We start from the raw sequence: 117587 nt of genomic DNA, 5'->3' as shown, positions 1-117587 counted from the left end.
TTTACATACCAAAATTTTTGGAAGTGATTTACTAGTGAGAAATAATGTAGTTAACTCTATTGACACAACTGCAACCAGAGGATTAATTATACTATGTTGTTTTTTCAGTATTTTAGATATAGTATTTTTTTTGGGCGGTTTGGTTATTATCGTTTTGCCAATAAATATATTTAAAAATATGGAATAGATCTCGCCTAAAACCATGTTTAAGACTTCTGAAGCCTTTGTCTTGCGCTGTACCACTTATTTTTTTTAAAAAAAATTTATTATTTTGTTTAAATTTAACCATAATTAGATACGTTAAAGTAAAGTTTATGTCTACGTATTTTGTTTTTTATTGTGTCTTTATGATAGATAGCTTTTGTACTAAGTAACTTTTTTGACCTGTCAGTTACTTTTACTGTAACATAACTTATTATTAATTAGTTAGGATAATAAGCGCTTTACCGCAGTGTTGGTTATGTTTACTATGGAAGTGTTTGTGTACATTTTGTTTCTAGCTTAAAAGACATTCCTTCTTGAGATTGTGTCAGTTATTAAATTTTTAACTACCTTGTGCTCAATTTTATTAAATTGAGAAGTCATTTATTAAGATTTTATTGATTTATAAGGCATATTTATTTAGATATTTTAATGAATTATAAGCAGAAGGGTTCATACTTTTAGCCAGGTTCTATTCTAGGTAAAAAATATATACTTGGCAGTACACGCTCTTTTTTTTATTGCTTATTTGGTTGCTAGAAGCCTTTTGATAGCGTTGTTTGTTTTTCCTTTCCTCTTTGCCGTTATTATCTCCCTCACATCTAAAGCTTTTTATATCGATTAGTATTTTTTCTTTTCTTCCTGGATTTAAGCTTTGACTGTTTTTTACGGTTTACAGTTTATACTATCACTTGTACTTACCCTTCAGATTTTTTCTTTTTCGTCTTGAATTCTGTGATCTTAGTTGATATTCCCAGTGTTAAATATTTTAGTACTTTACTGAAGTTTCTCAAGACTTACAGCGTTTTTTATAGAGCCTTCGGTTTTGCATAATTTATTTGCTCTTTGAGCGTGACATCTTCAGGGTAAACTTCACATCCATCAAATTATTTATGTTAAAAGCCGTTTTAATATATCCTTTTGTATTAAGCCTCTTTTTGTATTTATAGTGGCGTTGAATTGCCTGTTTAATTTTTTTTAGCATTTTAATAATACCGTATTAATAAGACTAATAGAAAGCACCTTAGAATAAGCTTTATCTTAAATACTTGTTTACGTTTTGTTTGTTATGAGTTTCTTTAATCTTAGGATTTTCTTTACATCCATTTTATACCATGTCGCAATCTTTTCTTTAATCACTAGTTGTGTTCGGATTAGTTCTTTTCAAATTGTTATATAGCTCCTGTATATGTAACCATTTAAGGTTAATTAAATCTTTTTATTAACGATTACACACTTTTTTATGTAATCCACATTGATTATAATTGTTCCATTCTAGTCTTTCAAGGCAAGCTAATTACTAAGTACACTATTTTGTATATTAACGTAGTGATAACACTTCCATGGTTAGAATCCATAGGATAAATTACTATGAGTCAACAAGCCGTGTGTTAGCCTTCAAACATATTAGAAGCCAGTCCTTTTAGTTATAAAAACGTTTATATATTTGTTTTTGACTCAAATTTTAAGTTTATGGTAAATTTAAGGCAGGTTCATACTAGGAGAGCTTTCTTATTACTAAACAAAGCCTCTTTAAAAATAAAGGTTAAAAGGACGTAAAATTGAAGTAAACACCAGAAAATAGAGAAAGCCCAATTAATAGCAGCAGATAAACAATCTGAAAGAAAAAAAAAATTAGTCCGCACAATACTTTTAGGGTGGGTATAAAAGTACCCTCCATATATACTATAAATATGATTTTCATCGACCAATGATAATATTTCAATTTTTAAAGCTAAACACTCCCAGCCAACAATTTTGCCTGCAGCTATAACAGTAAAACAAAACAGGAAAAATAAAGTTTTTATAGTACATCAACACCTTTTTTTGCTCAGTTTTCTCACTGACTTTTATATCTTTACAAAAAATAGATTATAGGTTTTTTTCTCTGCTTAATATCTATTAAATTGATAAAAGGGGTTAAGTTATCATTTTTGTGTTTGAAAACAATTCCTGTTTTGTTTATTTAATAAGTAAATTTCTGGCTACTAATTGGTTTAATAACGGATCCTTTTTCTGTAAAAATTTTATTGAGTTTTTGTGTCTATTACATTTATTGATCTTTGCATAAAATTCTAGGGTAACTATGTTGTCTATTTTTTGGTGTAATTGTAATATTTAAGTAGTGTATTATGTTGAGTTGTAAATTGTTTCTAGTTGAGCTTTTTTGATTTTTAAAGCCATCGAGTATATGTTGAATTTGTTTGGGACAATTTTGGTCAAGGACGTAATGGCCCGGGTTTCTTCCTTTTTTTAACACGATGCCAAGCGATGCCCACATGTCTGACTTTTTTGCTTGATTGGTTTGCTAAAACGGCTCGTTGTTGGTTGTTTGTATATGTTTATATATACTCGTGGAAATAATTCGGTTGTAAAGTTTTCAAGTGCTTTTACTTCTTTGCTAGCTTAGAGCAATGTTAACTCAGATTATTATGTAGATTTATTATGAATTTCTGTTAACGTCTTTTAAATAAGTCTAGATTGCTGTTGATTGTAATAAAGGTGTCATATGGCGGATTTTTTGTTAAAGGTACCCGTCCAATGGGCATTTGAGTTGGGTTGTTTTTTTTATAGGCGCGTAATTGTTTCTTTTTTCATGCCGTATGGCACGTATCCCTCGGTATTGGAGAGATAAGCAAACCTCCCGGGCCTGCCATTTAAGTCTATTTTCATAGGCCTACTCTTGCAGATTGATCCTAGGCGACAATTGGTAAACATAGTAACCGGTAAACTATAAGGGGCTAAAAATATGTTAAGTCTATAGTTAGCTACGTATCTTATGTTTCTGACTCGGCTGGCTGACAAGTATAGAAAAAAATTGGTTTGTGGTGGTGCTTCCATCTTTGTTAAGTGTAATTTTATAGGTTTTATCGTAGTTTTGTTATTAATGTCTTCAGACCTCTTATTTCTTGGTTGGGTGTCGACTTCTGGTATTCTTATCTGTTTATCAAAAGCTATTCGGTAGTTTTTAATTAGTTTTCCATAATGTGCTCCATTAAATTCTTAAATATAAATATATCATTATGTGAACAATTAAGTAAAATAGTGGTGTACAAAATAAAAAATATATAATACTTAATATAATAAATATTAAAGCAAGGGATTCATTTATCACCGGTTTTCTTAGTCTGTTTCCAATTAATAGAGTAGGTCATATTATTCTGTAAGCGGTAAAAAATTCATTTTTCTTTTTCTGTATTTTTATTGGTTGACTCTCAGGTATTTGATTGGTTTACTCACCAATCATTTTTCCTGTGAAAATCTAGAGGGTTAGTACTTGTATTTTATGGTTAGCTTGTTTTAAATTTAATTATATTATTTATTTTAGTGTTCATGTTTTGTTCTTTCCATTTAGTGTTTTTGCATTTTGTGTTTATGAACTGTGTTTTATGTTTTCGAGCTAAGCTCCCAAATACAAAAACAGCGAATTCTCCACAGTTCGGACGATGGTATTTACGCTCTTCTAGGCTTACTATATTTAAATGGGATTTTAAGCACAAATAATCTGGATACAAATGAACTCTGGTCTAGGTAGTTCGGAATTTCTATATTTAGGGCAACTATGTCAGGAAAAACGAATCACTTTCCTAAAAAACTGCCTACGTTTTACAATGAAGATAAACGATCGAAAGGAAGCTTTCATATTTTCGAAATCTGTCGAAAGTTGTACTAACTTTTATACACTAAGTGATCACATTACCATAGAGAAACAATTGCTTAGATTAGAGAGGATCACCCTTTGAAAGTTTACGTTGCCAACAAGCCGGATAAATATGGCATTATCATAGTATTGTTGTGTGAAGTGCAAACATCGTATATTGACATTGGCAGTCCCATATTTAAGCATAGAAGAACGGTCCTCTACAAATTCATACCAACACACTGTGTTCCCAAATTGTGTGAATCGTTGTATGGTAAGTACAGGAATGTAACAATGGATAACTGGTTCTTCCCAGCTGGCAGATAATTTTCTTGAAAAGGGCATTTAGAAAAAATAAAACAGATGTACCTCCAAACTTTATGAAAAGCAAACCACTAGTACCAAGTTCAGAGTTTGCTGACCCATGGTTGTACGGAAGCCATAGATGTCTGCCATGGGTTATTTGTAAACCATTTATTTAAAATAAATTCGTCAGAGTTTTTGTTACGTTAAGGTTCAGGAATGCATTTCTTTTTTTTTTAAGTAATCAAGGACTTTTTTAGCCGTCATCAGGTATTCTTCGTTGTTGAAGTGCACAAAATCTTCCGAGTACAGTTGTGGCAAACGAGATATCCGGTCTTGTGCTGTCTGCTATATTTCTCAAAGACCCGAAGAGTTTGTAGTATTCCGGTGATGGTAGCCGTGATTAACACTAGTTGGTGTGGAATCTTGTTAGTGTCTATAAGTTTTATTCTGTGAAAGGTAAATTTTTATTTTGACTATACTTTCTGTGCCTGGAATGTTTTATTATTTTGTTATGTCGTTTAGAAATGATACATAATCAACAATTATGATGCAATAATCAACTTAGATACCCACAACGGTTTTTAGATTAATTGAGTAACTATACATTCGTCATTATTAACTTTGAATACATCCGTAATTTATTGGTTTTTATAAACTTTTTATGAAAAAACGAACCCAGTCTTTAGGGCCATGTCATGCCTCGTTAAGTTGTAAAACACATTTTGTATTCTTTCTATAATGTCCATTTAGTAGTTATTGCTGTTTATCGTCAAGTTAATTCTTGGTTAAGTCCTTGGGGTACAAGAACGAAAACAGACTTGGGAAGCTTTATGTGTAGAAAGGCTGTTGTTATATCAACAGTTCTGATTGGTAAGCCTTTAATCTATGCTAGTAGTAATTGTAAAGAGTTCTTGGATAGCATTGGTGAATACGTTGCGTAGTAGGCCTTGGGTTTTTTAATATTTTCTTACAATCAATCATGCTCTATATAATTTACCTCTTTGGATGTGTAGCCTTTAATTTGTGGTAATGATATTTATATGATTGGTATAACCTTAGTAAACCTTTGTGTTGAAGTATGGCGAATTTGTTGTATTCTATCTTGTTTGCGATTTTGGCTTCAATGAATTTAAATAAATAATGACGGGTTAATGTTTTTTTTACTATAAATTTTTTGTTTTTATTTCATAATCCGTTTTAATTGTGTATTTTTACATTTTTGCTTATGTTTTTGGTTTCAAATACATTTTCGTATAGTTGAAGGTCAGTGGATCCTTGGGTTGATTCTGTATAGGAGTTTATTACTCATTGTCGTTTTCTTTAAAGCATCCCATTAGTGCATATTGATTGTTATAATCTAATTGCTTATTTGTTTTTTAATATTCTCCAGTTGTGACGTTATAGTTGTAAATCCTTTGTTGTGTGAGAAGGTTTTAAGTAAGATGTAAATTGTTCTCTTCGACGTAAGTTGTAATGGTGCGATCTGTAATTTTTGTTGGTGTCCATATATATAGTGACTTCCGATAAAATACTATATCTAGGGGAATGCCTGTATTTAGGTTCTTCATTAGCTGAAATAACCTTTTTTCCGTGTTTATACTTGATAGTTTTTTTCGTTTAAAATTTTTTTCGTTCTTATGTTGAGGGAGTGTTGAAATTTTTGTTTAGGTTCCTTTGTATTTTTCTTTATAATAGTGTTCCTGTTTGACCACTCTCAATAATCTGGTCTGCTGTATTTTAGATCTTTTAATACGCTGCAACCTAAAGGTTTGCATGTTAGATTTGATCTTTTTGTGCCGTATATCTCGTTAGGCGTTTGAGTTTTATTACCTTTATAGAAGTTATTGGTAATAGATACTGCATCTCGAATAGCTTCATTCCAGTATTTTTCAGGAAATTTGAACTGTTCCAAATGCCTCGGGTTACGTTACGTAAAGTTTGTATGCTTCTTTCGCTTAGCGTGTATTGCGGTTTATTTCTTAGTACGGGGCTTAGAATGATTCCTTCCGGTTTAGTCCTACTTTAAGAGTTCAGTATATGTATTCGCTTCCCTTGTCTGTTTGTATCTCTTGTAAAAGGGCAGTTATTGTATTGTTGTGAAGTTTTTAGGTTTTTAATATGCTTGTGGTTTCTGGTCTCGTTCGATTAACTTCTTTTTTAGTTTCATCCTAGTCTTTGTGGATAAAATAGGTATGTGTTTCGATTTGCGTCTGTGCTCCCGATGATGTATTGTAACCCACGTTCCCTCGTAAGAGTAAACTTTTCAATCAGTGAGTCCAGCAAAGTACTTGCCCAGGTTTGTAACCTCCGTGAGCCTTACTAACACTGTTAGTGGGTTTTATGGATCTTACATTTCATGTATACTTCGCATTGTTTAATCGTGAAGAGTTGTATATAAGGAACATTCGTTTAAGTTCTTTATAATTACTATGCCCATATATGAAATATTCTATGGGTATGATTGGTTGGTTTTAGTTTTAAGTGTTTTATGAGTTAGTAGTATCTTGTATACTGTGGTGTATAAACCTTTCTTCTTCTTAGCTTTGCATATAAACCTGTTATTTTTTATTATAATAGCTTCCTCGTTACCAAAAATAACAGTATGTCACGCTCATCTTAGCTTAGCCACCTGATATTAGATAATGTCTAAATTGTGTGTTAAGTGTAGTTCTATCTTTGTCTAGTATAATTAGATTGCCAGAGTAATATGTCTCAAAGTTATCATTTATAGTATTATATTCGTTACTCTCTAATAATACGTTAACTAAGAGCCGTTTGTCGTTCACATAGTGAGGATACGCCGCGGTATCGAGGAGTAGTTCAATATTTTCGTTTCTAAATTTGTCCAGTTAAACCATAATATGTACATGATTTGTTTGAATTAGGGCTTAATGTGTAAGCTTGGCCTCAGTGCGTGCACGCATTGAATTTTTTTCTTTAGCAGAACATGAGTGCTGTTTATGTTAATTTATTTATTAATTTTTTGTGTTTCTGTTGTCGTAGTGTTTCTGTTTAAGAAATTTGTATTTGTATAATTCGTATAATATCATTTTGTTTGTCTCTGTTTAATCCATTTTCCGCTTTCGCAATTTAATTGTTTATTTGTAGAGATGAAGTGTTCTCTGTCATTGCGGTCTGTATGTTCTATAATTACCAGGTTCTAGTCGTTATACTTAAAGCTTTGAGTAGTGACTAATTTGGGAGTGCTTTTTTATGTCGTCATCATTACAGAGTTGTATGACTGTACTGCCAAGGTATTCAAGCTTGTTGAAATTGGTTCTGTTGTCCCAGGATTATATCTCTCTGAGCAATTCGACAGTTCTCGTAGCTCATTGTGCTTAAAACGTTTATAGAAACATTCAAAGCTTAAAGAAATAAAATTGGGTTTTTCCCCCCATACCTTATTCCAATTTCTGGTCACTTAGGTCATATATTTATATCTTTACGAAAGTTTAAAATGTTTCAAATATGTATAATTTAGATTAGGTTAAAGATTATTTGTGAAAACATGTTTAACCTGTTTCTGTTCAAAAGACCAATTAAACCAGAACTGCCATTTTTGTATAAATGATTTAGATTAAAATTGTCTCTGCCAAAAGACCAAGAGGGTGCATTCCTTCAAAGCTATTACTTTATAATGTTAGTGGCTGGTTTATCTTTGCACAATTAATTTTGTATGCTTAACTGTTCGTCCACACGTATGTGTATGTTTTTCTGTGTATATGTTAGTGCTTTATATATATTTCTTGATTATATGCGCTGAACGTCGTAGTGCTATTTGCCAGGATTGTACTAACGAATTTAATGAGCACTGTTAATTAAGTTTTCTTTTTTTTATCATGTTTTTTTATAAGAAAGCGATAGCAGTTTTAAAAAACCAAAAAGGCTTTAGTTATTATAAAAGAAAGATAAAGTTAAATGTTTTTTCCAATATTTTCGCTATTTTGTTCTAACCTATATATCTTTTTTATATGGTTTTAACAGGTTTGCTTGATCTTTCCTACCACTTAAAATATAGAAATAATATTCACCATAATTTTAATAGGTCCAGTTTGACCGGATGCTACCGTTCTGGTCCTGCATTCCCATCTTACCATTCTAGGGTTAAGCTGTGACGGTCAATAATAGAAAATCAAGCAGCAAAATAGTTGTATCACTTAATATGATAACTTTCACTTGAATTTATCGTTATATATATGTCAACTGTTGACGTAAGCCAACCTAGCTAATAATTTTACACCTTATCAAACAGATGAAACTCTAAGAATCAATTCAGTAGTGATTACGTTTTGTACGACTATTTCTTACATACACATCCAGTTTTCACCACTCTCGCTTTTTGCAACGGAAAGGTAATGCTCTTTTTGATTCTTTACATAATTTTCAAACTATGTGTATGGACATACGCGCTCATAGAATAGTAAATACTATAAAGTGATGGTTTCTTGAGCGTTTAATTTTTTACTAAGTAGGAATCAGCGTGTAGGGGTATTTAGAGTATCTCTCCGCAAAGTAGAATTAGCGAGAAACGCAATTAATAAGCTTGTTTTTTTTTTTTACGTCATACGATATTAATCATACGCGAGAAAATCGTTTATTAACAGTCGCTTAAAAAGGGCTAAACGACTACCTCACACGAATTCTAATTCCTCCCCCCCCCCTGCCTTTAATTTTTTGCAATATAGAGTTTTGTGTACTTTTGTTCCAGGGGTTCTCCGCCTAAATATAAATGATTTAAATTATTTAAGATTAGCGGACTGTCCAATTACCAACTAAATGTTTCAGCTCTCTCATATTACCGCAGTTGTACGTCCTTTTTTCTAATAAGCCCTTATATAAGTTTTTAATGCGAATTGTTAGCTTCTAGGCGTACCCTGTCCTATTTACAGCCAAAAAAAATTAAATAATTGTGCATAGTTGAATGATCTAGTTCGCGCTACCGATTATTAATTTCGGTACTGGAATATTTTTAGGGGACTTTCTAATACGTTGTGTGAAAGTGTATATTATATTATAAGTTTTAAAATTAAACACAGATGGTAAACTTAAGGCTGAATAGTAGGTAAACATAATTTGATTAGGATAACCCAGAGTATAACCGAACTATTAGATCATATAGAGAAAAGCTAATAGTTTATATAGAGCGGTAAGGAACAAAGATATAACGACGTTTTATTTAAAAAGATAAAACCTAATAACCCCATGGATACGTAAGTGAAAAAATAAAAGTATAGTTTCTAGGGCCTTAGAAATAAATTATGTAATTCATAGTTAGTTTTAACGTACTCATATTAGAACTAATAATAAATAAATTCAAAAATAACTTAATTACGCTACTTAAAGTTAACAAAATAATAATGCTAAATCTGATAAATTATAAAAAAAACACCTCTGTAAACTTATTAACGAATGAAAATACTCTTTTAAGCAGATTTTTTTAAATGAAGATATTAAACTTTTCGCCTCTAATTAAAACGTATTAATAAAATTTTACTAATAAATGATAGTCCGTAAAAAATTTAACTCTGCTTTTAACAACACCAATGAAAAACATAAATTCTTAATATTTAATTTTTTGTTGACCGAGCTCTATTAATAGGCTAAGGAACAAAACGTGTAGCCATTAAAACGTGAGAGAAAGAAGGAGCCTGGAAGACGTACACTGTTGTGGTGCTCCCGAAAACACCGAGCTCAGCGTTTTTGCCAAGCAAATGCAGGCCTATAAGCAGCCTTTGCAAGGTAGCTGAAGCAGCGATAGTGCACCGCTTGATAGCTTTTGTTAACTCAATCCTCGCCCTGCGGGAGTTCCAATGTGGATTGTGACAAGGACACTCCAAGAGCAGCAGCTCTCCTTCGCCACACAGCGTGGGCGACCCGTAACTTTAATTTAGAGAAGGCTACAGGCGCCGTCTTTCCTGATATCGCAAAAAGCTTTCGATCGAATGTGGGAGCTTGCTTTACATATTGTGCGCCACCGCCCTCCCTGCTGTTTTTCTTAACGTAAACAAAACTTAACTAAAAGATCGTGTCTTCAAAATTATGTGTGGGCGATTTGTGCTTATCCCGAGCACCACTAACGGCTGATACAGCACAAGGACCTCTTTTTATCACTATTACTCTTTGCACTTAATATGCCCGCCGTTCCCAATGACCCCCACACGCAGGTTGCCATATATGCGGTTGATACGGCGATTTACTCTTTGTTAAGGTCGCCTGTCTTATTGCGCCAGCATCTGTAGTGCTAACCAAATGACGATTTGTGAAGTGGTACCCTCGTTAAAAAAATTACTAATAATGCGGAAAAAAGCATAGTCCTCATATAACGAAGCGCACTATTACCGCCACTCACACTGGGAAATAAGATTATACTTTAGTGTCCCCAAGCGAAATATCTGGAGGTCACTACCAACAATAACTTTATACCTTTTTACTTTGTGCTTAAGTAAACTCACGTTGCACAACGAACGACGCTTGTATGTGTTGTGTATCTGGCCAACCACATACATACACGTCTATTGTCTGGGCCTACGACTCCTCGATAACAGTCTCTTTACTTTAAGTGAGACAAAACAAGCTCCTACGCCTTATGACGAACGCGCGACCACGTTACAAACCAATTAAGTAACCTTCCTTCAGCTTTGAAGACATAAAACCTAATTAATGAACGGTAACACGATAAGGTGCCATATATATATCTATAGAGAATAATTACTGTTGTTAACCATGTTTTTAAGGGAATAGAAAATATACCGATAAGCCTTCACCCTTAAAGGAAGATGAGTATTTATAAATGTCATTAATTAGAATACTTTTTCACAATGGCCCCATATCCCGTTTTTACTGTCAAGATTGATGAAACGGTTGAAGTCGGGGCCCCAGGGTCTTGTGCCTAAGGCAGGCTCTCCTAATGGTGGTTTTTAGCGGATTTTTACACCACACTAGACCAAATGGTGAGAATCCAAGCAGATATTTTCTGCTCTTCCAGTCCTTCGGGCTCAAATATAAAGGAGCCTACACTGGTGGACAATCGAGCCCAACCTCTACATAAGAGGGGGATTTAGATAAAGCGCCTTAAAGTCTCCTACGAAGTTCGGTCATAGTATGCCAGCGCCTAAAAAAGGAAACAAAGAAAAGAGATGGGCAAGTTATATTATGTTCATGCATCAAAAACGCTAATATAATGGCTGCATGAACTCACTTTTCTTTTTTAGAAAAGTTGAAGGATATTTAGACGCAAAAAAATTTCAAATAAGGGAAGCGCTCATATGCTTCGCGCAGCTGCTGCAGTTTTTTTTTCATTGTTAGTGTGGTTGGTGCCTCTGGGTTATAGCCAAATAAAATTAGTTCTTTCAAGTAATTCGACTTTCTTGTACTATATTACTTTACTGTCTATAATAAACTTCATAACTATGTCCTATTACTTTACTGTTTATAACAAGTTCGCGAGGGCTTATAGCCTGTGAAATCAACAAATATGTGTTTAAAAGTTTACACTGCTAAATAACTTTGGTTTTACCAATAAAAACACGCATATGCCTTTAAATGGCATCTAAAGGATACAAATTATTTTAACAAAAGAACTAATTTTTTTTAGGTTGACAGAAAAGATTGCTATCTATAATAAAAGGTAAAAATAAAAATACAGGTTTAGGATAAGTTAATGAAAATCTCGGAAATCCATTAACTTTATACTTTTTTTTATGTATATATTTATATTTATCATTAATATCTTTTGTTATATGTAAATACTTATAAAGTGTATTTCCTTCCGATTCAATTTTTTTTATAAACAGCACCAGCGTTAATTAGAGAATTGAGCTTATTTTAAATAGTGATGCGAGACCAGAGATTGTTTCTATTTGATATATATAGTGAGCAAAAAAGTATTATGTCCTCACTGTTATAACTTTCTATCCTTCTCTTCTCTCAAATATCCGATTTCCTTAAGTATACGCCAACTTATTGATTGAATCTCTTACAGCTATAAGGTATATATAAAAAGATAGCTTCAAATCTGCAAGCACAGATAACCTTGTGAACTGTTCTTATTATAAAGCTAAAACGTTTATACCTACCTAAAAGCGAATTAAAGAGACACCTTTATTATATTAATTTATATAAATGTGTGGCCTGCATTGCCATTTAACGCTGCTGACTTACGAAGAATGGGACGCACTGCTAGGCTCTAGATTTGCCTCTGGAGAGCCTTCTAAAAGACTATGAAGTTCCAAAGTAACTTTTTCGCTTAGCGAAGTGGAAGGACATCCGGCTTCATGCATCTTAACGAAGTAGTAAAGAGCTTCTTTCACTTTTCGGTGTTCGAGTAAAAGCAGGATGGCGGAGGAGTAGGCTCCGCTTAAATGCAGAAGGTCTGCTGTGCTTCTTGCTGTAAGCGACCGATCGGAAACTAATTTTTCTAGGTACTTCACTAACTTTATCCCTTTGGAAATTATTATATATTTTAAGTACAGCTGAAGTATATTACAACGTTCTAGCAACCTCTCTCAAGACTGTTACAGTGTAAAGCACAAGTAAACAAAATTTCAAGGATTTCAAAATTCACAGCCTCTTGGAAAGTTATGAGCCGAACTCCCAAATCCAATGCTGCAGAGGGCAGGGGTGACCCAAATTACTTTTAAGAAGTTGTAAAAATATATACTTGATTGAAACCGCTTTCATGAAGGTCACTTTGCATCAAAGATAGTAACAATTTTCGTATAAAACCATAACAAAGCGGGAAACCATTCGTTAAGATACTTTCAAAATAATCAAGAGCTGTCAAAAGATTTATAAATACAAAATTTGAGATAAATAGTGCAAAGTAAACCTCGTGACTGTTCCTTCTTTAAAAAGTAATTATATATAATTCGGTTATGCAGTAAAAAGTCGTTATAAGGTGGATTCAATTCCTTAATTTCTTGTGCGTATTTTTTAACTACAAGAAAAGTATTAAGCTAGTTATATAATATAGCGTCCTTAATGAAAAAAAAAGGGGAATGAATCTCATTTTTAAAGTATTTCTAAATAATAAAAAAGTTTATTCTATTTTGCAAGGCGCTCGTACTTTCTTATTTGCATGCAAACTATACAAGGATAAACCGGATTAAGCATTTAAATTAAAAAACAAAGCGAATAAATTAGCGGCTTAGTGAGAAAATTAGGAGCCCCAGTTCCGAGTGTGTACATACCGTTATCATAATCCTTATGTTTAAATAACATAGTAAATAACTTTTCATATATTCCGTTTGGCACGGGCTGTCCCAAAAGTTTATAAAAATCAAAAAAGAAGAGACCTGCGTGATATGTATAAGTTATAATAAAAAGTTTATAATTCTTCTAAGTTTTTTACATTCTTCCAAGCAATCTTCTTTATTATAAACCTCAAAGTTACTGAGGCAAAGTTGGCTAAGTGAATTTCTTATAGAACTTTGATTATCCTTAGTACTTTCACACCTAAGTTTATATAATATATATAAACGAAGTAATAAAGAATCTTTGTGAGCAAGTTTACTACAATAGCAAAAGGGAATAAGCCAATTGAGTATGAGAGTTTGAGATTAAAAAAATCAGATAATTTTCAATAGTGACATCTGAAGCAAAAGGATAGATTAAAAAAAATATCGTAACAATTTTTTAAATGACCAAAATTAGGGGCTGAACTAAAGTTTGATAATATAAGTTTAAAACTTTGAAGAGCTTTCGAGTGATTGTTGGAATTAACGTAAGCCTAAAAGTGTTTAAAGAAAAGTTGTTTTATATAAATTATTAGTAGACTTTATTCAAGCTAATGGCATCGTCAAAACTCAGAGTCTTCCCAATCTTTTGTAACTCTTCATAGACCTCTACGTCCCAAATTGCTAATTTACTTCTTAAAAATAGATGGGTTGGAGTATTACTCCGAGAGGATTTTTTATTAGGAGGAGGAGATTCCTGAAATTTAACCTTTGAACCTTTGTTTTCAGAAGTACCTTCTTTTATACTCTTATTAATATTATATTTACTGTCTTTCCATGTATTTCCATTATGGACGCAACTACAAAGATAGAGGGATAAGTGATTGTAACTTACTTTGTTATCTATTTTATATAAAGAATTTGTCCGTTTAATTATTAAACTTCTAAGAATGTTCATCTACTAAGTTAACTACGATTACTACTCACAGCGCGAATTGTTTATATTAGACTTCAACTACTATCCACGGGTTAGATTAACCAAAAGATAATCTAAAATATTAATACTGGGAAATGATAATGTAAAAATAGTGTTAATTAGTCGTAGCATAAAATATGTCCGTACTGTTTCTAATGGCCCCCATTACGTATTACTAGTTAAAAATTTTATTTATATATAGTTTTATTCAATAGTTGCAATATTTTAAATTCTCGTTTGGCTCGGTCTGACCCCTGGACAGTATATTAGGGTTAAAAAAAAAGCTTATCTAATTAATTTTTTTTGTAGGTGTGGGCATTGATAGTATTCTGTGTCTTGCTTATAGTAAAAGTATTAAATATCATACAAATTCTTTTATTCTTAACTCCTATTGAATTTTACTTGGTATCTGAAGGTAACGTCACCTTTATAAAGATGGCTGGGCGCTGTGTATAAGAATAAAATTCAATAGACATTAAAGTAAACGACATTATCAAATATGAGGCAATAAGAGAGCAACAAGTATATCAGAATAAAGACGGACAGACTAAAAAAAAACACAAAAAGAACAACAGATCACTGTAACACTAAACAGATCATACAAGAACAAGAGATTAGAACAGAACTCCGTAGCAAAAAAAGGGATCCCAGATCATGAGAAAATAAACACAACTTGGGTTTCTCCCTGTGCATGTAGGATGGTGTAAGTACTTGTGAAAAGACTGACAAAAATGGCTGGGAGCGGCGCGGTTTTATATATAGTACTAGTACTATAGTCTAACTATAGTACTAGTAGCAGACACTAGTCTGTACAGTGCAGCCAAGCCAGTCACGAAATGCGCCGTAACGAGCCTCGACAAAGTATAGGTAGAGTGTGCTACCAGCGCCATAGTACAGGTACAATCCAAAGCGTCCAAAAGACGCCGCGAAAGATCATACCTCCATCCTCCGGATCGAGGATCAGACTGTAGAACCATTACTCAATAGGTAACTCTTGCTATAGCGACGTTCGTCTTTGCTCCTAACCTTCAACTATAGTAGTGTGCTACATAACTTAGCAGCTTTCGTCAACCCTTTATAGTTAAGAGATTGATTACGACTGACTATTCATTGATTTTCACAAAGGAGCATCTCCGAAAGGCAATGTAGTACTCAAAGCGAAACTCCCAAGATAAGATGCTGAGGAGCTTTAAAGTCATTCGTTCGCTACAAACTTCTCGTATCTTTCGGCTAGCTAAAATTTGCTTCCACGAATACAGGTAAAGTAGAACCTGCTTAAAAACTCTATCTAAGTGACGTTTTTTGTCAGTTTTAAAGGAAGTTCTTTCGAACCGAGCGTCTCTAACTTGTCATAAGTTGGTTAGCTATTGCTACCTGAGCCTTTCCTAAGTAGCATCAAGCTAACGACTAAGAGCCCCAGTCAGGAAGGTACCATAATCACGATTCATTGGGGGGGGTGATTAATTCGCCATTAGCTTTGAGTTTAAAAGAGTAAGCTAGCCATGTGTAACCTGAGTTTAATATAGAACCCGAGTCAACAGAGGGCTTGGAGAAGTGTAAGGGACGAACGCCGCCGAATAGTAGAGAGTGACATGGCCCGACCGAAGATTAGTCTACATCTCAATGCTAGTCCGTCTTAGGATGACATTCTTCCGAGCGACGTAGATGGAAACCATTCGTAACCCTTGAGAACTAAACGTCACTTAGACGCAAATTTTATATATAGGACCTTCTGGGTCACTTGTACTCACAGGTGCCTGGGAACCGCAGTTGCCGGCAAGTTCTTACTAACCTGCAGCGCGTACAACCTAGCACGAATGCTCAAAAGATAAGAGCAAATAGCCCAAGGCAATGCGTTAAGTCTACCCAGTCGCCAATGTGTCTGACTATACAACGACAAAGGTCTTACCTTCTGTGATCAAACTACTAAAAAGGCTTCGACACAAGCTCGTGCACCGATAAGGTAGATAAGGGCACGAGCGAAAGTGCGAAGCGAGAGCAAGTTAATTAGCTTGCTCTCTTATTACGTGTTTTTAAGCACCTTAAGAGTGCCAAAAATTTTGTTCAAAAGAAAAAATAGTGCTTCTACCTAGTAAAATAATAAATAAAGAAGATAAAGAAGATAAAGTCAAAGTAAATTAAGTTAGACTAATATAGAGAGAAGCACTCTTTTAACAAACTCAATTTTTTTGCTAATTTATATTTTTATTTATTTGTATTTAATTAGATTTAATATTGTTAATAACTTAAGTTTTATACTCTATGCTACTGGTTAGTATATTTCATTATGCTAGTTATCTACATATATTTGTATAGTAGTATGGAGCAATAGCGTATTAATGGGTATTAGATAGTATTACTGCACTCTATTTTAAAATGTAAATTATACGATTTATTTTAATTTATTTATAATGTTTAAATTATTTTTAAATGTACAAGTTTTTACTTTATTAGATTTAACTTGATCTAATTTTACTTTATTGAATGATTTTATTAAATTTTATTAGCTTTTATAAGAAATATCAAAAATATATTAATTTTAATTGTATTTTTATTCTAATAGAGTTTATTTATTGTAAGTATCTGTATGATAATTAAAAATGGTATTTAAGTTTCTTAGATTTATTTTTTTCTTAATTTAATTGTTATTTTAAAACTTACACTAATTAATTTATTGTGTTAGTTAATTTAAGTTTGTTTCTTTGATGTTTTTTGATTATATGTAGTTTGCGATTAAGATTTTATTATTAAATTTGTTCAAAATTACTTGGTTATTTTAGTTTAATTAGTTACGTATCTACAGCGTATTTATACAATTAAATTTAAAGGACGTTAGCTCGACCGTGTTAAACAAAACGATTAAGTGAATTTATTAATTCTAAACTAACTACATATAGTAAGGTTATCACTGTAAGCTAGCCTTTACTATTCCTGCTTTGTTAAGGTAACTGTGTTTTCTTATGTAATTGTATAGATTTGTTTATGATCAAGTTAAGTTAAATTATGTGAAGTTATTAAATTGAGTTAAATCAAGGCAGGTCAGAGGATTGTAAAAATAGGTTTATTTGATAGTTAAATTACCCTTATATTTTATAAACTATAGTTCGTCAAAGTAAGCTAAACTAAGCTTAAACATTAGGATAACTTACTGTAGCACGCTATGAAATAAAATTTAATATAATCAAGCTAAATCACTTCGTAAAGCTCTATAAACGTGTTAAGACTTTTGTAAAAAGTTAGCTTTTATTTGTTACATTCTTGTGTTAGCTATTTATATGAGTAGAGGTTATACCCAAATTTTTTTTTTTTTTTTACTTTATAGGTTTAATGAAACCTTTAACCATTTATTTTTAGTGAAAGAATACATACGGAATATTTATTTATTTATTTGGTTAGTAGTCTTTTGAAGTATTCAACAATTAAAGTTTAATTCTTAGATAATTGTATGCTTCTAGTATTGTTTATCATTATGGCAGTTTTTAGCTTTCATATATTTAACCTATTAATAATAAAACATTATAATTGACTAAGTTTACCTAGAGTCTAACGGTTAGATTTCAATATAAGGTAAAGCACTATTGCTTCATAATGTTTTAAGATATTTATCAGGTTTTATACTTATTTGTTAAGGTGTTTTTATAGGAGCGCTAGTAGATCGCTGAATAAGTAATATAGAATCCTTAAAAAAGACCCTAAGGTTGAAGCGAACCCTTTATATTTATAGTCTTGACGTTCATGACGGTAGCCTGGATGTTTATGTAGAGGCTAATAATCTCTTTACACTATTTAACATTCTATCCACCTGTAAAAGGTACCTGTTCATAGTTCAGGAGAGTGGTTCACATAAAAATTTTAATCATTTAAGGTTAGTGAGCAAAGCAATTAGAATATGCATTTACATTAATATGCTATAAGGAATCGAACCTTAAACCTAGGAAGATTTTACCTAGATAAGTACCAGCCTTAGCCTGGTTATAGTTATCATTTCCAATTTAATTTATTACTCTATAAATAATAAGAAGATCTTGGCCCTAAAAGATAATAATACACGAAGTTTAGAAGTAAAAATACTACAATTGGGAATCGAACCCAAATAGGAGGCTCTTAAGATCTCTGCGTAAACCTCTTCGCCTTTGTAGTAAAAGTTATACTTTGGTATAACAAAACTAACTAACACTATAGAAATGAGAATTAAATCATTATACCAAACTATAAAAAGTAGAGATTTGGGAGCGGCGCGGTAGTATATATAGTACTAGTACTATTAAGGAAGCACCAGTGACTAGTATCGAAGCCAGTCACGAAATGAGCAGTAACGGACAGCGACACAGGCTAAAGGTACAAATAGTACTCGTACTATACAACATGTCAAACCTAAGGTCAAACATGCATCCTTCGGAACAAAGGAACAGACTACAGTAAACATCACTCATCACTAAGCTCTTGCTAAGGCGGCTTTCATCTTAGGTACCCCGTCAACCATAGTAGTGTGCTAAGTAATTTAGCTATTTTCAACTCAGCTTTGTGTATTGGTTAGTATGCATGAGTTTAAATAGATCTTCATTCACTACGTCTAAGGAGGAATAGCTGCAGAAGGCAATGCTAGGACTCAACGTAAACCTACGATTCAAGTTAATGAGCTCGAAGCGTAACACAATCCAAGTCATCCGCTCGCTATAAACTTCTCGTAGCCTTTCGGCTAGCTAAAGTTGCGTCCACGAATACAGGTAAGGTAAAACCTGCTTCAAGACTTAGACCTACAACTAAGTTTTTGTCAATTTTAAGAGCATGTCTTTCGACAAGTGCGTCTCTAACTTATCATAAGTTGGTTAGCTAAGGCAACCTGAGGCTCTCCTCGGTAACGTGTTGCTAATAACTCAGAGCTCCAGTCCGGAGGTACCATAATCACGATATCCTAGGTTGGTAAATAGTTATTTAAACGAGTCCAAGCTTCAAATCGGAAGCTAGTCATGTGTAACCTGAGTTTAATATAGAATCCGACTCAGCAGAGGGCTTCAAGGAGATTCGTTTGCTAACACCATCAGATAGTAGAGGGTGACATGACCCGACCGAAAATAAGTTTATATCTTCACGTCATTCCACCCAAGGATGACAATCTTCCAAGCTACTTAGATCGAAACCCACGGTAACCCTCGAGAACTAACATTCGAGTAGGGATGTATTTGAATATATAGGACCAATCTTTTTGGCCACTTGTACTAACATGTTCCTGGAGACGGCAGTTGTCGGCCAATCCTGACTCCCATGCAGAGTGTACATCAATGCCGGATAGCTCAGATAAAGTAACCACCAATCAAGCCAGCCGCTAAAGGCTCAATCACCACCGCTGAGGTATAACGATAATTACCTAGCTTTAAATCATGACCGCATAATAGCCTAGATGGCGATGGCCGCATGGGCAAGGAAGGAGGCTGGCGAGAGGCAAGCGCTCAAGATACAAATAGATACGAGCGTTAGCACAGAGGCGAAGGTGCCTCGAGAAGAGGTTTCTCTTCTCTTATATGCGATGTTTTGAGCACCTTAAGTGATGTAAAAAAGAAAGCTCATTTAAGTTAATATTAGTGTTAATAGCTAGTAAAATAATTAATAAAAGGTTTAATAACTTTAGTTAAATTTAAGGCTAAGATTTATATTTGTTTATGATATGATTAGAATGTTTAAGATAAAAGTTATAAGCATATATTGATTATGTTATTTTTAAGATAAAATTTTGTAGAATAAAGTCACATTTTTATTAGTGATATCTTGTTTATTAATCAGATCACTTTAATTAAAAGTGTTGTCAATAATGAGGTTACATTATTTTTAAGATAGCAAATAAATTTTAGGATTATATATCTTTAAGTTTATGGTTACTTATATAATTGCTAAAGGTTTAAGACCTGCTCCTCTCGTAGCGAGGTAATTTTCTATAATTTAGAAATAATCGTGTTATCTAAGGTATTTGCTTTTAGGTTTATTAGCTTGTTTAGGATAAGTTTTAAAATATTTTTATTGTCTATTTGTATTTTTAATTGTGTTAAATAACAGGGTTTAAGGCATTATTTTAGTTATAAAAGACATAAATTTAATATATTTTTGTACAGTTATTCGGATAAATATTGATTAGATTGTGTAAATAAGTTAATCAGTTTAAAATAAATCTTTATAGATAATTTAAGAGACAAGGTTTATAAAGCATTTTTATTAATCTAGGGTTAATATTATTGGGGATAATAATTAGGATAGATCCAGATGAAGTTAGTTTTGTTGGTTACATTGTAAATTAAAAGAGCGATAACAATTTTGATATCATGTTTTGTGTTAATTTTATTTTTTAAGCTTAGGTAAAGGCATGAAGGATTGACCTAAATTTATATAATTTTAGTTGTGTTTTAGGTTTTTATTAATGAAATAAAGGAGTTGTAAGGAACGTATGTGACTCAGGAGGTCATTTTATTAGATAATCTAGATATGCTTGTCCTTGTTTTATTCCTTTTACTGTATAACATCTAATGAAGCTAAAGTTTACTGAACTATTTAGTTGACTTAATGAGTAGTATATTCCTGACATAAATATATTAGTTCCAATTAATGAGATAAAAGAACACCGGCTGCTAAAATATTTAAATGCATCGAAAGCATCAGGGTAGGATCCTACTCTTCTTTGTAGACCGTTGTAACCTAAATGATGTTGTAATAAAAAAAGTGAAGTTTACTCCAACAAAAATCAAGATAAATACACAGATCACTATGCATTCGTTATAGTTTATTCCAAATACAATAGAGAAACGTGCGAAAAATGCTGCAAAAATAGCAAAGACTGCACCTAATGATAGAACATAATGAAAGTGAGCTACTACAAAATAGCTATCATGTAAAAGTACTGCTAAAGAACCGTTTGCTACTATAACTCCGGGTAAACCTCTTAACATGAATAAAAACACAAAAGCTAAAGCAAATAGCATGGAGGTAGTAAATTTAGTTTGACCTCCAAATAAAGTAGCTAATCAAGAAAAAATCTTAACACTAGTAGGTATAGCAATTACCAAGGTAACTGCTGTAAAATAAGCCCTGGAATCGGTTAACAGTCCAACTCTAAATAAATGATGACTCCAAACTATTCAACCTGTTACACCAATAGAGATCATAGCTAAAATCATACCAAAAGGCCCGAATACAGGTTTTAAGGTATAGTTAGTCATAATTAGAGATATCAAACCAAAAGCAGGTAGAGCAATAATATAAACCTCTGGATGACCAAAGATTTAAAATAATACTCATAAAAGAGGATCTCCTCCTGCTGCTGAGTCGAAAAAGTTAGTATTAAAGATTCTATTTAACAAAAGCATAGTTAAAGCAGAAGCTAATACATGTAAGGCAGTGATGAGCAAGAATGAAGTAATCAAAGTGACTCGTATAAATAGGGAAGTATTTAATAAAGGATATGAATTAGATCTCATTACTAAAGTAGTTACAATAAAGTTAATAGATGAAGCAAGTCTAGAAATGCCGCTAAATGTAAAGCTAAGATTCCTAGACCAACGGAAGGACCGCTGTGTGAATCTATCCCAGATAGAGGAAAGTAAAAAGTTCACCCAGTTCCAGCACCTTTTTCAATTAAAGTAGATAATAGTAAAAGAATCAAATTAGGAATTAACAGTCAAAATCCTAAGTTATTTAGCCTTGGGAGTAACAGGTCTGAGCATCCTAACTGTATAGGCACTAGTCAATTGCCAAAAAACCCATTCACTATGGGCGTTATAAAGTAAAAGATCATTAGCAACCCGTGGGAAGTTATGACAGTATTGTATGACTGACCGTCATCTAGTAAGTTACCTACAGACGACGATAATTCAACTCTCATTAAGACAGACGTTGTTGTACCTAGTAAGGCAGCAGTCAATCCAAAGAGGAGGTGTAAGATGTCGATGCTTTTATGATTAGTACTAAAAACTCAGAGATTTATACGATTTTTCATTAACGATTAAAAAGGGATCGAACTCTTATCGTTGATTAGACAAATCAAAGTTAAACCTTTTAACTACTTAATCTAAAGGATAAAGTTAAACTAACAGTCTATACATGTTAGCTAGTTAAATGTTCTACCAAAGTAAAACGAAAAAAAAAAGTAAGGTTTAAAAATTTTCTCTTAGTTCACTAGGGTAACCTGTCGTCCACGAAGTCGACAGGCGACTTGTATAAAGCAAATTGCCCCAGAAGCGATAGCTTCGACTGGGATTCCTAGGTAGACAAAAGAGGGAATCTTTACTTTTTACTTTCTTCTACTTCGGTAGAATGATCTAATTATCATTTCTAGAGTGGTAGTTAATTTTTTTCTACCAAAGTAGAACTTGGTTAAGTATTTAAGTGGTATAATCTTCTTTATCCTAAAGTCAATGGTTCGATTCCATTCTTACGCATAGCTGCCTAAAGGAAACTAACTTAACCTTTACTGATCCCTTTGGTGGCTAATTTACTTTGTAGCTAAGGTCTCTAAGTTAAGCTTTATATCTCATTCTAAGCTTATACACCGAACTCTAAGTTTTAAACAAGCCTTGGTAAGCAATATTTCGAACCTTATCTTGGCTCCCTTTGTTAGGGTTGAGACACCAAGGTGAAACAACCTGCTTCACAACTTTAACTGAAAGAGAAGAGGTATAAACTAGTTAGCATCTTTACCGCTAGGAAGTATTCTTGGTTTTAACATTTTAACCATAGTTTAACATCTAGACTATGCTACTGTGCGAAGCTAACGTGTAGTAATCTGGTGCTTATTTTTTAGCATTGACGATTGGTTGAGAGATCTGCTAGAGGTAATGAATTATCTTACTATTTATATTTTAACTTTCTATCTTACTATTTATAACTAATTATTTAACTTTATATCTAACTATAATTACCTCTAACAGATCTCTTTTAGTTTGCATCAAGGTTATCTTCCCGAGCCTTGTCATCAAGAAGGAAACTAACTGTAAACTGGTTATAAACTTTTACATGCCCTTCCCGATCTAAAAGTTATTCTACACACGTTGACTAGTTTTCTGATACAGTTAATTTAGCACCTGCTTCTAGATTTTGGGTTGTACTCTGTAGCTCAGGCTCTAATACAATGATTAGCTTCAATCAGGAAGGTACCATAATCGACTAAAGTTAATACCCTTCGCGCGCATTCGATCATGTCACCGAAGCTCAAAATAATAATTTACATCTTAAATTTTATATTTTATATATTTTTATATCTTAAATTTTATATATTTTATATTTTTTTATATCTTAATTTTATATAATTTTTTAATTTCAAATTATTTTTATTTTTATTGGTGCTTCTACCTAAATTAATCTAACTTACTTTGATTTTACTTTACTTCATCTTCTTTATCTCTTATTTTCATAGGTAGAAGCACTATTTTTTTATTTTTGACGTAAATTTTGGCACTCTTAAGGTGCTGAAAAATACGTAATAAGAGAGCGAGCTAATTAACTTGCTCTCGCTTCGCACTTTCTCTCGTGCACTTAGCTACTTTATCGGTGCACGAGCTTGTGTCGAAGCCTTAATTTGACTTTGACTGCAGAAAGTTAGACCTTTGTTGTTGTATAGTAAACACTTTGGCAACTGCATAGGTTTGTGCTATTGACGGTAGCATCGACTGTTTGCTCGAACCTTGTGAGCATTCGTTGAGTTATGTACATCCTTTATACCAGTAAGGACTTGCCGGAAACTGCTGTCCCCAGGTGTATAACAGTATAAGTGGCCCAAAAGATCCTATATATTCAAATACGTTTTTAACTTTAGGTTATTTCTTGCGGGTTCCCGATGGTTTCGATCTAAGGCGCTCAATAGGTTGTCATCCTCGAAAGGGATACCGTTCGGATGTAGATTTATCTTGGCTTTGGTCATGTCACCCTCCACTGTCCGATGGTATCACGACAACGATTATCCTTCAGGCCCTCTGCTTAGGCGGATTCTATATTAACCTAAGATCCGACATGGCTAGCTTACTCTTTTAAGCCTGGACTCGGTGTCTGATTACTTAACCAACCTAGGGTCGTGATTATGGTACCTTCCTTTGCTGAGCTCTGAATCGTGAGCTGAACGGTATCGAGGAGAGACTCAGGTTGCAATAGCTAACCAACTTATGGAAAGTTATAGACGCACGTGTTGAAAAACATGCTCTTGAAAATGACAAGAACCTAAAGTTAAATAAAGTCTTTAAGCAGGTGCTATCTTCCCTGTATTAGACTTGTGCTCAGTTTAGCTGACTTTGCTGTCAAGAGAATTACTCGCAAGTTTAATGACTTTATAAAGGTATCAATCAAGCAATACCACACAAATAGATAACTACTGTTTACTTGTCTGACCTTTTAACGTTGAGTACTAGCCTCGCCTTCCGGAGACGCTCCTCTGTCAAAATCAAGGGAAGATCTGTGGGATTCAATTCATTCACTATAAATGATTGATGAAAACAGCTAACTTGCGAGCACACTACTAAAGTTGAAGGTTAGTAGCCAAGACGAACGCCGCTTTAGCAAGAGCTTGCGTTCAGTGAGGTTGCTATAGTTTGTTCCTGTTTCCTCAGGATGCATGTTTAATCGTACCTTATTCGTTTAGACATGTAATATAGTACTAGTACCATATTAGTGCACTTGTGTCGCGGCTCTGGCATAGCTCATTCCTTGGGCTTTGACTGGGCTACGATGCCTGTGCAATGAGTACTCTTTACTCCTTGGTACTAGTTACTATATACAGACTATAGTACTAGTTCGACATATATAACCGCGCCGCCCACGTGCGCTAATTAGAGGTTGAAACGGGGCATTCACTCGGGAAAGGAAGGAGCGGGGTCATATACGGTCTCAGGGTAAAAAGCAGACGATAAATTAACCTTGCACCCTAGGAGTTTGAGAAAGTTGACCCCAAGCTTAGAAAGAAAGTAAGGGCCGCGATCAGAAATCATGTTTTTTAGGAAACCATGTTTATCATATTTTACACATTATATAATTTGATTAATGCTAGGAAGGGAACAGTTATGGACTTAAGTTTTGGATAGTCCACGCACAGCGGTATTTTATTATTATGTTTCTTAACAAAAAAGCAACTAGCTCCTATAGACTTGAAGAAAGTTTGATCTAACCTCTTTTAAGCGCTTTATCAATATAGTCTTTAAAACATTCAAGTTTCGGAACGGTATATTTTTCTTATTATTTGGTAATGAAAAACCTTCCATCAAAGATATTGCTAAGTCTTAAGGAGAAGGTGGTGGAAGTTAAGATGCAGTAAAAGTAATTTGCATTTTAAAACAACTTTTTGTTATACGAATGGATTATACGCTTTCAGAAAGTCTGCGCATCTACTGCATGAACCTATTCCTCAAGCAGGCAGATACAAATACTTTAAATACCACAAAATTACTACTTAAAAACGTAGGTGGATGTCCCTTTGTTTTTGCGGAACATTAACCACATAGAGTGTAATCTACAACTTATTCATAAATGTCATAAAAAACTTTTGAAACTGGCTTACTAGGGTCAGTAATTACCCTAGCAGTTTAATAAGATAGACTCAGCTTATGACGCTTGCTTCGCACCATGCATTAATCAATTTCTTAGATATGTTCAAAGGGAGATATGGTTAAGGTTATGGTTTATTTTATTAATCTATGTTTCTTAAATTCAAGTAAGCCAGTTATATATGCGTATTGCAGTTCTTATTACTTTACTGCTCCTTCTTTCTCCACTGTCTGTTATAGTTCTGGTTGTAAAGAGCATCAACCCGCGTCTATGGCGCAATGACTTGTTAAGGAAGTTCTAGCCGCACCCTCGCTTACTAGAGGAATTCTATTTCGGAGCACTGATCGTCACACCTGTAGCAGGTTGGTGCTCTAAATATATAAATAAAAAACTAAATAAACAAAAAAAGTTTATCCTACTCATGTGGACCCTTGTCTTTTCCCTTAACAATACTCGACATCGATTAAAACATTAAAAAGCATACTAAACAACCTAATTAACCAAAAAAAAGTAGTGTTTTAATGGTTAGTGGGAATACGTAAAGTTTATTATTAAAAGAAAACAATTATTATATCACTTAATAGACGTTTACTACATTTTAAAAGGCACAAGTATAGTTATCATACGTATTGTAAAATTTTTAATTGTAAAATTTTTAACGCTTAGCACAAGGAGCTAATTCAAAAATAATGTTAAAAATTATTGTTTTACCTAAACTATAAAAATACATGAACTTATAACCGATAATATCGCCCTACGCTTTCACGGTAGCTGATTTAAATGTCTCAGGGCAGCCTTTACTTACATCTTCGGGTTGACTCGCTGAATAGTAATATCATATTTCGGGATTTTAATTTGTAAAGTAATAAAAGAATGCGCTAAATTAAATACTAACTTTATTAGGTTATTATTTTCAAGCAAGTAAATATTTTACTCCTTTCAGTACAGATTTATAAGTCAAAGTTATTCCCCTAGGCTAAAACGGATTTTTCTATATTTTTATAATTAACGATTTCTTTATATACTTTAAGAGAATAGAAAAAGTAATAAAGACGGCGGTATAAGGAAGTTAAAAGTTAAAAAGTAATATTCTGTAGTTAGGTGTAAAAGTTGCTATAGCACAAACAAAAAAAGGACCATTCCAAGTATATTTCGCTATGTTAAATCGTCTTCTGTAAATCTGATATTTAGTTTTTTATTATTTGTAAGTAATGCCTCTTATATAAATTTTCTTATAAACTTTAATCTTTAAAATTATTCCATAACCCTATTAATTTTTTTTGGGTATTTTCGTTCTTTTTATTTGGCTTCACCACTCTTCCGGGATAATTACGGTGATACATATTTACTGTGCGTTTCGTAATATCTTTTTTTGTTTTTAAGTTACTATATGCTTCATGCTAGTAGAAATAAAAACTTAGTTAACAACTTCGACAACGTCATATTAAAATACTAACACAATTAAAAAAAAAAAGGGCTTAATAGCAACTCTTACGTTTAGAGAACTGCTACTGGGCTCTTTAGTTAACTGATATACTTTTATTATAACCCAGGCGTATACTATAATCGTTTCCTACATAGAATAAATAAGCGGTCTTTGACCTAGAAACTAGGATTTAACTTGATAAATGAGCTACTGCACATACCTATTAAACTTTATAACTCCCGTTAATTATTAACGATCTCGAAAATAGAGTAAAAAAACCTCTATAATTTTTTATAAAAAAGGGACTGAGATTATAGTTAAATTTTTATAAAATTATTTACAAACTAAATATCATATATTCCTATAAATACACAAAAAAATAGCTTATGTTATAGTTAATATTTAAAATCTTCTTAATCGTGTAAATATTATCTTAATGTAAAGTTAACAAAAAAAGCCAATAATAGGGTCTCCAGTTAACTTTAAACAGCCAACGTAAATATTGTAAAAATTTACACAGCCCCCAGCGGGGATTGAACCCGCGACACTTGGATTAAAAGTCCAATGCTCTACCAGCTGAGCTATAGGGGCACGGATATGAGTGGAGTCCATAAAATATTGGTAGATCTCTGATAATATTTACCAACGGTCACAAAACAGTTGCTTCAGTGAGTGTGCTCTAAGTCCACACATATAGTCAAAAAATTAATAACATTTATTTAACTAGGTGTTGAAATGTTCAAGAAATCTAAATAAATTATCTAGTTCGTTAAATTATTTAATAAGCATCTCTAAAGATGGAATGCAGTCAACTCATTAATTGTTAACATAAGAGCGTAACATAAAATGGCCATTGCTAAGGGGGGGAGTCTCCGGTTCGAAAAAGTTGTAAGAGTAATTATAAACCTTGAAATATAAATCTACCGAAATTGCTATAATCCAAACGGTGTTAAATAGCCGCCGTTTTATTAAGCAAAAGTTTTAAAAAAAAATTTACTTTTTTAATTTATAAAACGGAATTTAAAAATTTGTATTTATAACTTTTAGGAAAATATGGCTATTAACTGAAGAATTATAAAAGAATAATATTTTTTTTGGCCTCTAAAGTTAAGAATAAAGTTAAGAAGCATATAGTACCTTATTTAATATTTACATAGGCGCTAGAAAAACTCATAAAAAAGTTATTTGTTTTACTAAAACCTCCCTTCCCCGTCATATTAGTGCTTACTTGTCGCACTTAAGATTAGTGGATCAATAAAGGTTGTAGTTTGTACTAATAAAAATATTATCTGTAAATGTTCCATACTCTATAGTAAACAAAATTAATACTTATATGTTTCGAGATAGTGTAATTTTTAAACTATGATTTCTTATAAATTTCGGTATATTAAAAAAGAATGTAAATTTAAAAAAATTTAAACCTATTATTGCATAAAATAATATTAAAAAACATTAGAAAAATTAACATATTAAAATGAGCTCTCTAACAGTCTACTATATTAAAAACGCATGAAATCATGTCCGCTGCAATAATACTCTTTTAAGTCTTTAAATAAGGGTAACAAAACATTTAATCAAATATTTGATAACTTTTTTCCATATTGAAGCACAAGCATATAAAACACATCTTCTTGTGCTTTAACAAGAAAGGAAACCAAAAATTACTAAACTTTTTTGATTAAAATTCGGAAAACCCCAATAGCTGGAATTCAATATGTTTAGTTCACATTTATTGAAAATATCCGAAAAAAATTACTATATTTACAGAGCACGGAACCGCTGTATAGAACGCGCGTGGTTTAGTTTGCTTCAACTTGACAGGGTTTATCTCAGTTTCATGTACAGGTCGTCTTTTAATCGACGCCACTCGTCGTCTTGTTAATTGGTTCATAAAAATTGTTGCAAGGCTGATAGAAACTGTGAACGAATGCGCTAAACCAGTTCAAGCAAGGCTTAGAAAAGAACTCTCAAGCTCATTTTATGTTATTAAGTAATATTTCTCATCTAATGAGTAATTTCTCATGACTATAGTCTACTCCGTTGGACATCAAAAATGACGGATCAACTGGATGGATAAGGTAAGCCACATGGCACTTCCAATCAGTTCGGTAGAACCAAAAAAAACACTAAGGTAGTTCATTGCACCCTAATTAGTCGTCATTTGTGTTGACAGGTAATGTGGGTGGCATAGGACACGCACTGAGAAAAAAAAATTGTTGGGTATAACCTAACTACTTTTGTGTAGGTCAAGCTAATCCCAAGGGAGAAGATGGATACGGAATAGAACTTTGAATTACGTGTGAAATTGAACTGTAAGAGCGCATAGAGCATACTATTAGGTATATAATAGCACCAGGGTTTAATTAGTTTAAAACTAGCTTAATCCGAGTCAAAATACCATTTATCTGTCGCAAAAGCTAACATCGTTGTGATTGCAGCTCGAGCGAAAATAACATTAAAATTTATTAAAGGAAAAGTTAAAAATGAGGGTACAGACTCGAACGTCGAGACCCACGTTTAAGCGCGAGCTGAAAGTAGTTGCTCTAAAAAGGGAAAAACCTCAAGTAGACAATAGACTTTGGGCAAGTTCTAATCATATCTGTGCTCTTTACCCCGTGAAATCTGCCCGAAGATAATCATTTACCATGACAACTTGGAACTTAATTTTATTTAAGCCCTTAAAGGCTCTTTGTTAGTAGGTAAACTGGGATTGCCCAGTTTACTACATCCAGTGGGTTAGTTTAAACTCTAAACGGAGTGGTGTTACTAATTTGCTCACCCTTAATCCATCAAGGTTAGTCCGCACGATCACTCTTAAAAATGGGAAAAGATGAAGTTGGTTTTATATCTTAGAGAGATCCAGTCCTTTAGGTTCTAAAGAGTCATGGTAACCATGCTGATTTTCAGCATCATAACAATTGAAACCTAACCTTAATTCATGACCGGGCAAAGGCTCCGCACATTTCGCATCGAGATAAAAAAAAATAAAAAATTTGGATGCAAGTACTTTGCAAAACATCGAGAACTCTCGCTTCTTCTAGCCTTTCTTTCGTCAATTATTAAACCCATCTTATGATTTATTTCTATCTCTTTCTAGAAAAATTCGATTTAGAGACATGTAAGTAGAAATTACTTTCATACTTTAAAACTTACGTAATTGATTAGAATTGCTATGGGTTTGGTTCCGCTCCAATAGTTGATAAGGTTGAGTTTAAAAAAATATAATTTTTTTTAAAGATTTTTAATTTTCCAGGAGTTGCATCGATATACTAAAAACTGCGTAAAATCGCTAGTGAATTGGAATGATTTTATTCCGAGGTGGCTATTCTTTTGCGTATCCTTTTATGTGGACGCACTTTTACTTTGTTCTATATGCAGACTATCGTATAGGTCGATGCTCGCTTTACTCGAAGAATTAAGAGAGCACAAGATTCTTTTGTTCCTATATTAAAGGTTGCCGGTTATCTTTGTAGACTTTACTTCGCAACGCTATGTGGCGGTTAAATTTTAACTGTAAGTTTGATCTTTTTCAAGCACCAACGATGCCCTTAACATCCCTAAAAGGATGCTAAGAATAAATTTACAAAAAGTGTGCTCGCATGATTGTTACAACGAAGTCTCAGTAGCCAGGTTACTAGCCAAAGACAAAGCATGATTACCAACATGCACTTTCGTCCAATGACTATTCACTCTCCATATAAGTAAGAATTGCTTCTTGTTTCCTGTTTCATGTTGTACAAGTACTTGAACGAGACTCGGACTATAGTTTAGGGTGTCTTCAAAAAGGAAGCCCGCCAAAAAGACTTGTAAAGTCTAATCCTATTATAAGAAGTAAGCATTATTTCTTTTAGCCACTTTTTAGGGAACTAATTAGTACTGACGCATCCACTACTTAGCTTATCTGATTTGAGCACCAACTCTAAAAAGTCATTTAGTTAATGTGGGACTAGGATAGAATTCAGTCGCACACGTAAGATATAACAAGAATCTTTTGTGAGCCCCAAAGTGGATACAAGGCAAAAGTCAAATCGTTTTTTTAAACGAAGACAATTTATGCTTATCAGCAGATATATTTAAACAAAATTGGAATTGGTAACAATAATGGTTATTTCATGTGGTCTCCTGTGGCTGACGTCTTATTTAAAAGATGGACGTTTGTACGATCTAGATTGCTATCCTAGGGAATCTTCAACGTAGGGCAGGTTAACCGAATTCAAATCATATATGCGCTTTCTTCTCTAATCTGTCTACATTATTTCTGGAAACCCATAGCAACTTAGTTGCGAAAAAAAGCTTCTGGCGTACTCTTTGATCTTGCAGAACAATGAGGCTTGCATAATGAATTATACTTTAATTGTTCTGGTTAATAAGACTATCTTACTCCTTAGAAGGGGTATTTTCAATTGCAAAGGTCTAAAAAAACCATGTATAAAACTACGCTCGTCTAGCGTTTTATCGTCTCGCTTTGACCAACGAGATGTTGGCTTAAACGTCTTCATTTAAAGCCTCACTTGACGTTGTAGTGAACTTACTTATATGCGTTTTTTAATACGAGGTGAGTTTTTGCTATCCTTTGAAGGAGCACTTCAACTGTACAACTGTGTTGGTTCGATGTTAAACCAGCATTGAACTGAGGCCTAACAATTATACTAGCAGACTCTTTAATAGTTCAGTTGGAGCATGCATTTCCGAGTAATGACCTATCATACGGGCCCGAGTTGATATCTTCCGGTTTTCTAGTATTTTGAATGGCTGGCAATAGTGCTCATTATGTTAGCCTTTGAGCTATCTGATGGATTTTAAACGAAAAAATAGAATACTAACGTGAGGCATATTGTAATACTTCAGTCACGAGACTGCCCCGTAAAGGAGAGCACTGTCCAGTATCTAAAAATTCAGTTATCTTCCCGCGGAAACTAGAACAGTCCACATAAATTGAAGAAGTGTTGACCTATTTGAAAATATTAAGCTTAAAAAGAGTTGTTCTGAATACTCGGTCAAATATTTGCCTTACTCTACTATATTATAATGTTTATTATACAACTTTTGAACGTATAGCTTACATTATATGTTTTGCAAAAAGTTAAAACTCTATGTGGTGATGATTTAAACTATTAAGATAGTTTTTTTAATACAGTTAGGTAAGGCTATAAAAAATTGTTTTGGTCACAGTTTTTGAATAAGAAGATTGTTTACATCTCTTTCCACTACGGTAACACCCATTGCGAAGTGATGATTGAGGTGTACGTTCGCGATTTCTGACTCGCCTTAGAAAGTTCGGGGAGGAGGTGAGGCAGTTGTCACCAATCATTCGCACTCGTTCAGTTGGCCATATCATTGGCTGTTTAGATGCGCCATTAGCTTTTTCTTGCTCTTTCGGTGAAGGTGGTTTAACACCTGTTTTGTCCTCAACGCCTCAAAAGATCATTATAATTCAAATAATTCCCCGAAGTTCCACATATTAGCGCTTTTAGCTCCTCGTGAAGGCAGTTAAAGCGGTGCATAAACTCTAATGTCGTCGTTGCGTTGAAGTGAGCTTCGGACACCGCACACTCGAAGTCATATAGAGCACTGTTTAGTTAAAACTGTAATCAGTAGTACTGTAAACGACAAAAGTTTCTTTTGGAAAATTCAGTGCATTTTTATCAAAATTTATAAAAACGATGAGATATATAAAAATGAAATGAATATATAAAAAACAAAATTTAAATATGTATAACGTGTTGGCATATGTAATGTAAATGATATATGTATATAAAGTTTGTAAAAAATAAAATAAGAGTATAAGCACGTTAAAAGGAGACATTTTTATAGACCGATTTCCGCGCTGCATTATATCGATGGTCTATTCTTAGTCAAATAGTCGATTTTCAGACCAGCCAAGAATGTGCAGTAGTATATACATAACGCGGTAACAAGTGTATAAATTTATTCAAATTTAAAAATAACATTATCACTGTAGTTATAATTCCCTTTTCACTGCTACAAAGTTTACAATAAAGAGCAGAGCCCAAGAAAACTTTGCCGTGGGAAGCTCATCCTTGGATATTTGATAGTTTAAGGATCGCAGTAGAATCATGCTTAATTAATCAGTTCTCATTAGCCAGCGTTTTTGAAAATGATTGGGACGGAGGCCTCCCCGCTTAGGTCTGTTATATAGTTATTTCTGTATGAATTTAGTCTTGTAACGGTATATCAACAGGAAAGAAAAATTCAATTGTAATTATTTCATAAGAACACCCTTTATGGGGGAGGCTGCAAAAAAACTAACGTGAAAAAAGTAACTTTGGCTTGCTGGTTTATAATTCTAATTATGGTTGTCAGGATTTAATACCATAATTAATGACTTCTTGGCGTCCACTTTTTGGCGTGGTGAGGGGGGAGGGGGGGGTGGGCGTTTCCTCGTAATACCAGTAGTTGTAGGTACATAATAAGCAGGCTTACAGAAACACACGTGCTTATCACATGAACCTTATTAACTCTTGGGCTTTTGTTTTCTACTCAATACTTTCTTTTTTAGTATGAATGACTACTTCTGGCGATCTTCTCCGATTATAACTAAGATAGAGGCTGAAGGGATAGAAGGCTATAAAGAAGAAAGTAGTGAAGATGAATTGGAAATAGATAATGGTCATTTAGCGCCTGAAGCACTAACATTGCGTAGAAAAAAAGGTAATTATTATTATAAATTATTGCCTTAAATATTAATGTAATGACTTTATTTAGGATTCAACCAAGATTTTATTTTTCAGGATGATGAGTTTTTACCTAATGTTGAAGCCAAAAAGCTTGAAGCTATCCCTGTATCATTTTTTTTGTATAGTCACTTTTGTGTTTTTTTTTATTTTCTTGCAAATAGTTAACATCCACTTTAGACAAAATAATTGAAAGAAAACGAATTGCCAATAACTTGGAAACATCTTCTTCACTTGGTATTTTATTATTATTACTAACCTTTTCATAAGTATTCTGTTGCTTATTTTGTATAGATTATAAATTTTCGAAGAAGCCCTACTCCAATTACGAAGACACTGCAATAATTAATAAGGATGAAAATATTTCTGAAAAAGAAAAAGTTTTTTTTTTCTTTTTCTATAAGGTTAATTGATTTAATTACAATTTATATATAGTCTACTTTCTTTGGTCACTATGTCGAGGAAGAACTGGCTCCTGACATTTCTTTTACAGGTCACTTATAATATTTTTAATTTAGAGCTTTATTTTAATTTATTGATTTCCAGATTTAAACTTATCAAGGTCATTATTGCGCGCTGTTACATCTATGAAGTATCTGATTTTTTTCAGCTTATAAAATGTTTTCAATATTTTTTATCACTACTATAGTTTTTTGCAACCTACTTTGATCCAAGCTAGGACGATCCCTTTAGCTCTTTTAGGTTTTTGAATTAATTATTTTTTAATTAAATTTTCATCTTTTTTAATTATTATAAAAATTATGGGAATTTTAATAAAGTAGTCAATTAATAAGTTAACCTTAATGTGTATAATAGTATTATAAGTATATTAGTTAATATAAAGTTTAATTTTTAAACGCTTGCACAAGCACGTGATAGTCTACAATTTTTAAAAATTGATTATTCCTATTCACTGGAATTTTTTTTAGCTGCTTTAACAACCTTACTACTGGAAAAAATATTTTTAATTATAAAATTTTTTATGAAAGTAGTGAAGTTATAATAATAACTTTTTATTATGGTCTATAATTATTCTATTAATTTAGTAGAATAGTACTATAAAATAATTTTTTATAATGGTTTAATATAATTTTAATAATAAAATTTGTTAAACTTTTTATTATTTATAAGGAAAATTAATTTTTTTTAAAAAAATTAATAAAAAATTACATCAGATTATTTAATGGAAATCTTTAAGTATATTTATATTAATAATTTATTTTTAACTTACTGCTTTTTTACTTAAAATTTTTTTGCTTCTTAGTAATACTATAAAGTACTGTAAATTTTGATATTTAATTTTGTAAATTTATTTAAATTTATTATTAGAATTGTTTATAAATTTTCTTTTTGATGAATAATATTTTAAATTTTTTTTTATTTTATTAAAAGTATAATTGCTATATAATAGATATTACTTATTTTTGTAGCAAAATATTTATATTTTTTTAAAATTTTGTAAATCAATTTTTATATTATTACTATAGTAATTATATTATAAAAATATTTTATTTATAAAGAGTACAAATAAACATTAAAAAAATTCCTTTTTTTAATAAATATATAGTAAAACTTATTTTTATAAACTTCTATTCAAAAATTTCTTGTTATTATAAAAGCAAAAGATATTTGCGCGTGTGCAAAAACGGGATCTGGAAAGACCGCTGCATTTTTGTGAGTATTTACTATTTTTTTTAAATTTATTTATATAAAAAGTTATAATAACATTTGTGAAACTACGAAAGACTTCCCGTCCTCGAGCGTTTGTTGTATAGATCTAAAAGAGCGGCCGTCACACGTGTCTTAATATTGTCCCCCACGAGGTTTTTTTATATATATTATTACTATTGTTATGTTACTACAACCTTCATACTCTTATAATTCTACTTGTATATAATTTTTTATATATTTCATATATATAATAGTTTTATTCTCTTATGATAAAGTTTTCTACTATATATATATTTAAATTGTTATACTTTTTTTTCGGTTTATAAAGTTTTTCATTATAAATATATTTATATTTATTTATTGCTTCTTTAAAAGAAAATATTCGAGCTTATTAGCTTTGATGTAAAAATTATCATTCTTATCATTACTATTTTTGGTTTATATTATTATAGTTACAGAATTTTTATACCCGGAATTATATATATTTTATAGTGATTATAATGTTGAAATATTTACTGGTTTATACTTTGTTATTAAGAAGTTTATTTTAACTTTTTTGTTTATACTTGTAGAACTTTTATTTTTATGTTCATTTATTATTTTTATTGTTTTTTTATTATGATTGTAAACTATTTGAGTCATTATTATTCGCTTTAACTTTTATATAAATATTTTTTGAGTAGCGAAGTTTTTATATTAATGAATTCACGTCATATTATAATTAAAGTTAAATAAATAAAGCGCTTGTAAGATATATCCAACTTTTTTTAATTTTAATTATAATTATAAAAATATCATTTTATTTTTATTTTAATATAATAAAAGGGAGTTATCTTTGCAGTGTTACGATGTTGCTTTAAAACTTTCTCAATATACGGATATCACCATAGCAATGATTGTTGGTAAAAAAGTTTTTTTTATAAATTTTTTTATAACGTGAAAAAAAAAAACTGTTTATTTTGCACTTTTCTGATTTTTGTTTTTTATTAATATTTTTGTTATTGTTTACGGATATAAACTTTTTATTATTATTCTTTAATATTTTATATTATTGTGAACAAATTTTAAGTTATTTTCTTATTTTTTTTATAGATTAATATTACTTGCTATTTTTATAATTGCTATTCTTATTTTTCTTTGGTTGTCAATTATGGATTATTATAAATATAACTTTTATATATTAATTATATAATAATTTATGTTTGTTGAATTTTTTTATAACATTTAATTAATAATAAATATTTTATAAAAGAGTACATATTAATATGTTAGAAGTTTGATTGTTAGTAAAAAGTTTATTAATATTGTAGAAAACTCTTTTTATATTTAACTTTTAGCTATTTTTATAAATTAGTGCGTGAAAAGCTAATTATTTTTAATGTTATATTAAAGTTTATTATGTTAGGCGTTGTCGTATGAAATTTTATATATTAGTTTATTAAGAATATTTTATATTTATTATTAAAAAAATTATTTTTAATATTTATAAAAACATCTTTACTTTATCTATTTATCTATTGTGTAGTTTTCTGCTTGGAAAAGTTAATAAATTATTTGTTTTTATTTTTATTTTATAGAAGTTTTTTCCTAAGTATATTCTTATGTTTTTTATTATTATTAAGTTTTCATACATATTTCTCCATAACTTTATTTTTTATTTTATAACACTTTGACTCGTAATTTTTTTATAGTTTGTATTATTTATTATTTATATTCTTCGTTTTATTGCAAGCTTTCAATAAGTTTTTAAATTATTAATTTAAATAAAATTATATATCAAACTATAATAAGTTTTTAATAGTAAATATATACTTATTATTATATATTATAGCACAGTTTTTATTTTTATTATCGTTTCTAATCATTATAGATTTGTTAAAAAGCTATATAAAATAGTAAATGAACAAAACTGCTTTCATGTCTTTATAGGCGGCGTGAATCTAAAAAACCAAGAAGTAGAGCTCAGGAGAAACCCCGATATTATCATCGCTACTCCAGGTTATTTCGTTGATGCCTTTTTATATGTCTTATTGGCTTATTATATCTTATTCTATTTTTTAATGGCTTGTTTAATTAAATAAACTTTATATTAATATATATCACATCAATATTTTTTCTTTATGCAAAAGTATTTTTATTGCTTTTCTTATTATCTTATTGGCTTATTATATTTTAGTTTTTATTGGTTTATTTATAAAGTTTCTTATATTATCAGTATTCCTTTCTTTATTTTAAAATCATTTTGAAGTTATGAGTATATTATGCTTTTTTTTCTGTTTGACTTTTTATTTAACTATAATTAATGCTACTCCCGGTTATTTCTTTGTTGCTTTTTTTAAGATCTTAATGTCTTATTATGGTTTACTTTTTATTAGCTCATTTATGTATATAAAATTTAAAAATTTTTTTAACTACGGATTTCTTCCTTTAAGCAAAAACTTTTTTATGAGCATTTTTAATGCTTTTTTCTATTGGGTTATTTTTTATTAATGCATCATGATTAATAATTTTATTTATGCGCAACCTTAAAAGTTGGTCATTTTTTGCGCCATAAATTTTTATTTTATCTTATCTGCATATATCGTCACAATTTATTACGTTAAAGCGTATTTTACTGAAATGTTTCCGGTCTTTCCTTTGTGCCTTTACTTTTGTTTTATTGGTTTATTTATACTTTTATGTATTGGCGTATTTGTTACTATTTTCTACTAATCATTATGCATATTTTTCGTCTTTATTTACATTTGATTTAAACATTACTTGATACCTTCTTTAGATTATTATGAAAACCGGGTAAAATATATTCTACTATCTTTTAAAATTTTCTTCCTTATAAAAATAATGGCATAAAATTTAGTGATAACATACATTTGGTTTTTATTATAGCCCCAATAATTTAGTGAAATAATAATTATATATAATATCCTTCGAAATAACTTATTTATATAAAAAAAAGTTTTTATAATATTTTTATAATAATATATCGTAATAAATGTTAAGTTTATTCATAATGCTAAAATAGGCCGCCTTATTGACCACTTGCACAACACACTTTCCTTTTCTTTGGAGCACGTGGAAGGTTGAACTATTTATTATAATTATGTACAGAATACTTACAGAAAAATACTTTCAACTGATAAAATTTTGCAAAAGTTTAGTATCTATATGGACGTATTATACTTTTATAATAGTGAAAGTATACATATATAGAAATTAATAGAACAAGTAAAATTTTTTAAGGTACGCACCTCTGGATTAATAGTACATAATGACACAACTGAAAATTTCTATATTTGAATATTATTGAAAAATCATCTAAAGCTAATAAAGTTTAGAAAAGTTTACAATAATGAATGAATTTATAGTGAAAAGTTTATTAAGTTAATTATTATTTTTTTTTAATATTTATTTAGTGAAAATTGTGATTGCTATAAAAATAAATACTTAAAAGTGGGAATAAAAAATTGGTTTTTATTGTTTATTATTGGTTATATTATTAATAAAAAGAAAACGCATAATTTTAATATAAAAGCAATACAATGTTGTTACACTTAACGAAAGAAGTTCTTTTACCGGAACACAATAATAATAATGTTAATAAATAATATTAATAATGATAATAATATTAAGAATAACAAAAAGTGCCTACATCTATCGGCGGGTCACATGGCATGCTTACGGCTATCTCATTGGTTTAACTAGATATAACAGTAACCAATAAAGTTAAGGAGGGCGTAGCAATTATATACTATTATAGTAGAGTGCAGCCTAATTTGAATATTTTTGGCAGTTTTCTTATATTTTGGTAAGACTTGGCAATATGCGATTGCTTTTTTTTATTATTTTCCCAGCCACACTTGGAACTGCTTTATAAAAGTACTCATGATTTATTATTTTTAATACACCTAAAAACAATTAAATAAATGCGAAATATTAAAACTTTAAACTAAAAATACTTATGAAAATATTAAAAAAAAACTTTAGATTTCTTTTTTATAATGAAATATTTTTATAATATTATACTTTACTTTATGAAATTTTTATAGTTCTTATTATGGATGAAGCTGATCGACTTTTGGAATTGGGCTTTAAAGAACAGCTTTTTGAGATCGTAAAAGTAAAATTATAATAATATATATAATTATATTTTTTGATAATATTTTATAATTTATGAAGTAGTAAAAGTATTATAACGGTAATAATATTTTAATAATAATTTTTTTATTATAATATTTATTATAATATATTCGATATCGAAAAGTATTTTAATGACAATAATATTCATAATAATAATTTTTTTTTGATAATATTTAGTATAATATTCTAGAAATCGTCAAAGTATTATATTTTGAGTCGTAAAGATATTATACCAATAATAATAGTTACAATAATAATATTTTTTTAAGTTTGTAAAAGTGAGATAATAACAATATGTTATTATGTAAGTATAATATTTGTTGTACTGACATTTTTTGAAATTGTTTTAGTAAATAATAGTTATACCTATATTACTATTATGATAATCGTAAATGTAAAACAATTATGTTTATAAAACAATTTTTATGAGATAAAAAAAATAACTACAATATTAACAATATTAATAATAATATATATTTTTTAATATCGTAAAAGTATAATAATAATTATCGTATTTTTATTGAAGTTTTTTATTATTTTTTTTAATAAATATTGAAACTTATTTTTTTGGTTTCTTATAAAAACTTTAAAGAACGTCTTTATAAGATTAATATAATAATAATTATAATAATGATAATATTTTTTATGCAGGTTATTTTTATTTGTATTTCTATTAATAATTAATAAAACTTTATATCATAATAATTATTATAATAATATTTCTTTATCTTTATGTTTTCGATACTACTTGAAAATTATTTTTTTAATATTTTTTATTGTAAATTTTAAATTTGATTATTATACAACTATAAAGAACATCTTTTTAAGATGGTAAATTATAATTATTATTATAATATTTTATATGGAAGTTTTTTTTATTTTTTTATTTTTAATAATTTTAAAAATTTTATTATGTAAATTTTAAATTTTGTTTCTTATGAATTTTTTAAGATTTTTATTGAAGTTAATTTTATTATTCTTATTTTTTCTAATTTTTAATGGAACTTTATGAATAAATTTGTATTATATTCTTTAAATAATATTAAAGAACATCTTTTTTAGATCTTCAAAGTAAAATAATTTTCTCGTTATTATAATAATATTTTATATTAAAGTTATTTTTTTTTTATTTTTTTCAATATTCTTTTTGAAAACTTTTTTTTTTAATAATTATTATTGTAAATTTTAAAATTTTAGTTACTATTAAAATTTAAAGGACCATTTTTTTGAGATCCCAAAGATATAATAAAATAATTATTATTACAATATTTTATAGTAAAGTTAATTTTTTTATTTTTTTTTTTAATAATTTAATGGGACTTTACATAATAATGTTTTATATTTTGTTTATTATTATTTTAAAGAACAGCTTAAAAGTAAAAAAAAATAATATTTTAGTTATTTTTCTTTAATAAATGCTTAATAATTTATACAAAAAATTGTCAACTCTGTTATTAATATTAATGTATAAGTACTCAGAAGTTTTTTACAATTTTTAATATTTTAAAAAATAATAATAAATATTATTATATATATTTTACATATTAATAAATTTTTTTTTATATTTTGTTTTTAATAAATTTTTTTTTATAAGTATAAATTTTTTTATATAGCTTTTAGTAAATTTTACCCTTTTTTTGTACAAATAGATATAATCAATTTTTTTATTTTATAATAATAACAATTTTTATTTTCATTACAAAAAATATTATGATTATATTGGAACAAAAAGATTTTTTTATCACTTTTTATTTAATAAAAGACTTTTTTTTTTATAGAATTCTTTTTTTAAAAAATTTTTTCTTGTTGTCTTTTGAATGAGATAAAAGATTCACTTTTATCACTTTATTTATTATTTTATAATAATAAACTTTTCGCATAATTATTTCTTTAATTATTATTTATTATTTGAAATAAAGAAGAATTTTATTTATTACTTTTTTATATAAATAAATATTCCTTTTATTTAAAAATTAAAATGATTTATATCTATTAACTTTACATTATAATATTACTTTTTTTAAACAGAAGTGCCCGGTTGGCCGCCAGACGATGCTTTTTTCAGCGACAATGACTGACGAAGTTTACTTTTTATGAATTAAAAAAAACTTTAATAATTTATATTAGAAACATAAGTTCTTTATATTTATATTTTTATATTAATACTTTTTTATTATACTTTATTATGATTATGTACATATTAATATTTTTTCATGTTTATTTAGTTTTTTATATTATTATTTATATACAAATACTTTTTAAATAGTTTTACAATTTTTTTATATTATTATTTTTATTATAAAAGGTTTTACTTGGTTTTATAATTTTTTATGCCGTTATAAATAATAGCTCTATATTTATATTATTATTATTTAAATACTTTTTACTGGTTCTATAAATTTTATTATTATTATGTTTTATGTACATTTTTATTAGTTTATAAGGTTTTTCTTTTATTATTCATACTATAAAAAATTTTATTTTCATGTGTTTACCCTTTGTATTATTGTCTGTTTTACTTTCTGGAATAATATTTATTTATAAGTTTTTTATATATATATAATACAATAAATACTTTAAATATTATATACTTATTAACAAGTAAACATTATATTTATATTTAACACGTTTAAATAACAGTTTCCATATTATTTTGTTAAATTCATTTATTGTATAATCATTTTGTAAATTTTTTTATTATAAAAATTGCTATTATTAATAATTATTTTGATTTATATATTTATGGAAATATTTATTTAATAATAGTTTTGTATATTTTTTTATATTTTTATTATATAATTTATTTATTAATAAATTTTGCATTCTGTGTATAAAGTTTTTGTATTTTTCATTTTCCTAATTTTTTGTATTATAAATAAAAAGTTTTGTATATTATTTTTTTTAATAATTTTATTTTATAAATATTTGTAATTATTATTATAAAAAAGCAATTGATAATTATTTTTTTATTATTTTTTATTATTATAAAACATAGTTATGTAAGTTTGCATTATTAAATAAAATTTGACATTTTACTTTATAATATTTTCTTATTAAATAATTGTTCAGTAATAATAAAAATAAATTATTTTATATTTGTTATAATTTATTTGTTTATAAAAAATGAATTTTGATAGTTTTTCATTTTTTAAATAAAAGTTATTTATTTATATTTCATATTATTTCTATTATTTACTTAATATCCAGTAATTTATTACAATTAATAATTATAATTATTATATTAAAAAACATGTATAATAGTTTTCGCATTAAAAAGAAAAATTTTGTACTTATTATAATTGTATAATATTATATTAAATACTTTATTTATTATTATTAATTAATATTAGAATTTTTATATATAATATTTTCTTGCAGCATTTTATAAAATTCTAATAAATAATGTTAGTTCTGTATTTTATTATAGTTATTATTATTTACGTATTTTTTTTATTTCAAGTTATTATTGCTTATTATTGTTAGTATTATATATATTTTCTTTTATTTATTTTTATAAAGTTATTGGCATTTATTAGGTGGAAGTATTAATTGGTTTGTCCCTTCACGAGCCAATCCGGCTTTTTGTCGATAAAAATACTGAAACTGCTGATAATCTACAGCAAGAATTTGTACGCGTGAGGTTTTTATCATATGTATATTTACAAGTTTATCTACTATTTATAATAAATTATAAAATAATATATAATAGTTAATTTACTGCTGTTATATATGAAAATGTAGTTACTACATTTTTTTATTATTATTAAAAATAATACTTATAATAATAGTTTTATATAAAAATTTATAACTTTTTTATAGAAACAGTAATATTTTGTGATTGTTTTATAGAAATACTACAACTTTTATATTATTAATATTAAAATATACAAAATATATTTTTTTTAAAACACGGTTATTGATATTTTTTTAAAGTTATTAATTACTTTACCTTAATATTTTATAATAATAACAATAAAAACTATAGGAAATTGGCTTAGTATATTTTCTATACATTATTATATTTAATATAAAAATTATATTCGTTTATAATATTATGATAATAATAACTATAGTACTATTGTAATTATTATTTATTTTTCTCTCTATTTTTATTATTATATTAATAATATATATTTTATATTTTACTTCTTTATTATTTATAAACTTTAATTATGTTTATAAAATTTATATATTTTAAATAATTTTATGAACTAAAGTTGTTATATATTAAGAATACTGAATATTGTTATAAAGTATTTTAATATGAAGTACATATATTAAATATTATAGTTTTTTGTTGTTATTGTGATAAATAATAAGAATGAATATATAAATAATAAAAGAGTTGCGAAAGAGCCTCATCGCGATGCGATTCTTCTAGCGTTGTGCACGCGCTCTTTTAAAAGTAAATGTTTAATATTTTTTAAAACGAAGCAAATGGCGCACAAAATGAAGGTTTCATTGTTATTATAAACCATTTTTATTATTTATTAATTGTTATACTTTCTGATATTTTTTTATAATGAATTCAACTTTTTTTTTTATTTTTGTTTTTATATTTGATAATATCTATACAATGAATTTGTACTTTTCACTATCAATAAACTGTTGTTTTACTTTATATTATTATAACTTTTTTACTGAACCCAACTTTTAACATTTATAGTTTATGTAATGAATTTTTTATTTATACTTATTAATTGTTATTATACGTTACATTAAAATTTTTTTTATAATGAAAGCAGCCTTCATTATTGTTATACTTTGTATTAGTATTTTGTTATAAAATGAACGTAATCTATATTAACATGTTATCATTAAACTTATTAATAATATTTATTTTTAATGAATGGAACGTTTATTTATTAATGAATGGTTATTATATTATTTTAACATTTATAAAAAATAAAGAAAGAAATATAAATACTTTCTGGTTTTACCTTTTTTTTATTTTTAATTGTACTAAAGTAAATTGAATACTTATTATTATTATTATTAAATTTACTATTTTACTCTTAATATAATATTTTTAATTTTCGTATTTAGTTATACTTATAATATATTATTTACTTTTATGCCTTTATTTTCATTAAATAAAAGTACACCTTAAAACAATTTTTTATATTATTTTTTACTTTTAATTCGCTTTTATATATAATATTTGCTGAATGCTTTTTTCTATAAATAATTTTTTTTTAGATAATTTTTGGACTTTTTGGCTTAAAAGCAGCCGAACTTCATGGCGCCTTGAATCAAGTTTTACTTATAATTATATTATTATTTTTTATTTATATTTTGTTTTATTATGTTCTATTTTTTATTATTATTATACATATTAAGAAAAGTTTATTTTTTATTGTATTTAATATTGTTAAAGATGTTTTGACTTACCAATATTCGCATTGAAGAAATTTTTTATTTATTTATTCTAAACAAATTATTAAAGTTTATAGCTTATTAAATAATTTTTTGCAATTTTTTTAGTGTAGAGCAATTTTTCAATGTTATTTGCTTTTTACTTTTTTAGTGAATACCAATTTTTTTTTTATTTTTACATATTAGACGGAACGGAAAGAAAATTTACTGAAGTTCAAGCTTTCTCAAGCCGGTAACTTTTATTATTTCTTAATATTTTTAAAGTTTTCATAAATTTTTTTTGCTTTATTTTTCTAGATTTCTTATTTGTTTTTATACTTTAAAACCATTAAACTTTTATTACTGTGAATATATATTATAATATAAATATTATACCTTTTTAGTTAGAAAATTTTTTATGGCGTTTAACTTTTTTTATATTTTTAATTTTTTTTTATAAATTTTTAAATTTGCTACCATATCAAAATTTATTTATATCTTTTTTTTGTTACTTTTATTACATTTTCCCATTTTATAATTTTTTATTATGGTTAGAAGGCTTAATATATTTTTTACTGCATAGTTTTCCTATATTTAATATTTATATATTGTTTATATTACATTTTTTATTTATAGAAGTTATATAAAACTTTTTTGTTATAAGAAATAGAAAAGTTTTGAAAAGAAGATTTTTAATTAAAAAAATAATTAGTTTGAAGAAAAGTTTGGTGAATGTTAATATAAATATATTATAATAATAATAAACAAAAATGTTTCAGATAAGTATTAAAAAAGTTTATTTTAACTTTTTTTAACATATTCTACTTTTTCTATGAAGATTTTTATTTCATTATTCTAAATTTTATTTCAGATTATTTAATGTCTACCGATCTTGCAGCTCGTGGATTGGATATCGAAGGAATTGAGGTTTTATAATTATTACTTTATTTGTTATTTATTAATATTTAGTTATTGTTATTCCTTTTACTTTTTAATAATTTTATTATTACTAGTTACTTATTACTTTTACTTAAGATTTAATTTTCTTTTGAAGTTAGTATTTTTATATGTTACTAATTTTTTTTTTTTATTTTGTATTTTATTAGTTATTTTTTTTTATATTTCGTTATACTGTTACATATGAATTTTTTTTAGAATAATTATGTTTATTTTTTGCTACTAACCTAATTTATTATAAATTCTTTTTACTTATTATTACTATTGTTATTTTTAATTTTTATTTATTTATTTATTATTATCTTTAAATAATATTAATTAATTACAATTGTTAGTTATGCTCATAATAATAAATTTATTAATATTATTACGTATTAATTCTTTTAAATATTTTTCATTATTATATTATTGTTTGTAATACTTATTTTTATATTTTAAAATATTATTATTTTGTTAATTATTCATATTATTATTATTTTATTAATAATATTAGTTATTTTTATTTTTCTTTTTATAATTATTTTTTGTTATATTTACTTGTTACTATATTTTTCATGAAATGATTATTTTAAATTATTATTGCTACTTTATATTTTACTTAACTTATAATTTATTTTATGTATTATTTTGTTTATTTATATTCTTACTTCTAATTATTATATTATTATATTATCACTATAAGATTTTATTTTTTTAATTTATTCTTTTTTTATAACATTTTTATATTTTTTTAACTTTATTAATATTATTTCTTATTTTACTATTAATTAATTTTTTTAATATATTTTTATTATATATTTATTTATTATTTAAACTTGTTAAGTTTTTCTATTATATTTTCTATTTTTAACGTAATTTTTTATCTATTATTTTTTACTTGTTAATATTATTTTTAATTATGCTACTAATACTCTTTTTTTGTTTTTATTATTATTATATAATAGACAGTTATTAACTTCAATATGCCCTCCACGCTGACACAGTACATCCATCGAATTGGACGGACTGCAAGAGCTGGAAAGAAAGGTAGCAATTATTGGCTCGAAACTCGCGTTTTAATTTATGATTGGACGTTTAATTTATTTTTGTTATATAAAACCTGAACTATTTTGTTTGGGTGACATGTTTTGCTTTTTTCATTATTAATATTTTTAATATATTTTTTTACTTGTAATAATAATTATTATTAACTTTTTATAAGCAAATCCATTAATTATTTGAGTTTTTTTTTTTTTTTTGGGAGGGGGGGGGGGGTTATTATTTTCATTACGATTCAAACTAATTTTATTATTATTTATTATTTCATGATTGTGTATCTTTTTTTTATACATCCGTTAGCAAAGTAAATAATTTTATAAAGACTTTCTCCACGTGATCGCTGCTTAATTTTTTAAAAAATTTTTTTTAATAAACAGGATTGGCCGTTACTCTTGTGGGGGAGAACGAAAGGAAGTTATTGAAAGAAATTATAAAATATTCAAAAGTTTATAAGTTTTATAATATGCATTATTTTTTATATTATTTGTTTATATAAATGTTATTGTTATTATTATTATTATTATAGGAAAGGCCGCACCACCGTATTCTTCCCACAGAAGTTATACAAAGTTTCCAGTAAATATTACCTATTATTATCAATAATTATAGTATTATTATTTATTATTTATAAATAGAATCAAAATTTCTAACATGGTACAAACTATACAAGAAGTATTAAAGGAAGGTGTCAACTATATCATGAATCATAAACTTTTTTTATTAATTATTTATTTATTTACAGAAAAAGAAATGAAACTCATCGAAATTAGTGAAAGAGAAGCTATTAAAGCTCAAAATATGATTTTGCATGAAAAAGTACTATTATTATTATTATTATTACTATTATTATTATTATTATTATTATTACTATTATTACTATTATTATTATTATTATTATTATAAAAAGGAAATATTTAGTCGACCTGCACGGAGTTGGTTTCAAAGTAGTAAAGAAAAACGAGCCGAAAAATTATCACGTTGGGCTAAAAAAATTCTTTTCTATTTTTTTCTATTTTTTTTTTTAATGATTATATTATTTTTATTATTTTATAAATTTTTTGAACTTTTTATTGATTGTTTATAGAATTATTTATAAATTTGCAATTTTTTTATAATTTCTATAATTATTGCTTATGTAATCATATTAAAAGAACTTTTATATTTATTTTTTTATCAATTTTATATTTTTTATTATTATTTTATATACTAACTATCATTTTTTATATATATCCTTTATTACTAATCTTATATATTTTTTATAATATTAATTTTTTAATATATATCTTATTATTTTTAGATGAAGCTCAAAAGTTACCTGAAAAAAAGGTTTTTTTAAATTTTTTATGATAAATGTATATTTTTATTTTTTATTTATATTATTATATTTAATAAAAAATATTTTCTTTTATTAATTACATATTCTCATATAAAAAAAAGTAAAAATAGTATTAGTAAAGAAAAATATAATAATAATTTAATAGGGAAATAGTCCGAAGACCGTTCCTCCTCGAAAAGAAAAACGTCGCTTATTGGCTAAAAAAAATCGACCAGTCAATGTATAAATTTATAAGTATATTAGTTTTTTTATTGGAGATGATCAAATTTTTTTAGGGCTCGAATTATATAAACAGCGTAAAAAGAGTATTGAAAAGAACCAATAAGCCATCGAGAATTTATGCTTTTGACGAATCGAAAGGTTTTATTAAAAAAATTTATATCAATAAAAAGAATAAAACTTTTTTTTATAAGAAAACGGCTCTATTAAGTCTAACTCTAAAACTTCTCTAAATTCTGGTAGACTTTTATTATTATTTATTGTTATTGTTATTATTATAATTATTTTATCTATTTTAAAAAAAATTGTAGGTGTAAAAAAAACTTCTATAAAAACTTCAAAAGTCTCTCGACATGAAAAAAAGGTTTTGCTGATTTGTAATTTTTTTTATATTCTAGTAAATTATAAGTCATAATAATAATAGTAACACTAATAAAATTTGTTCTACTTATTAAAGTTTATTAGTCTTTTTTTTTTCGTAAAATTTATTTATTTTTCATGTTTATAGTAACTTTACTATTATTATTAATATTATTTTTTTATTATTATTTATATTACCTTATTTTCACTTATATTAAAAGATAATAAAAAGTTAAAATTATTATAATTTTTATTGTTCGCTCCATAAATATATAATTTTTATTATTAACTTAAATAGTTTTATAAACTATTTTATGATATTATTAGAAGATTTTATAGTGAAGTTTATGGTGGTTATAATTTATTTATAGATGATATTTAATAGTTATTCATTATTTTCAAAAAGTGTAGTACCTTTATTATCTGTTTATATAATAATCGTTCATAATAATAAATTATGTGAAGTTACTGATTGCTTTATAATATTTTTTTTACTTTTCTTTTTTATATTTTTATTATATATTTATTGAATAATCATTTTTATTTCTTATCTTTATTTAAATAATATTTAAGTGAATTTTTTTACCAACTTGTTTCTTTCATTTTATTCGTAAAAATAATGTCATTATTATTCGGGTTGACAGAAAACTTTTGACTTAGCAACGTTATTTATATTAAAAAAAATTTTATTGGGTGTTTGCTGTACTGCAACTCACTTTTTTTCTTTTTTTATTGGATAAATATAGACGTTATTATTCTTTTCAATAATCTTATTATAAACTAAATCTTATTAGGCCCCTGTTTTTCCATAAAATTTTTTATTTTATTTTTTACTTTATTTTATATATTTACTGTCATTATTTTTAATGTACGGCTTAAATGTCCGCCCAATATAATTAGATAATTTTATTGTCCTCATTTTTATTGGCAAAGTGTTATCGTTATAATTTATGTTGCATACCAATTATCTAATGAAATATATATTTTAATGTGTTCGCTTCTTTGCTATTGCCTTACTCATATTTAAAATGTTTATTATATGTAATATTATATTGGATAAACATGTTGGAGAGATTTTTTTTTAATGAATTTATATATTTAAAAAAAAACTTTTTTTAAATAAATTTATGAATGCGCTAATAAAAATATATATAAAATACTTTTACGAACGTTTTCTATTAATTATATGAAGCAAATTATTATAACACACTGAACATTTATATACAAGCTTTGAACTTATTTTTATTTTTTTTCTTCTAAATAATAATCCTTTTATGAGTTATTATTTTTATAAATAGTACTTACTATGCGCGTTTTTGCAGAGAAATTTAAAAGTTTCTTTTATATATAAAAAGGAAAAAACAAAACAACTTTTTGCTGATAAAGCGGCTAAGAAAAGGCGCCTAAAAGGTCTCATGTTTTTCATTGATAAATTTTTTTTTCTTTTTTTTTACTTCTTATTCTTTATATTTACTTTTTGCTATTTTTTACACGATTTAAATTTGTAAAATTAATTTAATATATATTTTTTTTCTTTCTTTTGATTATTTATTACTTAAATTTTTTTAAATATTTTTTTCTTATGATTTCTAAATTTTTAAAGTACTTAAAAATATATATTTTCAACTTCCTATTATTTATTAATTATTTTTTGTGTTTCCTTTTTTTTATGGATTTAATTATTTTTAGTTTTTATATTCACTTTTTATAAATTACTGTAGAATTTATTTTAATTTTTATAATCAATTTTTTTATATAATATTACTATCAATATAATATATAAAATTGTATTTTTTTAATGAATTTTAAATATACATATTTATTTTTCTATAGAGCTCCGAAAAGTTAAATCTTCTACGGCATTTAAGTCTAAAAAAAAGTATTTAAATTTATATTTATATTAGACGATTTTTTTATTAGAGAGTATATCTTATTGTGATTATCAGGTTTAAAAGGAGATGAAATTTTTTTGAAGTTTTTTTTGAGAATATTTTACGCTTGCTTGAATATATTTTTTGAATTTACAATTAAAGGAGTATTTTAATTAAGAAATGATTTGGTTGGTTAATAAATTTGGCTCAACGGAGACAAATATTTTTACATTAATGCTCACTGGGTAGAAAAAGGGATCTATTTTACTATATTAAAATAAAATTACCAAAAAATTATTTAATTGAGGCAGTCTGGCTCATATTATGTGTGTACTCATCATTATATCATTAATAAAAGATTCACTAATTATAAAAAGTACATAAATTTTATTTTATATACTTTCATTTTTCTTTTCAGTTTTAAAAAACTATTTGAAAATAACTACTGTAATAATATATTAAAGTAGATATATATAAAGATTATTATTATTATTGAAGTATGATAATAATGGATTTTAACAAATTAATTAACATAAAATTACAATTTTTATCATAAATTTAATAGAAAGAAATATTGGATAAAAAAATGAATATACAATTTTATAAGGAAAAAGTTATCAAATCAAAAATTAAAAACCTTAAAAATAACAAACTAAAAATTCTAGCTAAACCTAATAAAATAAAAATAAAAATTATAATAATTACTATAAAGTATTGTATTTAAAATATAAACAAAGTAATATATACTTAAAAACAAATTAAAATTTTTAGTAAATAGTATTTATAGAATATAGAAATATAATTATATAGTATTATGTAAAGCCGGTAATAGTTTTTTAATAACTTTATAGATATCTGGAAAGCCTTAAACACCAGGAAAACATAAATAATAATACTAAAAAAAATGAACTCCATGCTCACAAAACAACAGAAATAAAAAAATAAGAGTTGTATTTATTTATTTATTTTATAATTGATATGTGCCTGTACGCGGAAACTTTTTTTTCGCTGGAAACTGTAGTCCGGGTATTCAGAAAAGTATATATCCTGCTTTTCTTCTGCTGAGCGAGTAATAAGCCAAAGCCGTGGAAGTGAATTTAGTATAAAATTAGTTTATATATTATTTATTCATATTGTTCTAAAGGTATGTCCTGCAGGAAGGGACTATTAGTTTTGCTTAATACTTAGATTATTTTGCGTAATTCGTATCCATTTTCTGCAAGTCATTTCCTTATTTTATATATACATATACATGTACGTATATGTGTGCAGGTTTGCAAACATTGCGTGTGCTTAATGCGCATCGCTGCTGTACAGGCGCAATCGTGCGCCTATAGTGAGTTAATTATAAGTTCTTGATCCCCTGGTTTACTAAAACGTTCAAAAAATATATATTTGTACTTTTGAAAGACTTCAAGCCGTTCTAGTCCCAAGTCGACGCTAAGGGTCATTAATCACCCGGGACTGTTTTGTTGCGTAAGCAGGAGTGCAAAGTTTGATGACTTTTAGTACGCCCAAGCAAGAGATGCGTAGACCATTATAGGGCGCACGGACACTTTATAGCAATGCGGTTATTGCCCAGAGATGTTTTTGGCACACAGCAGCGGGTAGAGTGTGTGGGTTGCTGCCAAGTTAGTGTTTCTCGATGGTATTTTTCACCACGCCAAAAGTGGAAAAAATATCTTTTATAAAGGCGTCAAGTCTTAACTATGCTGAACCTAAGCATTTGGCCTGCGAGCCTCACGAAAGCTTAACACCTACGAGTGTTAAAAGCAAGGAATAGCGCGATGTAACTTCTTGGAATGAGCATTGCTTGGCTTCTCTCTGCATTAATGGTTATTCCCTTACACCCCACTGCCACCACCAGTTTGCGAGTGTTTCCATGTAGGGTTGGTGTTGCTGTAGTAATGAGGTGTTTTCTGGGGCTGCCCTTAACTAGCAGTGTCATTAGCAGAAAGTGCGGTGCGGGAATGAGGATTCGTGGGTAGCGGAATGACTCGCATGTACAACGCTCAAAGTAGGTGTTAGGGCAGAACCTTGCGGATCACCAGCTGCCAGTCGACGGTTGACGACAGCGTAGTGCCAATTTTCCTTGGAAGATGAGTGTCGTCCTCATAGCCTCGATGCAAGTATTTTATAATGGATTAAGGGAGCACGTGATGCCCGTAATTTGTGTAAGAGCACCTCGTGCCACACCCGGTCAAAGACCTTTTCAACGTCAGGAAAAACAACGTTCGTAAATTTTAAAAAATTTGAAGTTCCGAGCTGTTATTCAGCAAACCGGAAAAGTTGGTGTGTCGTCGAGTTATCTCTTCAAAACCAAACTTGAAATTCTGGGGGCGCTTTGTGTGTTTCTAAAAATTCTCGGTTTAATACTGCGACATTCCTTAATAAATCAACTTGGTTTTTATAACCTTTTTTTTCTTTTAGAATTGGCTTTTCCTTTATGTTTATGCACTTTTCATATCTAACTATTAAAATAAATGCACGGTTCTTCTTATCTGAAGTTAATAGAGTTAATATATAAAAAGATTCTAAGGACGCTTGATTTTAATGCACCAAATGTCGACTCATGGTTACATTTTATATTCGGGCGGTTTATATAAATATTTTTAGAGTTGCACCAACTGTTACCATTCAGGAAATCGTAAGGTTCTCTAACGATAATAAGTGCCCAAAGGTGAACTTACAAGAGTTAAAATATATAACAAGGAGAAAAAACATAAAGTAAACTAATTAACCTTAAACAATAACAGTTAACAAAGCTAAGATCTTAGAGCTAGAGTGGAGCTAATGCACAACTATATCAAAGCTGTGCTAACTCAAAGAGAAAATATGCGATAGGCACTTTATATTAAGAAAGTAACAGAATCGGCTCCCTCACCCCAAGGTTGGAAGCCTTAAATATCTGTTTAAACCCTAAAAACACAAATCATAAACTTATGCATTGGCGCATATAACAATGAAATGATATAGGAGCGCATGCTAGGTTCATAACACCAATTAGGTATTGATAAAAAAAAAATTCATGAAGTAACGATATGTGTATTTTTTAAAGCTTTATAGGAAAATAGAAGTAAAATTTAAAGTCTCTTCTAATAACGTGCCCAATAAATTTATACTTGAAAGGCGGATTTATATATAGTAAAAGCTTATTAACGCAACTGTTCTTTCGCCATATGACATCATACATAGTGATCATTGTCACCTTTTACGCTCTTCATGAGCTGGGAAACTTAGCCTACAAAAAAATTACGAAGTATAATTATTGAGATTGTAAACGAAGTCTCATTATTTTTTTTCCATTAACGTCTTGATTTAATAAACGTCCCAGAAGTAAGGCATAAAAAATTAATTATAACGCTGTTTTTGTTCAACGATTAGGCTTTAGCTTTATAAAGGTACTTATATTAGCTTACTGCTTATGTTTTTTATATTTATATATATACTTACTACAAACTCTTTTGCTTCGTGGTATAATCTTACCCATGAAGTATACCTTGTATTAACTGTGTTTAAGTTTTCAAGGTGGAACGTAAAATACAGAATGACTATAGTGCGGGCTATATGCTTTGACTTCATTGTTTAATTACTATCGCAGTTTTCTGAGTTGTATGTAGAAAGTATATGCACTTAGTAAGTTTTTTTAGTTACCATTTTTATTATAAAACGCCTGTAACTTAATCATTCTAATAATTTCTTTTTAGGTTCTATTGTCGTCATAGTCTAAGTGCTACTTCTACTCAAGAGTTACTTTCACTACAGTACTCCTGCCCTTTCATCCTATAGACGGAGGAGTTGTAATTATATAGTTATTATGTCTTATCATTTTTATGAGTAGTTATTAAAGACCAATATTTGTGTGGCTTATTACTTTTATAAAATATTACAAAATTAAGTCGTAACAGATTGCCCTCATTTTTTGACATTAACAGTTTAAAACCAATAGACCAAGAGTGAAATTTGTAATAAGATCTATGCTCTTATTAAAAACAGTATCAATTTATGTAAATATCGCAGATTTGTTTTGTTAAAAAATTCATAATGTTAAAAAAATGACAAAATTTTGCTTTAGATTCAACGTTTTCGCTCTTCAGAATAAGTTTAAGTCGTTTTATTCTCTATAATTGGGTGTGTTTCCTTAATGTTGAATTCTACATTAACCCAAATTATATATGGTTATAACCAACATTTCTTTATGTGAAATAACCCTAGCTATTTTTTTTGTAAAAGAGGAAGGAAAAATAATAAGACGAGAACATTAGGTTATGACAGTTATAATACACTTTCTCGTCTGTGTTACCGCATACGGGTTGGCTGACATCATTGTTTATGACGATCTAAATACTAATTTTTATTGATTATACTTAACTCAATAAATGCATAGAAGAACATAATAAAGTCAAAAGCAACAATAATTTAAATACATTTATAATCTTGAAAAGGGGATTAATAGTTAAAAATAGCCAAAAAACTTTCCAGAGTTTTTAACATTATTTTTAATTCCAAAAAAAACATAGTACTTACGGTTTAAGTAATGCTAGATTTTAAAAAGACCCTTATTACCCAAGCAACTTTCATTTTAGAACTAACTAATCTTACACTAAAAGTACTTGTGTTTTTCAATTATACAACCAATAGTTTTCACAAATAGTGATTGTATGTCATTGTAAACAGAGGGTGTTTAAGTAATTTTCATCCAATTCATGGGAAATTATGTAACCAAAAAAGGTAACCCCCAAAATACAGGTGGCCATGTCACGTGCTTTTTAGCTTAGCAATATTGAGAAGCTCATTCGTAAAACTGTATAACTTTTACGCTATCTTTACCAATAATTTTTGAAATTCACTGTCACTAGGCTTACACTACCGCTATGGAAGATATCGATCTTTTTTCTGCTTTTGAAGATAATAAGAGCAATGATTTAAAAAATAATGAAAGTAATCATTTTTTTACGGTCAAGAGAAGCATAATCTCAGAGTCAACTGGCGTGGATCTTAAAAAGACAAAAATTAACAAAGAGGAAGAAATTGAGAGAAATGGTATATTATTTACCCCTTAGTAGCTATTTTTTTAACTTTATTATAACCATTATATATTTTAACTTACTCTTATTGGGTGAAACACGTCAAGTTTATTTCTTTTTATTTTTATAATTCTTTGTTAAATTTGATTTAATATTCTTTAGTTATTTATATTTTATATATTCATCGCATTGTGTTATTATAAATTTTTTAATAATTTAGTTATTACATTTTTTACGTTTATCTTTATACAATTCATCTTATTCGTTTATTATTAAGAATGTTATAATTTTATATTACAAAGATTTACGTTCCTTATATATTTATATATGTGTTCCGCTCTCTTAAATGTATCAGCCTATAAAAAATTTTTATTTTAAATCTTCTAATAATAGAATTTAAAGCGTATTACTAATATTTATGTATAACTCAGCTTTAGTTTTTTAATAAATTATCTTTAGTCTAAATTTTTATTTTTTATTTATTAGCTCTACAATTTTTTAAATTTTTTTAACTTTTGGATTAAATTTAAATTCTTTGCGGCTTATTTTTTATTTATTACACGATTATTTATTTTGTTTGTACTTACTTAGATCTCCCGAAAGTTGACATAAGAAAAAGGCCAAGTTTATTATCAAAAACTAAAATGTTGCTTAACTCGCTTGTGTTGGATACTGAATCTTCTGAAACTTGTATAGTATTTTTATTACAGTATAGTTATATTTATATATAATGGCTATTACTTTAATTATTAGTCTCTTCTGTTTTTTATAGGATGTTTTTTTTATTAATTTATCATTTTTAATATTTTTTCACTTTCTACAAAAAGTACCTCACGAAATAATATTTTTATTTTATTTATATATTTTCATATTTATATTGAAAAATTATTTACAAAATTATTATATTTTTTATAATGAAGTATTTTATTTAACACTTATATCTATATATATCTATCTTTATTTCGCTATTGAATTTTTTATAGCTAAATTAAAAAAATAACTGATTTTTTTAATAATAAAGTTGGATTCCATTTTTTTGTAACAAAATTTTATAAAATTAGGTACTCACCAAGTTGCCGTTCCGGTGGATTATAACTATCGTCCGCTTTCTCAAGTTTTACTCAACTCCTCTTTTTTTTTTTACTTGATAAATTTTTACGATTTTCTTTACTTTATTTATTTTTACTTATAAACTTTATGATTTTTTATTATTTTTTTGCTTGTTAAAGTTTTTTAATTTTTTTTACTTGTTTAACTTTTCTGTTTTATTTTTCCTTAAATATTCTTTACTTATTTAACTTTTATGCATTTATTTTTTTTACTTGTCCATATTTATATATAAAAATTATATCTACAGGATCCTCCTCCTGCGCAGCCTGCAAAAGTCTATAAATTTACTCTTGATCCTTTCCAGGCTCAAGGCATAATCTATATATATTTTAGAATCAGTATAGTTTATATAAAATTTTTTTTTGAATAATAATATCTTAGCTATTAAATGTCTTGAGCGTGGTGAATCAGTTTTGGTTTCTGCTCACACTTCTGGTAAAGTTTTATTATTATTAGTATTATATTATTATTATTATTATTATTATTATTATTATTATTATTATTATTATTATTATTATTATTATTATTATTATTATTATTATTATTATTATTATTATTATTATATACATTATTGTTTTAATATATTATATTTATTTTGAATTACTATAACTCTAAACTAATATTATTATTATTCTTAAAAATTTTAATATATTATTAATATTGCATTGCTCTTTGATAATAATTTTTATGTTTTTTAATGTATAATTTGTATTGCTTTAACCCTAAACTTTTTATTAAATATTATTTTAGCGGGGAAAACTGTTGTTGCTGAATATGCCATAGCAAAGTCACTAAAAAATAAGCAGCGCGTTATATATACGACTCCAATAAAAGTATTTTCTCTTATTTTATTGCTTTTGTTGAAAAGCATATTTGTTATAATATTATATAAAAAGTTAATTTTTATTTTTATAATTTTTTTTCGCTTTTAATTTTTTATGAATACTATTTTTTTTGGAATTTATAAAAAAATTAATGTAGTAAGTTTTTACTTTTTTATTACTTTTTTTTGGATTTAAAATTTTTTTTTAACTATAAAATTTTTTATATATATTTATTTTTTTAATAAATTTATTAACACAATCTTTTTGTAAAACTTTTGTAAGTTACAGGAAAATAAAATTATGCTTTATTATTTTTATTTTATTTATTAATAATATAAATTTTTTATTAATAATAATTATAAAAAAATATTTTTATTTGGGCCTTAATTTTTAATTTTTTAATATTTTTTTATTTTTTAAGCTTTTTGCTCATTTTTTTAAAGAAAACATATTATATATCTTAAATCTTTTTCATAATTTTTTTTTAGCTTTAAAGTTTTTATTATTACACGTTCATAATTTATTTTATTAATTTTTCATTATTTTATTTTTATTTATCAAATAAAAATTTATGAAATTTTTTATTTAATTTGAAATATTTACTTTTCATTAATTTTTCTATTTACAATTTTTTAAAAACAGATATTTTTATTATAATTTATTACAGAATTTTATATTTATTTGAAAAAAAAACTTTTTCTCTTTTTATAAATCGGGTTACTACTTTTTATTTATATTTATTAAAAAAAAATTGTAATCGAATATTTTTTAAATTTTTAATTATAAAAAGTAATTTTTATAATTCGTTATAATTTTTTTTTTAATCATTATAAAAAATATATATTTTTTTATATATAGCTGAACTTTTTTCATTTTACTATTTTATTTAAATATTTATGATATTTATGCTTAAAAAATAATTATTATTATATAAAACGTTTATAAAACAAATGTCATTAATGTATATATTATAATAAAAAATAATAACTAATTTATCAATTAACTTATATTATTTTATTATTTATTCCAATGGTATAATTAGAATTATTTTAAGCTTTCGTTATACACTTCTTAAATAAATAATAACCTTCGAATCTTTGGCAGTTGGTGTGAATATTATATATTATTAAACTAAGATATTTATATACGTAGTATTTAATAACCTTTGAAAAGTTTTTAAATTTTATTGGAGTAAAACCTTTTTTATATATAGTTGCAGTATTCTATAAAACTTTTATTTGTGTTTAAACTTACTATCCTTTTGTTGTTTACTTTTTTTTATTATAATAATTATTGTATTTAAAGTATTATATAATTGTAATAATACTTATTTATTAGTAAACTTTTATATCGATTTTTGCATTATTAATAAAACTACTAAATGTATTTTTTATTTTTATAATAATATAGTAAAATTAGGAAAGTTTTATAAGAATTATTTAAAGTGCACTTATTTTTTTTGATGTTTTACTTTTTTTTTATTAAAAAATAATATGTTGAATTAAAAAAGTTGTTATAAATATTAAATATTACTAAACTTATTTATCTGTTTGTATTATTTTTAATAATACTATTTACGATTTTTTATCTGCATAATAATACAGTAAAACTTTAAATATATTATGTATAATATTTATAAGTTAAAAATTTTATATTATTTTTTATATTATAAACATCATGATTGAATTAAAAAAAATAGTTATAAATATTATATAATACAAAACTAGTTTGCTTTTGTGTTATTTAATAAAATTAGTTCTAGATTTTTTATTTTTATATAATAATACTACGAAACTAAAATTTATTAATACTATTAATAACTTAAAACTTGTTATCTTACTCTTCTTTTATATATAATAAGTGTCCTATTAAGATTTTTTATACCTGTTTTAAAATTTTATATTGTAAACTTTTTTTATTTTTTGTATTATTTTCATATAGTGATATTGTAAAACTATAAATTTTTATAAATTAGTTTATAAGTAAACTTTTTATTTTTATTATTATATTTTTTTTAGGCGCTGAGTAATCAGAAGTACAGAGAATTTAACGAAGAGTTTGCGGATGTTGGGTTGATGACGGGTTATATAACTTATTTGCATTTTTGATTATTTATTATTTTTGTATTATTTATGTTCGTTAACTTTTTTTATTCATATTTTTTTATGTTTTATATTATTATGTCTATAGAATTTTTTTTTTAATTATAAGTTTATTATGTACTTCATTATATTATGTTTTTTATATATAAAAAGTGTTATAGTATTTTTTTTATATTTCATTTGTTTTTTATTGCTCTTTGCGTTTTATTTTTATGTATATTATTGTTATTATTTTATATATTTTAAAATTTCTCTCTTCTTTCTTTAGTTATTAACTTACGCCAAGTTCTTTAATGTTATTATCATAAAATAAAAGTTTATCTCTACAAGTAAATTATTACTTTTATTATGTATATGTCTTTAATGTAATTGTATATTTTTTATATATTTTTTCTTTTTTTATAATTAATTATTAATTAGTATAAAGTATTGTTCTTTTTAGTTATTATTATTAATTTGTATATTTTTTATATTATTTCTTATAATCTTTTAATGCTTATGACAATATTCAGTACATTTATTTTTTATTCTTCAGAAGTTTATTATTATTTTAGTTACTATTATTACTATTATTATTGTATGTTTTTATGACTTCTATTACTATTTCTTTTTTGTCTATCTTAATTATGTTAGCTATCAAATTTTTTTTTGGTTTATAATATTATTTTAAATACATATAAACATTTATTATATTTTTCTATATTATTATTAGAATTTACTATCAGAAGTTTATTTTATATCAATATAATATTAATTTTATTATATTTTTTAATTTTAAAAATACTTTTATTTATATTTTCTTTTATATATTTTAATATTTTTGATTTTATTTTTATTTTCACTTAACCTTGAATAAATATATATTTTTGTATATATATTCAATCTTCGTTATTCTTTGTTATATTAATATTTATAAATAATTTATTCCTTATTTAACTTTTAATGAAAGTATCATTATTATTAATTATTTTTTTATTTTTTATAAAATATTCTATATTCTATATTTTGTTTTAATTCAATAATATATATTTTTATAATTTACGTGTTAAATAAAAATATATATTAATTTTTTAATTCACTTTAAAAAAATATATATGATTTTATTAAATTATGTTATATTTTTTTTAAGGGTTAGGTTAAGGTTAAGGTTAGGTTAATATATATAAATGCAATATTATGACACATTTTTATATTTTTATAGGAGACGTTACTATCAACCCGAATGCAAGTTGCCTAGTGATGACTACTGAAGTATTTTTCTAATTTTTTATATATTCTAAAAAATTTTTACCTTAATTTTTTACTAAACTTTATCAATAATAAAAATTTGAATTCATTATAATATTATTTTTATATAGAAATAACATTTATTTTTTTTTTTGTTATTGTCTACTTTTGAAAAAAAGGATGTACGGGTGGAAGTTTAGACTTTTATATAAGTATTTTTTTTAGTATTATTTGTAACTGAAAAACATAGTGAAATATTTATTTATAAAATTTTTTAACAATCTAATTACTTAAACTTTATAATAAGAGAAAAGTTTTATATTATTAACTTTTTTTATTATTTTTATTATCAACTTTAATAGTTATTACAAAGTTTATATAAAAATATGTCTAGTTAAATTTTAGAATTTTTTTATAAAAAAATTAATTTTAATTTAGTAAAAATAATTAAATCTTTTTATAAAATAATAATAAAATAGATTAATATATAATTATTACAGAAGAATAAAATATTTATTCAATCCTTAATAGGTTATGCACCAAATTTTTATTTTTTTTATTTTTTTAGTGGTATATATTTTGAGCCAATGAAAACTTTGGGTATAGCAGTTTAACTTTTTATTCGTTTTTACTAATTTAAATTAAAAAAAATAGTTAACAATTTTTATTCGCCCTGTAGTTATCAGATCTAGAAACTACCAATCACATTTATGTAATAACGTAAAAATGAGTTTGTTATAACTTAAAATAATCATTATTTAATGCTGTTGAAGTTTTTTTCTAAACTATTTATTTTTATATTATTATTATAGAAGTAGTTTTATTTTTTTAGTTTCTTTTTATATATGAAGTGATTATTATTTATATATATTAATTATATAAACTTTTTCGAGTAATAAATTTATTTTTTATAATCTTCAGTGTTTATATATAAACTTTTTTGAGTATTATATTTATAAACCTTGTAAATATGAAAGTTATTACTTTTATATATATTTATTATTAGTTACATATACTTTTTTAAGTAATAAATTAATTTATAATTATATATTAATATTGAAGTTAGTTATTACTTTTATTTATAATAATTATAAATAATTTCAACTTTTATATAAATATTAATGTTCTTAATATTTATTTTTATTATTTAATATTAAAACTTTGTAGCGTACTTATTATTATTAATCATATTAATTTATTTATGAATTTACTGATCTTAAATAATTATATTTTCCGTTTTATATAATTAATGATATAATTTTATTATAATAATATAGTTATTATAAATATATTTAAATATACTACTTATTATTAACTATGTAAACTTACTTTAAGTAATACTATTATTTTTAATTTATATTAATATTAATAAATTAAATGTTATGAATTGTATTTACCCCCATATATTTAAACGTTTAGAATTCTATTATTATTTTGGGTTAATATTGACGTTATTGTTATTATTTATTTATTATATATAAATTAAACTTGTAAATAATTTTTTATTACTATATATCTTTAGTGGCGTTATTATTTAGTAATTATAATTAATAATTTAAACTTTTTAGAGTATAAGTTATTGTTGTTATTGTTTATATCTTTTATAAATAACAATTTTTTATTATAAAATTATATTAATAAAATAATAATAAATCGTGGAAAGTATATAAAATTTTATAATTAAATATAAAATAATGTAAGAAATTAGAAAAATATTAATATGAAAAATATAATTATAAATAGTAAAGTTAAAGTATATTAAATTATTTAAACAAAACAATATATAACTTTTTTATTATAAACTTTTATAAATAAAGATACTACGAAGTATGCTTTATAGAGGCTCCGAAGTCACCTCGGAAGTTGCTTGGGTTATTTTTGACGAGATTCATTATATGCGCGACGCTGGTTTTTGCTTTTATTTAAATTCATTATATAAAATATTGTATTTTTAATTTCATTTATTTGTTTTTCCTTTTTATTATGTATTATATTTACGAATAATTTTTTTATATTTTCTGTAATTTTTTCTTATCATTTACTATATTTGTGATATATATTTTTTGATATATTAGTTTATTTATTTTTATAATATCTGTTATTTTAATTTTTTATTATATTTTTCTTTATTTTAAAAAATTAATGAAATCATAGATTTTATGCGTTGTTTTTTTATATCTAAATGTCTTTTATGTATTACAGAACGCGGTGTTGTTTGGGAGGAAACATTAATTCTTCTTCCTGGTTCACACTTTTTTATTTTATTATCATTATTTATTATTTATTACTTACTATTTAATATTATTCTTATTATTTAGATAACGTCAAGTTTGTTTTTCTTTCTGCAACTATTCCAAATGCTATCGACTTCGCTAAGTGGATATGCCAGTTGCATGCACAAGTAAAGTTTTATAAAGCAGTCGCTAGCTAAATATGTCTTTTTTATAGTAAATATAATAAAAGCAATATTTTATAATAATTACTTTATAGTAAATTTATAATAAATATGAAAGTAAATAGAAAATGAAAAATAATAACAATAGCGGAAAATATTACAATAAATTTTATAAATTTTAGGTTTATAATAAACAAAATCACTTTTAAAAAAGTTATTATATTTTTATTATAGAATAATTTATAAATTAATAATAATAAAAGTTAATAGTTAAAGTTTAATGAAATAATATTCCTAAATTTATAAGAAAAGTTAATAGAAAAGTTATAGTATTATAATAATCGCAAGTAAAGAAATTATATTAATATTTCAATTTATAATAAAAGTAAAAGTAAACGAAAAATTATAATTATAATAAAAATAAAACATTTTAAACAAGTAAATTAGATTAATATTTTAATTCGTAATAAAAGTAACTTAATAGTAAAAGTTTTATAAAATAAAAATGCTAAGAAGCCTTATAAAAATAACGTAATTCTAGTAAACTTTATTATAATTTACTTTTTGTCAATGTTATTTTAAAATAATTATGAATAATAATAAATATTAACAAATAAAAAACTTAAAAGTATAGTAAGTATAAACCGTTATTAATAAAAGTAGAGTAAATATATATATTACCTCATTTTTTATAATAATATTAACTGAATAAAAAAATCATAGTAATAGTTGATATTATTACAAAATATAGTAGGAATTTAAATAACAATATATTAAAAGTTTATACCAATCTAAATAATATTATTAGTAGTTTATAATAAAAATAATAAAATCTACAAATATTTTAAAAATTAACTTCTTTATAGTAGAAAATGTCATAAAAATTTACTTTATATAAATATTATATTTAATAACTTAATACTAACGTTTTATAGTAATGTTAATGAAAAACTTACAATCAATATAAAGAGTAGAATTAATTAATACCTTTTAATATAGAAATAAAAGGTTTTAAGGAGTTTTATAAATAAACTTTTAGTGAGAGTTGAGTACAGTATTTTTAAATAATAAAAGAATTAATATATAAATTTAGTTTAAAATAATTTACACACAATTATTCTCATACACGTAATCGTGAAAGTAACAACTATATAAACAGCCCTGCCACGTGGTTTACACCGACTATCGCCCAACGCCGTTGCAGCATTATATATTTCCTGCTGGTTCCTTTGCTTTATTAATTATTCTACGAAATTTTTATAAATAAAACTTACAACTTTTTAAATATAATCATTCGTTAATTTATTTTTTCATTATAATTCTTGCAGTGGCTTTTTTTTTTCATAATTATTATTCGATTTATTATTCCTTATAAAACTTGCAGATGCTTTTTTTTTTCATTACTATTCGTTGATTTTTGTTTATTATAAAACTTGCAGGTGGCGATGGTTTATTTTTAGTGGTTGATGAAAAAGGAGCGGTATATTTATTTGCTTTACTTTTTATTATCTTATAATATCGAGTAATAATAAACAAAAGTTTTATTATTTTTATTTATGGAAATTAACCACCCGAGATTTATATAAAAATACTGAATAATACTTTTATAAAAGTTTTATATTTATTTATTTTTATTTTTTGTTTTTTTGTTTCGGAAAAATAAATTTTCCTTAACTTTTTTAGCACTTTTGCTGTATTATATAGAAGTTTTTCTTTTTCTTTAGTTTCGGGAAAATAACTTTGATAAAGCCATGAATCAACTTGCTGAAGGAATGGATAATGCACCCACTAGTGTAGGAGGAAAAAGGAAGGCTAAGCAAAAGAGAGGCCTCTATTATTTTTAAATACTATTAATAAGAAATATATATGCTTTAATATCTTTTGAGAGGTATACCATGTAAATTTTCTATTATTATATATAATAACAAGTAGCATTAATATAAAATTTTTTTTAAAGTATAAAAAGTAATTTTAACAAAAAATATTTAAATTTGGAATAATATAATATGTGAAAAGTATAATAAATTATTATTTATTTTATTAATATAAATTATTTTTAATAAAATAAATTAATTAAATTAAAAATTTGTTTAATTAAAAACATAAATAACAATTATTTAGTAATAGCGGAAGTAATACTAATAAATGAAAAATACCATTAATAATCTAAATAATTATAATAATAAATGGGTTTTATTTATATAAAATATTATTAAAGCTTATCGTTTTAAATATGACTTTTTATGATATTATTAAATATTTTCTTTGGTTATAATAATAATTATAGTGTTAGTAATAGTAGTAAATATAATAGTAATAATAAAATAATAATAGGAGTTTCTGATATCTTTAAAATTGTTAAGCTGGTGATGGACCGCCAATACCAGCCTGTTATTGTTTTTAGGTAAACGTTTATACTATTTTTATATGTTATATACATAGGACTATTATCATTTTTTCTCCATCATTATTTTAATTTTTTCTAGAAGATTATATTTATCAATATATAATTTATATACAATAAAAGTTTTAGTAAGCGAGAATGCGAGGCTTATGCGCTTCAGTTAGCTAAGCTCGACTTTACTTCCGGTTATGTTTTTCTTGTTTATATATTTTTTGTGTTTATTTTTTATTATTAAATTTTTTAGAGGATGAAAAGAAGCTCATTCGTGAAGTTTTCAAAAGTGCTATTGATAATCTTTCTGAGGAGGATAGAATATTGCCTCAAGTATTACTTTAGTTATTTATAGTAAACTCGACAATATTTTATATATTTTTTATTTTATATAGTTTTATTTTATTTCATTATTTACTTTAATTATACTAACATATTATATAATATTTACTTTCATTATACCGTTTTTTATATTTTTATGATACTCTTTACACTAAATTTATTTATAATACACTAATATTCTTATATATTATAATTCTGTTTTTTATTTACTTTCAATTCTAATATGTCTTATTTATTTAATTTATTTTTTCTTATCTATTATTTATCTTTTATGTTTATATTATAATTTATTTATTTACTTACTATGTTAATATTGTATATTTATTATATTTTTTATTTTTCTATATTTCTATATTTTTATATAATTTATATTATTATTCTTTTTATTATATTATATGTATTTTTTATTTTTTTAATAATAATTTATGTATCATATATTCTCTTTTTATATATTTTTAATCATGCATGCTTGTATATTTATATATCTTTTATATATATATTTATATACTTTATATTATATAGTATATATTATATCTGTTTTTATTATACTAACCTTTATATTTTTATTATTATCTTATATTATGTTCATATTTACTATATTACTTAAATAAATTTTTATATATTATATATTTATTTACCTTTTATTATACTAATATTTATATTACCACATGATTTTTAAACATGTTTACATAATTATTTATATTTTTTTATATATATTTATTATATTTCCTATATATCAGATCGAACATATTCAGCCTTTGCTCTTAAAAGGTATTGGCATTCACCATTCAGGTTTCTTATTTATTATTATTGCTTTACTTTTATATATAATAATATTTTATTTTTTTTCTATACTTTTTTTTAATTTATTTTCTATACAATACTTTTATTATATATAATATTTTTTTTTTTCTTAGTTTATCTAATATGAAATACTTCTATATATTAATTTTTTTATATAGTTTACTTGATATCAAATACTTTTTTTGCGTTAACATTTTTTTATATTTATTAATTCTTCCTTCTACTTTATTTTTTATTTTATGCTTCAAATTTTTTTTAAATTCTTACTCTTTTTTTACTTAATTCTTTTATTTATTATGTCAATTTTATATGTAAAAAGTAAAAGTTTTCATATTTTTTATTTTATTATATTTTCTTTATTATTTATAATTAAAGAAAATTTGAAAAATTATTATTTCTTAACTATTCTTATATTTATAATTTTTTTTCATATATAATTTTTCCTTAAAATTTTCTCAATTTTTCAAAACTTTGCCAAATAAATATGATTTACTATATTTATTTGAGTTTTTCTTTTTGTATTATTAAATTATTATATATATTTTATAAAAAGTTTATACTATGAACTAAAAAATATTTTTTATTATTTACATATTGAACATTTAATTTTTTCGCAGGACTGCTTCCTATTATAAAAGAAGTTATAGAAATTCTTTTTCAAGAAGGGCTTCTTAAAGTACTTTGCAATTACTATTATTATTATTATTATTATAATTGAGATTTTTTATAAACTATATATACATACTTTTCATTTTATATGAAATAAAAAATTTTTACTCAGTTTTTTCCAGTAGAATTATTATAAACGAAAACTTTTTATTCTCTTTTTTTTTAAATATTCAATATTGTTTTGGTTTATTAATTGGGTATTAACATAAAAAGGTCATGAGTGTATTATTTTATTAATATAAAATATTATCTTTTTTGAAAAACTTTTTACTCTGCTAATATTGTTCTTATTTTCTTTATATTCTTACTTTGCATCACTTATTTTACTTTACTACTATTATTTTATTTTATGATGTTTACTTTTTTTGGATATATTAAAAGTTTATTTATATCATTAATAAGTATATTTTATATAAAATCTGTACAAATAATTTTTTTTTAAAAACGTTAGCTAAAACATTCTATAGGTAAGTAATACTTATTTGCGTATTATATGCTTTTCTTTTGGTTAATTATCTTTATGAATACGTTTTTGTATATATTTCTATTTTTTACTGTTTTTTTTTAATATTTTATAAAATTTTTTTATTTATATTTTTATAATTATTTTAGCCAAATTTTTTTTTATAAACGCTATAAACTTTTATAGATATTTGTTGTGTTCATTAAAAAAAATATTTATTTCAGGCTCTTTTTGCCACCGAAACATTTGCAATGGGTTTAAATATGCCTGCAAAAACAGGTTTATACTTTATTTTATCATTTTGTTTTTTTTTTGTTTAATATAATTCTTCTTGTGGTATTTTTTTTAGTAATATTTTATAAAAAGTTAAGAGATATTATAACCTACAAACAGTTTTATATAAAGTATAATAATTTTTTTTAAACCGTCTAATAGAAACTTTAAAGAGTATTCTTATTATATTCATTAAAGTAATTCTAAACATTTTATTTTATATATTTGATAGTTTTACTTTTTACTATATTAATTATAGTTTATAAAAGTTACTGTTTTCTTAAATAAAATTTTTTTTGAAATATTTTATTTACTTTATATATTAAAATTTTTTTTTAGTTTTAAAAAATTTAATATTTTTTTTTCTACAAATAATTAAAGCTTTATTTAGCTTATGTATTAATGAGTTCTACTATAATTATTATAGTATAACAAATTAATTCTTTTTATAATATTAAAAGTTTATATCTTAATTACTTTATATTTTAATAAAAAATATTTATAATACTTTATTAAAGTAAATATTTTTTATTATAAAAATTATAATTTTATTTATTTGCTATAGCTTTTAAAAATGTAATTCTTTCTTTAAAGGGAAAACTATTTCCTACTTATTTATTTTATGTATTTTTCATAATACATATATTTTGTGTATTAAAAATCATATTTACAATACTTTTTATAATTAATAAGTTTTTTAAGCTTCATTTACTTATATGTTATTACTTTATTACTATAATTGTCGAAAAGTAAATTTTTTATACTAAAAAGTCTATATTTTGTCTTTATTTTTAGTTGTTTTTACGAATGTTCGAAAGTTTGATGGTAAAGAGCATCGCTGGATTACTAGTAAGTTGGATACTTCTGCATTTATATTTATTTTATAACTTTTTACTATTATTTTTTATAAAAAAAACTTTTTTTTTAATATCTTATATGTGTACACTTATTATTTTAACTTTTGTATAATTTTTATTATACATTTATCAAAACTTTAAAAGTTATGGCGTTATTTTTGTAATATAGAGTTTTAGTTAATTAGTATAAATTATTATATAATTTTGTTCGAAGTTCAACATTTCTTTAACAATATATAATAATTTATTAAAGTTAATAAGTAAAATATATGCATTATATGAAGTTAAAAAATATATACAAGTATAAAACAATTAAATAATTATCTAGAGAAAAAGTAACAGTAATTATAATAAATCATTTATATGAGCAAAATCTTATAAATTTCTATATTAATCTTTATATTATTTTTGTATAACTTTGTAATGTTTATATATCTTTGCATCATATACACATAACTTTTCCTATAACTCTTTGCGTTTTAGTTTTTTTGCTATTATATTATAAATTTTTTGTTTTTTATTAAAATATATTACATTTTATTTATTTTTGTTATTGTTACGATTGCAACATATATATTTTTTTACATGAAATATATTATATTAAACTTTTTGTTAATTTATTATATTACTTTTACTTAATTAACGTCCTAATATATTATTTTTTATGTTCCTTTAATTTTTTTTATTTTTCTTTTTATATTTATTTATATTTTAAAAATCTTTTTTATATTTTGTTCATTATTATAACTTTCTGTTTATTAATGTTATTATATTTTTATCTTAATTTTTTATAAGTAACGTTATAGTACACATTTACTGTTCATTATTATCCTATTAGATTTTTAATTTAATTATTCAATAATGTTACTACACTTTTACTAATTTATTACTATTATTGTAAGATTTTCCTTCAATTTTTTTATAATAATTATATTTTTCATATATTCTTTTGTTTGAAATTTATTATATTAAATTTTTTTGTTAAAAATTATATATTTTATTTGCTTACAACTTTTTTTTTCCTTTATATTTGTTTTATATTTTAATTTTTTATTCTTATAACTCCTCTTTGTATATTTTATATGTTAATATACTAACTTATATTAATTATATAAATATATCTACGTGTTCTTGTATTATTATTATTATATCTTATAAATATTTATTTTTATTTTTTTACTATAATAACTTTTCTTTGTATAATTTTTCATTATTTATAATTATTTTTTTATTTAAAAAATTCTTTCAACTTTTATAATTATTATATACCATTTAAAAACTTATTCTTATTTTCTCTTATCATAACTTTTCTTTATATTATATTTTATATATTTATTTCTTTTTGGTTTTAGTAAATTTTAATTTTTTTTAATTTTGTTATTATTAGGATATATTATTATAAATACTTATTTTATTTTTTTTCTATCTTAACTTTCTGTATATTATTTTACGTTAATATATTTTTTTAGTTAAATTTTTTTTTTATATTTTTTTATTTCTATTACTGTACTATATTTTTATAAATACTTTTTTTATTATATTTTTATATACTTTGATATATATTTTCTTTAAAAAAATATTTATTTGTGGTTATATATATATATTTATATTTGTTTTTTATCATTTACTTGTTATAATTTTTTTTTACTTTTTTATAAACACACTTAATAGGCGGTGAATATATTCAGATGTCTGGCCGTGCCGGAAGACGCGGATTGGACGATCGAGGTGTTTTTTCATTATAATTATTGCGTATATCTACATTTTTGAAGCTTATAATTATTTTATATTATTTAACCATAATTCTTCATGTAATCCTTCTTTTTACTTTTTTCTATTTACTATTTACATTACTATTTTTATTTTTTATTAAATATATTTATTATTTTTAAAAGCAATTATAATTCCGATATATATTTTTTATATATTAACATTTTTTTTTAAGCGTATAGTTTAGGTTTATAAAAAATTCTATTATTATAGTGTTCTACATTTTATTTTCCTTATTTTTATGATACTTTTGCTATATTGTATTGTTCTTTATTTCTATTGAATTTTACTAATTTTTTTATATTATACTTTTATAATATTTTTTGTTTTACTTGTACTATTTTTTTATACAATTTTTATTATTTTTATCTTTTATTTATTAATTTTCGTAAGTAACTTTATTATTATAAATTATAATTACTATTAAATTTATATATATTAGTATTATACATTGTATTTCGTCTATTATATTAATACTTTTACTATTATATATTTATGTATTATTAAAATATTTTTTTTATATACTTCTATAATTGCTTTTTTTTTTAATACTATTTATATTTTTTTTTGTAATTCAAAATAATTTTTCTTAATTTTTTTGTATATATTATTTAATATAAATTTCTCTACCTTTCCTGTATATTTTTATTTTATGTTTTTTTAACCTATTAATAATCATTAAATATTTTTTTACAGTTTATAAATACTTATGTTTATTTGTATCGTTTTATATACTTTTTTTTAATATAATTTACAATAATCTATCGGATGACTTGTATAATATTTTAAACATTTTTTATAGTTAATTTTTTATCAATTTTTTATTAATATTTTTTGATATTATTATTATAGACTTTTTATTTTACTTTTGCTTTATATATTTTACTTTATTATTATTGGTTATATTTATCTTTATGAAAGGAATTGTAATATTGATGGTTGACCAGAAGATGGAGCCCGTCATTGCCATGCAACTTTTAAAAGGCGAAGCCGATAAACTTACAAGGTTTTTATAATATTTCTTAGTAAAATTTATTAAGTCTTTATTATGTTTTATATTTTTTTTTTAAATTGAGACTATGATAAATATACGAGCTTTTTATAATATATTAGTAAAACAAAGAAAAGTTTTTATTATTAATGTTTTTATTGTTTTTATATTATACAGAATATTATAAACCAATCGAAACGTAAAAATAATTTCTTTTTATATATATATATTTTTTTAATTATATTATTTAGAATATGATAAACTCACGAAAGTTTATATATTATTTATTAGTAAAACTTTGAAAAGTTTATTACTGTTGTTATTTTTTATATTATTTAAAAATTGATACGCTGAAAAAGTTTTCTTCTTTTTATTGATGCTAATTATATTCCATTATTTAAAAGTTGAGAAGGTTTCGAGTATAACTTTTTGAAGAGTTTTTATTATTATATTAAAGTTTTGTATATATTTTCATTGATTATAACTTTTCTCATTTTTTTCAGAAGTTGATGAATTAATAATTTTAGTAAATTTATTAAAGAATTATAATAACTTATTTATATTTATATTTATCGAAGTTTTTTTATATATATTTTATTTTTTAACTTTTTTTATATCATCTTTTTTTAGTAATTAATAAAATTACGAGGTTTTTTATAATGTTTACTAGTAAACTATGAAGTTTTAATATTTTATTAATGTTATATATATTATTTTTTTACTATATTATTTTATATAGAAGTTGATAAGCTTATGAAGTTTTTTTTAATGTTTTCTAAAAACTTTAAAAAGTTTTTTTATTAAAGTTTTCTTAATTTTTTTATTATATAAATTTATTTGAAGGTTGATTAAAATTTCAGCTTTATATTATACTTAGTAAGTAAATTTTATAAGATTTTTATTATTATACTAAATTTTTATATTTTTTTATATAAACATGTTTTATTTGTTATTATATTATTTAGAAATTGCTTTACTTACGATTTTATAATGCATTTTGTAAAAACTTTATAATGGTTTTTATTATTTTATAAAGTTTTTTAATTTTTTTATATTTTTTATTGTATATTATTATTTGCTATTTAAAAAATTTTGTGATTTTCATAATATGTATTAATAAACTTTATAAATTTTTTTTTATATTCAAGTTTTTAATATATTTATTTATTATTATATGAACGGCCATATTTTGTTGTGCAGAAGTCGATAAACTTTTTATTATATTAATTTGTTTATTAGTAAATATTGGAAAATTATTATATTATAAAAGTTTTATATATATTTTTACATTAATCTTCTAGTTATAATTTTTACAAACTGATAAACTTTACTACACTTTTTACAATAGAAAACTTTAATAATAAAGCTTCTTTCATAAAGTTTGTATAAAAACCTTTTTTATAAGTCTTTTGTATATCATACTAAAGAATTATTCATTTGTTTTTCTTGATAAAATTTGTCTAGTCTATACATACATTATTTTATAATAATATTTATTTAACTTAACCTATCTTTTATATATTTAAATATATTAATACTTTTTATATATAAATATATATTAGTGCTTTTCATATTACTTATAATATGCTACTGAATTTACTTCGAATAGATGAGCTTAGTCCGGAATATATATTGGGTGGGCTTAACTTTTTATTTATAATACATTTTATATACTTGCATTATTTTTTTTGTTATTATCTTTTATTTCTATATAACTACATAAACTTTTTACAAATTTATTAATATTTACTTTTTTTTTATAAGAGCGCTCTTTTTATCAGTTTCAGCATAATGCTGAATTGCCGCACTTAGAAAAAAGTATTATCCAATAACTCGTATTTATTTTATATTATACTATGGGATTATTATTATATTTTTACATAAGAACTTGAAGAATTGGAAATTGAAAAAGAGAAGTTTGTTATTGATAATGAGAAGGCTATTGCAGAATATTATGAACTCCGCAAGCAGCTTGACAATGTACATAAATATATTTATTAAATGATTTAATCATTCTTTTCTCTAATTTTATTGGTTTTTATTATATAAAAAATTGTTATTTGTTGGCAGGTGTAATATTTTTCTTATTTTTATTGGTTGTAATTTATTATTATATTAATTGGCTTAATTCTTTTAAAAAAATATTTTATACGTGCATCCTTTTTCTTAATTTTATTAGCTCTCATTTTACTTTATTATTACATTCATTGGTTTATATTCATTAATAAATTTGGTATTTTTTAGTCTTATTTGCATCGAAAATATAGGATTTCTATGTATTCGCATCTGCTTATGCTTTTACACCAACTTTTTTCTCATACTTATTAGTTGCATTGTTTTTTGTCATATTTGCACCTTTTTTTCTTTGCCTTTTCTACTGTATTTTTTTTACTTACATATGTTAACTTTTATATAGTTATCTCTGGAAATGCACGATATTATTATTTCGCCAAAATATATTCTTCGCTTTCTACAACCGGGTCGTTTAGTGACGGTGAAGTTTATTATAAATTTACTATTATTGTTAGTTAAAAGAAATAATAATATTAAATAAAAATTAATAATTAGAAATACAAAAAGGACTTATAAATAAAGATGAGCTAATAGTTATAATATTTTTGTTTATGTAGATATTATTAATATGTAAAGTAAATATAGTAAGTTAAAATAAAATAATATTAATTTTACAATGAATAATATAAGTAAACTATTAATTATAGTAACACTAATATATTTATTATCGTTATTAATATAAAAATTAATTATTCTTTAAACCAATATAATAAGTAAGACATAATAAAAAGTTTTATTTTATATAATATAAATAGTAAACTATAATTTAATAAGCTAATAATTTTAATAACACTACTATTATAGTTATTGATTTTAATCTTATAATTTTTTAATTAATATAAGTTTTATAATATGTAATAATAAGTGTAAATAAAAATATGCTAACAGTTATTATAATATTCATTTTTATTATTATTTTTATAAATTAAGTAAGTATTTGATAATAATATAACTAGTTTTATTATCTATAATAAAAAATAATTAAATGTAAATAAAGAAACCTTACTGAATTTTTTGTTTTATACATATACATTATAAATTTTATATATAATAATAGTTCAAGGAATAATGAATAGGTTTTTTATAATAAATAATAAATTCTTAAAAAAAAGCTTAAAATTTTTTAAAACCCAATTTTTCTTAATGTATAAAGATTGATAATCTTTAAAGTAAATATTTATTATAATAAGTGTTTAATATTATAAAGAAGTGCTAATAATAAAAAAATAAGATTAAAATCATTATAATATTTATTATTATCATTGCAATTAATTATAATAAACTATTAGAATAAGAAAACAAGTCCAGATAAATAATAACTTTATAAAAATTCAAGAAAGTAATACTGATACTATTATTAGAATTTTTAGTAGATTTTATAATAATATTTATACTCAAAAATAAAGAAATTTCAAAGTTTATATAAACTTGTATCGATATTTTTATAACTTCAAGGTTTCTTCGGATACGGAAAAGTATGATTGGGGCTGCATTGTAAACTTTCAGAAGAAAGTGGATCAAAAAAAAGTTTATTATTATTGTTATTGTTATTACTATTTTTTTATTATTATCACTCTTACCAGAGTTCTGTTCTTGTTAATGAAAATGAAAAAAAGTATATCGTTGATGTTATAGTGAAATGTTCTTCCAAACACTGTTAACTTTTATTTATATTCATTAATTTATTGCATAATAAAAATACTGTTGTAGCCGGTAAAGTTATGCCATGCCTTCCCGGGGAAAAAGGAGACTTTCAAGTATTATCATTATTATTTTAAATTTTTAGGTCTTTTATTTTTTAAAAAAGAAAAACTAATAAATTTTTTATCATGTTATACCAAAAAACGGGGCTCTTTAAATATTTTATTCTATAATAGTAAAAATATAATTATTAAACTTTTAAATAAACTAAATCTTTTTTTTCCTTTTTTTATAATTTTTTATACTTTTACTGATAATTTTAAAAATACTGTTATATTTATATAAAAAAGTTTGATATATTAAAGTTGTAGAATTTAAGTAATTATTACGTTTCTTTTACATAAATATAGAACTTTTAAATGATTAATATAATAATAGAATAATAATTCTATGTTAAAAATTTGTAATTTATTTTTTTTAATATATTCATATTTTTTTATATTTTAATTATAAAACTTTAAAAACTCTTCAACTTTTAATTATATAATTATAAAGTTGTGGAATTTAAGAATAATGAAGTTTCCTATTATAGTGGAACTTAAAAATGAATAAATCTAGTAATATTTAATAATAATACTATTAAAAAAAATTAGTAACTTATTTTTTTAGATTTATATATCATAAAGCACTGCAACTTTTAATTCCCTGTAGTGCAGTTTTACATGAAGTATATTATTGTTTGCTATGTTTTATGCTATTTGGTGCTGTTTAGTGAAAGTATTTTAAAAAAATATTTTACTTTAACATATAGAAGTGTAACTTTTTCATTATTCATTAAGATTTTTTATACTTCTTTGCTTTTTCTTATTTTATAGTAGTGCTAATGACTTTATTTTTTACATACTTTTTATTATATGTTTTTAATACTACTTCTTATATAATTTTTTTTCTTTTATATATTAATATTATTTTCATATTATAATTCCACTACTTTATTTTTATTTACTTTTTTATATATATTATTAGTTCATTTTCTTATATACTTTTTCATATCTTTTTTTACTCTCATCTTTCACAAACTTTTTTATTATTTATATACTTATTTTCATTTATACTATATTTATACTCTTTTTCGCTTTGTTTTTTCTAATGTTAATACTATTTTATCATATATTTGCTAATTATTACATATACAATTTTTTTTATTATTTACGCTTTTTTTAATACTTTATTTTATTATTTTTAGGCTTTTTTTACTATTTTTACTAATTTTTACGATTTGTTATTATTACTATTTTGTATATACTATTTACTTTTCGTTATTATTAATATTTTTTTTATATTTCTTGTAGGTTATTCCAGTGTTATTGGATACGCTGGATAAAGTCAGTGCAGTCAGGTCTTTTTATATATTTATCTTTTATTCTGCTTATTCTTATGTTATAGTTGACTTTATAATATTTAGTAGCTTTTTGGTAATTTCGTGTATTTTCCTATATTGTATTATATTTGATGTGGTAATAATAAAATTTAAATTTTAATCCGAAAAATGTTTTTACAAAATGCAACAAAAAAAAAAATAATTAAGTTTCATTATTTATTATTATCATATTTGTTATGCAGTGGCAGAATTTTTCTTTCTGATATTAATATTATATTTCATAAATTATTTTGTTAATTTTTTTTATTCATAAATATTTTTAATGAGCGTAAAAATAATTATTATTATCGGTTTAATTATAAACTATATATTATTTTCTTTTTCCTGTAGTGTTATTTTATGTCATTATCCTTTTTTTAATTTTTATATTTGCTTACTGGTTTAATCCATTTAGTTTCCTTAATTTTGCTTAACTTTTATTGTTATTATATGTATAATGTATAAGATTTTATTTTTTAAACATCACTGTTGTATATGTAGTTAATATTTATAAAAAAGTTTATAATTATTTTAATATTCGGTCTATTATTTATTAATAATATGTCGAAAAATTTTCCCTTTTTTTTATTTACTATAAATTTTATTAGATCTCTATAATAATTATATCATTAATAATTATGCTCTTTAATAATTTTACTTATTATTAGTTTTTTACTTTTAGAATTTTTTATTAAAGTGATATACTTTTTAATTTTATTATTTATTTATTTATTCTTTATATATTAATATTTACACCAATATTTATTATTTCTACTTTATTTTCAGATAAACTGTTTAGTATAATATTAAATATTTATCAATTTTATGTATATATATTTTAATTATTAATTTTTTATTTTTTTATACTTTTTTCTAAGGGCCTTTTCCTATTTTATGCATTTAAAATCTTTACTTCCGCTTTATTTTTGAGTTTGTTGACGTATTAATTTCATAATTGTTTTTTTAAAAACTCTTAATATTTATTTATAATTTTTTTCTTTAATATTTTTTGTGATTGTTTACTTTTTATGTTTATTTAAAATAAAATTATTTTTATATATATTATGTAGAATCCAACTTCCTGATCTACGTCCGCTGGATAATAGACGCCACGTGGAAAAAATGATAAAAGTTTTTACATTTTATAATAAGTCTTTGTTATGATTAAAAAATATTAAGTTTTGCTTTTTAATAAATTTTTTTACTACTGCTAATATTAATATTAATTAATATTATATAAATTTATACTAGGAAATTATTAAACGGTTTCCGGACGGTATTCCCCTATTGGACCCCATCGAAGGTTCTTTTTTATAATATATCTATTTATTAATTATATTTTTTATTGCACTCTATACTTTGCTTTATTATAATTATTTATAGACATTAAAATTACTGAAGATGGCTTTAAAGATATCATTAGTAAAATTGAACTTCTTGAAAAACGTTTGTATTCCAGGTTATAATTATTATCATTATATATAACTGCACAACTTAAGTAATTTGTTATTATCATAATAGTTTTAATATTTAATTTTATAATTTGCTATTATACAACTTTAGCAGCTTTGTTATTATTACGCAAGACGAATTCTTTGTTCTTGTTGGTTTATACAAGAAGTACTTTTGGCCATTTATCTTTTAGGGTGCTTAGAGCTATAGTTTTTATTGAGCGCATGGACACACGTGTCATTATTATACTTTGAATTCTAGTTGTTTTGGACAGTATAAATATTTTTTACTTTTACATTAAAATAAAATGTAATGTTCATGGTACTAAAGAAAAAAGCACACCTTAATAAAGCTTTTTATAGAAAATTTGAAAGTAGAAATTGTTTGTGAAGATATTCTAATTAATAATTTATTCACAACCTCATTAGTGCAGTTTATTGTAAACTTTTTAATAGTGCGCAGCGCCCTTAATATAAATTTTATTTATTTTTTTTGTTTGCTATAGAATTCTGTTATTTATGGTTTACGTCTTTTTACTTATAATATATATATTAGTGAACTTCATAAAGCAGAAAATATAAGTGAACTCTACAATTTATATGAAAGGAAACTTCAAATTTGCCTCAATATTGATTTGGTTATATATATTATTAATATTTATTATATTTTTTTAAATTATTATTATTATTACTATTATATTTTACAGTTAAAGAAACAATTAAGACAGCACACAACTGTTCTACAAATGGACGATTTAAAATGCAAAAAAAGAGTGTTGAGGAGGTGAAATCTTTTTGGCGGTTTTATTAATTTTTTTTTATGCTTTTATAGGTCGATCATGTGTTACACATGACTACGTAGTTTTTTTGTTTCTTATAATATTATGAATTGATGATTACACTATTATACTAACTGCTATCTTATTTTTATATCAAAACATCCTCCTCTCTATATTTAATTTATTATTAATAATAAACACTTTAGGCTTGGGTACACCTCGTCTTCAGACTTAATAGAAATGAAAGGAAGAGGTTAATATTTTTTTGTTTTACCGCTTTTCTTATAGTTATATTTTTACTTGTATTTACAAATTATTTTTATTATTCCCATTTTATACTTTTTATTTTTACTTTTATTTATAAATTTTTGTCTTTCTTATATATTTTTTACCTCTATTTATTATATTTATTTAACTTTTTATTATGAACATTTTTTTAAAATTTTTTATTTTTTTTATTTTTGTAGTATTATTATAACCTTTTATAATTAGTAATATTCTATAATAGTTTTACGATAATTTTTATATCATGTTTATTATTTCTTTCGTTTAAATATTAATTTCTCATTAATTTTTTTTATAGTTGCATGCGAAATTAGTTGTGCTGATGAATTATTACTAACTGAAATGATTTTTACGGGGTTTTTTATTAATTATATCATTTATTTTTTTAAGCAGTGAAAAAAAAAGTTTTCATAGTAAAACGCTAATATAAAAGTATTACTATTAAAAAACAAAAGAGAATAATAATAACGATAATAAAAAAATTTTAGTTTATATATAAAGGATCGAACGTAAGCGAGTATCACAGAAAGTTTATGTTTTTTTTATTATTACTATTATTATTATTATTAATGAGTCGTAGCAAAATAAAATTGTCTGTTAGTATTTTTTATTTACTATTAAAAAAATATTTGATTATTTTTTATTATTATAAGTTATAGCAAATTATTTTTTATATTTTAATTTTTATTTTCAATTACTCATCCAATTTTTTTCAGAGTTTTTAATGATTTAACGGTCGAACAGGCAGTTTCACTTTTGTCATGCTTTGTTTTTCAAGAAAAAGTATGAATTAATTTTTTTTTTATCAAGTTTTTTATTATTATATAACATTTTTTTTGCTATAATTATAAATAAAAAGTTTATTTTTTTTCAAGATGAATGAAAATCCAAAGTTAAAGGAAATCCTTGCTGGCCCACTACGGCAAATGCACGAGTCGGCTAGAAGAATAGGTCCTATCATATCCAATATTTTATTATTTATTATATATTTATTATTATTCTATTATAAGTTACTATCTAATTAATTATTATTAATTATTTCTCTTTTTATTTACTATTATTATCTTAATGCGATTATTATAAGAATGTTTTAGGCACTTTTACTAATAATTCTCCTGTTCATATTATTCATAATATATATTGAACTTACTCATTAATTTTAGCGCGAGTTTCCAAAGAAGCCAAAATACCAATCGACGAAGAAGAATACCTCCAATCGTTTCGTCCTGAAATGATGGATGTTGTTTATAATTGGTCTAAGGTTTTTATACTATTTATGATTTGTGTACACTATGTTGATGTTAACTTAATATTATAAGGGCTCAAAGTTTTTGGATATTTGCAAAATCACAGAAATTTTTGAAGGCAGTATTATTCGGTGCATTCGGCGAGAAGAAGAGTTATTGAGGTTTTTTTTTTAGTATAAACTTCTTTAAATATTATTAAATGTTCTACAGAAAAATATAAAGCTCTTAAAGTTTTTAATAGTTAACTTTATTGTATTAGGGAATTTTTTTTATATTAATATTTTTATTACAAAAGGACGAGTTTTTTTTTTAAATATAAAAAATTTATTTATAATTTATATTTATATATTAATTTTTTATTTTTTTATAATTAAATCACTTTTTTGAAAAATATACGTTTTTATTTTTTTGTTTATAACCAAATGCAAAACTTTATACTATAAAATTTGTATTGTTTTAGAAATTTTGATAACTTTACTTTTAATTATAATTTATTTTTAGTATTTAGTATTTATTGTAATTTATAAATTTTCGTGTGCTTAAATGTTATAAGTTATGTTTTATAAAAATATATAAACAGTTAAAAAAAATTTTTATTATTTTATTAATTAAAAACTTGATACATTTTTGCAAGAGTAAACTTTTTTAGTAATAATCATGAAAATAAATAGCATCAGAAAATTTTTATTTTGGGGCAAATTTTTTATTTCTTTTTTTTATTAATGAAAATTTCGGTTAATGATTTTTATGTATTGCATGTACCTTAAAAAAGTGACTTGACTTTTTTATACATATAAACTTTTTCTAAATTAGTTTTTTTAGGGAATTGACCAACGCAGCTAAAGCCATAGGGAATGCTGGTCTGTTATTTTTTCTCTAATATCTATTTATATTTTTTAAATTTAATTATAAATTTTATTTTTTATTTTTAATTAGAATTAGAATATAAATTTAATGAAGGAATTACCCGCATTAAGCGGGATATTGTTTTTGCTGCAAGTTTATACTTATAAAGCACCTTCACTGTTATAGACTTGTACATTATAACCTAATAAATTATGCTTTCTATTTTTGGAGTTTTGAAACCTTTTATACATATTTTATATATTTGTAAGAAGTTTTTATGAATGTTTTATAAATTTGTTAGATTACAAGAAGTCTTTACAAGTTTTAAGAAATTGTTTTATATTATTACTTTTCACATGCGCATTTGAAAAATGCGTGTAACTTTTTATAGGAGGTTTATAATAATAAAAGGAATAGATCTCTTAAAAATTAATTTTAAATTAAAAATGTATTTTCATCTATAAGAATTCGTTAACAATTTTTTAAAACTTATTTTTATAATTCTCTTTTCCTAATTATTTTAATTATAAAAATCAAATCTAATATAAAACAATATAAGAAAAGTTTATTATTGAAATCCATAATAAGAAAGAAAGTAATTAAGATTAATTTACTTTTACTATAGTAAAGCTTATGTACTTGTTAACTTAGTTAATATAAAGAGAAGAAACTTTGGTAATATCGTATTGCTTATTAGATATATAGCGCACTTACGCTTATAGTACTTAATTTTCAAAAAAAAAAATTTAATTACTTAGAATGTTTTATTAAAATTTCTTAATCAACTAAATTTTACCAAAAATTTTATGCAAACTAGAAAAATATTATTTAATTTATATGATCTTAAATCAGCCCTTATGTGTATTTTATTTATTTATTTTATAAAAATAATGTATATCTGATTTTCTTAACGTTTGCTCAACTACACTTTCGTTTGTAAGTAAATTTATATCTAACAATATTTTTCTTTGAAAAATTATAGTAATTAAAGAAAATACATAAATCCCTGCAATTTTAAATTTTATTAAATTTTAGAACATGATTCCTTTAATAATTTGCGAGGTAAAAATTTATAAACTCATCCTTACTAATAGTTCCAGATCCTAATAAGCACGCATTAAGTATTATAAAATCAGTACAAGTAGCCTGTTAATATAAACTTACCGTCAGTATCAATAATAGAAAAAACGCAGAGAGCATCATCTCTGCTTAGTCGAGCATTCGTCAAATTGTTAATTCTTAGAGGATAAAAAAACGTTAAAGTATATTTTTAATAAAATAGACATCCATACAGGATCATATATTCATCGACATCGATTCTCCCGTTCCTATCATAATCAAAATCCTCAAAAGCTCGTAATGCGGCTTGTTTTTTATTAATAGCAGTTGGTTGAGAGGAGTGGTCTATAGTGCAAAATGTCCATAGAAAAAAATATTAAAGAATAGTACGCATTATCTGTATACTTGCAGGAGGAGGGCCGAAACTAGAATTTTGTGGACTCGGGTATCCTGCGTTGCAATAAAAAATGTGTTAAAAAGAAAATGATGACCACTGACAGTTCTGAAGTACAACCAATTTCTAAAATTTTTAAAATTTTTAGCAAAGTAACAATTTATAATAAAAAAAAGTAAAAATATTCTATAACTTATTTATTACGGAACGGATAACTAACAATTTCCTTGTTGTAATAATTGAAAACTATATGATAAAAATGCTGTACCAGCCGGAGGAGAGCCGAAAGAGGGAGTAATAATACTACAAGGCTGATGTCCACCTTTTTTAAAAAAATAGTTATGGACGTTAGAGAGCATTTATTTTTTAAATAGTACACCTTTTTAAAAAATAAGTTGTTAAGGTTAACTTTAATCATTTATCTTTTTATTAAATTTTACATTGTAAAATAAATTTACTTTTTTATTTGCTAAATACCTTGGGTATACTGAGGAGCAGAGGATGTAAAACTTGGTGGATACCGTTGGTAGTTTATATTAGAAAAAGTTGTTCCCTGTTCTTGTTGATGGTAAGCTGGAGCAGGATAATTAGGAACAGTTGAAGGAAAACTATCTATATCTTGCGGAGGATAAGGACAATATCCAGGTGGTTGTGTTCGTAAATTTACAAGGAGATTTTGATTATAAGGCCGTTGATTAGGAACGTTGGCCTGGGTAAACGTTGGCCTCTCTGAAGGAAAAGAATTATAGGGTGTATTAAAGTTCTCTTGTGGCTTTTGTGAATGAAATTGATCTCTATTAACACTACTATTATTAATATTATAATTAAAATTATCCGACATGACTCAAGGGAAAAGTTTGAAATAGTAGTTTAGTTTAAAAAAAAAGTTTAACAAAAAATGTTTTAAATGGTGTCGATATGACCAATCAATGAACTGGAATGTATAAACTTTAAAGAAAAAATTTTATTTAACAAATAACAACCACCTTTGTTTTTTATAAAACCGATATGCGTCAAGCAGCTTTTATGTGAAGACGATTATTATTATTTCTTTATAATATTGTAAAGGTTTAAATCTGCCTAACAGGGTATAGCAGCGGTTTCCTTTTAATTTTATTTTTTAAGCTATTGTAAATAATAGATGGTGCAGTAAAGACTTCTGTGTTAGCAGTATTCTGTTTTATAGTTGGGGGGAAAAGTTTTATGCTTGTAACTTGTGTGTAACAACAGAAGCTATATAATTTAAGTCTATTTAAAGAATTTAAGGGATCATATTTTTTAATATAATATATTCACCCTCTTTAGCGAGGTTTTAATTTAAATCTAGTGAGTTTTTGTAGGATACAGTCATTATGGTAAAAAGTTATAGTAAAGCAAATATTAAGAAGTATACAGAACAACTAAGAGTTAAACATTGTAACTAAGAACGGGTATTATGAAATAATTACAAAATTAAACATGAGGCAACTTGAGATAAAATCATAACTCTTGTTTTTCAGATGTTAGAAAAGTGGGAGTAAGGATAAGCTTATGGCCTATTTAAACTTTAAAATCTATAAAATAAATTTAAGAGTTAAAGAAGACTTTCTACAAGGCGAGTTGACGTAGGTGAAGCGTTAACTTGAACGGAACGTTTTTTATTAAGGATCTTAACAGGGGTAGCCATTTTGTTTATTACTTTTTTAAAGAAAACAATCAAGTTGAGCTAATTTACTGTAGGTTGCAATAGCGTCGGCTTCCAAGGTTAAGTTGAGCTAAAATTAGAACAGAGCAGGTTGCAGAAGGCTATAAGACCACAGCATACAAAGTAGTTGGGGCTGTATCCTAAATCTAGCAGTTAAGCTTACTTAGTGGGTAGATTAATATACCAAGAACAGTAAAGGCCATGAGAAGTTTTACTAAAGTAAACGGACAATGAAAAAGCGCAAAAATTGTCTTTACCAAGAGGTACTGGAATTGTTACAAACTCTGTGCTGTATGTAGAAACGGTTGGAGTTTACATCTAAGACCATTTTGTGGGTCAGCTCAAAAGAGAAAATATTTTATACTTGTAAAAATATAGACTAAACGTCTTGGGTAGAAATAGCAAGTCCAGGGGTAATTACAGAAGGTTAAATTTATAGTAGACTACCCAACATTAAAGGCGTACCTTAGCTGCAATTGACATTTCAACTCTTGTGGGGTCATAACAAAAGATGTTAATGAATTAAAAGAACTAACCTAATAAAGTACAATTAGTTAAAGAGTAGATAAAAATTGTTAGATACCAAACAGAAAAAAGGATATAAGGTGTGAAAGACGGAGAAACAGAATAGACGTTAATTAAATTTAAATAAGAAAGCCTTCAACGAAAACTAAAGTGTTTTAAACGGTAATTATTGAAAACTATTAGTCAAGCAAAGTAAAAAAAAAGTAAGAAAATATTATAATAAAATGTACAATAATTATAAGATAACTATCGTTTTTGCAGTAGACGCCCTAATATTGGGGAGGCGGGATAAGGTTATAGACAAAAAAAATGTGTCCTTTTATATAAAAATAGAAGAGAAGAAATATGAACTAATACAAAAAAAAACCTAAGCTGAAGATAAACCTACCTATTGAATGTATTTTTATATAGTATAGTGTTTGTATGCGAAACTTGTTAAAAAAACAAAAACAGTAGTGAACTATTAATAATAGTATTTATATTAATGTTTTTTTATTGTATAACCTCCCTAATATGAACACTTTCTCAACTGAACAAGTTCATTCTTGCGAGTAATAGTTCTAGAAAGTTGTTAGATGGCAACCAACTGGTTCTCTGGCTCTAGCTAAGCCGATAAAAATAAGAAAAAAAAAAAAAAGGAGTACTATCAACTGTATTTGTAATTTTTTTAGTAGACTGATTTTTGTATAGTTTTACTTTGCCTTGCTTTTTTTTGTTCTCTTACTTTTTTCCCCAATTGTTCTAATAGTTCAAGGCAAATTTCTAAATTTTGAGTGGTTTAATCACAAACTACTCAAGAATATTTAGTTTACTTTATCGGTGTGAGTTTGTTTTTTGTACTTTCTGTTCGTTTTTAGTTATAGTTATCATGTATCTGTATGCGGTTGTTTTTATTAATTTATAAATTCTTTTCATCTTTTCCTTTTTTTATTAAAAGGTGATTTAGAGTATTATGATATGTCTATATTTATTTGAGGTTATGTGGGGAGCTAAAATGAATGGAAGTTAAATTGCGTTGACTATAAACCAAGTTGCCGTGGTTGTAAAGGTATTTAAAGTATTGGCAACAAAGAACAAAACTAGGAAGAAGAAAGACGAAGGCGACACTTCACTGAAAAGAATATGCCTAAAACTTGACTAAAAGATGTAATGTACACAAAAGTAAAAAAAATTTTTATCTAATCGTAATAAAAGATTTTCTTCTATGTATACTCAGACTATTATAACTTTCGCAGACTTGATGGTTCAGACTTCAAAGATATTTTCATTCATTTTTAATTTCCTATTAAAAAAGTTATACTTTTAATGTTACTCTTATAATATCCCAAAAAAATTATGTGAAAACTATTGCATTAATAAAAACTTGCCCAATTCCCGAAAACATAAATTAAAGGATAACGAATACGTAGAAAGATGTTATTTTTATTAAAATAGTTACTTGTAATAAGAATATTACCCCACTAATATTTAAAAATACCACGTGCAGACTTCTGCGATATGTTTTTGCAAATCTGTTGTTTTTCTTATGATTGCGTGTTTATATAAAAACTGTATAAGTTCTTGTTTACGTTTCCTACCATATTTTAATTATGGTTTTTGGGGGAAAAGCAGAATATCAATTTTTTTAAATTTACAAAAGAATAAGGGGAATAAAATATCGGCTAATATTAAATCTAATTTTTTTCTGGCTCACAGGTTTTGAAGTAATTCATGGTAGTAATGCACTGGTATTATTAATAAAAATAAAATATTTAGGGAAATTAGGGCTAAAAATCCTGATAGATTAAAGAGGTTTTTAAAGAAAAAGAGAAAAAGAGAATTAAGGAAGGAAGAAATAAAGTTAGCTGAACTGCGAGTATTAGCTAAACTACGTTTGTTTATAACTTCTATTCGGCTATGTTAGAGTTTACAAATATTTTTTTATATAGTTCGTTTACTTTTTAATTTACAGACTTATTGGTTTGTTTGTAAAATTTTGGAATTCTTTATTTTCTTTTGTTTTATATTTTCTGTTTCACATAACATTTTAGGTTAACAAATCAGATGTTTTGGTGACAGAGGAGCTAAATGTTATTCTTCCCTTATACGAAAGAGGATTGGGTTTTTTAAAATATATTTATTATAATTTTATAAAACTTTTACTATATATTGGATATAAGTAATATTCAATAGTTCAGTGAATCGTCGTTTTTTTCAGTACTTTTTATTTTTTGAAATATATTATACTAATTTTAGAAAGTTTGTAAATTTTTTTTAAAGCTATTCAATCTTTTTGTGCTATTTAATGTTACTTTACTACTGAATTTTTTGTGTTTTTATATAATATTTTAAAAGTTTTTTGTTGAATAAATATTTGGTTTTTGTTTTATAATTTTATGGATGACAAAAATAACTACTAATAAAAAAACATTATTTGGTTTTTTTAAAATTGATGCTAATTATGTTATAATAATTAAGAACTTAGGCTTCCTTTTTTTGCCCACTGCCAGTAAATTTTCAAAATATTTTAATATTTTATATTATTTATTATTATTTTTTTTGAATTAATTTATTTTTTAATTTTCTATTAATTTTTTATCCCAATTGCAAAATTTCTAAGACAACCTACAATTTTTTTATTGATTTTAATTTATATTTGTTTACTTTTTTTCTAGTTCTACTAGAAAAAGAGCCGCATGAGATTTTAAAGGAACTTGATAAGAATACCGCTCATCATCCTTCTCGTTTCGCACATATTTTATATGCTTTGGTATTTTTAAATTTTGGAATCAGTTAAAATAATTATATAATTCTTGTTAAAGGGAACGAAAGGAAAACTTAAAGACGCTATAAAGGCTTTTGAACAACGCAAAAACTTATATTCTTTAGAAACGATAAGAGCAGAGTGTCTTCCATCTGAAGTTTTTTTATTAGATCCTGGTAAAAATGATTCGGAATGTTTGGAAAATCAAAAAGATCTCGATACTAGTTTTGTTTTTTTTATAAATTCGTGAATTATAACTTTTTAAGGAAATTTAGAAACTGAACTGGAGGTATCTACAACTCGAAAAGAGGAAATAAATTCTTCTAGCTATCCTTTAGAAATTTTGAAAACTGAATTAGTTGAATCTTCGGCTTTACGAGATGAACGCAACTTTTCTGAAGATCAAATAAAAGATTCAAATCTTTTTGAAAGCACCAAAGTAGAGTGCGATACTTTTATTACTTCTGAAATGCAAAGTAAATCTGAAGACGTTTTAAGATCAACTGATCTTATTCGGGTGCCCGAAAAAAAATTTACAAATTTTTTAGAAATTAATGTGAATCACTTGGTTTATATATAATATATATTTATAGTTCATTAATTTAATTTATTTATAAATTTTTTGACTTTTTCAAAATTTTTAATTTTTGTCTTAATTATTTATAGTTTTGTTTGAATTTAACTTGTGACTTTTTTGTATATTATTAAATTCTTTTTTACTTGTAGTGTTACTTTAGTATATATATTATTTTTTATTGGGAAGGAAATTTCTTTTTTTTCATAATATTTTTCAGTGGAGCAATAAATTTTAAATTAATTTTTTTCTATTATTTTTAAATTTATCATTATTTTTACTACTCTTGCTTTTTTTTTTAGATTTTAAACTTATATTAGAAACTTATTTTTTTATCAAACTTAATTTTCGTGTACTTTCATCTTTTTCAATATTTGTCATAGAAGTATCGCAAATTTTATAATTAATACTTATCAATAACTTTCTCTATACTTATAGTGATTCACTTACGCTATTATTTATCCTTAATGTTCAAACTTCAGCAAAATTTTTTGGTTTTTTTTATTTTATATGAGATGCCTGAAATCACGAAGATTTTATTTGGATTATTATTAGTAGAAACACTTTTTTATCGCTTTTTCATATCAAAAAGAAACTTCTTCACTGTTTTATTATTATTATTAAGGAAAAAGAAGTAAAGCGCTATTATCTGCATTACTGTACTCATTATTATTATAATAATTTAATCTTTTTATGTTATATTTAGTGTACATATTAAAGTGAATACCTTATTGTAATGTTTATATTTTATATCTAAATAATAATAAAATATTACATTTGAGGTTTTTCGTTATTTTTATTATAACTATTTTCTATTGTTATTTGAGTAAATGTATTATTTTAATGTTCTTTTTATTATGCGTTAATAATAATAAAAAATGTTTTATTTAACTTTTTTATTGGGTTTCAGTATTATTATTGTGGATGTCTTATTTTTAGTGTCCCTTATTTTATATGAAGTAATGAGGATACGTTTTTACTAGAAGTTTCTATTACTTTAAATTTTAGAGAGTTCTACTCAGTGTGGGTATGAATTTATATGCGATGGATGGTAATCCCGAACGAACGGAAGAGCTTTTTAATAAACTTGTTGTGGGTTGAAGTTTTTTTCTCTAAATATAATTTTTTTAATATCAAAAGAAAAAATTTTTAATATAGAAATTATATTTTTTTCCAGTAAATTAAAATTTTTAATTAGTTTTATTAATACTATTATTATAATTATTGGTATACTAATAAAGCCCAATAGGCGGCTTCGCTCCGAATGAAAGAGAAATTCTTATATTAATGAAAAGTTATGTGAATGCTCACCAGTTTGAAGCCGCTGTTATTAAATATTCATTGTTTGCCAAATTTGTAATGAAATTTCTTTTTATTAGTTTTTTATATAATTTTTATGTTCTTCAAGTTTTTTTTGCTATAGTCGTTACTAATTTTGCATATATTTATAAAGTTGTTATAAGGTTTTATTTTATAAATATTGTGTGTACTTCATTATTGCTATAAATATTATAAACTTTAGTTTTTAGAAGTTTTATTCTTAAAAAACTTAGTAATATATTACCTTTGTAAAGTTTATTCTTATTATTTGTGAGTATAACTTTCATACATATTATGTTATATTTTTAATTATTATCATTATTATCGCTATTATTTAGAACGTTTCTCCCTCGGTGATTACATATTCATTTTTAATGAAGCATAGCATCAACGCTTCGGATAGTTTTGATCGTGCCCTTTCGATGTACTTTATGCATTGTTTTATTTGTTTATATTTATATTTATTTATATTTCATTGTTTTATGTTGCTTATAATTTCTTTTAATTGGTTGCTTATGTTTAGTGCTGTTTGTATATAAAATATATTTTATTTTTATTTTCAATTGTTTCGTTTATCGTTGTTTCCTTTGAAATATATTTTTTACTTTACCATTTTTATTAAATATATATTAACATATTTTTCTATCTCCCTTTTGCTTTTTTCTTTATTTTAAAATTTTTATATTGAATTATATTATCTATTATATATTCTTAAAGGTGCTATCATTATAAACTTGTATGATTTTTTTGGTTATTACCATAGTGGTATTATGTTTTTTTTGTAGATATAATATGTTAATAACCTTTTTTTATAAAGCCATCTTTTAAGCCTTATTTATATTGAGGTACAATACAGAGGAAAAGCTTTATTATTTGTAAACTGTTAATTTTGTTAATAATTTTGTGAATAAGTAAATTTTTAATAAAAATAAATAATTTTTGTAATATTTTTTATAGTAAAATTTTAAAAAAAATTCAAAAATTTAATTTTTAAATGAAAATTTTTTTTAAATAATTTAATAATATTAACTTTATTGCTTCATTATCATTTAATTTGCCCCTCTTACCGGCTATTTTGGTTTGTATACCCTTTTCTATGGACAGTTACGCGGATATGCTCTCAAGCGGACTGAAGCCGGATAGTGTTTGTTACTCGATATTTTTTAAAGGCTGCGCTAAAGTTATTATTATTACTATTATTATTTTATTATTTATTATTCTTATTTATTGGTGTATTGTAAGTTTCGAGAAGCAGAAAAGGCACTTGTTATGTGGGAAGAAATAAGGGATAATGTCAAGTTTACCCCACCTATGTATTCCGGGTATATATTAATAATAATAATAATATTTATAATGTTTTAATGATATTCGTTTATCATAATCAACATAATAATAATTTATTAAAAACTCTTCAGTATTATTTTTGATAAAAAATTTCTTTTTAATATAAAATTGTATATAATAACTGTAATGATAATAATTGTAATATATATAAGTTATTTTTAATTTTCCTTTAATTTTTGCCACTTTTATAGTTTTATGAACTTTTTATCTATTTTTTTTATTCCTGAAAAACTGCATATTTTATTTTTAACTTTATTATATTTAGTTTGATTAATGCATTGTCTTCACGTTCGTCGTTACACGAAAAAGTTTTTGACGTTTTGCTGGAAATGAAAGAAAATGGTTGATTGATTTTCAATTTTTTTTTTGATGGTTTTTTTAACTAATGAAAAATGCTAAAAAGGTGTTGAAGTTAATGATTATATTCTCGGAGGCATTTTGAAGAGGTTTTAATAATAATAAGTATAATAGTATATTTTCATCTGAATAATAAATATAACTATATAATGTAAACAAGTAAATTAAAAATAACAACAATAATAAAGTATAAAAAATTTTCTAAAATAAAAGGAATAAAAATTAAATATTTATTAAAAAAAATAAAAAATATTATTTATTTAAAAAATAAATATAATAATAAAAATTATTAGAACCCACAAATTAAAGTATTTTTAATATAATATCTACATTAAAAAATGAAATATAAAGAGAAAAATAAAAACACATGGAATTATTATTTATTTTTAGTGTGAGGAAGAAAAGGTTAATAGAAACTCGAAAATTTTTTGTTTAGTGAATAACAAAATTTATGAAAAGTTTTGATTGGATGTACGCTTTAATAAACTTAATAAAATTTTTATCTTTTTTTTGTATTAAATATAAATAACTTTTAATGAAAGCGACTGTTTGTATAATAAAATATATAAATGAAATACAAAACTTTTTATAAAGAAGTAAAAATATAGTATATTTTACAATAGTATAATATGAAAACTATTAATATTATTAGTAATATTATGAAGTATTTTTTTTTAATAATTATTATTAGCAGTAAAAAAAATCAGCAATACAATTATTTTTTGAAAGTTTACAAGAAGTTTTAGCGATATAATAAACTTTTATTTATCACTTTTAAAATAATTATAGAAAGTCACTAATATCTATATTATGTTTTTTTAAAATGAATACAATAATTATTTTTATTTTATGAATTATGTAATATTTAAGTTCTCATCTTTGTCGTGAAATCCTTTTTTTTTAAAATATTAATATAATAAATAAATAAATACGTATGTATATTTATATTTATAAAAAAAATAATATTAAATAGAATAAACTATAATGAAGCTTTATTATTACACCTATTATTTATGAATACGACTTTCAATTTTTTTAGAGATTTACAAATAAAATGTTTGCATACTATAATTGAATAATATTTTTTTATAAATTTTTTTATAAATAACTTTTTGTTGTATTAATTTTCTATATAATATCTAGTAAAAATAGTTTATTAATGAGATATTAACTATAATAAATAGAAAATAAATCAGAAAAATTATATTTTTTTTTTAGGTTTCCTTATTATTTTTATATAATAATATTTCTTAATCTTTTTTCATAAAAATATAAATTTTATAATTTCTGTTATTTATATTTTTTGAAACTATTAAAGTTTTATTTATAAAATGTATATTATTTTTTTCAAGTTTTTGTAAGTTTTATTATTTTTTATCTACATCTTTATACAAAAGTTTTTATTGATTAATAGAAGTTTATATAAATTAAATCTATTACAGAACTTTATATTTCTTATTGCATATAATATTATGATAAGGAATTTTGGGTAAGAATTATTCTTTTTATAATAAATACCTAATAAAAGTTTATTCCAAAAATAAATGCTGTTAAAAATAAATTTAAATTTTTCTAGTTATTATTACTTATATTATAATATTGTATTAATAATTTTTTATATAAATATCTAAAAAGAATATTAAATTTATTTAATAAATATTAAACCAGAACTTTTATATTTCGTTTATAATTGACAATAACAATTTAGTATTATTATGTTTTTTACTTTTTTTTATATATAAATATATTTAAAGTTTTTTGAATGTAAATAAAAATAAAAGATTATAAATGATATTTATAATAAATTTATATGATTAATTAAATTTTATTAATGATTTATTAATATCTTCATTAAAATTCATATTAAAAGTTTATAAACTATTTTATATTTATATTTTCTTTAAGTTTATTAACGATAGTAATTACATTTTTTTTAATATTATTTTTAAGTTTAATGAAATTTTGTTTACTTTCTTTATAATTTTATATTTATGAAAAAGTTTATAATTTAAATATAAATTATATTTTTATATTTATGTTTAACTTTTCTTAAAAGAATATATTTATTTTTCAATAAATTTTAATCCAAAACATTTATACTTATTATTATGTATATTTTTTATTGCCTTTTTGATAATGATTATAAAATTTATACTATAATTTATTAGGTTTATTAAGTTTTTCTAATTTTTTTAGATTAAGATCTACTAAATATTAATTTTATTAAATAAACATTTCCCAGAACTTTTTAATTTTATATAATTCATTTTATAAAAATTTATAAAATGCTTATTATAATAAATTTCTATTTTTATTTATAAGTTTGTTTATGTTTTATTAATTTCCTTATAATAATATATTTAAATTTTATTGTATAAATATAAATTTAATAAATCTTCCATATAAATTTTTTATATACTTTTCAGTTTTCAAAAAGTGTTAATAACTTATTTTTTATTAAATAAAAAAATTTATAATCTTTTCTCTACTATTTTCAATATAATTAAGCTTATTAATAAAAAATAACTTTTTCTTTAGCTGTGCTAAAAGTGGGAACGTTCGAGCTGCTCATCTCGCTTTCAATAATTATAAAAATACGTACGTTTTATACATTTTCTTATATGAATTATATTATATTTATAATAATGTCTTTTCTTGCATATTAAATAATAGTTATTTTTATTTTTTTATTATATTGGATAACATTTTATTATATATAGTTATTTTCTTATAGATAAATATATTTTATTATCGTTGCAGGTTAAATAAATATATTATTTACTAATGCAGATCTTCTAAGCAATCATATATATTGTAATTTTTTTTTATGAGATATATAATTTATATACTTAACTTTTTTTGGCCGACATTTTATAGGTCATATATAATATTTTTTTAATTTTTACATTTAATACGATTTTTATTTTATTATCTTTATATATACTTTTATTTATTACTTATTTTTTAAGTATTTTATGTTATTGCAGACCTTATAAACAATCATGTACATTATATATATATATATATATATATATATATATTATATCTAATAACTATGCATATGATTTCTTATGATTTTTTATTTCTATCTATTTTTATATATAATTATATATTTTGCAGACTTAAAGAGTTTCTCACATAATATATATATATATATATATATTATATGTATATTATTATATTATTTCTATCTTTTTTAACATATAATTATCTTTTATTTGTTAAATAAATTTTTAATTATTGCTGACATGATAAACATTTAATTTTTATTTTAATTTTTTGTATTTTCTTATATTACTTCTCTCAATATTTATATAATTATTATTTACTTTGTATATTTTGCAGATTTAACAAATCTTCATTTATTATATATTTTTAAATTTTCATATGTTTTTATATTATTTTTATATATACTTTTATAAATAATTATTCTGTTTTTATAAAATATAATATTTATTATTATTTATTATATTTTAAGTATACTTTTATATTATATTAATTTGTTATTATTCATAATTATATTGTTTTTTAAAGATTCTATATTTTTTTGCAGACCCAACAAGTATCATTTTGTTGGATTATTAAACGTTTATGGCGGGAAAATAAAAATTATTGTAGACGACCTTATGAATGCGTAACTTTTATTATATATTTCACTATAAATATATTTTCACTATTATTTTTTTAGGAATGCATATTTTTTATATATATATTTTTTTATGATTTCTAATATTATTTATAAATTATTATATATACACTTCTATATTATTATAGTATATTTACTATTAATTTTTTAAATATATGTGACTATATATTCCACTATATTCTTTGATATTATTTTTATATATTTGCTATTATATATCTATTATTAATGCGTAATTTTTATTATATACACATTAATATTACTAATTATAATAATTCACCATTTTTATTTTTATAAAAATTCGTAACTTTTATTTTTTAACTTTCACTATTATTAATGTAATTTTTATATTTTCACTTATATATAGTTCTTATTAATGGGTAATTTCTTATATATTTCACTAATATTAATGTACTTATTTACTTTTCTCTCTAATATATAAATTTATTAGATTATAAAATTTTCATTATTATATTTTCACATTTATATTTTAATGCCTAACTTTTATCATATATTTTTATCTCTATTTATGATTATCATTATTATTATCTATATTCATACGTATTAGACATTTGAGAGGGGAAGTTTTGCACTTGAGCATGCAGCAATTGGAAAAGCAAATATTTCTTGTACTTATGCTTTATTTATTATTTTGATATATTTTATAAATTTATTTTGTTCGAAGGACTCTTCATCAAACCTTTCACGTAGTTTTTATGATACGTCCGTTAATTGGAAAGTTTCCGAATTGATTGGTAGGGATTAGCTAAATAGGCACCTGTTTGTCTTTTTTGTCGTACTTTGTAACTCTTTTGGCTACAAATTGTTATAAAAAAATGAGATGTCATTGGATAATAAGTTATTATATAATTTTTTGTTTATGAAGCGTCCTCCAGTTTTCGATATCTCATTAGCTTTTGATTTGTTGAATGGTGGAATACTATTATATACACTTTTTTTTTTAATTAAAAGCGTTAATGATTGGTCTAATTTTATGAGTCTAATAATATTAACCAATTAGATATTTCTTCTCGTCGGTTTGCACAAATGAAATCGTTGGTATTTATATATAAACAGTTTTATATAATCTTTATTTTTTTTTTTACTTAGAATATTTCGCCTGATGTTGAATTTATCAATTCCTTTCTTCGTGTTTATTGCTATTCGTTGCAATACTCAACGGCTCTCGGTATTATTATTATTATTATTATTAACACAATTTTATTACACTATTATTACTATTATTATTACTATTATTATTTCAGGACTTTTTGAAAATATGTTTGTTAAGTATAACGTGGAGCCAAATGTTTATTCTTATCGGTAAATGTTTTCTATTAATACTTATAAGAGTTAAAAAAAAAGGAGACTTATATTTTTAGGCTTCTTATAGAGCTTTGCAGGAGGGTCTCTCAGGTTTTTTGTTTTTATATTTTTACCAATCATAACTAAAAAAATATATTATAAAGATAAATATATTAAAAGTATAAATAATAATATTAGAAAAAAGTTATAAAAATAAATTTTTTTTGTAGCCGGTGAAAGCTATTCAACTTTACAACGAGTTGAAAAGGAGTTTTCCGGGTATTACTATTATTATTATTAATATTATTATTATTACTATTACTACTATTTCTATTATTATATTCCTAGACTTTTCTAAGAATTTTTTAGCCACTAATATATGCATTGATGTCATGTATGCTGTTGTTCTGTAAGTTTTGTATATTATGAATAGTAAATTTAATATGTTTATATTTATTATTAATAAAAAATTATTGTAGTATATATTTTAATTGGAACGTATAAAATTTGACCAATTATTGAAGCTTTTTATTAATATGACCAATTAACATTAAATATTTATAACTAATTATAAATAATAAAGACTTGTAGATTTATAGAAAAACTGAATGCTTTAGATTTTATTTATATTCAGTGTTTATTAATAATTTTAATTAACATTCTTATGATTATTATCTTTATGCTGATTAGTGTTATTAATAAATAAACTTAATATAATTATCATTTTCTTTAGAAATTGTGAAGTTTTTTGTTTACTCATTAAAAATTATATAATATATAAATTTTTTAAAGATATTGTTTTTATAAAAGTTAATGATTTTTATTTAGTTTTTACTTACTTTTTCAAAAATGTTTCTCTTTTTCATAAATTATTATACGTTACTTAAAAAGTAAATATATATACTTTTGAATATTACTTTCTTATAGTTTTACTTTTAATGAATTTATTATTTTTCGTCAAGTTAATTTTTTTTTGTATATATTTAAAAGGATATAATAAAATTTATATATAAAAGTGTAATCTTTTTATTTATCTTTCATATTATATTTATTATTTTCTGTGATTTGGATAAATTTTATTATTTACTTTTTATATATTTAATGTAAAAATAATAAAAAAATAAGTATAGTACATTGATAATATTTTATCAATAGAATAATAATAATTCTTTTATTTTAACTTTTTTATAATTAAAAGTTGCATTAAACTTAAGTAAATTTATATTATTAATGAAATATTCATAAGCATATTATATTATTTTTATTTATTTTTGTAAAACTTATTAATATTGATTTTTATTATTATTTTTTTTGAAATCATATTTTATTTATTACTTTTATATTATTTTAAAAGTTTTTATATAAACAATTTATATTAATTATAATTATTTTTTTTAAAGTTATTAATCTTAACAACAATTTTTATTTTTTTGGAAATAATCTTTTTACTACAACTTTTATTATTTTAAAAGTTTTATATAAACCTTTTTTTATATTATTTATAATTATTTTTTATAATTTATTAATATTAATAAGTACTTTTAATTTTTTTTGAAATTATTTCTGTTATTACTTTAATTTTAAAGTAAAAGTATTTATTAATATCTTTATAAGTAAATTTAAATCAACTACTATTTATAAATTTCACTATTTTTTAGTAAAATATAATTTTATTATTACTTTTATATTAACTTAAATTATTTATATAATTTGAGTAAATTTATACAAAAACAAAAGTTTCTGTTAACATTATTTATACTGAATAGTTCGGGAGCTTACAGGTACGCTGTTAAAGTTGCAGAGGATATTTGTTCTAAGGGAATTTCTATTCCGCCTCCGCATACTCTCTTTCAACTGCGCTCCCTGTATGTCTATTTTTATTGTAAACTTTATTTTAATAGTTAAAAAAAAAATTTTTTGAAGTTTTTTTTCTTATTTACTATTATTTCTGCGTTTCTTTATTAATAAATATTCAATACTTTTTTATAGTTTTTTAAATCAATTTTTTATTTATCGCGTGTCTTTTTAACCATAAACTTTAAGGCAAAAAGTATATAAGTTTTAGTGTTTTTATAATATTATACTATTATGTTTGCTTTATTAATATTTTTCTGAACCGTTTTTATTTACTACGTATAATACTTTTTATTATTAAAATTGAAAAGAAATGCGAAAAAAAGTTCTCAAAGTTTTTATTTTCTTATATTATTAGTTTTCGTATATGTTTAAATCTTTTTTTACTACGTTGTGTATTTTTATTATAGAATTTAAAGAAAAGGTTAAAAAGTTATCAGAATTTGCTTAGCTTTTACTTTTGTTTATATTATTTGTAGCTTTTTATTTATTTTAATTGTTTATTACTCTTTTTTATTATGCGTCTGTTTATTTTTTTTTAAAGTTTTTAAACATAGCGACAGTAGTTTTCGAGTTTTTACTTTATTATACTATTATTTCTGCTTTTTATTCTTTACTACTTGATGTTTATTTTTATTATAAACTTAAAGGTTTTTGAACTATTATTTTATTTAATTTTTACTTCTGCTTCTAATTATTTTATTTGCAGTTTTTTTTAACTTTTATTATCATTTTCAAGAAATTTGAATATTATTGACAATTTTTTAGTTTATATTTTTAAGTAATATTTTATTATATTAAAAAAAATTTCTGCTTTTATTTCTTGTATATTTAATTTTTTTTAAATTTTTAATTTTTTTATTATTATTTATGTCATTGTTTTATTTAAATTTTAAAAAAATAATTTAAATATTTTTATGACAATTTCTTTAGTTTGTTTATATTTTTAAAAGTATTTATTAAATTAAAAATGTTTCTGCTTTTATTTTCTTAATTTGTAGTTTTCTTTTAACTTTTATAATATTTTCGTATATTATCAGTCTTTTAAACTTTATGATAATTTTTTAGTTTATTTAAAAACTTATTGTTTAGCTTTGGAAATTTTTTAATTCTTTTTTTAATGTACTTTTTATTTATGTTTAATTATGTAATAAGAAAATTAATATTTACAATATGAAAGCTGATAATTAGTAACTTTATATTATTGGTAACATTTTTTTATATAATTAATGCTATTTTATAATATTATTATAAGCTATGTATTATGAAGAACAGAAATTTGAAAGATTATCTTTATTTATATATATATTTATTTATATTTAATAGAAAATAAAATATTTTATTATTAGTTTTAATAAAAATCATTTATTACTTTTCATCCTATATATTTTTATATAGGATGAATTTATTCTTTTTTTATTTCTAAGAAATAAGTTACTTTTTATTTAACTATTAATTTTACTCATTAAATTTTTATTATTATTATTTTTATTGAAAAAAAATTGTTTTAAACAGTTATTATAAAAAATTTAAAATATTAAATTTTAGAAAGTAATTGAATGTTTTACTATTTTGATTAATATTTTATAAAGAAGTATATAATATTGGTACTCAAAATTTTATTTATAATAACTTTATATATCTTTTGTCAGTCGTGTTATCTTTCACTTATTGAGAGTTTTTTTTAAATATTAGTTTATTAAGTTTTTTCTTTAAATATAATTTCATTAGAATGATTGAAGGTAATGCCGCCGACGAATGGGAAAGTATAAAAAGTTTATTTCTCAAACATGATAAATCGGGAAAGTGGTATGCACATGTTCAAATTTTTTCTTTGCTCATTATTTATTATAAACTTTTACAAATGATTTAATATTTTATTTATTTAACTTTTTAAATATTCATTATAATTTTTGCGATACATGAAGCTTTTTTATTTATTTATATTAAATTTAATTTTTATGAATTATTTACAATAATATAATATTTGTAAAATATTTTCAGGTTTGTTATAATCACTCAAAATAAAGAAAATATTAGAAAATATAAACCCAAAAAGCTACACCGAATGGAAAGAGGTTTCCGTCGCAGAAATTTAAAGTTTTTTGGAGAATAAATTATATAGTTGTTTTTAAGAATTTGAATATAATAAAAGTTATTATTTTTATTGAAGTGTTGAATAAATAAAAATATTTTTTTGATGACTGCTCTCGAAAACTTTTTTAACTTGAAAAACGACGAATTTTTCTATAAAAGTCAATGAGATATGCAAGAAAAGAAAATTTACTGTAGAAATTTTTTTTCTTTAACTATTGGCGTATTAAATTTCAGTTATTCAGCCTAACCAGGCAAATCGCTTATAAAGGAAATAAAAATATTCTCATTGCAATAAATGAAGAATAATATAGAATTCTTTATTTTAAAGCAAAAAAAAATTAAGAATTTTTGACGCTAATGACTTCGCCGTTTTATTCTGTTATTTCTTTTTTCAAAAAAAGAATTTATGGATTTTGAGTACCAATGAATTTACCGTATTTATCTGTTGTTATTTTTCAAAGTTTGTTAGAATAAAGTGTTATATTTCATTTAAATATCGCATACATCTTTATCCTACGGAAAGAAGGTAAAATGTTTTACTTCTGATTGGGAGCCGAATATGCGCGTCTGACGCTCTTTTACTTGGTCTTGGATTTATACCTTTGTATTTACATAAGATAATGAGCTCACCCTTAGATTTGGAGAGGGCACGTTTTTTTTAAATAGGTGGTGGTCTTGCTGTAAATAAATAACGTAACACTATTAACACGTGGTGCAGACATGTGCTATAATATACCACGCGGAATAAGCTCGTGATTCATCAGTATTAACTCAAACATCTTACTTTATACGGATTATTAGATTTATGCCTTTCATTCAACTCTCTACCATCTCATTCTTATCTTGGGTAACTAAATAACAACCCTTAATCTTTTCCCCCTAATAACTTTCTGTTTATAGCTTCTTTATGCAAACTTTACTGTGCATGAAATCAGTATTTTCATTGGGGTTGTCCAACAAACTAACTTTTATATGCAGTCACGTGGCTATTAATTGTTAAACTTTCTTGATGGGATTTACTGTTAACTCACTATTGACTCATTCTGAGATGGCCTGTTGCTTTAAAGTTAACTAACACACAAAGAGCTAGCTACTCTTTCACTTATTTATTTATGCTCCGCGTTGAGTACTGGCATTGTCTTCCGAAGCAGTTCCGTGTAATACGACTAGGATGAGCTGTTGTAAGCAATACATGCACTATTATAAAGTTTGGCGAAAGCAGCTAAGTGGCTAGTTTAAGCTTAGGCTGATGTTAGTAGCAAAGACGAACGCACCCTTAAGGACTGGACTAGCAATGAGTGATGTTTACTTGGACTATTGCTCTGTTTCCGGAGCCGCTGGTTGGACTGTATCTTTGTCCCGGCTGTGCGTAACCACACAATAATAGTGTTACTATATAGCCCTAGGTGCTAGTAGAATATGTACTAGCGGCGGTGCGGTAACTTTCCTAAGAATTAAGGTTAATAAATTGGCAGCTAGTATCCTCCTTTTAAAAATTAACTTTAAAATTATGAGAGCTAAGCACAAAACAGCTATATTATTAAGGACAGGAAAGCGTTAACCGCATATAAGCTTGTGAACTTGAAATATCAAGCAGGCAAAGACTGCGGATTAAAATGCCTCACAATAGTATTATAGGCATATTTGGAAATGATTAAGACGAGAGGAAGGGAATAAACCACAATTAAAACAATTAAAACAGGTCATCGATAAATCATATATCTGGTAAGAATAGATTTAATGGCCAATCTTTTTTACAGGATCGTCGGGTAGAGATGGTGAGTAAAACTTTGAAAAGGAACAGATGTCAATGGTAGAACCAATTAATGTGAATAAAACTAAACCTGAATTATTTTATGCGTGAAATGTATCTAAAATACATATTGTTTCAGACGGCGCAGATAAGCTAAGAAAATACTTGGTGGAAAGATAGATAACGAGGGAAAGATAAGGATATTTTAGGTATGAAACAGTTATTCGATTAACTAATGATTAACGCAGAGACAATTGCAAAAAACGATTATTAATTGAGGACAGAGAGCTTATGTTTAAAAGTATAGTTGCTGTTAGAGTCGTTGCCTTAGCTTAGCGGCGCAATCACGGCGAACCTCCAAGAATTATTAGTATACAAACCTTCAAATGAAGGTTGAATGAAAAGTTGTTATTAGTGAAAGTGAATACCCCGCTCTAGCCCTCCTATCCCTCTATCATTTTTAACCCTGAAATAACTACTTTTATCTGGCTTTTGCGAATAAATATGTTCCTTCTCACTTCCATGGGAAAGCTCGCCATTCAACGCGGTACAAAACGAACTGCTAAGGCTTACGACAGGTGCCTTGAACTTGGTACGCAACAACACCTACGAAGTTCTGGAATACCTTGATAGTATGAAACAAAGAATTAAAGGAATAGGGGTTCTCTTAATTGTTAGTTTGCATAATTTTCACACTGAATTTTATATATATTAAACGAAATTTAAATGTTTAGAAATATTCTACTTTATATAATATATATTAGTTTTAATAAAGCGGTTATTGAGAAGTTATGTTCTGATATAAGAGTGATTTTGTAAATATGTTCACCAGATTAAGTCTCGAAGGTGCATATTCAATGTATTTTCCTTTCAAAGTACGTCTTTGATGCAGAGATTCGAAAGGTCACCTTCTACTATACATTTTATTGCTTCGTTATTGATATAAAAATTTTACTTTAATTCTAGTTTGAAAATTTTTTTTAAAATATACTTATAGAGCCAATGTATTCGATATAGCCTTAATTAAAGCAATGTATTCGACATCACGTGAAGCTATTTATTTATTTAGTACAGTTACATTTATAATAGAAGGACATGGCACTGGAGAACCGTTAATTAATGTACTTTAACCCATGGTGGTTTGAAAATAACGTTGTCAAATATTTATTTGCCTCATGTAAAGTAAAAGGTGTCTTAAATAATTTTCGAACGTGCTTGGAAATATTTGGCCAGCAAAGAAGGCCGATTGGATTTACCGACTTGATATAATTACCAAATATTCTCTGCTGCTGGAAACAAAATTTATGGCTTACTTTTCTAAACTTTCCTAATATATTTCTAGAGGATAAAATTGTATCTTTTTTTGTTTCTGTGAAGAAGAGAACTCGTTAGGTTTAATCTTATAGCCTAAGAGCTGTACACAAAAATAGTACAAGAAACGAATGGGTTTTTGTATGACAAATTATTCGGCTATTACATTATTTGCAGTTTGCGGTAATATAGAGAAGAAATATATGGAGATTGTAACTGATTTTTTACTGGCTACAATAGTGAATGACAAAATATTGGGAAGGATACTATATAGTTGGTAAACTGAAAACGTATTTTTGTATAAAGATGGGCACAAAGATTGCAGGCACTTCTTCTCTTTTTACTAGTTCGCTCTCGTTAATGTACTTTTTGTTGGGGAGCGTAGTTTTTAAAATAATTTCATGCTCTCTGACTCGGTGTTTAATTATCTAAATTATACTATTTTTAACCCTTCTATATACTCTTACCAAGTCTGCAAGTCATTAATTAACCGCACGCTGCTTTTAACAAAAAAATGGTTCAATTATTGTTTAATTAAGAATACTATTAGACTTATCATGGTTATTGCAATATTAAACTACTTTCTTTCATAGCGCTAATTTTATTATGCAAAAATTTGCTAAAGCCTGCTTATGTACATATCCCCTAAGACCTATGCATTGTCTACAATTAGCATGTTCAGGTCAACTCCTTGTGGAACACAACAAAAAGAACACTTAATATGTGCTTATCATTAACTCCAGCTCTTCGTATTAAAAAATTTTTTTAGAACATAGATATAAGTATACAAATATTAAGAAAACATTTGGTGAGCTATTTTTTGAATTAAATTTATATACACAACAGAAGCACAAGATTAGCCCATTCGTTATTAAGTTACAATCAGTTTCATATGAGAATGTTTGAAAAAGGCAGGATACCGTTGTCAAATGAAAATAGAAATTCAGATTCTACTTTAACTTTCCTAAGCAAGTTTACATTAGCAACAAGAGGACGATAAAATGAGGGAACGCCTACTCAAAAACCCTGATTTAGTAATATACGCAATTAAAAAGCGCCGAAATTCTTTAGTTTTTTCCGGGATTTAGCTTAATAACAATTGTCTATAATATAAAAAAGTAAAGAAAAGAGATAAATAAAAAATGAAACATCTTAAACAACGAATGTACTTATTTTTTATTATATTAATAAAAAATATCTGGTTGGTTTAAAACCTTTCTATGATAATTTAACGTTGCGCAATATTTTGGTAAATATAAGAGGTCATTGGTAATTAAAAAAAGAGATTACTACATAATGCATAGAAGTAAGCTAAAACTTTAATACATTTTTATAAATTAAAAAGAAAACTCTGTTTTTAATATTCATTGCCTCTATTTTTATTTTTATAATTTTAAAAAAATAATAATTCTAAACATTTGGAAATAAGGTAAAATTAAAAATCTATTATTGCATAAAATTTATTTGTTCAATAGTTTTTATACATACATATCTAAAATAAAATAATGTAGATTATACTATTACTCTAGAAGATCTATTACATTTATAAATTTTATCTTTTTTTAAATCAAATAATATTTGTTTAAAAACACTGTTATTTATTTTTATACTACAAACTCTTTTTCCTACCCACATATTAGTTTTTTTTTGATTCTTTCTATTTTTGAGCCTTCTTCTTTCGTGTTTTACTCGATATTTTATTTTAATAAGATTTTAACAATTCATCTTTAATGCAGAACAACTTCGCTTTTGGTTAAAGTTTTGCTGTAGATATAAATTAATTTGGTCCAATTACCAAAAAAACGATAGCGTAAATAGGATTAACCAAATTCGATGCCAAATACAAAAAAATTTTTAAACCTCCAAAAATTATTTAAATTTTTTCATCCAAATTTTTCTGAAGTTTCTTTTTTGGCTGCTTACACATTTAAGGTTCTTCTTTCTGCACGGTTTTTGTGTTGTAGCGTGGTTCACTCCCTTCTACTCCCCTTGTTCGTTATACGAGTGATCTTTTAGACATGGCTACCTTTATGTTTTAGTCTTTAGAAAGTTTCTTATATTCTGACACTTTTGTCTCCCTCATTTACACTTAGAGTTTTTATTTTTAAAATTTATTGACTTCATTTTAAAACTTAATGAATAGAACCTTAATTTAATACTTTTTTTTTTATATGTTAGTATTACACATTTTTTTTACGCACTATTGAATACCGATGGTATGCAGAGTAGATTTTTTACTTGGGAAGTATATTTTTAACAAAAAACTTGAATTTAATTAAGTAATGTTTGCTTTCAGTGATTCTAACTTTTATTGCTCTACTTACTTATAATAATCTAATAATAAATTCCAGTATGAAAACTCGTTCCTTTTATAAGAATTGCGAAGAGACTTCCTCTGTTAATTTATCACAACGCAACGGTGCTCTTCCCTATTACTATAAGTCAAAGTGCCATAATGCCAATACTGTTACCAGTAAAAACAAAAACAATAAAAATGAAAACAAAAATGAAAACATCGATCTTATAAGTAATAATATTATGAGTAGTTTTATAATTGAATCGGATGAAAGTACCATAGAAAATCTGAATAGTCATAAGAAGAGTCCAAGTGTTTCTAAACCAAGCGCATGTTTCAAGTTTTCTCCCTTTCGAACTAATTCCAAAGGAAAATATAAGAAAACGATTTGTCTTAAAGATCCTTTTACGTGGAAATACCAGACTCCTCCACGGAAAAAGTTCTCGTTAGCGAATTCAACCGATAAAAACTCTTCAACTTTGGAGAAAACGGGTAAGATCTTTATATAAGAATATTTACAGCTAAAATTTAATTTTAATTGATTTTTTAAGTATAATTAATTACTTTAATAACTTTTTATAAAGCTTCATCGGCAAACTCTAAAAGCTTGTTAACATTCAATACCCCTCCGGAGAAGCGTCAGGTTACTGATCCTTATCAATTGTAAGAAAATTTTTTTTTAAAATCTTTTTGTTCACTTTATTGAAGACAAATTTTTTTATATTTCGCTAACATGCGCGCTTCGCTTTTGCAATAAAAATTATATATTATTAATTTTTTGAAGTTAAACTTTATTTATTGCTTTGATTTAGAAATTTTTTACTATCGAAAATTTCAAATACCTGTTATAGTCATTTTATTATATTATCAGCTTTTGGCAGACTTATAATGTACATATATTTATTTAAAGCACTCCTCCTCGTTCTATCCCTGATATTTCTTCAACGAATCCGCTGCGTACTCCTAGCGCACAGAAAACTAGTAAACGTATAAAACGTGTTACAAGTGAAAAAAAAAGTACATCTTCCTCTTCTCCCCTCGCTAACGTTAATCCCTTCCAAAATTGCAAGTCTTCTTCGTTACTGAGAGGTTCACTTTGATCACTTAATTTTATTAATAATGAAGTTATTCTTGTAAATTTTATAGTTTATTGTTTGATTTTCATAGTTTGAATTTTTTTAATATTTTAATTTCGGAATTTACTTTAATCGTTATTCGCAGTTTTCTTTAAATTCTGTTTTATAATAAAGTTTTTTTTAGATGATTCTTACTCTGAATTTGAGGAAAAAGCTTCTCGTTTTCATATGGAGTTTCAACAACTTGAAGAAATTGGTAGCGGCGAATTTGGTACTGCTTTCAAGTGCATCCATCGGCTGGACGGTTGCGTTTACGCTATAAAGCGAATAAAAAGGCCCATTATGGGGTCATATAAAGAGTATTTTATATATTTTATTTTTACAATTTTATAATATTTCTGTTTTAGTTAATTTTTGCGTTGAATTATATTAATTTTAGTTAAAAAAGGAAAAGTTTTTATAATTTATATGCTTTTGTTTTTTAACTATAAAAGGAAAATAATTTCCTTTTGTCTAAATTTTTTTCTCTAAGTTTACAATTTTTCTTTTTAGACAAAAAATTTTAAGAGAAGTGTACGCCCACGCAGTACTTGGCGTGAATAAGCACGTTGTTCGCTATTATTCGGCGTGGAAGGAAGAGAACTTTTTATTTATTCAGAATGAATATTGCAATTGTGGTTCACTCGAGAAATTTCGATCTAAAATCTGCAGCTCCGCTCTTAACCAGTCGTTTTTATTATCAGTTCTTAGACAAGTGGCCAGTGTATGTACTAACTTTTATTATTATTATTATTATTAATGTTTATAGTGTTTACTATTGATTTTACATATATTCAACTATTTTCCTAATTTACTACCGCTTTACCTTATTTTAGTAAGCGATTACGATAAAGAAATAGGAACGACCTTAATTTTAATTAAAATTGCTTTTTTTTTCTGTTTTTTTTTAAACAACAAAATATCTTTATAAAAACTTTATTAATCAAAGAGCCTTTTAATTATAAAATCCTTTATACTTTTAAACTTTATTTTTATTACTTATTTTAAAGGGATTAAGATTTCTTCATCGTCAAGGTCTTGTTCATTTGGATATCAAACCAGAAAATATTTTTGTTTCGGAGATACAGCACAATCAAACTAAAGTTTTATATACCTATTCTACTGCCCAATCAGGAGATACTTCTACTTCTGGCAGCAATTCAAATTTTAATATAGAAACGCTGATATTTAAAATAGGAGATTTGGGTATCTTTAAGTTACTTATATTTTCTATTATATTGATATTAAAGTAGTTATTTACTAATAAAACAATACTTTTATTAAATAATTTATATTACGTCTGTATATAAAAAACAACCGTGAAAGGAGCGTTTAGATTATTATGTTAATAAAATAATAGGAAAAAATAATATAAAATAAAAACATTTATTATTATAAATATAATAATAACAGTAAGGAAAGTATAATATTGAGCACATAAAAAGTTTTTTAAAATATATTAAGTTACATAAAATAGTAATGAATTATATTTTCTTTGTATGATATATGCGTTTTGTATATTACTAACTTTATAAAAAAAATAAAACCATATAAAATTTAGGTAAATATTAAGTCATTAAAAAAAAAAATAAAGGCGTTTAAATATTAAAACAAAAATAATTATATTTTATAATTCTTTTATGCGATATATATATTTTTTGATTATTAAAATATTAATGATAATAATATAATAATAAGTTTATCAAAAACATTGTGGCATATTGTTCATGATTGAATAAAGTAAACAAAAATGTTATTTATATATACACTATGTGAATAAATAAATATTAGTGTATTACTATTTTATATACTATAAAATATTGGTAATTAGTACATAAAAAATTTTAATATTTTAAAAATGTTTGTTAAATCAATAATCAAAAGTAATTAAAAAAAAAGTTATTTTAAAATATTTGTTTTCTTTGGGAATATATAAATTTTTTTGACTACCTTTGTTATTAAATATTAGTAATAAGTAAATTAAAAAAATAAAAGTTTTTTAAAAGTTGCTATATAATAATACTCAATGGAATATTAATAAAGTAATAAGAATGTATCCTACTTTCTTTGCTTTTCTGTATTTTATATGAAGCAGAGAAAAATTTTGATTTAAATTTTTTTTAGGCCACGCGACTTTTATAAGCGATCCGCAAATGGAAGAGGAGGGTGACTGCCGCTATTTACCGAAAGAACTTCTTCAAGAATCCTTCGACCATTTAACTAAAGCAGACATCTTTTCATTGGCTCTTACTATCTATGAATTGGTCCAATCGCGTTTATATTTTATTAGTAGTATATATTATACGAAGTCTCTCTCTTTTTTTTACTTATTAGCTTTACAAGTTGTTTCTTGTTTATTTGTAAATTATTTTTTTAAATTTCAATAAATTTTGACTTTTCATAGCAGAATGATTTCTAAGTCTCCTTTACCACCACGTGTATTATACAATCTCCTGTTTGTTATTTTATGTTGGTTTGTTTTTATTGGCTCTTTTTATAACGTTTTTTATTTGTGCACTATTTTTTTGTTATCAATTTTATATATATTATTTTCTTCATTAATTTTTCATATCTTTTGAAAAGATTTTGTTAACTTATAAAAACTTTACCAAATTTTTTTGTATGTGTTGAGCAGCAGAAATTTCATATTATTTATTGGAACGCTTTACATCGATATTGATTAAAAGATTGTAAGTATAATGCATCTAGTTTAAATATATAGTTCTCTTTGAGGCGATTATCAAGCTTTATCAATTTTATTAACTTTGTTTAAAATTTCTTGTTTCTTAAATAAACTATTATTGCTCTTCACTAGCTTACTATAAATATTTATTGTATTAAAAGTAATCTTTGTTTTTATTTTAATTTACTTTTAGTAAAATTTTGTTAATAAATGAATATTACTTTTTATCTTCTATTTACAATTTTTGAATTATAATTTTTTGGATTCGTTATAAAAATTAAGTTCAAGAAAAAATATTTATATTTAAGTTTTTTAAAATTTTTTTAATTTACTTTTAAAATTAAAATTTCCACATTTTATAAAACTTTTTTCCCAAAAGGGCAGGAACAGTCCGCTTCCTCCCAACGGGCCCGAATGGCATTCAATCCGTGAAGGTTTATTAGAGCAACTCCCGTTCTGCTCTTCTTCTTTTAATAACCTATTGAAGGTAATTAATTGAAATAATAATAGTTTTGCTAATAATAATTAATATTAAATTCGCGATCGAAAATTGAATAGTAATTACTGTTTTCTTTAGTTATCAAATAATTATTAATCAGTAGCAGTAAAGCTTTTTTTGTGTTCAGAATTATATAAACATTAGATTTTATATCACAATAAATTTTTTTTTACCATAACATAAGGAAAAAACTAACAAATAGACTTCTATTAATATTAAAATCTTTTTTTAAAAAAATTATGTTTTCTTTTCTTTCGAAAAGTTTTTTTTAATAATAAACTTTGGGATTTTTTTAATGTCCTAAAATGTTTTCTTTATTATTTTGCATCTTTAAAAAATTTTTAATATCACTATTTATGATTTTTTTATATGAAAAATATATAATTTTTTATTAAAAAAAAGAAAATGGTGGATCCCATCCCCGAAAAAAGGCCTCCTTCTGAGTTTGTAGTTCAGTTCGTTTCTGAAATTTCCAGTGTAGAAACTGAAGAAAGTCAGAAGAAACTTTTGATATACAAAGAACTAAAATCTCGAAAAGTTAAACTAAGAATAGCGCAAGAAGAGAAAACTAACGGCGGCAGTAACTTGGATCAATTCAAAAAGCAACGCTCGCTCATTTTTAAAAGTTCGAGTACTGCTTGGTAGAAAATGGAATTATATTTAAAGTGTTTAAGGCTTAGTATTGTTGAGACTTTCTGTTTTTAAGAAAGTTCCTAAATTTATCAAAAGAGTTACAGTGAAATATGAAGGATTGCTTGATAAATTCTTTTATAAGTTGATTTTTTAAAAAGTTCTGAAAGCCAGTTTTTCATTCATTAAGTTTTACGAAGTTTGCAAATAAAAATTAACGAGTGAAAATCGAAAAAAGGGAAGAAAATAGATAAAATAAAAGTCAAATTATTAATCTTGTAGCTTTTTTTAAAATAAATTTTCGCTCCAGCTCGAATCTTTTTCCTTTCCCTATTTTTTTTTAACTGGCATTTCTTTCTTGTTTACTTCATTATTGTTTATTCTTTATTAATTCATTCGAATAAATTTCGTTATACGGTGTTACGTATCTCCTTAAAGTTTAAGCAAAATTGCACTAAGTATTTTTAAGACTGGCAAACTCTCAAAATTTTGATAGGAGCTTTTAAAGGAGTTCATGATTATTATTGCGGTTAGTAATATATGTGTTTACTCACTTCTCAGAGGCTTATAATAACCTTGTATTTAAAAAAATGCTCAGAAAACTTTTTTCAGTAACACAAGGCTTTTTCTGGTGAATAAGCAAATTTTTAAGTAATAATTTATTATAACCATAAATCTAAACCTTTTTAAAAAAACATTAAAAAAAAAAGGAAAACAAAGCTGTTAGGTATTGTTTGTGGTCTAAAAAAGAAACTGCAGGGCAAACGCTATGTTTACTTGCTCCTCAGCATTAGTATAACTTTGTATAAGTAAAGGGTAGGAACTCAAAACAAGCAAAAAAAAGTGCTCGCAGAAAATTTTTATTTCACTAACACACAAAGCTTTTTCTGTACTTGAAAAAATTAATAGTTAACAATTTATTATATTTATAAATCTAAACATATTATTTATTAAAAATAATTAAAAAAGGAGAACAAAGTTGTACAGAACAGTTTGTAGTCTGAAGGAGGTACTGACCACCGTGCCCATCTAACATGTCATCAAAGGGTCACGCACTTGCAAGAAACTGTAGCCAAGGCGAAATTTTTCTTTTCTACGTTTATCCCATCTACTTTTTAATTTTTAATCTTTTTTTTTAATTTCTTTGTCTAATTTAACTGAAAAAATATATATATATAATATAATTTTTTTTTAACTTTTTTATAAAGTAATATAATACTTTGGACTGAAAAAAATTCTTGAGAATATTTAATTTTATCTTCCATGCCAAAGCCAAAGTTTGAAATAACTTTTTTAGATTATGAAAACTGTAAATTCAAGTTCAAGAATACTAACTTAGCGTAAATTTTTGTACCACTTTTTTCACTATCCCACTTTTCCTTTTCTTAGTTTGTTATAAACCTGTTTAACTCTAAATTCCTTTTTATTGTATATGTTCAAATTTCCCTCCGCTAAGTATGGCCAATTCTCTGAGGCGTGTTATGCTCTCTGAAGTAGCAACCGTAAATATTTGAAAAGTGTAGATTTTATTATTTATTAAAATTCTTACATAAAATTACATTTAAGATGGCCATTGATCTTGTTGAAATTGAAATCAACTCTTCCGTTTTAATAGACGAGTTTATTGCTCATCGTCTCGGTTTAATACCGCTAGTTAGTACGTTTGTGGACAAAATTAACTACAACAGAGTACTTATTAAAAATATTATATTTTTCTTAGAAATTTAAATATTTTTAATTTTACGGCATTAAGTTTAAAGAATATTAATTTACTTAATGTTTCATACTTTTTTAATAGAATTTTTTAATTTTTTATTAAATATATGTAAAATTATATTTGAGTCTTAAAATTATCGTAACCAATTATAAGGGATTTTTTTTGTTAGCTCAATTCTATATTTATTATTTATTATAAAAGATGGTTATATTATTTTGTGCCCTGTGCACTGATTCTAAAATATTTAAACAACTTATCTATGAGCTGACCCAGTTTGAACCTTTTTTAAAAAGTTACTTAAGTTGTTTACTTATATAAGCTTGAATTATAATACTTAAAATTATTAGATAAAAACTTTCTTGCATATAAATTCCACTCTATTATTATTTAATCTATAAAAGTATTGATTAATTATATTTTATTAATTGATAAAAGATATGCTATAGTTTATTAAAGTTGCTCTTATATTTTCTTGTATATGCTAGTTTGAATTCTTTATTTAGTATAAATTCTAATTTTATATAAAATTAATTGAGAAACAATAAATTATAATTTTTTTTTTAAACTCGTCGCTATATATTATATTTGTAAATATTGTTAGCTTTTTATAATTTTATTATTAAAAATATATAAGTATATTGAACTGATTTTTTGAGAGTCTTAAAAAGTTTTCAATTATTCCTAAGAAAATTTTTAATTTAGGATTAATTTTTTTGTGCAATTTTCTATTAAGCTCTTAATATATATATATATAAATTTAATGAGGAATGCACTTGTGTTTCTTATTGTGATCAGTGCGCGGTTGTTTTTAATTTGGATGTCGAAGCAGAAGAAGACGAGGAAAGGAAAATTACAAGCCGAGATTTAGTTTCCCACAACGATGAAGTAGTCCCCGTGAGTAATGTAAATTTCATACTATTTTATAATTAAAGTTTGTTTTTTTATAATTTTAATTTAAATTCAAAACTTACCTTTTTGTCTTTTACTAGAATTAAAATATTAATATTTACTTTTTTGAATTCACTAAAGTTGATATTTAATACTTTTTAGTGTATAGTAGTATTGTAATCTGAAAATTAGAAAATTTTTTAAACAATTATAAAAGCTCTTAAGAGATTTATAAATAAATTATAGTTTTAAAGACCTTTATGTATTTACTAATGAAGATAAGTCAAATTAACTGTTACCAATTATATAATTAATTTTTTTAAATCAATTTGTAAATTAATACAGAAAAGTTTAGTTAATATATTTTTATTAAATTTTAAAAGTAAATAATCAGTTATACTAATATTGAAGTGGAGTTATTTTTAATCTCTTAATTTTCTGTTTAGTAATATTACAGTTCGAATTTGTATTATTTACCAATTTTGTTTGTGAAATTTTTTACAAAATTAAGTTTTTTATAAAGCTTTTTGGCTACTTTATTTTATTGTAGCAGTAGAATTCTCTCATTACAATCTACTAATTTTTAATTTTTTTAGAATTTTTATATAAAGAACGAATTTATTACTTTTTTGTTCAAAAAATATTTTTAAACGCTTTAGATCTTTTAAGTATCTCCTTTTAATATTATGCCATATCAACTTTTTTGAAAGATTTATTTTATAACGCAAAAGCGACTTTTTTCGGTCTAAAATAATAGTAAAATCTTTTTAGTAGCGAATAATAAATATTTTATATAATTTCTTCAGACTTTTTTGCTTTATTCACTTCATATTTTTATTTTGTATTAATATTTTTAATTATTATATTTTTATAATTTTTATTTTCTAAATATTTTTTACTATTTATAATAAACTTTTGTGTATTCCATAAATATTTATAATATTAATTTTAATAAACTTAAATTTTCCGTAAAAAATTTTACGTTTCGTTATAAAAAATATAAAAAAAATTTCAAATTTTATATATATATATATATTTTTTTTTGTGGGCAGAATTTTTTTATATGCAATATTAAAGGCTAAACATTAATATTTTATAAGCATATATATATATATTACTTTTTATATATTTCAATAGAATTTAAATGAAGACGAGTTTGACGAGCAAGACGACATTCTTATCGTTAAAATAAAAAACGGCCAGCGCTTAAAACTTCGCGCCATTGCAAAAAAAGTCTCTTACGAATAATTTATATGAAAAACTTTTATTTTTTTTTAATAATATCACTTTCTTATTTATATATTATTTTGAAGCAAATATATAGTGTAGCATTTTTCTACGTCATTTTATGTTTTTGGTCATTTTTTTCTTTATTTTAAGTTCATTTGTGGCTGCTGTACAGTAGATATGTAATACCTCAAAAATTGCGGTAATTGGCGTATCGTGAGAAAAACTCTACAAATACGATTGTCTGGTTAACAATTATCTTCCAATAAATATGTGCTCATTTCTAGTACAATCAATAACGGTGAAGAATTTGTTTAAGTACTTGAAACCAAGAGGAATGCTTAGAGCATTATAAGCTATAATATAACTTTGCAAGTTAATATATATCCATATACATTTTTAATAAATTTTTTGTGGGGAATTTAATTTTCAAAAAAATAAAATGAAATTTTATTATATGGCTTATTTATTCAAGCCTTATTTTTCTTCAAGGGCATTGGTAAAGAGCACGCCAAGTGGTGTCCGACAGCAGCCATTGGCTTTGAGTACGATCCCGACAACATTGCAAGGCATACGACCTATCCTGTGCCTGATGAATGGTGCGTCTTAATTGAGGGTTTTTTTTAGAAATACTTTTAGAGTTGTTTATTAATTTATGTTTTTAATAGTTTTATTTTTATATATGTATTATTTATGCTTGTAAACTACTATACATTCTTTACTATGACAAACTTTTTTATTCTGGCGCAAACAACACTAACTAAGTCTTTATGATATTCTTTGAGAGAATCTGCATTGATTATTATACTTTACTAATATTTTATTATATATGTGCACTTTTATTTTTAATTAATTATTTATATATAAAAGTAACATTAATTTTTTAAAAAAATTGCGAACGTGTTTAGAATTTTCTTCGAAGTATTAAAGATACTTAATAAACTTTTAGGCCTAAAAGTGAGAATTCTGAGTTGCCTGATACCGCTTGTGGTTCAGAAACTGTTATATTTATTTTTTATATTTTTATATATACAAACTTATTTTTACGGAATTTTTATTATAAATACTTTTTAGAGAAAAGTCTAAATTTTGGGTTTTAATTTTATATATTAAAATATTTTTTTATTTTTATTACTTACGGAAAATAAAAAGAAGCGATCATTATTGTCACGTAAAGAAATAGGTTTGAAATAACATGTGCTATGACATGCGATAAGAAGCACGTGTAGAATCATGAATCACAGAACCAGAAGTCTCGTGATTTACCAAGTGATTTATAGAGTTAAATTCTGCAGTTATGTTATGGCATTCCTTTTTAGTGCGTTTGTCTATATATATAAGAAGTTTGCATTTGCGTTGCTTATTATAAATTTCTAATACTGAAGGGATTTAGTATAACTTATATATATATATATATTTCTTATAATACTTCCAAACGAAAGCTCAAGGACCGTACGACCCCAATTATGTAATCGATTCGTTTTACTTCGACGTTGAGGTTTGTACTGCTTTATATATATGAAATACACTACTGTTTTTTGAGGTAATATAATAGTTATTAGAGAATTTTTACAAATATATAGTTTATTATTTTTGAAACTATATTTGATATTGTTATTTTCTAAAAAGTTGAAAAGAAAAAGTTTTTATTATTATGGTATACATGAGAACGGTACATATTATGATTATGATAATTACTGGGTTTGGATGCTTTGCTTTCTCTGCATGGCCAGAGGTACAGCCGATGAAAGCCAATTAATTTATTGACTGGTGTCTCCTCTTATTTGCTTCCACGAGATTTATTTTTATAATATAAATCATCAATAATAAGCAAGTCGATTTGGCATCATTACTTTCAGTAGTGATCCTCTTTTCGTGCGTAGCAGCTCATTATCAACGTGCTTAGTAGAGAGTAATAAAGATTTGGGCCTTTTAATAACTTAAAAAGTTTTATAATTTAATTTAAAATTTTAAATTAATTTACTGAAAATTTGTTTTGCGATCAATTTGTGGTGAAATAGAGACTGCAGTTTTACTGCAGCACAACAATTTTTGTTTCGTGATTTTTTGAGAAATATATATATTATTTCCTGCATATAAAAATATATAGTTGTCTTTTTTAAAACACTTGTAATTCTGCTAAAGAAACGTATAACTTTAATTTTTTTATTGTTTATTCTTTTTAGAAGAATTAAGAACTTATTTTGTGATTAGTGTAAGACAACTTAGAGAAATTGCTTTTAGGGGTTTAGGCCACAACGAAAAAGATGAATTTTTGTAAAATTTTAAAATAATTTTAGAAGTATATTATGAATTGACTCTGACTTGACTAATAAGCTATAACGATTTTTTTGAAAAGTTTTTATAATTTTTTAAAAACTTAATAAAATATTGTGCATTCCGGGTGTCTTCGTATTAATTCTAAAACTTTTATTTTAGTTGTAATCATTTTAATTAATTTTTTATGAATATATATTTTATTTTTATATATTATATAAAATTTTTGTATACTAGTTATTATTAATATAACCTTTTTTAAGGAATTTTTAATCTACTTTATGCTTAACATTAGTAAAACCAACTGTACATAATTTCTAACTATAAAGTAACATAAATGAAATTATAACTGTAACAACTGAAAAAATTAAATAAATTAATAATATTTACTTTCAAATGTAGAAATTAATATAAATAAAAATTTTAAAA

At 24.2% G+C, this 117587-nt stretch overlaps 7 protein-coding genes, 4 long non-coding RNA genes and 1 other non-coding gene across 15 annotated transcripts in view; 8 read left to right on the top strand and 4 right to left on the bottom strand.

Moving 5' to 3' along the window:
* Nucleotides 1-12296: 12296 nt before the first annotated feature.
* On the bottom strand, nucleotides 12297-13381 carry LOC135142449 (uncharacterized). Its single transcript, XM_064074151.1, has 5 exons — nucleotides 13336-13381; nucleotides 12975-13082; nucleotides 12818-12922; nucleotides 12647-12751; nucleotides 12297-12587 (listed from the first exon to the last, which is right to left on the bottom strand). The coding sequence occupies exons 1-5, from the start codon at nucleotides 13364-13366 to the stop codon at nucleotides 12304-12306; spliced, it is 633 nt and encodes a 210-aa protein (XP_063930221.1). The 5' UTR covers nucleotides 13367-13381; the 3' UTR covers nucleotides 12297-12303.
* Nucleotides 13382-27751: 14370 nt separating this feature from the next.
* On the bottom strand, nucleotides 27752-27824 carry Trnak-uuu (transfer RNA lysine (anticodon UUU)). The gene has a single exon. It is a non-coding gene; the product is annotated as a tRNA-Lys (tRNA).
* A 4020-nt stretch (nucleotides 27825-31844) lies between these two features.
* Nucleotides 31845-32893, bottom strand: LOC135142482 (uncharacterized). Of its 2 annotated transcripts, XR_010282544.1 has the most exons (4): nucleotides 32631-32893; nucleotides 32430-32574; nucleotides 32077-32184; nucleotides 31845-32022 (listed from the first exon to the last, which is right to left on the bottom strand). It is a non-coding gene; the product is annotated as an uncharacterized LOC135142482 (long non-coding RNA). The 2 variants fall into 2 exon arrangements; XR_010282543.1 differs by having other exon boundaries at nucleotides 32430-32893.
* An 861-nt stretch (nucleotides 32894-33754) lies between these two features.
* On the top strand, nucleotides 33755-51034 carry LOC135142474 (probable ATP-dependent RNA helicase DDX27). Its single transcript, XM_064074191.1, has 33 exons — nucleotides 33755-33905; nucleotides 33960-34036; nucleotides 34093-34165; nucleotides 34223-34308; nucleotides 34364-34421; nucleotides 34475-34520; nucleotides 34578-34630; nucleotides 35548-35602; nucleotides 35674-35751; nucleotides 36425-36501; nucleotides 37529-37597; nucleotides 38622-38678; nucleotides 39646-39716; nucleotides 41765-41818; nucleotides 43273-43376; nucleotides 44080-44191; nucleotides 44936-44992; nucleotides 45299-45344; nucleotides 45963-46018; nucleotides 46993-47074; nucleotides 47464-47531; nucleotides 47613-47662; nucleotides 47722-47771; nucleotides 47829-47902; nucleotides 47994-48063; nucleotides 48384-48412; nucleotides 48568-48642; nucleotides 48698-48782; nucleotides 48836-48880; nucleotides 48953-49005; nucleotides 50357-50411; nucleotides 50835-50880; nucleotides 50948-51034. Exons 1-33 carry the CDS (start codon nucleotides 33755-33757, stop codon nucleotides 50961-50963), a joined length of 2178 nt encoding a protein of 725 aa, XP_063930261.1. The 3' UTR covers nucleotides 50964-51034.
* A 4813-nt stretch (nucleotides 51035-55847) lies between these two features.
* On the top strand, nucleotides 55848-82030 carry LOC135142473 (exosome RNA helicase MTR4-like). Its single transcript, XM_064074190.1, has 44 exons — nucleotides 55848-55915; nucleotides 56491-56589; nucleotides 56961-57013; nucleotides 57257-57320; nucleotides 57391-57444; nucleotides 57760-57842; nucleotides 59852-59915; nucleotides 61137-61186; nucleotides 62980-63070; nucleotides 63365-63406; nucleotides 63481-63563; nucleotides 64717-64780; nucleotides 64997-65037; nucleotides 65282-65384; nucleotides 65892-65961; nucleotides 66085-66146; nucleotides 66206-66285; nucleotides 67035-67086; nucleotides 67716-67774; nucleotides 68455-68509; nucleotides 69299-69352; nucleotides 71032-71088; nucleotides 72052-72136; nucleotides 73684-73757; nucleotides 73886-73939; nucleotides 74007-74101; nucleotides 74538-74615; nucleotides 75650-75721; nucleotides 75778-75850; nucleotides 75905-75951; nucleotides 77188-77234; nucleotides 78326-78386; nucleotides 78507-78558; nucleotides 78639-78714; nucleotides 79263-79344; nucleotides 79414-79490; nucleotides 79692-79738; nucleotides 80069-80126; nucleotides 80487-80553; nucleotides 80646-80721; nucleotides 80934-81031; nucleotides 81090-81178; nucleotides 81840-81877; nucleotides 81954-82030. Exons 2-44 carry the CDS (start codon nucleotides 56544-56546, stop codon nucleotides 82028-82030), a joined length of 2850 nt encoding a protein of 949 aa, XP_063930260.1. The 5' UTR covers nucleotides 55848-55915; nucleotides 56491-56543.
* An 880-nt stretch (nucleotides 82031-82910) lies between these two features.
* On the bottom strand, nucleotides 82911-84157 carry LOC135142472 (uncharacterized). The gene is made up of 6 exons (XM_064074189.1): nucleotides 83794-84157; nucleotides 83585-83638; nucleotides 83328-83372; nucleotides 83156-83267; nucleotides 83028-83101; nucleotides 82911-82966 (listed from the first exon to the last, which is right to left on the bottom strand). The coding sequence occupies exons 1-6, from the start codon at nucleotides 84155-84157 to the stop codon at nucleotides 82911-82913; spliced, it is 705 nt and encodes a 234-aa protein (XP_063930259.1).
* Nucleotides 84158-87555: 3398 nt separating this feature from the next.
* Nucleotides 87556-88403, top strand: LOC135142480 (uncharacterized). Its single transcript, XR_010282541.1, has 3 exons — nucleotides 87556-87625; nucleotides 88180-88274; nucleotides 88327-88403. It is a non-coding gene; the product is annotated as an uncharacterized LOC135142480 (long non-coding RNA).
* Nucleotides 88404-90114: 1711 nt separating this feature from the next.
* Nucleotides 90115-100781, top strand: LOC135142471 (uncharacterized). Its single transcript, XM_064074188.1, has 19 exons — nucleotides 90115-90198; nucleotides 90501-90586; nucleotides 91267-91342; nucleotides 91405-91484; nucleotides 91772-91848; nucleotides 91910-91952; nucleotides 94402-94461; nucleotides 95417-95497; nucleotides 96075-96135; nucleotides 96192-96261; nucleotides 96528-96565; nucleotides 96617-96695; nucleotides 96772-96829; nucleotides 96889-96922; nucleotides 97042-97090; nucleotides 97160-97220; nucleotides 98578-98676; nucleotides 100397-100474; nucleotides 100670-100781. The coding sequence occupies exons 1-19, from the start codon at nucleotides 90130-90132 to the stop codon at nucleotides 100779-100781; spliced, it is 1311 nt and encodes a 436-aa protein (XP_063930258.1). The 5' UTR covers nucleotides 90115-90129.
* A 5729-nt stretch (nucleotides 100782-106510) lies between these two features.
* LOC135142448 (uncharacterized) lies at nucleotides 106511-107170 on the top strand. The gene is made up of 3 exons (XR_010282531.1): nucleotides 106511-106614; nucleotides 106707-106785; nucleotides 107033-107170. It is a non-coding gene; the product is annotated as an uncharacterized LOC135142448 (long non-coding RNA).
* Nucleotides 107171-107435: 265 nt separating this feature from the next.
* Nucleotides 107436-108319, top strand: LOC135142447 (uncharacterized). The gene is made up of 3 exons (XR_010282530.1): nucleotides 107436-107557; nucleotides 107751-107961; nucleotides 108248-108319. It is a non-coding gene; the product is annotated as an uncharacterized LOC135142447 (long non-coding RNA).
* Nucleotides 108320-108358: 39 nt separating this feature from the next.
* LOC135142450 (wee1-like protein kinase) lies at nucleotides 108359-111145 on the top strand. The gene is made up of 4 exons (XM_064074152.1): nucleotides 108359-108443; nucleotides 109362-109501; nucleotides 110300-110407; nucleotides 110822-111145. Exons 2-4 carry the CDS (start codon nucleotides 109391-109393, stop codon nucleotides 111062-111064), a joined length of 462 nt encoding a protein of 153 aa, XP_063930222.1. The 5' UTR covers nucleotides 108359-108443; nucleotides 109362-109390; the 3' UTR covers nucleotides 111065-111145.
* Nucleotides 111146-112283: 1138 nt separating this feature from the next.
* The window catches only part of LOC135142462 (DNA-directed RNA polymerase II subunit RPB3-like), a 5468-nt gene continuing 164 nt past the window's right edge, over nucleotides 112284-117587 (top strand). The window contains exons 1-9 of one of the 3 annotated variants that reach the window (XR_010282536.1): nucleotides 112284-112389; nucleotides 112506-112551; nucleotides 112616-112738; nucleotides 113532-113669; nucleotides 114792-114887; nucleotides 115374-115480; nucleotides 115831-115871; nucleotides 116059-116199; nucleotides 116324-116373. Coding sequence is in view for 2 of the 3 variants with exons in the window: in XM_064074170.1 (XP_063930240.1) it covers nucleotides 112313-112389; nucleotides 112506-112551; nucleotides 112616-112738; nucleotides 113532-113669; nucleotides 114792-114887; nucleotides 115374-115480; nucleotides 115831-115871; nucleotides 116324-116379 (684 nt within the window). In the remaining variant the exon portion in view is untranslated. Of the gene's footprint in view, nucleotides 112390-112505; nucleotides 112552-112615; nucleotides 112739-113531; nucleotides 113670-114791; nucleotides 114888-115373; nucleotides 115481-115830; nucleotides 115872-116058; nucleotides 116200-116323; nucleotides 116380-117587 lie in introns of those variants that run through there. The other 2 variants (XM_064074170.1, XM_064074171.1) reach the window with 2 other exon arrangements.

The sequence above is a fragment of the Zophobas morio genome, unplaced genomic scaffold, assembly GCF_036711695.1.
Source record: "Zophobas morio isolate AGI-343-1 ecotype UQ-CSIRO unplaced genomic scaffold, CSIRO_AGI_Zmor_V1 ptg000047l, whole genome shotgun sequence".
In the NCBI taxonomy this organism is placed as follows: Eukaryota; Metazoa; Arthropoda; class Insecta; order Coleoptera; family Tenebrionidae; genus Zophobas; species Zophobas morio.
The sequence above is the reverse complement of the archived record's forward strand: the minus strand, read 5'-3'. Positions and strand labels throughout refer to the sequence as shown.

What these genes read in the sequence shown, in the direction of transcription:
- LOC135142450 (XM_064074152.1), top strand. Translation starts at nt 109,391, where the DNA reads ATGGAAGAGGAGGGTGACTGCCGCTATTTACCGAAAGAACTTCTTCAA. An exon ending in CTCTTACTATCTATGAATTG is followed by an intron (nt 109,502 to 110,299) that starts GTCCAATCGCGT and finishes TTTTCCCAAAAG; the next exon opens with GGCAGGAACAGTCCGCTTCC. An exon ending in CTTTTAATAACCTATTGAAG is followed by an intron (nt 110,408 to 110,821) that starts GTAATTAATTGA and finishes ATTAAAAAAAAG; the next exon opens with AAAATGGTGGATCCCATCCC.
- LOC135142471 (XM_064074188.1), top strand. Translation starts at nt 90,130, where the DNA reads ATGAAAAGTTATGTGAATGCTCACCAGTTTGAAGCCGCTGTTATTAAA. An exon ending in CTCGGAGGCATTTTGAAGAG is followed by an intron (nt 91,953 to 94,401) that starts GTTTTAATAATA and finishes CTTTTTCTTTAG; the next exon opens with CTGTGCTAAAAGTGGGAACG. An exon ending in GCAATACTCAACGGCTCTCG is followed by an intron (nt 96,696 to 96,771) that starts GTATTATTATTA and finishes TTATTATTTCAG; the next exon opens with GACTTTTTGAAAATATGTTT.
- LOC135142449 (XM_064074151.1), bottom strand. Translation starts at nt 13,366, where the DNA reads ATGTTATTTAAACATAAGGATTATGATAACG. An exon ending in ACATAAGGATTATGATAACG is followed by an intron (nt 13,083 to 13,335) that starts GTATGTACACAC and finishes CTTTTCTTGTAG; the next exon opens with TTAAAAAATACGCACAAGAA. An exon ending in AAGTGACCTTCATGAAAGCG is followed by an intron (nt 12,752 to 12,817) that starts GTTTCAATCAAG and finishes TGCCCTCTGCAG; the next exon opens with CATTGGATTTGGGAGTTCGG.
- LOC135142472 (XM_064074189.1), bottom strand. Translation starts at nt 84,157, where the DNA reads ATGTCGGATAATTTTAATTATAATATTAATAATAGTAGTGTTAATAGA. An exon ending in TTTCGGCCCTCCTCCTGCAA is followed by an intron (nt 83,268 to 83,327) that starts GTATACAGATAA and finishes TTTGCACTATAG; the next exon opens with ACCACTCCTCTCAACCAACT. An exon ending in TTCTATTATTGATACTGACG is followed by an intron (nt 82,967 to 83,027) that starts GTAAGTTTATAT and finishes CGTGCTTATTAG; the next exon opens with GATCTGGAACTATTAGTAAG.
- LOC135142474 (XM_064074191.1), top strand. Translation starts at nt 33,755, where the DNA reads ATGAATGACTACTTCTGGCGATCTTCTCCGATTATAACTAAGATAGAG. An exon ending in GTTCAAGCTTTCTCAAGCCG is followed by an intron (nt 45,345 to 45,962) that starts GTAACTTTTATT and finishes ATTTTATTTCAG; the next exon opens with ATTATTTAATGTCTACCGAT. An exon ending in ACGAGCCGAAAAATTATCAC is followed by an intron (nt 48,064 to 48,383) that starts GTTGGGCTAAAA and finishes TATTATTTTTAG; the next exon opens with ATGAAGCTCAAAAGTTACCT.
- LOC135142473 (XM_064074190.1), top strand. Translation starts at nt 56,544, where the DNA reads ATGTTGCTTAACTCGCTTGTGTTGGATACTGAATCTTCTGAAACTT. An exon ending in TAAGCTCGACTTTACTTCCG is followed by an intron (nt 66,147 to 66,205) that starts GTTATGTTTTTC and finishes TAAATTTTTTAG; the next exon opens with AGGATGAAAAGAAGCTCATT. An exon ending in CCTATTGGACCCCATCGAAG is followed by an intron (nt 78,559 to 78,638) that starts GTTCTTTTTTAT and finishes AATTATTTATAG; the next exon opens with ACATTAAAATTACTGAAGAT.